Source organism: Camellia sinensis, chromosome 2 (genome assembly GCF_055761805.1).
Source record: "Camellia sinensis isolate YWXY chromosome 2, ASM5576180v1, whole genome shotgun sequence".
Classification (NCBI taxonomy): domain Eukaryota; kingdom Viridiplantae; phylum Streptophyta; class Magnoliopsida; order Ericales; family Theaceae; genus Camellia; species Camellia sinensis.
In genome coordinates, this window is record NC_138962.1 from 60,040,869 (window position 1) to 60,185,047 (window position 144,179).

Consider the following 144,179-nt stretch of genomic DNA (forward strand, 5'->3'; position numbering starts at 1 on the left):
AATGCTTTGTTGCTCGAAATGGTTGGCTCGAAATTGGCCATAATACCCAAAACGACGTCGTTTTGGGTATTAGGTTTTTTTTTTTCTTTTTCTTTTTCTTGCTCTTGATTTCACATACAGAAGAGAGAAGAGGTGAGAGAGAGAAGAGAGGAGGAAGAGAAGGTGGCAGTGGCGGCACCGGTGGGTATCACCTTCGCCTCTTTCAGACTCTACTTCTTCTTCTTTTTTCTAGTTGATCTGGATTTGGATCTGGAGATGATGATGTTGATCTGGAGATGATGATCTAAAGAAGATGATGATGATGATGATGATGTTGATGAAGATGTTGATTTCATTTTCTCTATATATATATATATATATATATTTTTAGCTGTTCTGGATCTGAAGAAAAAAAAAAATTTGTTGTTGATGATGATGATGATGATGGTGATAATGAAATTGTTGATGATGGTGATGATGTTGATGAAGATGTTGCTTTCATCTGTTTTTTCTATATATATATATATATATATATTAGTTGTTCTGGATCTGGAAAAAAAAAATTTGTTGATGATGGTGATGATGTTGATAAAGATGTTGTTGATGTTGATGAAACCCAGCTCCTTGTGTTGATGTCGAAACCCAGCTCCTTCTTCTCTGCTTCTTCTTCTTCGGCTTTCTTCTTCTTTTTCAGCTTTAGAAAAACGTGAAAAAAAAAAAACACCAAAACAACGTTGTTTTGGTGTTGAGCCATTCGACTTTCGAGCTACCAACTGTGCAATCATGATACTAAAATCTTATTAAACATGAATTGAACGAATATTTTATTAGCCCGTCTGAAGGCATGTCTCATGATTTCTTATCAAAATAAATAAATAAACAATTTCGATTGTCGTTTTGATGTTTTTCTTTTCTTTTTTTCTTTTTTTCTGCGTTTTTTTGCAGATTTTTCTGATGAAGAAGAAGAAGAAAACGAAGAAGAAGAAGAAGAAAAAAAAAATGCCTTCATCAACACATCATCATCATCATCAACCAAATTTTTTTTTTGATGAACTAATCTTCAGATCCAGATCAAATCCAGATCAACTAAAAAATAAAAAATAAAAATGTAGAGAAAATAGAGTGTCTTCATCAACACATCATCAACAACATCTTCATGAGCCAATTTTTTTTTTTTTTTTGATGAACTAATCTTCAGATCCAGATCAAATCCATATCAACTAAAAAAAAAGAAAATGTAGAGAAAACAGAGTGTCTTCATCAACACATCATCAACAACATCTTCATCATCAACACATCATCATCATCAACAAATTTTTTTTTTTTTCTTTTTCCCCTCATCTTCAAATCCAGATCAAGAAGAGAAAAAAAAAGAAAAAAAAGAAAAAAAAAAAAGAAGAGTAGAGTTTGAAAGAGGCGATACCCACCGACGCCGCCACCAGTAGAGAGAGAGAGAGACGCCACCTTCTCTTCATCCTCTCTTCCTTCTCTTCCTCCTCTCTTCTCTCTCTCGCCTCTTCTCTCTTCTGAAAGCAAGAAAAAGAAAAAGAAAAGGAACAAAAAAAAAAAAGCCAAAACGACGTCGTTTTGGCTATTTGAGCCACTTTCGAGCCACATTTCTCGAGCTACAAAGTATTATTCATAAATAAAATATGAAAGCTTGATGTGCATATTCTTTATATCTACATTATTATACGATACTAGAACGGAAGGATGGACTAGAGAGTTTTTAAGGAGCACCGTAATCCTAAGAACACGTTTGTTTTCAAAGACAGAGAGATGGATTAGATTAAGATAGAGATGAAATCCATTAATATTATATTTATTTACAAGTTTGAGGAGGGGATTCATAAACTCTCTGGATTAAGATAGGTTTTGACTATTGGAATTGATAGTCTGGCCAAAGATTTGGTATTAGAAAATTAATCCGTTGATATAAGGGAGTGATTTACTATTTTAGTCATATTATTGCCCTGGCTCATCAACAGCAGCAATTTTGGTGTCGACCCCTGTTTTGATGTTGACCATTTTCTTTCTTTTCTTCTCTATATTGACTGATATATGTTATTGGTGTCATCCCTCACTATAATGGGTGTCAACCCTCAGCTTTTGTTATTTATCTTTTGGTGTCGACCTCATCATGTTCTTGGTGTCAACTCTTTGCTGCTGAACAACCAAAGCTTTGCTCACTGTTATTAGATTTTTGGGACTACTTTTTTATATTCATTAATATTTAAAAAAAAAAAGAAGAGAGAGAATAACATTGAATTAAAATTTTTTGATATTTGGATTCTTTAATAATTAAAAGAAAAATAAAAAAGAGAAGAATAACATTGAGTAAAAATTTATTTATTCTTTGGTTGGTATAAGTCCAAATTTGATAATAATGCAAATGATATTTGTGGAATTTTATACGGTTAATCCCACACCTATCTCTCAAAACAAACATGAACTATTACTAGTTCACTGGTTATCCAACAAACATAATTTTTCTTAATCTCTTCACTAGCTGTCCCATTACTAATAGTCCCTTCATTAACAATCCTCTCCATTCTACCTCTGAAAACAAATGAATCTTGAGGCCATATTTGTTTTGTGGCTTGAGTGGCCGGATTAGACTACCATAGCTGTGGGTTCCACCTACAACATGTTTGGTAGTGAAATGAGAGGGTGGATTGATAGTTCGAGTGGTTTAGTAATCTCACTCAGTAGAGGAATTAACTTGGCTGGGTTTTGGATGAGATTAAAAAAATAGTGAGGGAATTGAGTTTATTTGATATAAAAATTTTATTTTTTTAATTTTATTATTTTTGTTTTAACACTTCCATCACTGACCATCTCTCATACTATTATCAAAGCAAACACACTTTTATTTAATTCTCTCACTAACAATCTCTTCACTAACTATCATCTCGCTAATAATCTCATCTAACCTAATCTGCCAAACAAACGACACCTAAAGTCTTTAAAAAAATCATTAAATATGGTAGTATTAATTAATTATAAACATTGTTAAATAAGCAAATTACGCTAATGGTCCCTATAGTTTGGACCTTGTGTCACTTTGATTCTTAATTTTTCAATTGTAACATATTTGACTCTAAATTTTAAATTTTGTTCAAAATAACGACAATTGAAAATACCATTGCTTAATTTCAAGGGCAAAGTCATCAATTTGATAAAAATAAATGTCAAAAAAATATTTTTGAATTTTTAAAAATTATTTCTACCCACTAAAGATAAAATTATGTAAAATTGATAAATTTTTTAGACATTATTTTTTTTTACCAAATTAATTTTTATTATGTGTTTGGATGATAATCATGTAATGGGTGGTTGTTAGACTTTTAATGTGTAATCGATATATTTAATATATAATTTTTTTTTTAATTTTAGATTTTTTATTTAATGGATTGGTTTAATTACGACATTAAAGTTGTTGCGATATTTAACATTTGAAAAAATAGAAATTAATTTAATAATTTAATGTGCAATCGATATATTTAATATATGAAATGTTTTTAGTTTTGGATTTTTTTGATTAATGAATTGGTTTAAGAATGATATCAAAGTTGTCACCATATTTGACTTTTGAAAAAATAGAAATTAATTTAATGAAAATAAAAACAATCACTCATTACATGATTATTATCTAAACACATAATAAAAATTAATTTGGTAAAAAAAATAAATGTCCAAAAGATTTATCAATTTTACATAATTTTATCTTTGGTGGGTAGAAATTATTTTCAAAAATTTAAAAATATTTTTTTGACATTTATTTTTGTCAAATTAATTTATATTTTATTAAATTGACGACTTTTCTCTTGAAATTGAGTAATGTTATTTTCAATTGTCATTCTTTGGAAAAAGATTAAAAATTCAGGATCAAATGTGTCATAATTAAAAGTTAAGGACCAAAGTGATACGAGTCTCAAACTACAGGGACGGTTAGTGTAATTCGCTATTATTAAATAATATACTTGTCTCCTAGATTTGTTTTACTATAAAAATGTTAGATTATTAAATATTTTTTATATTTTTTTCATAGCATTTCGTTCGAATCTAACAACTAATTTTCGTTAATCAAATAATAATAATAATAATTAATTAAATAATTTTATATATTTTTATTATAAAAGTAATTATATATTCTTATCCAATCATATATCTCACTCTAAGAAATATATATATATATATATAACAAATAGATATACGATCCTTTTTGATTCTAATCACAATTTCATTATATTCAATAGAGAAACTTATCTTCAATTAAGGCTGCAAATGAGTCGAGTCGAGTTTTGCTGAGCTTGTATTCGGCTCGATAAGTAATTGGGTTCGAATTCAGTTTGGCTTGTTAATATTAATAAAACTCGAGTTTGACTCGATTTAGCTCGGTTTGATAAGACTTTTTTAATATTATTTAAATAAAAAATATTATTTTTATTATTTAATATATAAATAATGTATTTATACTATTATTTATATATATTTATATATTATTTAATATATAAATAATGTATTTATTATATAATTTAAATAAAGATAAACGAGTCGAGTTTATTTGAACTCGAATTTGGCTCATTTAGTAAACGAGGCAAACCAATTCCTTAAAGAGTCGAGTCGAGTCGAGCCTACCCTGTTCGTGAATGCTATCTCCAATCCTACTTAGGATTGCCTGGATGATATTATTTTGGGTTGTTCGGCTTATTTTAGATATCACTTTTACTATTTGTTTCAATTTTTTTATTTTTTTTCTGTGTTTAAAAAAATCAGACTAATTTTATAACTATAACCTGATGATTTCATCATTTTTATTATGTATTGTACTATTAAAAATGTACATTTCATCAGTTCTTTTTAAAGCAAGCATGATTTAATAATATAGCTACATTTATTTTATCATTTTATTTTTTAATGAATAATATATACATAAAAAATTAAAAATAAAATCAAAATGAATTATTGAAATAGGACCATATGGAATCTTATAACCCAAATTTGCACCATCCAATCGTTAGTACAACTAGAGAAGCATTTTCCCATCTTTGAAAAAAAATAAAATAGAGAAGCTTTTTCCATAATCCCCTCTAAATTAATAACGCAGCCGAACATATGGTGTAGCACAGTTATACCTGCCCGGGATAAAATTTCGTCAATAAAAAATTTGTATCTGACCGTCTAGCGTAAAGCATGGGAACTTGTCAACAACCAAACCTCAAAAAATAAATAAACAAACTGTGAATTCCACTCACCGTCCTTTCGATTTGTGTTATTTTAATTTTTAATTTTTTAATTATGATATATTTAATTTTAAATTTTGAATCTTATTTGAAATAAGGCAATCGAATATAGTATTAGTTAATTTTAAAGATAAAGTTGTTAATTTAACAAAATATAAATTAATTTGACAAAAATAAATGTCAAAAAAATATTTTAAAATTTTTAAAAGTTATTTCTACACACTTAATAAAATTATATAAAATTGATAAATCTTTTACATTTTTATTTATTTTTATTATGTGTTTAAATGATGATCATGTAATAAGTGATTGTTAGGCCTTTAATGTATAATCGATATATTTAATATTAGAAAAGTTAGGGATCATGAAAATTTTTTCATGAAAAATGATCCTGAAAGATTTGTGATCCTTGAATTACCTTGATTAGTGTGTGGTGCTTTATTCTAAGGGCAAGTTTGGGATCTTTCAAAAAAGATAAAAAGACAAAAAGTTACTTAAAAAGTTAAAAAGTTAACACTATTAACCAAAAGTCAACAATTACGGCTGCACAACTCCCAATTCAAATTTTTCCCTACAAATCAATTTTTACAATATTTTATTATATATTTTTCCATAAAAAGTCAAAAAGTTAACCCAAATATCTATATTTTCAACCTCAATTTTTTAGTCCAAAAAGACAAAAAGTGTACTTATTTAGGACACCCCAAACAACCCCTAAGTGTAATCCAAAGGTCACAAAGCTTTCATGATTATTTTCATGAAAAGTTTTTCATGACACCTAGCATTGCTGATTTAATATATGAAATGTTTTTAATTTTGAATTTTTATGGATTAGTTTAATAATGATATCAAAGTTGTCGTCATATTTGACTTTTAGAAAAATAAAAATTAATTTAATGAAAATAAAAACAACCACCTATTATATGATCATCATCAAAATACATAATAAAAATTAATTTGGTAAAAAAATAAATAAATATGTAAAAGATTTATCAATTTTATATAATTTTATCTTTGATAGGTAGAAATAATTTTAAAGAATTTAAAAATATTGATATTTTATCAAATTTAAGACTTTGCCCTTGAAATTGAGCAATGATATATTCAATTATCCTTATTTAAAACAAATTTCAAAATTTATAATCAAATATGTCACAATTAAAAAATTAAAAATTAAAATAACATAAGTTTCAAACTATAAAGACCTCTCGTATAATTCGCCATAAACAAAGATTAAAGCAAATTAAAACAAATATAATAGAGACAAAAGCAAGGTTTAAATATAGGAGTTGTTTGGGATATCTTAAACAAGTATATTTTTTGACTTTTTAGACTAAAAAATTAAGAAAAAAAATATGGTTATTTAGGTTAACTTTTTGACTTTTTATGGAAAAATGTATATTAAAAAATTGTATAAATTAGTGTATAGGGAAAAATTAGGATTGGGAGATGTGTAACCGTAATTTTTGATTTTTGGTAAATAATGATAACTTTTTAATTTTTTAAGTAATTTTTTGACTTTTTAACTTTTTGACCACATGCCAAACTTGGCCATAATATATATATATATGGATTTAGCTCTTCTTCTCTAATCCACACTATTTAAATTGGAGTGTCTAATTTGATTTATTTGGCTACTTTTTTTAGCTAAACCATTTAGTATTTAGTGGTGTTTTAGAAAGTTAGTAAAAAGTTAATTTTTTGACTTTTTTAATCTATTTTGTTTTTTTATGAATAAAAAATATGGGAGATGATGTGACCCAAAATGAGTAAAAAGTTAAAAGTTGATTTTTTTTTTACTTCCCAAAACATATTGAATAGATTACTCAAGTTTTTTTTTTTTTTTTTACTTTACTCAAAAAGTTAAGTTACGTTTAAATTTAGACAAAAAATATCATAATAACTGTTATATAACATAAAAAAAATATTATATTAAAATTTAAGTTTATGTCATAAGTGTAAATTATATACAATAAAATATTTTTATTGCGTGAGTGATTTTCTGACCACACTGCTCGTTTAGTAATTAGCTGGAGAGCACTGACAGAATAGATGGCTTCAGCTAACAGAATAGATGGCTTCAGCTAACCTGTAACAGAAAGAGAAGATTTCGGCGGTGGTTCGTCCACCTGAGGGCACTCCGACGATCAAGTCAGTATATCTATCAAAGATAAATCAAGTGCTAAATTCACTGCTCAAAGCATAAATAGCGTACCTTAGACCCACGGGGGTGCCTCTCTTTTATAGTTAACTCAATCTCAGTCCCACTAGAAGCCTGACTTCTATGGACTTCTGTTCAATACTTACTTTGGATTCCTTTAGAGATAAAGATAAACTCCCTAAGAGCTTTATTCTTATCTTGGCTAAATCTCCTCTTTATTCTGGGACTCTTGTCCCTTATCCACTTATCTCGGATTCCGATATCTTCGGATATAACCTCAGCCTATCCGAGATTACCTCGGCATAACAACCAGGACACGTGGCACCTCGGCTGATACGTCGGCGTCACCTTGGCCACGTGTTGGTACTCAGAAAATATATCCCCACAACTGCCCCCTAGGTTCTATTACCTCGGTATCCTGAGGTGGTGGAACCAACATCGATATTTCTTTCTGCATATTGGCTCAAAAACTGTTTAGCCAAGATCATTCATTTCAGGCCGACGTGTTCTCTTCGGAGAACAAGAATTCCAGTGAACCCCTTCATATGTGTGAGTTGTCACGCATCATTTATTCAACCGTTTCTTTCACGCGTTTTCACCTCATTGGACCGTGTTCATGACGCGCTCGCAAGCCGTCTCTCTCTCACGTGCGCCGTCTGACGCATACGTTCTTCTAGGCATATTAATTACTTTTTGCCGCCGTTTTCAATTTTTGACAAAAACTTTTCCCCCTTTCTTTCCGTCTCTTCACTTTTTCATTCGAATCTCCAGCTATCTCTTTCTAGCCTTCGAAACCCTCTATTGCTCAAGCCTCCAATAGCACTGCAACCTTCTCCGTTCACCCCTTCTGGCGAGATTTCCACCGGTCTTCTGCTCCTGCAACCTTCATAGGACATTGGCAAATCCTTTTCCGGCCTCCCTTTTTCAGGTAAGCTTATGTTTTTTTTTCGTTTTCGATTCCCTGATGTTTCTTTTCCTTTTGCTGTCGCCATTACTGTACTGTTCAAAGCTTTTCTAATTCATAAATCGCACATCTGAATGCATTCATCCATGATTTTACCTTTGCCCACTGTATGGGGAGCAAATATTCCGGCAAGCCCGTACTCCTTTCTTCCAAGCTCCTGTCTGTCCGATCAACCTGCGAGCACGACAGCGGTGAGCTACCCGGCGGTGTGTGGCCGAAAAACCCCTCCGACGATCAAGTTATCACACACCTTGGGATAGGGAGAGAGAAGAGAGTTGAGTGTAAGTATTTCTCTTACCAAATGTTCATCTGTCTAGCATGGGGGCGCAGACTTGCTTATATACCTTCTGCGCCCCAAATCTACTCCCAGTGATCTCTCGACACGTGGTTCTGCTATCCCATCTGTCAGCACAAATTTTGCTGAACATCACCTAACCCGACTGCCAGCCCACTGCATTGGGAGCTCGGCAGCCGGGCTGCATCTTCTCGACTATCAACGGCCGTGCTATGCAACTAGCCAGAGCGCTCCGCTCGCCGCGCTTAATAAGGACCGAGCTCGGCTGTATCCCGACAGAGCCGAGCTCGGGACAGCTCATGCTGGTTTGACGTCGGCCTTGTTGCCGGGCTAACTCATGAACCCCGGTCTACCACGCATTTCCAGGCGCCGGACATCTCACTTGACTGGCCTCTATACCATGCAGATATGTAGCTCGGTCCAATCACGCCTTGCCTTAACCGAGCAAATCCTTTCAGCACAAGACCGCACTACCTCGGCCCAATCTTGTCTGGCCCAAATCTGTCCGGCCATTACCACGGCCCAATCCAGATCATAAATCTCCCTCTCAATGGATAGCAGAACCACGTGTCGAGAGATCACTGGGAGTAGATTTGGGGCGCAGAAGGTATATAAACAAGTCTGCGCCCCCATGCTGGACAGATGAACATTTGGTAAGAGAAATACTTACACTCAACTCTCTCCTCTCTCTCTATCCCAAGGTGTGTGCTAACTTGATCGTCGGAGGGGTTTTCCGACTACACACCGCCGGGTAGCTCACCGCTGTTGTGCTCGCAGGTCGATCGGACAGACAGGAGCTTGGAAGAAAGGAGTACGGGCTTGCTGGAATATTTGTTCCCGTACAATTGGCGCCGTCTGTGGGAACTTTGAAAAATAAAACCTTGTCTTCCAAGCTCATCCGATCGCTTTCTATGGCGAACAATGAAGAGATTCCGCTGTCCGCCATCGATGGAGCCACTCCGGAGTCAGGCAGACGGAGAGAGGGACACCCTACCATTACTCCGATGGGGGACTTGGAGACATTCCCAGGAGGACAGTCGGGGGACGCGCGGGATAAGCGCGAAAGAAGTCATGGTCATTCACGGAGTCCAGACAGTCATCGGCGGAGGAGAGACTCACACGCCAGACGTTTGGAAAATAAGTTGAAGGACCAGGACGCCGTCATCCGGTGAATGACGGCGGAGATGAAGGAGCTGAAGCGGCATGTCAAAGGGAAGGGTGTAGCTGGAGTGAGAGACCACAGTGAGCGCACCCAATCCTGCTGTTCAGGTAGTCAGAGTCAGCGGCACACACTGTCCATCTCTATTACCAAAAGTTACAAGGTTGGTGATTCCGATGTGCGCGCAGAGAAGTCCAGCGCGCAAGATAGCACTTACCAGCCCTCACGTTCGGCGACGACGTCGAGGTATACCTATTTCGCTCGATCAGAAGATTTGCGGGCAGTCTTGGAGGAACGGGCTCGCCGGCGGGAGGCACAGAGGATACCGGCTTTCCAGCGGTTATCCTACGGGGTTCACGCCAGCGAGGAGGTCGGAATGCCTCCACCCCGCCTAGCAGCGCCACTCCTTGTGGATTCCGACTTGGCAAGGTTGAGCGCCACCCCTTTCTCCGTGGAGATAGAAACAACACCGTTTTCCACAGGCTTCCACCAGCCTAAGTTCACGCTCTACGACGGAAAAACCGATCCCTATATGCATGTAAGCCACTTCCTACAGGTCATGGCCGGACATAGGCGGAATGACGCTCTTATGTGCCTTATCTTTCCGTTAAGTTTGGGCGAGCTGGGCTTGAAATGGTTTGAGAGGCTGCCGGAGGGGAGCATAGAAAGGTGGCAGCAGTTGACCGAAGCCTTTGTGACGCGCTTCAAAACCAACACCAAAACGCCAAAGGAAGTTGACCACCTTCTCAGTGTCAAGATGGAGCCGAACGACACACTGAAGGCATACAACTCCAGATATTGGGAAACCTTCAACGAGATCTTGGATTGCCCGGTCAACCTGGCAATCACCCAATACAAGCGCAGTCTCCCGGTCAGACATAGGCTGAGGGACTCGCTTACAATGAACCAGCCGCCATCCATGGGGCAACTAATGCAGCGAATCAATGAGCACATCCGAGTAGAGGATGATGCAGCGGCGTCCACCGCGAAGACAACCCTGGTGGCAACAGACAAAAAGGCCTTACAAGATAACCGATCTGGCGGGTAAGGGGGCATACCACTTAGAAGATTTGGATGGCAAAGGCGTACCCCCGGCCATGGAATGCGGCTAACCTGAAACTATTATATTCTTATCGTTCTTAAGTAATTTTTTGAGGAAGAACTTGTTTCCCCTACACTTCTGAATGTGATGCTCTTTTTGTCAATGTAATAGAAGTGAATTACTTTTGCTTAAGAACTTTTCTGATTCAGCCGAGATGATGTACTCCGGCTAAATGAGTTGATGATTTGCTCAACTCCGAAGTTTCAGCCGAGATGATGCACTCCGGCCAAATAAGTTGATGATTTGCTCAACTTTGAAGATTCAGCCGAGATGATGTACTCCGGCCAAATGAGTTGATGATTTGCTCAACTCTGAAGATTCAGACGAGATGATTTACTCTGGCCAAATGAGTTGATGATTTGCTCAACTCTGAAGTTTCAGCCGAGATGATGTACTCCAGCCAAATGAGTTGATGATTTGCTCAACTCCGAAGATTTAGCCGATATGATGTACTCCGGCTAAATGAGTTGATGATTTTCTCAACTCCGAAGTTTCAGCCGAGATGATGTACTCCGGCCAAATAAGTTGATGATTTGCTCAACTCTGAAGATTCAGCCGAGATGATGTACTCCGGCCAAATGAGTTAATGATTTGCTCAACTCTGAAGATTCAGCCGAGATGATTTACTCCGGCCAAATGAGTTGATGATTTGCTCAACTCTGAAGTTTCAGCCGAGATGATGTACTCCGGCCAAATAAGTTGATGATTTGCTCAACTCCGAAGATTCAGCCGAGATGATGTACTCCGGCCAAATGAGTTGATGATTTACTCAACTCTGAAGATTCAGCCGAGATGATTTACTCCGGCCAAATGAGTTGATGATTTGCTCAACTCTGAAGTTTTAGCCGAGATGACGTACTCCGGCCAAATGAGTTGATGATTTGCTTAACTCTGAAGATTCAGCCGAGATGATGTACTCCGGCCAAATGAGTTGATGATTTGCTCAACTCTGAAGATTCAGCCGAGATGATTTACTTCGGCCAAATGAGTTGATGATTTGCTCAACTCTGAAGTTGGAGCCGAGATGATTTACTCCGGCCAAATGAGTTGATGATTGCTTAACTCTGAAGTTTCAGCCGAGATGATGTACTCCGGAGAAATAAGTTGATGATTTGCTCAACTCTGAAGTTTCAGCCGAGATGATGTACGCCGGCCAAGTGAGTCGATGATTTGCTCAACTCAGAAGTTTCAGCCGAGACGGTTTACAACGGCAAAAGGAGTTGATGTTTTGCTCAACTTAAGGCTCTAGCCAAGATGCTTTATCCCAGCAGGAAGCTCAGAGAATGGCGGTGCGAACAACCATGGAAGAGATCTAGGAAGTTTGGTTTTGGAAGACGTCAGTCAGAAGGCCGAGGAAAATGGGCAATTGACAATCATTTTTGTGGAAAGACCAGAGTTCCTTGCCGAGCTGATGTTGCTCGCCGAGAAGCAAGTCGCGGAGCGGACCTTGCTCGCGGACCTTGGAAGTTCCTTGCTGAGCTGATGTTGCTCACCAAGAAGGAAGTTGCAGAGCGGACCTTGCTCGCTTTCCTCGGAGTTCCTTGACCGAGCTGATGTCGCTCGCCAAGAAGCAAGTCGCGGAGCGGACCTAGCTCGCCGACCTTGGAAGTTCCTTGCCGAGCTGATATTGCTCGCTAAGAAGGAAGTCGCGGAGCGGACCTTGCTCGCCTTCCTTTGAGTTCCTTGACCGAGCTGATGTTACTCGCCAAAAAGGCAGTCGCGGAGTGGACCTTGCTCGCCTTCCTCGGAGTTCCTTGACCGAGCTGATGTTGCTCGCCAAGAAGTAAGTCGCGGAGCGGACCTTTGCTCGCTGACCTTGGAAGTTCCTTGCCGAGCTGATGTTGCTCGCCAAGAAGGAAGTCGCGGAGTGGACCTTGCTCGCCTTCCTTGAGTTCCTTGCCGAGCTGATGTTGCTCGCCAAGAAGGAAGTCGCGGAGCGGACCTTGCTCGCCGACCTTGGAAGTTCCTTGTTGAGCAGATGTTGCTCGCCAAGAAGCAAGTCGCAGAGCGGACCTTGCTTCCCGACCTTGGAAGTTCCTTGCCGAGCTGATGTTGCTCGCCAAGAAGGAAGTCGTGGAGTGGACCTTGCTCGCTTTCCTTGGAGTTCCTTGCCGAGCTGATGTTGCTTGCCAAGAAGGAAGTCGCGGAGCGGACCTTGCTCGCCTTCCTTAGAGTTCCTTGACCGAGCTGATGTTGCTCGCCAAGAAGGAAGTCGCGGAGCAGACCTTGCTCGCCTTCCTTGGAGTTCCTTGACCGAGCTGATGTTGCTCGCCAAGAAGCAAGTCACGGAGCGGACCTTGCTCGCCGACCTTGGAAGTTCCTTGCTGAGCTGATGTTGCTCACCAAGAAGGAAATCGCGGAGCGGACCTTGCTCGCCTTCCTTGGAGCTCCTTGCCGAGCTGATGTTGCTCGCCTAGAAGGAAGTCGCGGAGCGGACCATGCTCGCCTTCCTCGGAGTTCCTTGACCAAGCTGATGTTGCTCGCCAAGAAAGAAGTCGCGGAGCGGACCTTGCTCGCCTTCCTCGGAGTTCCTTGACCGAGCTGATGTTGCTCGCCAAGAAGGAAGTCGCGGAGCGGATCTTGCTCGCCTTCCTTGGAGTTCCTTGACCGAACTGATGTTGCTCGCCAAGAAGGAAGTCGCGGAGTAGACCTTGCTCGTCTTCCTTGGAGTTCCGTGCCGAGCTGATGTTGTTCACCAAGAAGGAAGTCGCGGAGCGGACCTTGCTCGCCTTCCTTGGAGTTCCTTGACCGAGCTGATGTTGCTTGCCAAGAAAGAAGTCGCGGAGCGAACCTTGCTCGCGTTTCTTGGAGTTCCTTGACCGAGCTGATGTTGCTTGCCAAGAAGGAAGTCGTGGAGCGGACCTTGCTCGCCGACGTTGTAGTTCCTTGCCGAGCTGATGTTGTTCACCAAGAAGAAAGTCGCGGAGCGGACTTTGCTCGCCTTCTTTGGAGTTCCTTGGCCGAGCTGATGTTGCTCGCCAAGAAGGAAGTCGTGGAGCAGACCTTGCTCGCCTTCTTAGTGCGGTCACCGTCTTGCAGACTAAGAACCGAGGAAAAGTTACCCCAGTCAGATAGGTAATCCCAGTCACGCTTGCGCGGACTGAATTAAGGGGCAATTGAGAGGGAGATTTATGATCTGGATTGGGCCGTGGTAATGGCCGGACAGATTTGGGCCAGACAAGATTGGGCCGAGGTAGCGCGGTCCTGTGCTGAAAGGATTTGCTCGGTTAAGTCAAGGTGTGATTGGACCGAGCTACATATCTGCATGGTATAGAGGCCAGTCAAGTGAGATGTCCGGCGCCAAGAAAGGCGTGGTGGACCGGGGTTCATGAGTTAGCCCGGCAGGAAGGCCGACGTCAAACCAGCATGAGCTGTCCCGAGCTCGGCTCGGCCGGGATACAGCCGAGCTCGGTCCTTATTAAGCGCGGCGAGCGGAGCGCTCTGGCTAGTTGCATAGCACGGCCGTTGATAGTCGAGAAGATGCAGCCCGGCTGCCGAGCTCCCAATGCAGTGGGCTGGCAGTCGGGTTAGGTGATATTCAGCAAGATTTGTGCTGACAGATGGGATAACAGAACCACGTGTCGAGAGATCACTGGGAGTAGATTTGGGGCGCAGAAGGTATATAAGCAAGTCTGCACCCCCATGCTGGACAGATGAACATTTGGTAAGAGAAATACTTACACTCAACTCTCTCCTCTCTCCCTATCCCAAGGTGTGTGCTAACTTGATCGTCGGAGGGGTTTTCCGGCCACACACCGCCGGGTAGCTCACCGCTGTTGTGCTCGTAGGTCGATCGGACAGACAGGAGCTTGGAAGAAAGGAGTACGGGTTTGCCAGAATATTTGCTCCCCATACACCCACATTTTGAACACATGCACTGTTTCACCACTTCTTTGCACTTTTGCCACTGTTCTTGGCCATATACTTTTGCATTTTTCTTGTTCTTGATAGCCCATCTGAGTTCTTGTTTCTGAAACTTCGCATTTGTTTTCTGTATCTTGTGTCTTTTCCAGATCTGTGCCTTTGTTCTTCATCTTCATAGTTTTAATTTTGGGATTTGAATATAGAACCCACATCTTAGGGAAAAACTGAAACAAATACTCTACCCAAATTTTTGCTGAGGTCCTATTAACCCTCTTAAGACATTTTTTTCCTGAAACCCAACCTTTATAATTTAGGCCGTTATCATGGATATGTGGAGACATAGGGTAGACACCGCGACCAAACTTGAGTACTTTAGGCAAGAGTTCTCTATTCCTGCCGATGTCCATCTGAGGCTAGCTGGAGATAACGACTCCATCATGCCCACAGATGATTCAATGCCCTTTCCTATAGTAGCTTTCACTGAGTGCGGACTCCGGCTCCCACTTAACATCCTTTTTCGCGAGATTCTTCACTATTACAAGTTGAATCCCATGCAACTGGCAATCAATTCCTATCGAGTGATCTTTGGTGTTATTGCCTTAGCTAAACGAGAAAATGCTAGAATCACCCTAGTCGACATCCAATACTGTTATACCATGTGTGCCCTTAATTTGAAAGAAAATGGCTACATTTATTACCTTAAGCCGAGGTCCACTGAGTTCAAAATTGTAGCCGACCTCCCAGACTCCAACAAGGGGGCTGGAGATGACTATCTCATTACCTCGGGAAATTGGGAGTTTGCTCCAGACGAGGACGTCCATCTCTATCCTCTTTCTGGATCAATTTTAGAGGGCAAGGGTAAGAGCCCAGTATTAAGCTTTGCCTGTTTTCTTTCAAAATTTTAAACACTTTGTCTGTTTCTAATGTCTGTTCTTCTTGCAGCCATTCGCAAGCCACTGAAAGATTTTCGTCAATCCTTTGTTCCTAGCAAGGATCTAAAGAAGCTTCTGGACTTGTCTGTCCACAAAAGAAAGGCGCCTCTACTCTTTAACTTCATCCCAATATATAAATCAGCTCTCCCCGACGTCCCCAGAAAGAAAAAGAAGAAGAGCTTATCTACTCCCTCTGCTACAACTTCCTTGACTGTATCCACATCACGAACTGACCAAGGATCAACATCTGATCCAACTGATCAGCCAACAACCTCGGCTCCATACCTGATTCCAATATCAAAATGCAAACGTCGGCGACGTCTTGTCCATACCGCCGAGATGGGTCCCCCTAAGCTTGTTGCAAAGGACCTTTTGGCCAGCATCCCATCATCTGTTGATGAGCAGCCGGCACAAACCCAACCTCCAGTAAAACCAAAAAGAATAAAAAAGGCTCAACCAAAGGCCACGGTAGCTCAGGTGGAGTCTGAAGACACTCTGCCTATTTCAAAATTGGCTAAGAGTGATAAATCTCAGCCTTCCGCTAGGAAGAGGCGTTCTGAGACCCAGCCATCAGAATCCCAACAAACAAAAAAGCTGAGGTCTTCTTCCGCAACAACTTCGGGATCAAAAAAGCCCGATGTCCCCTGGGCCCCCGAAATCACCCTTGAGGATAAGCCTGCAATGGCAAGTGACAGTGCCGACGATATCAATGTCGGCGTTGCACTCAGTACCGCTTTACTTCTCCCAGGTGACCTGGAGCGGAACGCCAAGTATAGCGAGTATGAGAATTACGCTTTAATGTTACAGCATTCTGTTCAGGTAAACGTCTTCTATTTGGCAATTTTTCTTCTTTCTGTTTTGTACTTTAAGAAATTTTGTACTAATTTTTGCCTTGTGTTTTTTCAAGCAATCCAGCATGCCCACTCTTTCTCAATGCAATCTTTTGAGAACAGGGAGAGGCTTGCCGAGATGAAGAAGGAATTTGCCTCCCTCCAGAAGTCGAACAAAGGCCTTCAATCAAAAATGAAAAAATTGGAGGAACAGGCTGAGGCTGCCATCAAGGCACAAACTGATGCCGAAGAAAAGGCAAAATCTACCGAGGCCATCAGAAAGGTTGCTGAATAACAAAAGAAGGAGGCCGAGGAGAAAATGGCCCAAGCCGAGAAGGAGCTTCAGGAGGCCCTGGCCACCAAGGAAGCCGAAATCAAAGAAGCTGATGAAAAGGTGTACACCCAAGGCATGGCCGACGTTACTGAGGCCTATGAACAACAAGTGAAGGAGGCATGCAACAAGGGTTTTACCCTGGGTTGGATGTCCCTTCTAAAAAAACTCAATGTCCCAGAGGACTCTCCATTGTGGAAGGCTGACGCCATTCCTATGCCATTTCCTCCAGCTCCAACTCCAAGTGAAGATGTCGACAAATCTGATGTTGAGAATGAGGCCGAGGAGGAAGAGGACGAGGCTTTTATCAGAAAATCAAAAGATGTTGATGGGGCCAAGTCCCCTTCTCAAAATGAGCAAGTCCTTGACTTGACTCAGGACGAGGAAGGTGATTTGGTTCCCATAGAAGCTGTTCCTGAGATTGTACCAGCCGACATCCCTTCTGAGGTCAAGATTGTTGAAGAAACTCTTCAAGAAATTGACGCCGAGATAGCGGCAGAGAAGGAGGCCGAAGTTGTATCTGATCTTCAAATCCAACAATCTGGAGGAGAGAAGTCTTAGCTTTGCGTTTTTCTTTTGCTCATTTGTATTTTGTTTCTTCTTTATCTTTTTGGAACAATGTATGCTCTCTGATGTGATCTTTTCTTGATGAATGAATATAACTTTTCTTTTCTAAGTGTTTGTACCCTTGTCTTCTCCTTTTTGTCTTCGCATGATTCTATACTTAGAATATTCTGCATATATATAATCTTCCTCCTTCGTGTAACCATCTCGGGGTGACACGCCTCGGCAAGTATTTGTCCTGATTATTGCTTACAAATTTCAATACTTTAACTTCACCTTGTAAATTGCTACAAATTTCAACAAGTGAAGATAAACAGTTATCTCGGCTTAACTTCACCTTGTAAATTGCTACAAATTTCAGTAAGTAAAGATAAACAGTTATCTCGGCTTAACTTCAACTTGTAAATTGCTACAAATTTCAGCAAGTGAAGATAAACAGTTATCTCGGCTTAACTTCAACTTGTAAATTGTTACAAATTTCAACAAGTGAAGATAAACAGTTATCTCGGCTTAACTTCAACTTGTAAATTGCTACAAATTTCAACAAGTGAAGATAAACAATAATCTCGGCTTAACTTCAACTTGTAAATTGCTACAAATTTCAACAAGCGTTAAGCATTACTGCGGCTTAACTTCAACTTAACAAATTTTAACAAGTGAAGATAAACAATAATCTCGGCTTAACTTCAACTTGTAAATCGCTACAAATTTCAACAAGCGTTAAGCATTACTGCGGTTTAACTTCAACTTGTAAATTGCTACAAATTTCAACAAGCGTTAATAAACAATAATCTTGGCTTAACTTCAACTTGTAAATTGCTACAAATTTCAACAAGCGTTAAGCATTACTGCGGTTTAACTTCAACTTGTAAATTGCTACAAATTTCAACAAGTGAAGATAAACAATAATCTCGGCTTAACTTCAACTTGTAAATTGCTACAAATTTCAACAAGCGTTAAGCATTACTGCGGTTTAACTTCAACTTGTAAATTGCTACAAATTTCAACAAGTGAAGATAAACAATAATCTCGGCTTAACTTCAACTTGTAAATTGCTACAAATTTCAACAAGCGTTAAGCATTACTGCGGTTTAATTTCAACTTATAAATTGCTACAAATTTCAACAAGTGAAGATATACAATAATCTCGGCTTAACTTCAACTTGTAAATTGCTACAAATTTCAACAAGCGTTAAGCATTTGTATTTTCTCTCTGCCCCCAATGTGAACCTAAGTTCCACTTGGGTTCTCATTATTCAGAAACAACATTATGCATCTTTTATCAATTCATAAGTCTTGGAAAATTCTGCTAAGATTTTATTGATGACGTCGGCAAAAAATAACAAGGAACATCTAATGATAGAAAAATTTCAAATTACAAGTGTTCCAGGGTCTTGGCAATGCTTTGCCTTCATTATCTTCAAGCCGGTATGCTCCATTGCCCAATACCGAAGTAATTCTGTAGGGTCCTTCCCAGTTTGGGCCAAGCTTGCCCTCTCTGGGATCCTTCTTGTTGCCAACAACTTTTCTTAGGACTAGGTCGCCGACTTGGAAATCTCTTGGGTTAACCTTCGTATTGTAAGCTCTAGCAAGCTGTTGCTGGTATGCTGTAAGCTGAATTGCAGCTTTCTTTCTTCTTTCTTCTAAGAGATCCAGGTCTCGTGCTAGGAGTATATCATTAGTTCTATTCTCTACTCCTTGTGTTCTGATCCCTGGAATGTCGATCTCCAGTGAGATGACTACTTTTGTGCCGTAAGCCATGGCAAATGGGGTTTCCCTTGTTGATCTTCTCGGCATAGTCCGATATGCCCAGAGTACATTGGGCAACTCGTCTACCCACTTTCCTTTTACTGCCTGCAGTCTCTTCTTTATCTCATCTAAAATTACTTTGTTGGATGCTTCTGCCTGCCCATTGCTTTGGGGAAAACTTGGTGTTGAAAAGTAATTCTTTATCTTGAATTTTGCACAGAAGTTCTTGATGAGTTTGCTGTCAAACTGTGTTTCGTTGTCGGCAACTATTGCTCTTGGAATGCCAAATTTGGCGATAATGTTTCTCTATATGAAGTTCTTGACATCCACATCTCGGAATTTGGCAAGAGGTTCTGCCTCTATCCACTTCATGAAGTAATCTGTTGCCACCAACAAGTACTTCCTTTTCCCAGTTGCTTGGGGCAACTGCCCGACAAGGTCCATGCCCCATTTGGCAAATGGCCATGGACTGGATACATGATTTAGGTCAGCAGCTGGCTGATGTATCAAAGGTGCGAACATTTGGCATTGTTCACACTTCTTTACGTAGGCTTCCGCATCTTTTTGCATGTAGGGCCACCAATACCCTTGGGTAATGGCCCTGTGAGCTAGTGATCTGCCCCCAGTATGGCTTCCACAAATCCCTTCATGAATTTCATATAAAAAATATTTAACCTGCGAAGGATGTACGCACCTTAAAAGGGGTCCAGTGAAGGACCTTCTGTAGAGATGTCCCTCTGCTGTCAGATTGAATTTTGCCGACTTCAATCTGACCCTGTGCGCTTCTTTATGGTTTTCTGGCAGCTTTTCCACTTTTAGGAATACAACAATTGCATCCATCCAGCTTGGTCCCAAGTCCACACACATTGCTTCTTGTTCTGTGATCGGCTGTTCTATGCTCGGGCCCGACAAATAGTCAATCATTATTGTCCTTGTGTTTTCCAGTCTGTATTGAGCTTGCCAAGTTGGCCAACGCGTCGGCGTGGCTGTTGTTATCTCGGCTAACTTGAAGAAGTCGGCAATTGTGGAACAAGGCTGCTAGCCTGATGACTTCCTTTGTGTATACCGACATTCTCTCATCTCGGGCTGCATACTCCCCTGTTGTCTGATTTACTATAAGTTGTGAATCACAAAAAATTATTATCTCATCTGCTTCTGCTGCCGCTGCTAGCTTTAGTCCTGCAATCAATGCTTCATATTCTGCCTCATTGTTCAAGGCCTTGAACCCTAATCGAATAGACTGTTCCAATATCTCCCCATCTGGAGATATTAACACTACTCCTGCCCCCGCTCCTTGCCGGTTTGAGCTTCCATCAACAAACAGCCGAAAGGAGTCGCCGATGTAAATGCTGCAGGGTCTGAATTTTTCCTTTCTTTGTTCTTTTGCCTTTGGCTGGGCTTCTCCTTGTTTGCTTAGACATCGTTCATCTTGGCTCAACGGAGCCCGATGTTCGATGGATTCTGGCGTGAATTCGGCCACAAAGTCGGCCAAAACTTGTCCCTTAATTGCTGTTCTCGGCTTGAACTCCAGGTCATACTGGCCTAAGGCCACTGCCCACCTCGCTATTCTTCCGGTCAAGTCTCCTTGTTGTAACAAGGACTTCAGTGGGTGCTCCGTTAGCACTATAATCTTGTGCACTTGAAAGTAATGGTTCAGTTTCTTTGAAGCCATTACTAAGGCCAGCATTAGTTTCTCTAGTGGTAGGTACCTTATTTCTGCATCGGCCAAGGTATTGCTTACATAATAAACAGCCTTTTGCTTCCCTTTTTCCTCTCGGATTAGCACTGCACTGACTGCGTGTTCTGAAACTGCCAAGTACAAAAACAGTTATTCCCCTGGTTCTGGATTGGAAAGAACTGGAGTTGTGGTCAAGTACTTCTTCAGGTCGGTCAAAGCGGCTTCGCATTCTTCTGTCCACAGGAAGTCAGTGGCTTTTTTTACCAGGTTGAAGAAAGGTCTGCACTTATCTGAGCTTCTGCTAATGAATCTGTTTAGGGCTGCGGCCCTGCCAGTAAGCATCTGAACCTGTTTTGCCGACGTTGGGCTCTTCAACTCTAGGATGGCCTTGATTTGATCTGGGCTGGCCTCAATGCCCTTTCTTGTTACCAGGTACCCCAAAAACTTACCTGATCCAACTCCAAACGCGCACTTTGATGCGTTGAGTCGGAGCCGGTATGTTTTGAGTATATCAAAGACCTCTTTTAGGTCGGCAAGATGACCCTTAGATTCCTTGGTCTTCACGACCATGTCATCGATGTAGACTTCTACCGTTTTACCAATCAGATGTTTGAACATCTTGGTTACCAACCTTTGGTAAGTTGCTCCTGCGTTTTTCAACCCAAAAAGCATTACCTTGTAACAGTACAGGCCTTTAGGGGTGATGAACGCGGTCTTCTCTTCGTCTGGAGGGTACATGGCAATCTGGTGGTATCCCCTGCAGGCATCTAAAAAACTCATCCTTCCATGCCCTGAAGTAGCATCTACTAGCTAGTCAATCTTGGGTAGAGGAAAGCTGTCTTTGGGGCAGGCTTTGTTGAGGCTGGTGAAGTCTATACAGACCCTCTATTTTCCGTTCTTCTTTTCCACCACTACTGTGTTGGATAGCCATGTTGGGTAGTGAACTTCTTTGATGGCCCTGGCCTCCAGAAGTCTGTCTACTTCTTCTCTTACTGCTTCGACGTGCATCAACGTTGGTCTTCTGGCTCGTTGAATCACAGGTTTTGCCGACTTGTCGACATTCAGTCTGTGGCAAGTGACCTCGGGGTCAATGCCAGGCATTTCGTAAGGTTTCCAGGCGAACACCTCAATGTTGGCTCTTAGAAAAGTTTCCAACTCTCTCTCTTCTTCTTCGGCTAAGCTTGAGCCGAGAAGAAAGAAGCGTTCTTCATCCCCATCCTGGACGAGGATTTTCTTTAGCGCCTCTTCGCTCTTTTCGGCTAGTTCTTTACCGACGTCTTCTAGGACTTCCACGTCCTCATCTTCAATTTCTGCCTTCTTTGGCTCTCGCACGCTACAGGTAGACTTCATTGCTACCATGGAGCAATTCTTTGCCTGCAGTTGATCTCCTCTGATTTCTTCAATCCCGTGTTCTGTTGGGAACCGTAGTAGTTGATGCAACGTTGAGGGAACTGCCCCCATTGCATGCAACCATGGCCTTCCCAAGATAATGTTGTATGGCGAGGGCGTGTCAATCACCATGAATTCTGTCTTGATCTTTTTAGTACCAGCTTGTACTTCCACGCTTGCTGTGCCCAGTGGCCACGTTGGCGTTCCATTGAAGCCGACCATCGGGCCGCTAGATTGCTCCAAGTCATCAGGATGAAGGCCCAGTTCCTTGTAACATCTAACATACATGATGTCGCAAGAGCTGCCTTGATCAATCAGGATGCGTTTCACTTGGCACTCCCCAACCTGGAGGGATACTACCAAGGCATCATTATGTGGTTGCTGGACCATCTCCAGGTCGGCTTCAGTAAAGGCTATCGTTGGTCCTTGGCATTCTTCATGCCGAGGTCTTTATGCCCGACCTGGTTCACGTGCTGTGAGTGTTTTACCTTCTGGGTTTCCCTTCGCATGTCACTTTGGTTCACCTTTGAGTGGATTACATTAACCACCCATGGTCCTTCTGCTTGTGGTTGTTGTGTTGGGGGAGGCGGAGCTGCTGGTGCTTGAGGCAATCTTGCCTATTCTTCCCTTGTCCTTGCTTCATCGACCAGGTCCCTCAGAAGGCCTTGCCTTACCAAGACTTCTAAATGTGCTTTCAGGGCTCTGCAACCCTGAGTTGGGTGCCCTTCTTCGTTGTGGTAAGCACAACGTCTACCGACGTTTCTTCCCATAAATTCTCCTGGTGCTCTTGCCGATGCCCTGAAGTAGGGTTGGTTTCGTATTTGATCTAGAACTTTGTGGATAGGGATTCGGAACACAGTCGTTACTACCTGTTTAGCCCTTAGTTCCGTTTCTTGTTTGTTCGATCCATTGTTACCTCGGCCTCGCTTCGGCGAGCCGTTTCCTTTCTCCTGCTTCGTCTCTTTGTTTCCTGACGTATCCTCCTCGACTCTGGCGTACTCCTCGATTCGTGCCATGAGTTCTTCCATGCTTTTTGACAATGTTTTTGCCAAAGACTTCCGTAGTGGGCAGTCGTCTTTCAGGCCGTTCTTGAAAGATACGACCGCCACTTCTTGGTTGCATTCGGGTATTCGATTGAACACCTCGTAGTACCTCTTTGCGTAGGCCCTAAGGCCTTCGTCCTTGGTGATCCTTAAAGCCATCAAAGCGTCGACCCTCAGGGGCTGCAGTTTGTTCGTCACAAACCTGGCCACAAATATCTCGGCCAGGCCTTCCCAAGTCTTTACGCTTCCCTTCGGTAGTTTATGGAACCAACCTGATGCAATCTCTCCAAAGGATGAGGGGAATACTTTGCAGAGCAACAGCTCATTCCTATTATATAATGCCATTGAATTCAAGTATAGTCCAACGTGAAAGTTGGGATCTGACTTACCATCATAGATTTAGAACCTCGGCATACTGAATCTCTTTAGTGCTTCAAATTTGTCCAGTTCCACCGAGAATGGTGTCCTCGGCTTGACTGGGGAAGTTACCTCGGCTTCAGCATTCTGCTGCTTCCTCTTAAGGTAATCTCTCAAGTCTTCTTTGCTCCTCCCTAGAGCTCGGCTATCTTTGGACTTTAATCTTTTCGGGACACTACTTTCGGCCTCGTGGTGGACCCGTTTTGATCTTTCCCCATGGGTTGTGCAGAGCGCTTGCCTTTGAACATGTCAATGCTCTTTGGGCTCTGGGTCCTTCGTGTGATACGTCTTTCGGGATTCCTCTCGTCCGACTTTTCTGGAAGGCCGGTGAGAGTGCCTTCCACTCCTGGTGTGCTGAGGTGCTTTGGGGATTGTTTTCCTTCCTCCCTTCTGGGTATTAGTTTCTGGCATCGGCGTGTCCTACAGCGGGTATGGCGGCTGCATGACATTGTTTTGCATCATAAAGTTGACGACCGACTGCAGGTCTGCTAACTTGTTTGCCAATTCTTTTACTTCTTCATCCCTCCGCAGGCATCTATCCCTCCATACCTGGAGGTTATCTTCGTTATAGTACTTGCTGTGGTCTGTCTTCTTCGAAGTGTCGCCCTCCTGGCCGACGTCCTTCTCTTCGTGACCCTGGTCACGTTTTTCTACATTATGCTCGTCTCCTGTAACTTCGAGGTCAATCGGCCTCCCACTCCCAACAGGAGCGTTGTCTCCAACCTTTTCTTTCTGTACGTTACTGGTCATCTATTCTTCTACTTTCCCACAGACGGCGCCAAATTATGTGAGTGATTTTCTGACCACACTGCCCGTTTAGTAATCAGCTGGAGAGCATTGACAGAATAGATGGCTTCAGCTAACCTGTAACAGAAAGAGAAGATTTCGGCGGTGGTTCGTCCACCCGGGGGCACTCCGACGACCAAGTCAGTATATCTATCAAAGATAAATCAAGTGCTAAATTCACTGCTCAAAGCATAAATAGCGTACCTTAGACCCACGGGGGTGCCTCTCTCTTATAGTTAACTCAATCTCAGTTCTACTAGAAGCCTGACTTCTATGGACTCCTGTTCAATACTTACTTTGGATTCCTTTAGAGATAAAGATAAACTCCCTATGAGCTTTATCCTTATCTTGGCTAAATCTCCTATTTATTCTGGGACTCTTGTCCCTTATCCACTTATCTCGGATTCCGATATCTTCGAAGATAACCTCGGCCTATCCGAGATTACCTCGGTATAACAACCAGGACACGTGGCACCTCGGCTGACACGTCGGCGTCACATTGGTCACGTGTTGGTACTCAGAAAATATATCCCCACATTTATATTACGTGATTGTTAATGTATTATTTTCTATCATATTTTGAATAGAAATTAATTTTAAGAGTATAGTGGGAAAAGATTGAAACGCAAATGTCTCACGTGAAAAAAAAATAAATTTAAGGATCCAAATAAGAAAGTGATCAAATATAAAGAGGCATAGGGTAATTTATATAAATATAGATAGGGCTTGGGTTCTAGACGATGCTGTTGGACTTTTGTAGGCCTACCATAGAGATTACATCAATAATTCAAATCGTTGAATATGTAAAATTTATCGATTACTTTATCTTCGTAAAAAATTATATTAATTAGATATTAGTAATTACTTGATCAGATCATATTTGTGTTAATAATTTAATTTTAAAATTATATTTATCGTTAACACAAATATAATAAGATTAAATAATTATAAATATTTAATTAATATAATTTTTTATAAAAATAAAATATTCGACAAATTCCACGCAATACATAATCTGAATTATTAATGTGACCTTTGTAATGGACCCACGGAGCCCAACAGCTCTCTCGAGTCGGATTTGGATCGGCTGGACAGAAGCCTCTCCCATATAGATAAACTAAAAATTAAACTTCTTCAAAACAGGCGAGCTCTGCAAGACTTTCCCAAGTCAACAATGGCGCGCTCTGCAATGTAAACCCTAAAACCAGTATGAATGCTGGTTTTCCTTTATGATTGTTAATTTTGTTAAATTTTATAAGTTGTGTTTGGTTTATAAATTTCAGAAAAATTCAAAAAGAGAAAGAGAAAAGGAAAATGAATTGCGAATGAATATTTCAACTACATTTTACATATCTTTTTTTCTTTTCTTTTTTAAAATTTTTCTCCAATTCATCAACCAAACATGTCCTTGCAGGAGAAAATCATTTGGACCTGAGAATTTAACTCTTTCTTGTTTATGTATGTTGTTGGCAGAAGTAAGAGGAGAGACATCTCTGATACCTAATTCCCCTTCACTTAAGCTCATGATTCGACGCACCCACCACCCATCTGCTTTCACGAACAAACGAATTATAACAGAAATTCCAGTCGGTTTGCACTCAATGCATACAAAAGGTATTCGCTCTTTTTACTTTTTTTTTTGTTCCTTCAGCATTGCTTTCTCTTTTTCCTGATCTAGATGATGCTTTGGATTGATTCATGGCATATTTGAACATCATCAATCTTCTGGTTTAGAGTTTAACGGAATTTGATGCCTTAAACCTATTTGTTAGTTTTTTTTTTTTTTTTTTTTTTTCTAAAAAAAAAATAAAATAACAAAGTTTATGGATTTTCACTATTTTGTTTTAAAGTGAAAGGTCCATAATGGGCCACATCATTATATATGAATTTTTTTATTTGTATAACATTATTCTTTTGAAAAAATCACTCTTTTCTCCTATCGAATTTTATTGTCAAAGAAGTCTATAAATTTTAAATTTGGCTTCTTTTAAGTTGGGAGTGTTTGGGCTTAGTAGACCAATTTTGTAACCAATTTCAGTGATTCAAACGTTTCAATTTTTAGGGCTTGTTGTGTAAAATATTCCTCCAAAAAATTAAGATGATCGACATCAGTAGCTATATGTTTGAATCAAATTTGTATTATAAAAAATGAATAACTATTTTTGAAATTATATTTGTCATCTATTTTTTAAAAATAAATATGATTCAAACACATAACTACCAATATCCAATCATCTCGATTTTGTGTATGAATATTCTACCCAACAAGTCTTATAAAGTGAATGGTTAAAATCACCGAAATTGGTTTTAAAATGAGCCAATCAAGCCAAAGCGTTCTCTCAAATTGAGATGACAATTTGAAAGAAGCCAAACATATAAATTTTAATACATCAAGGACAAACAAGCGTATAACACATCCTTCCTTTACCATCTCTAATTTATTTTTAAATTTTAAAATTTCATAACTTTTGATAAGGATGTCCATTTTTTAAATTTATTTATAAAATTAGTATTTTCGAAACCCCTATAGCAAACAACATCCACGAGTCAGTAAAATTTCACTACAATGTAACTTTTTTTTTGAATTCATTTCAAATCTTTAAAATTCTTTACCTTTTGCTGTAGGTGTCTCTTTTTGTTTTGTTTTTTTAAAAAGGGAAAATTACCAAAAATAAAAAAATAACAACAACAACAACTAGAACTTGACCCTTGTAACAAAATAATTCCTAAGTATTTTTCCGTTAGTTTGAAAATACGAAGATGGTTTATATTGCAAATAAACTAAAAGCTTACGATTTAAATTGATAAAATAAAAAACTCATTTTTTCATCAGTTTTTTTACTTAATACAAATAGATGGATGGTTTAGATTGCAAATAAATCAAAAAATTTGAGTTAAAATTTATAAAATTAAAAACTTGTTTTCCCGTCAATTTTACTTGATGAAAATAGGCCAATGTTTTAGATAGCAAATAAATTAAAAAAATTAGGTTCTAAATTTATAAAATTAAAAAGGAAAAATTAATGAAACATTCCTCTCCAATTTTGGGTAATAGGATATGTCCAATATGTGTTTTTTTTTTTTTATTAGCGAAAGTTTCTCGATGAAATTTTTCAGTGAAATCAGGGAAATTTTCGAAAATTCTTTGTAAAATTAAAGAAATTATTTTGTAAAAATTGAAATTTCTTTGTGTCGAATTTTTTCTATGAAAATGTTGAAGGACCCCAACTACTATAAAAATATTATATGTCTTTTATCTTATAAAATCTTAATATCAGGAATATTGAAAAAACTCCCCATATAAAAACTCATTTTTCCATTACTTTTACTTAATGAAAATAGACAGATGATTTAAATTGCAAATAAATCAAAATATTAAGGTTTAAATTGTTAAATTTAAAAACTCAGAATTAATTTTGTCACAAGAGTCAAATTCTAGGATTTTTTTTTTTTTGAAATTTTCCCTAAAATTTTTTATTTTTGAAATTTTTTCATCAAGACTCCAGATCCAAGACTCAAGATGAATATCAAAATACATATATGAATAAAAGAAAAATGATATTGAAATTTTACTATGACATAATATCAATTTTGGAATTATTTCAAAACTGTAGAATTTCATATCGTTTGATCTACATGTACTAGAGTAGCCCTCATCTATACCTTTAAATTCCCTCTTCTTGAATTAGCGATAGTGAAATTATATTAGAACAGGACAATGAAATTTCACTGTGTAAGCAAAAAAATAGGCACCTTATTTCAATTTGGAAGCTGAAAATCCCTAACCGAGGGCTATGAAATTACAAATCATTTCACTATTCTCTTGGTTTTTGAATAGTGAAATTTCTATCTTCAGATCAGATTGTCAAATTTCACTAAATATGGATAGTGCATATGAATTTGCTCTGTGTGTGTGTGTGAAGTATGTCACATAAATTAAATGTGGTTGACCACCATGCATTTGTAAAGTTATTTTTTATTTTTATTTTGTTATTTTGTTATTTTTTTTTTCAATCAGGGGAGCAAACTTACTTTACTCACCGTAGCTGTAAAAAAGAAAAAAAATAAATAAAAAGAAAGAAAGAAAGAGAAAAATGAATAATGGGAAGAATTCACTTTTACCCCTTTTGTTTTAAGGCTCAAGCCCTTTACCATCCATAGTTTAAATATAGATAGAATGTCCAAGTTGACGAAAATTGTACCATTCACGCATTTTAAGAGTTGCCGCCGGGGTCTATTACCCTTCTCTTTATCTTTTTCATTTAATTGTCAAAACCGTAACCCTAACTTAACAACCCCTCTCCTCTCCCCTACTGTCCGTTGATGAGTCGTTACATACATCAAAATTAAATATTAAATTATATTAAATTCTTTTAAAATAATGACAAGTTCAGGTACTGATCCACATGGATAATTGTAAAATTAAACTAATTTAATTATTAAATTTCTAATTTAACTTTGATGAAAAAGGTGAGGGATTCATAAACTAATAATAATTAAATTAAGCAAAGCAATGAAACTAGCAATTATAAATAAAATTGAAATTTACTGATTTGGGAAAAACCCTAGGACAATGAGTTCACCACTAGTTATATAGATAAGGATTCAATTTGAAATCAATTATGCTACGGTTCAAACTAAATAATATTTCGCAACTACAAGTTTGAAACATTTATCAAGAAAATCATCACGTTCAATGTATAGGCACGAACCATCTCAAATCGTTTGCTTTAAACTAGGGTAGCAAAATGACTTGTCCCTTGTGGTATGGCTCGTCGCATATCTTGAATATGAAAGAAAAGAAAACCATTGTAGAGCATTCAACAATCACAGAAAGCCGAATACTCAAAGAGATAATGAAAAATATGTATTTGAAACTTCTAAAGCACCATACAATTGTTCAAACCTTTACATAATCAAAAATCAAAAAGAAAACCTTATTACATAGTTAGGGTTTCATCAAAACCTTAGAAAAGAAGAGCCTAGCCACTCATGGAGGAGTGGGAAGAGGTGGAAGAGATGGAAGACCCCATGAAAGTTGGATTGAAAGCTTGAGAACCATTTTCTCCAAACCCTAGCCTCTCTCTCCTTGGAAAAATATTAGAACTCTAATCCAGCCTCTTCCTTGCCTTTTTATACCTCTGCTGTCTTTCAAATAGGTTTAAAATATTGGGCCCGTTTTTCGAGGTACGGCCTCACGTGCGGAAAAAGTCAACGCACGTGCGGTAAGCTCTTTTCTCTCTAAATTTTGTACTTTTGCCGATTTTATGCTCCGACTATGTACAACCTGATTGACATTAAACAAACATAAAATATATAGTTCGACAAGCAAATAAAGTTAAGAGATCCTAATTAACAGCCTCAATGTTGCACAATTCGGCCTTAATCACATCTTCCAACTTACAACTTGCTAGTCCTCAAGCAAGCAATTAAAATAAAATAAAACAAAATCTAATTATTTCCTCTTTCGTGGGAAAAACGGTTGCATTTAGTATATGCAATAAGGCTTTAAACCACAAAGTTACCCCAAGTGGACCAGGAAAGTCTCGTGAGGGTTTCTAGAAATAATACCTGTAAACATTAACATATTCACATCTATCCCGCAACAATCAATCACACTACACCACTCAATAATTAACTTATGTGTCAAAACAGTGCAATATTAAGACATGATGAGCCATTGATGGCACAATAGACAAGCATGGAAGAATCTATTGAGTAAAGACCACAGTTCAGTTAATACAAAAATAAAGTCCCATGTACTTGTGAATGCTAGTAAACACATCATCAGTGCCCTCGGTGTAAAGTGCAATCTCCATACTAGTTAACTGTCCACTATAATAGCCCATTGTAACTCATAATAACACCCAACATATATAGAAAAACTAAACTATTGCAACCAAGATTCTCAATTTTATTTTATTTTTTTGAAAAAATGTGCAATGTCCTGATCCATTAAGCTTTCTAATCAACCAATGTAACAAGCATTGGGCTAATAACTCCCAAATCAGATGGTTTTAGGGCACTAGGTGTAAAGACGCCCCTACGGGCTTAATAACTCAAATTGAAAAGGCTATGAATCCGAACAAGTCATTCTCCTTACTTTTCCTTAACTGTGCAATGTCTAGGTCCCTTAAGCTTTTTACTTAACCCATGTAACAAGTATTGGGCCAGTGACTCTCAAACCAGACGGTTTTAGGGCATTAGGTATAGAGACACCCCTACGGGCTTAATAACACGAGTTAAAGAGACTACGAATCCAAACAAGTCAAGTTTTTTTTTTTTTTTTTTTTAGAATCTTGGTTACTCATTTATTCTTTTCTGCAACCCTAGCAATTATCAATGATGTACGCTAGGGATTAGAATAGAGAGATCACTAATATGAAAGTGTGTTCATGTGAATCAAGGCATACTCAAGTGTACTAATACCACAAACACAAACAACTCTCCTAGTGCAAACATCACATGCAAGTATCTACCCAATAAATCCTTTTCATACATGTCTACTATCCAATTAACATATGCAAATATGATCACTTTACTAGTAACAAGTCAACATCAAGTGAAGTAATGCAATCAAGTGAAGCAGGTATAAGCATGAATTATGAGCCAAATAGAAATGCACAAAAGAAAATACCCTCATCCCCCAACTTGAATATGACATTATCCTCAATGGAAGCAAAAGCCAAGTAAATAGAAATGAGAGAATATTACCAGAGATTGTAGGTGCACATCCAGGTAGGCAAATAGTAACACCCACACAAACACTTTACTCTTTGTTTTTTCTTTTTGTTTTTTTACGAAAGAAGAAATAACTAAAAGTAAAAATAGAAATGAAAGAGACAAAGCAAAAGATAGGCCGGTATTACTGAGAATCTAGTGGCGGTGGTGGCGGGAAATGCCGGGCAAACAAGGCAGTCATCGATGACCGCGTTTCGAATGCTTCATTCTGAACCCAAGCGCCAAGTTGGTCAAAAAGCTGTTGGCTCGACTCTTGATATGTACAAAAGTCAGTTTGCAATGATGTAACTGACTGTTGAATGTCGAGCTGGCGGGCGTGGAGCTGGTCAAAAGCACCCTGAGAATAGTCTCGATGCACTTGAAAATCCGTGCGCAACCCCATTAGAATCTGGTGGTGATCACGAAGAGTACTGTGGACTTGATCCATAGAGTGCTGAAGCTGTAAGTACTCCTCGCGAGTCATGTATAGTGGGTCTCCTTAGGGAGGCATCTGGGAGGCTAGATGAGGTGGTTGGTCGTGGACGGGGTCCTAGGCCTTATCAACCAGGGCACCAACTTGTTATGGGATGCGGGATATGCTATGCTGCCATTCCCGCTGCCGGAAAGTCGGATAAACTGTGTCAATCTCCTCAGTTGAATCAATGGGGAGGCCGTTTAGCTCAAAGACAAGTGTGAGCAAGTTGGCAAATAGCAGGGGCCAAGTTAGGTTCTGCATAGGTTGAGGCCGAACTGCCTCCTGTAGAAATTTTTCCATATGTAGCCAGATGACGTTCGCAAGTGGTACCTGATAACCATGTAGGACCCGGACAAACTCCAATTGGCGCTCAGCTTTATGCCCAAGTGGAAGGGCATTCTTATGTATGATGGAGTCAATGAATAACAAGCGGCCAGGCAGCTTGCTCCAGCGCAGCATGTGTAATTGGTGTCACCGTGGGACCCTGGAAAGTACTCATGGATGAGGCTGTGTATCGGTTGTCAGTCCTCAACTTCCGGGAAGGACTGGTGGTCCGCCTTGGAAAAGAACCCTAATACTTGGGCAATAATGGATACAGTGATGTTGACAAGGTGGCCATCAATAGTGGACAACAGTCCAACTTCAGTGAGTGACTTATACATGTTCTGGTATAAGAGCCGTACCAGACGAAGATAAATGGGCGCTGTCACATTGCAAAGGCCCAACTGTTGCCGGAGTTGGGGCTGCTCAACGGCCCAAGAAGTGACCGGGTCACGCTGAAAATATGTGATGCTAAACTGTGTAAGCTTGTGAAGCGGGCGTGAAGCCCACTCTGGTCGTGGCAACTCAACCGGTGGTGGTGGCGAGGATGGTGGTGACGGTGACGGTGGCGGTGGTGGTGCCGAGGAGGTGGAACCTCTGGCCTTTTTGGAGGCTCGGGTGGATATCCGTCAACTCATTTCCTACACACACCAAAAACATACAGATATTCCCGTGGAACCAACGTAAGAATAAAGCAAAATATTAAAGCACAAGTCTGCCCACTAATGGGGGTGTTTGGTGGGGCTTTTTTGAGCCAACTTATGGCTTCTGGCTTTTAAAAAGTTATTTTGGACTGTTTGGTTAAACTTATTTTAAACAGTTTCTGATTCTAACAACTTATTTTAAGTCAAAAAAGCTGATTCTGAGAAGCTGCTCACCCCTTACTTCTGATTATCTGCTTCTGCTGTGGACATGTTAATTCACGGTTATACTCTTAAATTTTTTTATTTTTTATTTTTTTAAAAATAGAAAAAGACCCAAATGGACTATAAAATATTATTATTATTTTTATGAGAAATGTAGACAAATAGTGAATAATAAAAAATAAAAATTAATTGAAAAAGCTACTTCACAGCTTATTTAACAAACACTACTCAACAACTTAAATGTATAATCCAACAGTTATACCAAACAGATTAACAGTTTTTGATTAAAGTCATAATCTATAATCTGTTAAGCTATAATCTATAATCTGTTTTAATAACTACACTAAACAGCACCAATGTATCACATGCAATTCTCATTAATTTTTTTTTATTTGTAATTACTTTATTTTATTTATTTTATTATTATTATTTTTTTCCAGAAATAAAATAAATAACATGCAAAAAAAAATAAAATAAATAAAATAAATAATAAATAAATGAATAAAAATGCAATTACGATTTTTTTTAAATAGATAAATAAATAAACTAAAATAAAACACAAATAAAAATAAATTAAAAACAACTAAATTAGTATACTACAACTAGTTATAGGCATCGACATTAAAGTAACTACGGAACAACAGTACTATTTTATTGAAGTAACTAATGACTAAATAATTAAAACTAACAGAACTAAACTATTTGAATAAACTAAACTATCAAGTAATGAATGAAGCAATAAAATAATAGAAAAATAAACAACTAAATAAATAAATAAATAAATAAATAACCTATGAAATAAACAAAAAGTTAAGTAGGAATTTTTTTTTGTGTGTGTGTGGGGGGGGGGGGCTGCATGTGCGCTAGAGATGGCCGCATGTGCGGTGGTCGTCTTCTTGGCTGCCCAAATTATTATTATTATTATTATTTTTTTTTAAGGATGAACAATAGATGATGACTTGAACAAAAACAAAAACAAAAACAAAAACAAAACTCTACTTATCTACTCCTACACCCACAAATCTAAACAAAAAGGAAAGTTTACCTTGAAAGAGTAGAGAGAGAGAGAAAGGATGGAGATACGCCGGAAAAAAATGGTGGTCGCCGGAGATCGCCGGACGAAGAGGATGGTGATGCTCCAGTGGAAAAGTGGTGGTGAGTGAAAGTTGAAAGAAGAAGAAGGAAGAAGAAGTTGGTGATGGTAGGGGTTGATAAGTTTGTGGGTTGTGGGGTTGAGAGAGAGAGAGAGAGAGAGAGATAGATAGATAGATAGATAGATAGATAATGAGAGGTAGGGAGAGAGTGCAGTTGAGAAAGTGATGGTCAAAAGAGGGTCTAAGGTTAGATACGCATATTATTTTATTTTATCATTTATTTATTTTTTAAGAAAACAAAAATAAAATAAATAAATAAATAAATAAAATGAATAAAGAAATCTGAATTTTTTTTTGAAAAATATGTCGTCCCGCACATGCGAGATTGCGCCATGCACGTGCGGACTCACTCCGCACCAAGCCACGCTCGTGCATATAAAGCAGGAAAGAAAAAAAAAAATTAAAAAATTTTCCGCACGTGCGGGACCCAAGCCGCACGTGCAGGGTGCAAGCCACACCACCCCACGCTCCTGCATTTAAAGCAGAAGCGAATTGTGGACTGAAAATTTTTGCTGCACGTGCGGTGGGTTGTGCCGTACGTGCGGGATTTTTTATTTTTTTTTTAACTCCCCCAGCCCAACTTGTACCTTTATTTCACAATCAAAATAAGAATAGCCTATGAAAAGAAATAAAAGTTTAATAAGGGTATAATCTTCATGCGAAAACTACGGGTACTACTTTTCTGTAACTTTCCTCATTCTCCAACAAGGTGACAGACTAGGTTGATTCGGTATCCAGAATCGATGCGCCTAAGGCTAACTCGACCTATGGGGCTGCCATACAGAGTTCAAGCTGGGGCGGTTTTGAAGCAATCTCCACACCCCTGGATATTCAAACCAGACTTTAGTCTTGGAAATTCCAAATATTTGCATTCTAGGTTTTGCCATTCGAACTCTAGTTTTCACCGTCTTAGTTGGTCTCCTAGGAACTCACTACAAATACCGTTAGGTAGCTATACTAGACCGTCAGATGCCGTTCGGGCACGGCTAACACCAAAGGAATTACACCTTTAGAGGAATTAAAGTCTCCTAGACTCGAAGTAATCATTATGAAAGATATATTGGGTCCATCAAATGGACAACCTCAATCATCTCCCCTTTCTCAATACCATTCACATAATGTTTCAATAGTTGGCCATTGACTTTAAAGGTCGTACCACTTTGTGGATTTTTAATCTCAACTGGCCCATGCGGGAAGACTTCAATAACTTCATATGGGCCATCCCATCGAGACCGGAGTTTACCCGGGAACAACCACAATTTAGCATTGAACAGCCACACTTTTTGATGAGGCTTGAAGGACTTGTGAGAAATGTGTTTATCATGAAATGCCTTAGTCCTAGCCATGTAAATTTTTGAGCTCTCATATGCATCATTGCGGAGCTCCTCTAAATCATTAAGTTGGAGTTTCCGGTGGTCACCGCTTTGGCCATATCAAAATTGAACTTCCTAATAGCCCACAAAGCCCGGTGTTCTAACTCAACAGGGAGATGACGCGGTTTTCCGAACACAATCCTATATGGAGACATCCTGATGGGTGTCTTATATGCAGTGCGATAGGCCCAAAGTGCATCAACCAACCTAGTGGACTAATCTTTCCTATCGGACCTCTCAGTTTTCTCGAGGATGTGTTTAACCTCCCTGTTAGAAACCTTTACTTAACCATTAGTCTGGGGATGATAAGAAGCGCCAACTTTGTGAGTGATCATGTATTTGCGCACCAATGCCTCAAAGAATCGGTTGCAAAAATGTTTGCCACCGTTACTAATTATGGGACGGGGGAACCCAAAACGACAGAAAATGGTCTCATGGAGGAATTTAACCACAACCTTGTGGTCATTCGTTCTGGTGGCCACTGCCTCCACCCACTTGGAGACATAGTCCACAACCACTAAAATGTATTCAAATCCAAAAGATGGTGGAAAGGGACCCATAAAGTCGATGCCCCAAACATAAAAAATCTCAACAATCAAAATAGGGGTTATCGACATCATATCTCGCTATGACATGGAGCCCATACGTTGACAACTCTCACAAGCTTTACAGAAGTTATGGGCATCTTTGAAGATAGAGGGCCAGTAGAACCCACATTGTAAAACCTTAGCAGCTGTTTTCTGCCCGCTGAAATGGCCGCCACATGCATGAGAGTGACAAAAGGTGAGAATGCTATGGGTTTCACTCTCAGGCACACAACGCCGATGTCACAACCTAAACCCGCCCCTGTAGGTTTAGCACTGTAACCGGCCAGTAATCCGTGGATTACCAAAGGCCTCTAAACAGATTAACAAATAATAAGGGGCTGCGGAAGCAATAATATAAAATAGACAAGGTCCAATGAGCTGTGATAACGTACATGGGACAGAACATTTCAAAACTTATTTATATATACATAAACATGCCAGTCAAGATACACAATATTTATAGAAAGTGTGCATCCCAAGACCTGTCTTTACAAACACACACAGAGACTAGCATGAATACAAAAAAAAAACAGCCATAGTATTAGGCTTCGACCGGAACCTCCTCGGGAGGCGCAACAGTTAGCTGACAAAACAGAACAAGGGGCCGTCAACTCTGGCCCTGGTCATGTGCTGGCTCACCTACATACATAATATAAACTGTGAGTGAAAGCCCAATGAATAATAATAGAGTAAAGGGTTTCAATGAATGAGTTCGTACAGATTTAGAAATTATAATTCAGTTTTATATCAAAATCATAGTTTATCCAGATCATATACAGACAGAAATCATAAGTCATGATTAAGTTTACGTGATACATCCATTAGCCTTAACAGAACAGAACAGAACAGAATGTATATACGTGGGGTTACGAATAACCAGTTCCATAAAGGAACCTCCGAATCCGGGTAACAGAACAGAACAGAAGCTGAGCCCTCGTGACAGGGCCTCCGGTAGGGGTAACAGAGTGCAGATAGATATAAGTTCTATAAAGGAACCTCCGATACCGGGTAACAGCTAACAGATATCACATGATGCTAAGGATGTCACGAATACATATCAGAAATTGAACAATCATTCATTGTACAGAACATATCATTTTGGAAAACAGATCTTGTTTTAGTACACAGAAAATAGATACAGTTGAACATAACTTTACTAAATTATTACTCATAGTTGGCCTTGAACCAGACAGACAAGCAGATTGATCACATGACATGCGGCACGTGACCTACATAACACATAACGGACACACACTTGAAACATACTTTCTAATTGCATAAAACTTATGTCGTTGGTTCTTAGTGTGTTTCTAACCTTAAATCCTCATTATAGAGTCTTAAACATGGCCTGGGAATGCCTAGAATAGAATGAGGATGCAAAGATGCCTTGGAAAACATTTTTCAAAACTTACTGAAAGCATGGGTCTCGTTCGAGCGTGGCTTTCTTCGCTCGAGCGAGCTTGTCAAAACAGAGGGGTCGCTCGAGCGCTGACTTCTTCGCTCGAGCGGTCTGTAAAAATGCAAAAGTACTGGTTGTTGAAAATTTACGCTCGATACCCGCGCGAAGCTCGCTGGAGCATGAGACACAACTCTTCGCTCGAGCGTAGGTCTCGTCGCTCGAGCGTGCGTCTGCGTGCACCAAAAACCTGAGAGCTTGCAATTTACGCTCGAGCCACCATTCCTTCGCTCGAGCGAAGCTCTGAACAAACGATGGTCGCTCGAGCATGGAATCCTTCGCTCGAGCGAGGAAGCCAAATTCTGGAATTTCTAGATTTAACTCCCAAGCTCAAACCAAGCATTCAACACCTCAAAACTCGACCTCTTGGGCCCATTTTCTAGAAAACACTTGTAAACCCATAGTATAAGATGTTTCAAAGATCAATTTGTAAAATCAAAGCCCAAAGGTGAGTCAATTAAACACAATTTCAAATAAAATATCAAGAACATAACTTAAATGTAACATGCATGAATTCTCATGACTTCTAATGCTCCAAAACATGATTCAAAACAAGATTAAGCTCAAGAATAGGATGAATTCATGAACTATAACAAAAATGTGGACATGCATGTGGGAATTCATGAAGAACAACTCCAAAATCCAAGAATATATGCATGCATGCATGCATGAATTCACTCTCAAATCCAACTCTTTAAATCAATTATAGACTTTAAACTCTAATCTTCCATGAACCATGCAAGAATTAATCTTAAATTCACATTTGAAAGGGGAATCTCCTACCTTAAACCTTGAATTCCAAGTCTAGGAGCTCAAATTTGCCAAGCCTCTACAAGTCTTCTAATTCTCCAAGCCAATTCTAGATGAATCAATCTTGTTCTCCTACTCTCCCTCTCTCATACGGTTTGGGTTTCTAAGAACATGGCTGAAGAGTGATGTATGAAGGTGCCAAACAAGTTTGTAATGGTGGCCCACTAAGTGGCAATATAGTAATAAACTTGAACTAATGTAATTTAGCCTTATTTATTCTAATTTAATCATACCAAATCACATTTCAATTAAATCTACCGTAAAATCACATTAATTCTAATTAACACAAAACACTAATCGGTTTCGGATTCGGCCGCCGATAAGGCCTTCAATTTGTAGTTTAAAACATAAAACATAAACAGATCTTTTTATGACAAACAGATAGAAACACAAAGATAATGCAATTATATGTAAATTAATTCTGGATTCCTTCTAAATTACTATTAAGCATAATCAATCATGGTTTAGCATTAATCGGATGTCGGGGTTATTACAGTCTTCCCCCTTTAAAAGAGTTTGGTCCTCCAAACTTGAATTACCTTCATTCGAAATCAACATTGGGTCCAATGGGAACAAATCTGAAAATCTCCTCATCACGTCTTCCTCGGTTTCCCAAGTTGCATAGGTTCCTCCGTGGTTTTGCCAATCAACTTTCACCAACGGTATTTCTTTGTTCCTCAACTTTTTGATCCGATGATTCACAATCTGGATAGGTCTTTCCTCACACGTGTAGTCATCTTTCAAAAGCACATGTGTCGGTTTGATGACGTGGAGTGGATCTCTCAAATATTCTTGAAGCATCGAAATATGAAATACATTGTGCATATGCTCCATTACTGGTGGTAAAGCTACCCGATATGATACCGGATTAATCTTTTCAAGGATTTCGTAAGGTCCAACATATCTCGGTGTCAACTTGCCCTTAACACCAAACCGAGTTTGACCTTTCATCGGGGTCACCTTTATGAACACATGGTCCCCAACTTCATATTCTTTATCTTTTCTTCAGACATCGGCATAGCTTTTTTGCCGACTCTGTGCAGTTTTCAGGCGTTGCTGGATCAGTTTCACTTTCTCAGTTGTTTCTTGCACAAGTTCCGGTCCTAACAAAGGTCTATCACCGGCTTCAACCCATCATATTGGAGAACAACATTTTCTTCCATACAAAGCTTCGTAAGGAGCCATTCCAATGCTTGAATGGTAACTGTTGTTGTACACAAATTCAGCTAATGGCAAGTAGGTCTCCCAATTCCCTTGGAAGTCTAACACACACATTCTGAGTATATCCTCCAGAGTTTGGTTTGTTCATTCAGTTTGGCCGTCTGTCTGTGGGTGATAGGCACTGCTCAGTCTCAATTCAGTCCCCAAAGCCTGTTGCAAACTCTGCCAAAATCTCGACACAAACTTTGAGTCTCTGTCAGACACAATAGATACTGGCACTCCATGCAATCTCACAATTTCAGTCATATAGATATTGGCCAATTTATCAGCGTTATAAATAGTTTTGACAGGCAGAAAATGGGCAGACTTAGTTAAATGGTTAACTATAACCCAAATAGAGTCCATACCTCGAGAGGAGTGAGGCAATCCCACAATAAAGTCCATGGTAATGTGCTCCAATTTCCATTCCGGTATTGGGAGTCGTTGTAGCAGACCAGCGGGTCGCTGATGTTCAGCTTTAACCTGTTGGCACTGTAGGCATCTAGCCACAAAGTCTGCAATACTCTGTTTCATTTCAGGCCACCAGAAATTCTGTTTCAAATTATGATACATCTTCGTGTTCTCCGGATGCATAGCAAATTTACTACTGTAAGCTTCGGTCATAACACGTTTCCTCAAATCATAACAATCGGGCACACAAAGACGGTTTTAAAATTTCAGCACATCATTCTCAAATACAAAACCTGGCCTCATCTTTGAATCAAATTCCTTCGTGATCTTTTTCAAGTACTCATCCTCGCATTGTTTCTGTTTGATCTCGTCAAGAATTGTAGGTTGAGCGGCAATAGCAGTTAATAGCCCATCTTGTTCTAGGTCAATCAACAATTCTTTTTGGTTGGATAACAAACATGACAAGTTCGCACTGGATTTTCGGCTCAAGGCATCAGCTACGGTATTAGCCTTCCCTGGATGATACAAGATTTGCAAATCATAATCCTTGATTAGTTCTAACCATCGCCTCTGTCTCATGTTCAATTCCTTTTGGGTGAAGAAGTATTTCAAGCTCTTATGGTCGGTGTACACCTCACAAGTTACCCCATACAAGTAGTGACGCCAGATTTTCAAAGCAAACACCATAGCTGCTAACTCAAGATCATGCGTTGGGTAATTCTTTTCATGAGGTCGAAGTTGCCTAGAAGCATAGGCAATCACTCTTCCGTTTTGCATTAGTACACACCCCAAGCCTTTATAGAAAGCATCACTGTACACTTGAAACCCATCAGTACCATTAGGCAAGGTTAAGATTGGTGCAGTCACTAACCTGGTTTTCAACTCTTGGAAACCTGCCTCTCTTTGTTCATTCCAGTCAAATGGCACATTTTTCTGAGTTAACTGAGTCAATGGCAAGGCAAGCTTGGAAAAGTCTTTCACAAACCTCCTGTAATAACCTGCAAATCCCAGAAAACTTCGGACTTTGTCACATTTGTCGGTCTAGGCCAATCCATGACAGCTTCATTTTCTTAGGGTCAACAAAAACACCATCCTTGTTGATTACATGTTCCAGAAATGCCACACTATCAAGCCAGAATTCACACTTGGACAATTTAGCATACAATTTCTTTTCTCTCAAAATCTGCAAGGTGGTTCTTAGATGGTTCTCATGTTCTTCCCCGTCTTTAGAATAAATCAAAATGTCATCAATAAATACAACAATGAAGTCATCTAGATATGATTTAAACACCCTATTCATAAGATCCATGAAAGCTGCAGGTGTATTGGTCATTGCAAACTGCATTACTAAAAATTCATAATGTCCATATCTAGTTCGGAATGCAGTTTTCTCTATGTCCTCAGCTCTAACCTTTAATTGATGATACCCGGACCTGAGGTCAATTTTGGTAAACACTTGGGCACCCTGAAGTTGATCAAACAAGTCATCTATTCGGGGCAGAGGGTACTTGTTCTTGATAGTTACTTTGTTCAGTTCCCGGTAGTCTATACACAGCCTTAAAGATCCATCCTTCTTTTTGACAAACAAAACTGGAGCACCCCAACGTGAAGTACTCGGACGGATAAATTTCTTATCTAACAGTTCCTGAAGTTGGGTTTTCAATTCTTTCAATTCAGAGGTAGACATTCTATAGGGAGTCTTGGAAATAGGTTGTGTCGCTGGAAACACCTCAACAGTGAATTCAATTTCTCTATCAACTAAGTCCCCAGGTAAGTCAGTGGGAAACACATCGGAAAATTCACAAGCAACAGGGATTGTTTCTACAGTAGTACTGTCAGATGGTGCAGTCAGTATACAACACAGATAACCCCTACATCCCTTCCTAAGGAGTTTTACAGCTTTCATAGCCGAAATCAAATATGGAGGAGGAACTACCCCATTCCCGATAAAAGTAAATTCAGGCATACCAGGTGGTCTAAACACAACAGTTTTATTTGCACAATCTATGGTAGCACAGTATTTAGTCAACCAGTCTATCCCCAAAATACAATCAAAATGATTAATGCCCAAGGGTAGTAAGTCCACATATAACATCATATCGCCAATCATAACATCACATGCTGGATAAACATGAGCACACATCATAGAATTCCCAGACGACGTAGACACAGATAACACATAGGTCATAAGTTCTAATGGTCTAGTCAATTTTCGAGAAAAAACATGCGATACAAAGGAATGTGTAGAACCAGAATCTATCAGTACACATGCATTTTGAGAACATACAGAAAGTGTACCTGACACCACAGTGTAGGTGTTCGGTACGTCACCGGGCACTAAGGCAAACACTCGGCCTTGTCTCAGAGGTTCTTTCCCAGTATTGGCTTTGGCATTGGTTTTAGCCACAGAAGCAGATCCCGCTGAGCTTGCTGCAGGACGGCTAGTAGTCTCAGACCTAAGCGGACAATCTTTCACTGCATGACCTGGCTGGCCACACCGGAAACATGCACCGGACACTCGGTAGCGCACACCCCTATGCCTTTTTCCACAATCAGAACAGACCGGAATAAATCCACTACTCTGACTCGAGCTGTTCGAAGTCCCTGTGTTTTGCTTCTTACCGACAAAGGACTGGCCTCTTTTAAAACCAAACCCGGATCTTTTTCCTCTCCATTCAGTTGTTGTAGTTGCTGGGGCTTTACTTTGTTTCATGGTGGCTAGGGTGGCCTCTGCCATTAAGGTTCTGTCTAGAACTTCCACATAAGTAGGTAATTTCAGGACGCCTACTCGATCAAACACCTCTAAATCCAATCCACCTTCAAACTTTCGTGCTTTCTTGTAATCAGTATCCACCATATGTGGAGCAAACCGTCCCAGCTCGGTGAATTTAGCTTCATATTCTGCCACAGACATCCTTCCCTGTTTGAGTTCCTGAAATTCAAACACTTTCCGATCCCTGAAACATTGGGGAAAATACTTGTCGTAGAAGATAGCATTAAACTGTGCCCATGTCATATTTCCATTGTCACTTCGGATCAGTAACCACCACCTACGGGCTTCATCTTTTAGAGTGTAGGTGGCTAGGAGGACTTTCTGAGTTTCAGAACAAGGAAATACTTCATACAATTTTTCCATTTCAGGTAGCCACGTCTCTGCTTTCAATGGTTCAATTGCGCCATAGAACGTTGGCGGTTTCATCTTCATAAATTTCTGTGTCAGATTGATGATGTCATTATTATCTGCTTCGGCTTGTGCCGGTGGAGGCGGAGGGGGTAAAGGTTGTTGTCTCTGTTGTTGTGTCAAGGTTTCAGTCAATGCTGCTAACATCTGTTCCATTTGGCCCATACGTGCCTCTGAAGATTCACTTTCACCACTTCCCCTTGCATTCTCCATCTTACTATACAGACATCAAATGATAATAAACACAGGCATAATCTTATTCGTTTCCTTTCAATTTATTTGATTCAAATGTACATTCAGTTTTCATATTCAGTTGCATTACCACACACTCAAACATGTAGATGGAATGCCCCTAACTCTTACTAGGACATCCTAAGCTCATTAGGACCTGTGTGTGTGGTAGAACACGTGCTCTGATACCACTCTGTCACGACCCAAACCCATCCCTATAGGTTTAGCACCGTAACCGGCCAGTAATCCGTGGATTACCAAAGGCCTCTAAACAGATTAACAAATAATAAGGGGCTGCGGAAGCAATAATACAAAATAGACAAGGTCCAATGAGCTGTGATAACGTACATGGGACAGAACATTTCAAAACTTATTTATATATACATAAACATGCCAGTCAAGATACACAATATTTATAGAAAGTGTACATCCCAAGACCTGTCTTTACAAACACACACAGAGACTAGCATGAATACAAAAAAAAAAAAAAACAGCCATAGCATTAGGCTTCGACCGGAACCTCCTCGGGAGGCGCAACAGTTGGCTGACAAAACAAAACAGGGGGCCGTCAACTCTGGCCCTGGTCATATGCCGGCTCACCTACATACATAATATAAACTGTGTGTGAAAGCCCAGTGAATAATAATAGAGTAAAGGGTTTCAATGAATGAGTTCGTACAGATTTAGAAATCATAATTCAGTTTCATATCAAAATCATAGTTTATCTAGATCATATACGGACAAAAATCATAAGTCATGATTAAGTTTACGTGATACATCAATTAGCCTTAACAGAACAGAACAGAACAGAACACATATACGTAGGGTTACGAATAACCAGTTCTATAAAGGAACCTCCGAATCCGGGGAACAGAACAGAACAGAACAGAAGCTGAGCCCCCGTGACAGGGCCTCCGGTAGGGGTAACAGAGTACAGACAGATATAAGTTCCATAAAGGAACCTCCGATACCGGGTAACAGCTGACAGATATCACATTATGTTAAGGATGTTACGAATACATATCAGAAATTGAACAATCATTCATTGTGCAGAACATATCATTTTGAAAAACAGGTCTTGTTTTATCACACAGAAAATAGATACAGTTGAACATAACTTTACTAAATTATTATTCACAGTTGGCCTTGAAACAGACAGACAGAGCAGATTGATCACACGACACACGGCACGTGACCTACATAACACATAACGGACACACACTTGAAACATACGTTCTAATTGCATAAAACTTATGTCGTTGGTTCTTAGTGTGTTTCTAACCTTAAATCCTCACTATAGAGTCTTGAACATGGCCTAGGAATGCTTAGGATGGAATGAGGATGCAAAGATGCCTTGGAAAACATTTTTCAAAACTTGCTGAAAACAGGGGTCTCGCTCGAGCGTGGCTTTCTTCGCTCGAGCGGTCTGTAAAAATGCAAAAGTACTGGTTGTTGAAAATTTACGCTCGATACCCGCGTGATGCTCGCTCGAGAGTGAGACACAACTCTTCGCTCGAGCGTAGGTCTCGTCACTCGAGCGTGCGTCTGCGTGCACCAAAAACCTGAGAGCTTGCAATTTACGCTCGAGCCACCATTCCTTCGCTCGAGCGGAGCTCTGAACAAACGATGGTCGCTCGAGCGTGGAATCCTTCGCTCGAGTGAGGAAGCCAAATTCTGAAATTTCCAGATTTGCCTCCCAAGTTCAAACCAAGCATTCAACACCACAAAACTCGACCTCTTGGGCCCATTTTCTGGAAAACACTTGTAAACCCATAGTATAAGATGTTTCAAAGATCAATTTGTAAAATCAAAGCCCAAAGGTGAGTCAATTAAACACAATTTCAAATAAAATATCAAGAACATAACTTAAATGTAACATGCATGAATTCTCATGACTTCTAATGCTCCAAAACATGATTCAAAACAAGATTAAGCTCAAGAATAGGATGAATTCATGGACTATAACAAAAATGTGGACATGCATATGGGAATTTATGAAGAACAACTCCAAAATCCAAGAATATGTGCATGCATGCATGAATTCACTCTCAAATCCAACTCTTTAAATCAATTCTAGACTTTAAACTCTAATCTTCCATGAACCATGCAAGAATTAATCTTAAATTCACATTTGAAAGGGGAATCTCCTACCTTAAACCTTGAATTCCAAGTCTAGGAGCTCAAATTTGCCAAGCCTCTACAAGTTTTCTAATTCTCCAAGCCAATTCTAGATGAATCAATCTTATTCTCCTACTCTCCCTCTCTCATACGGTTTGGGTTTCTAAGAACATGGCTGAAGAGTGATGTATGAAGGTGCCAAACAAGTTTGTAATGGTGGCCCATTAAGTGGCAATATAGTAATAAACTTGAACTAATATAATTTAGCCTTATTTATTCTAATTTAATCATACCAAATCACATTTCAATTAAATCTACCGTAAAATCATATTAATTCTAATTAACACAAAACACTAATCGGTTTCAGATTTGGCCGCTGATAAGGCCTTCAATTTGCAGTTTAAAACATAAAACACAAACATATCTTTTTATGGCAAGGCAAACAGATAGAAACACAAAGATAATGCAATTATATGCAAATTAATTCCGGATTCCTTCTAAATTACTATTAAGCATAATCAATCATGGTTTAGCATTAATCGGAGGTCGGGGTTATTACAGCCGAATCACTTGATCTGAACAATACTTGAACAATACCGGGTCTTCCTAGAAATAGTGCTTGACTTGTGAGAAAAATCAGTCTTTGTCTTGCTTAGACTAAGTTTTTGGAATTTGACCAACTGCCAAGTAATTCACTATATGAGCAAACCACGGGAGGGTCACAGGGTGAAACCACAAGAAGTTGCTCATCCGGAAATGAGTTGTGCAGGGCTAAGGGATCACTCGTGTGCTTAATAAAGATGCGGGATAGATGATTTGCAACTACATTCTTGGATCCCTTCTTGTCCCGGATTTCTAGGCCGAACTCCTGAAGGAGTAAAATCCACCTAATCAATCTAGGTTTGGTTTCTTTCTTTGATAGTAAATACCGCAAAGCGGCATGATCAGTAAAGACTATAACCTTGGAACCTAGGAGGTAGGACCGAAATTTATTTAGGGCAAAGACCACAGCTAGTAACTCTTTCTCGGTGGTAGTGTAATTCAGTTGTGCATTCGAGAGAGTGCGACTAGCATAGTATATAGCATAGGGTGCCCTATTAACCCTTGGGCCCAACACAGCCCTAACGGCATATTCTGAGACATCACACATGATTTCAAAGGGAAGCGACCAATCTAGTGATTCCATGATTGGGGAGGTGGTAAGGGCCATTCTCAGTGTTTCAAAGGCCTTCAAGCATGCCTCATCAAAGATAAAAGGCACGTCCTTAGCAAGTAAAGTACACAAAGGACAGGATATTTTACTAAAGTCTTTGATGAATCTATGGTAAAAACATGCATGCCCTAGGAAAGACCTAACTTGACGCACAGAATTGGGTAGAGGAAGGCCTGCAATGAGATCAGCCTTAGCCTTCTACCTCTATACCTCGAGGGGGCACAATGTGTCCCAACACTATACCCTCACAACCATAAAATGGCTCTTCTCCCAACTCAAAATTAGGTTTGCCTCAGTACATCGTTCCAACACTCTAGTCAAGTTTCTAAGGCATTTCTCAAAAGACGGTCCAAACATCGAGAAATCATCCATGAAGACCTCTAAAAATTTCTCCACCATGTCAGAGAAGATAGCCATCATGCACCGTTGAAAGGTCGCTGGTGCATTGCAAAGCCCAAAGGGCATTCAACGATAGGCAAAAGTGCCAAAAGGACATATGAAAGTGGTCTTTCCCTGGTCATCTGTGTACACAGGAACTTGATTGTAACCAGAATAGCCATCAAGGAAACAATAGTAGCTTTGCCTTGCTAACCGTTCTAGGATTTGATCAATAAAAGGTAAGGGAAAATGATCCTTCCTACTCATGGAATTCAATTTCCTATAATCAATGCACACTCGCCACCCAGTAGTGGTTCGTGTGGGGACTAACTCTCCTCTCTCATTCTCAATAACAATGATGCCTGATTTCTTGGGTACCACTTGTGTGGGACTCACCCACTTGCTATCCGAGATGGGGTATATAATACCTACATTCAACAATTTTAACACACCTCTTTCATATTGGGATTAAGCCTCCGTTGCATTTCACGAGAAGGATTGGTGTCCTCCTCTAGATGTATGTAATGCATGCACACGGAGGGATCTATCTCTCTCAAATCAGCCACTGACCACCCTATAGTACTCCGATGTGCCATGAGAACACTCATTAACTGACTCTCCTGCTTTGCAGTCAAGTCAGATGCAATGATGACTAGTAAAATATCTTCGGGCCCTAAAAATGCATACTTGAGTGTGGCCGGGAGTGGCTTCAAATCAAGTGTAGGTGGTGTGACTAAAGATGATATGGCGGGCTCTCTAGATAGAGGAGGAAGTGACTCAAACCGGGCCTTCTACGAAGGAAAATCCGGTGTAGAAGAAGAATTAAGTAAAGCGTTCACCTCCTTAATTGACCCGCCAATATCAAAATTCTCAAACCCAAAATGAGCTAGACAAGCCTTTAGAGGGTCCTCTACAAGAACGGAGGGTAAAGCTTCCTCCACAATCCCATCCACAACATCCACAAATAAGCAGTCCTCTCTCTCATGGGGTTGTTGGGATGCTTGGAAAACATTAGGTTTCACTTGCTTATTCCGAAATGAAACTTCCATAACCCGGTACGACATGCATTGGCCGTAGCCAAGAAAGGTCGACCTAAGATTACCGAGATTGGTTTCCTAGAGATTGCTACCAGTTCCATATCCAAGACCAAAAAGTCAACAGGAAAATAAAACTTATTGACCTTTACTAGCACATCCTCAATCATGCCATGTGGCACTTTAAGGGACCGGTCAACAAACTAGAGAGTAACTGTAGTGGGTTTCAACTCGCCAAGCCCAAATTCTTCGTACACAGAGTACGGCAACAAATTGACACCAGCCCTTAAATCTAACAAGGTCCTATCAATGAAATGGTCCCCTATAATGCATGCAATGGTTGGGGCACCCGGGTCTTTAAGCTTAGGGGGTGTGTTATTCAACAAGATGGAGCTTACTTGCTCCGTGAGTATGACTTTTTGGGACACGTGTCCTAGATTTACGCTTTTGCGTACAAAGGTCCTTAAAAAATTTAGCATAGGAGGGTACTTGCTTAATCGCCTCCAATAGGGGAAGGTTGATTTTAACTTGTTTAAAAACCTCCATCATTGTTTCTATGGATGCCGCCTTCTTATTAAAAGGGAACGGTGTATCAAGGCATTGGGGAAAGGGTGCCTTAGGCACATATGGTGCCTTAGGCTCATGTGAAGTGCTAGGGACTAAGTCCTCCCTCTTAGCTGTTTCTCCCTCACCCTTGTTCTCATTGGGTGTACCACCGTGGTCACCCTTCTTAGCCCTAGTTGAATCAGACGCAACTGGCCGAGACTCTAACTCCCTCCCACTTCTTAAGGTAATCACCGCTTGCACCTGCTTATGGTGCTTTCCATTCCCATCTGACCCTTCTGCCTCGTATTGACTCTTAGGGTTGGCCACAGTCTGACTCGTTAATTTTCCCTCCTCCCTCCTATTCATGTTGTTAGCCATTTCACCTAATTGGGTCTTTAGCTTGGCGATGGAGTGAGTATGGGAGTGAACTACAGGTGCTAACCCCTTAAGTTCTGAGAGAACTTCTAACACCTGAGTCTCAAAGGCAGAGTTGCCTTGAGGAACAAGTGGGGGTTGTGGTTGAAGGTAAGGTTGTGGTGGTCGGTAGGAAGATTGGTTGGCAAAATTATTAAAATTCTGCCTTGGTGGTGGAGGGTTGTAAGAAGTGCCTTGTAAATGAGGTCTCCATGAAAAATTAGGGTGATTTCTCCATCCCGGATTTTATGTGTTAAGAGTATGGGTCATTACCTGGGTTGGAGAATCCTTGAGCCGCATTCACATGCTCTTGGACTAATTCTATAAATTGTGATGCCGAAGGGCACTCACTCAAGTCATGAGCAGGGCTCGCACAAATAGCACATGCCTCGTGAAATTGAGGCTGATCTTGCTGTGTAGATAATTGGTCCATTTTGTGAGACAATGCCTCTACTTGTTAGGCTAACTCTAGGTTTTGCCTGACCTCATAAATGCCCCCTCTCTTCGCGGCTCCAACTATTAGTTGCCGGACTTGTCGGGCTGCGGAGGCATGGTGAAGGGAATTATCACTTACGTTCTCAAACAATTGCCATGCCTCGGGATCATTTTTGGACATGAATGTCCCACCACAAGAAGAATCCACCATTTGGCAGTGAGGCTCAGTTAAGCCATAATAAAATGTTTGAATAAGTTGCCAATCAGGCACTTGGTGGTGGGGACACTGTTAGAGAAAGTCATGAAGTCTCTCCCATGTCTCATGAAATTGCTCGCCATCAATTTGAGCAAAATTGGTGATGGCTCGCTTGAGTTGGTTGGTCTTACCAATGGAAAAGTACTTCTCCAAAAACTTTTGTTGTAATTGGTCCCAATTTGTGATAGAATTATTTGGTAACGAGTTCAACCGGTGTTTGGCTTTGTCCTTTAATGAGAATGGGAACAATCGCAACATTAAGGCCTTATTTGTGAAATTCTGGATCCTCACTGTAGAGCAAATTTCTAGAAATTCATTCAAATGTTTATAAGAATCATCATGAGCTAGTCCATGGAATGATGGGAGCATTTGTATGGTGTTGGACTTAATCTCATAATGAGTAGCAGTGGTGTCGGATAATTGGATGCATGATGGTGATGTCTATGCAGTGGGTGTAAAATAATCCTTAAGTGTTCGGTTGGGCCCCTTCGGGACATTTGGGTTTTCCATTTCTAATTGTTCAGGATATGGATATGGATATTCAAGCCTAGGAACATGAGAAGAGGCTCTAAGTTTCCTAAGAGTCTTTTCTAGTTCAAGGTCCAAATTCCACAATTCAGGGCGACAAGAACGACGCCCGTGCATACACAACTCACACACACACCCTAAGTTCCAACTCTGTGTACTAAGTTATGAAAACAGAATATCAAAGGAGAAAATACTCATAACAGTTAAATGAAAACGCTTTACTCGTCTTGCGAGTGCTTGATGTGTAGACCGTTGTCTCCAATCCACTTAAGCTCCTTCTTTCTTTTTAGCACTTTAGTGCTCTGTTTGCGAGTATTTTTGCTTCTGTTTTTTTTTTAAGCACTTTGGTGCTGTGGTATTTTTGTTTAAAACTTGGCTGCGTTTCTCTTGCACTTTAATGATGGTTCCAATTGCAAATACTCTGCACACTTAGCAACACTAAAATATAAAACCCTAAACTGCAAATTAAACTAGGAATGTAACTCTAAATTACTCAATTTCGCTAAAAGTCTTCAGCAACGACGCCAAAATTTGATGGGTCGTTACACACACCAAAATTAAACACTAAACTATACCAAATTCTTTTAGAATAATGGCAAGTCTAGGTATGGCTTGCATAGTCTCTTGGAGCTAACGCATCATCTCCTCTATTTCGACTGTGAAGTGTGGATTTGACTGAACAAATGTGTATCCCCTTTCTGAGGTGGAAACAGATATCTCAGCCCAACTGTGCACAGACGAGGTGGGTAATGACTGCGGAACTGGGGACTGTTGAACTGGTGATCTGTGCCTGACTGGCCTTTTTACCCTGCCTCTGGCAAAGGAACACTGATTGCCCTTGAACTGAATCTCTAACCTGACAAAGTCTATCCGCACAAGTCCAATATACCCGGGGGATATCGAAGCCTTCTGAAGCTATGGTTCCCAGACTACCTTGCAAAAGAAGAAAACAGACAGCATCTCAGCCTGATTTCACCAGAACGGATATAAGCATAACTGAATAACTGTATTCGATCGCTGATCACTGCTCCCCAAATTACTGTCCCAAAACTGAATCTGATACCCGCAGATATAACTGATTCCCAAATACTGGTACTGATGCCCACAGGCCTGATACCCAGACTTGCAAACTGATACATGCATTCCTGTAGAGACGCACTTTAAAAGCACATAGCAAACAAGTAAGAGCCAAAAACACCCCTATGGCGGGGTAGGGTTTCCCTGTCCTATTTTGTCAGGAGCTAAGGTTCCACTACGCACGCAGCGGTTTCAAACAACCTACAATCGGGTAAGCAACCTGTCCTAGCTTGGAATGGTCACTATAGATTCCGAATATGCACTAGGTCGAATGGTCAAAAAGGGTGCCCCGGTAAAAACCAGGGTTTGTGTTCCTATCGTGGCAGAGCCCGTAACCGGTCAGCCTTATGGCACGCTTCTCAAAGCGAGCCCCCGGCAAATCGTTCAGGAATAGCAGATGGCAAACACGGTGTCCTAGGCGCACCAATGCAAATGCAATGCAAAGAAACACATAGGTGTAATCAAAACACGATATCATGAATTCGAGTCAAGTTCTCTAAATCTCCAGCAGAGTCGCCAGAAACTGTAGACATCCTCGAACGTCCCGGAAAAAATCCCGTTTTGTTCATTGGGCTCACTACAGCTCGGACTCAAATGTCACGGTTCTGAATCTAATCTCACAAAGTGCAATGCAAGACCGATAAATCACCAAAGAGTCCAAATCTGGTAAATCGTTTTGAAAAACTGATTTTTAGAAAGAAGTGCCAAATATGGACTGGTTTGCCAGATACAGAGTCGCCACCTAAATATTTTATTTTGGGGGAATTTAGGAAACCTGACTCGTGCCTAAGGCCACGTGTCCGTTATCACCAAAATTGCCTCGGCTCGGGAACTTGGGTACGATTGGGGAAGGTCATTTCATGAGCACCCCCGCTCGCTCGATCAAAGATCGGCCACTACTAAGCATGATATTTTGTTTTTGAAAACACATGTGCTCTTATTCCAGTTTGTTAACCTAGAATTACTATATGATGCGCACAACATACAAGTATAGACTGGATCACCTAAGTTGGAGCAAAACATCTCATGTTTATTTTTGAAAGTGGTTTGCTACTCGCAAGTAGGCTAAAATACGGATTTTGCCACCCTTAAGTGGGCTTAAAAAAAAGTGATTTGCCACTCTCAACTGGGCTTAAAACTCGCAATCAATGAATTGTTCCAATTCAAGTAATCCAACCTCCACCCACAGGCATTTAGGCAGTTATATCATATAAGCAGTTAGCCTCATGGTAAGCATGCTATCATGGCAGTTACTCACACGCATGCAAGGATGCTAAAGCATAAAGACTTACCGAGTACTCCAAGCCAAAACAGAAACTAGTTAGTAATCAATGCATGATCCTAGTTCATGTTAAGATGGCTAATGCAACACATGCAAAATGCAACTAAGATAGGCTCGGCTATTTTAAGATGGCATATGAGATGCTACAGATAAAATGTATTCAACTTGGAATTGAAATACAAATGCAATTAGTATGATGCGCCGAGCCCGGTGCATGCAAGACATATGAATGGATACAAACACGCGAGCATAAGGATGCTAATTGAAACATGCCCTAAAACTAACCATCGTAAGCTGGTAAATAAAAGGGAGAAAGACGTGGGGTTGGAAGACAAGCATCACACACACGTACACTTATTACAAAATTCGCCCTTTCGACGGAGGGTCCGAATGAATAATACAGAATCAAATTAACTAATTATTACACAACACTAGCTAACTAACAAATTAACTAAACTATCATGCAAACTATGTAAAATGGGCTGCCTCAGCTCTGCTTTGAATGATAAAGGATGCATACATGCTCGAGTCGCCTTGCTCGGAAATCCATCGCGATGCCCCGATTTGCCTCCGTTTGTAACTTGTCCCAGAACACTGCACAAGGCTCCAGAAGGCTGAAACTCCACCATGGGAACCTGTAGGGATGCTGCCGACCAGTTGTTGGCATTGGAGACCACCTGCCGACCACTTTTTGTGCTGAAAACCAGAAAAAGTGGTCGACCAACCACTTTACCTGGTCGGCCGACCAGTTTTTGCTGTTGGTTTCTGGTTTTCTGCAACAGAGGGCAAGAAAGGGGCATGGCAAAGTATTCGCAACACATGTATGCGCGACCACCCTCCCTATCATTACATAAGCTCAAGGGAGTGCAGGTCTCGACCCTCGGGCCACCAATCACGTATCTCGATGCATGATGGCCGAGGGGCCGAATTGCGCAACTCAATATAGAATGAATGTACATACAAACACTTAAAGCCTAGAACTCCATCATGTATAGTCAAGAGTGTCGGCGACCGGGAATCGAGGTACGTTTCATCACTTCGAGTATGAAACGCCCCTCGTTTCCTGTGTTTGGGCTAACTCCTATCCTAAACACAATGCAACAAACATAGCATGCACAATGCGACCTCAAGCATGCAATCCTAAGGCGATGCAACCAAGTCATGCAAACATGCAAAGGATGACGTGCAAACATGCAAACTAGCATACGTAATGCTACGAACTAACGATGGCATACTCAATGCACATGATACTATATGTCATACACAATGCACATGTGAAGACTATCATACACAATGAAGTGAACAAGGCATGTGCAATGCAATGATCAAACGTGCGATAACGCGGCATACTCAATGCTATGAACTACAATGGCATACTCGATGCGAAATGGACTTCAACCAAAATGAATGGGCCTCAGCCACACCCAAATCAGTGGCCATACATGATGAAAATGAGGCAACAAAACACATGCAAACATGCAAGATGCAACGGCCCAAAGCCTAGGGCACAAGATACAACTGTATGAAAGCATGTAAATGATGAAATATGGCGTACAACAACACATGTTCCAGCTCTGAAATGACATACAAAATGGTCCCGAATCATGCAAACAACTTATGTTATGCATGTTGAATGGCTCAAATACCGAAACTAGTGAAGTGCATTACACTAGAGGTATGCAAAGCAATGCCCAAATGAACAAACCAACCCCAAACAGTCCCTATGCAGGCCCAAAACAGTGGCAAAATGGACTAAGATTATGGCTTGAAATGCACAAAAATGAAGCTCATGCAATGGCCCATAAATGAGGTATACAAGCGCAACTCTCAAACGCATTGAAAGAGTGGAAAACATGGGAACATGGCACAAGTATAGGCTCTGAAATAACATGCTCAATGATGCCAGGACATGGAAACACCTCAAGTTAAGCATGCAAGGGGCTCTAAAACTCAAGGTTAGGCAAGGATATTACACTACAAGTATGCATGGCAAGCATCGTTCGACTAAGAGGCCTCAAAACAGAGCTAAGGCAGCCCAAAATATGAATAAAATCAGTTTGAAGTATGGCCAAAATATGCTAGAATCAATGGCCAAAACAACATGCAATGTAAGCTAGTGAGCATGGTTTACACTACAAGCATGTGAAGCATTCAAGAGGCCACTAAACCAGCCAAAGATAGAGCTATGATATGCCAAAGAATGACCAAAAACCCACTAAAACATGACCAATACATGCAGGAATGACGTGCTCCTTTGATAAGCTATGAAGAGGATTATTCTACACATGCAAGAGGCAAACATGAGGTGACCAAACCAGCCCTAGAAAGAGTCTAGGCAGGTCCTAAAAGTTACTAAAAATGGCCTGAACCAAGGCTATGAAGTATGAAAATATAGGCTCCTTGGAAAGGCCAAATATGCAAACAAACAAGGCCAAAAGAGAGAGGGTCACCCCTCTCTGATTTTGGTCCTCAAAACAGCATGCCAACCACTGAAAATCCACTGGATTTCAGTGGCTAAAAGGGCCAAACAAAGGTCAACACAAAGGCCTTAAGGCATGGCTCAAAACAAGACTAAATGAAGCATGCAAGAGGGTAGATGACCTCCAACAGGAAAATGGCCTTAAACAAACATGAATAATGCTTAAAAATAAAGCTTTTTTCAGTTGACAACAAATCTCAAATAAGCATGAAAATAAGGCTAAGAGAAGGATCAAAATAATGCTTAAAAGGGAGAAAATGAGTTACCCTTGAAGCTTAACAAAGACAACAACTTCTGGACCAAAAACCCAGCTCCTTAACCTCTGAAAATGACCTCCAAGAACATTAGGTTGATGGTGGAAGTGTTAGGCTATGAGGTGTGGTGCAAAAGGGTCAAGAACAATACACTCCCTAAGCCTAAATATAAAGACAAAGAGAGAGATATGTGTATGTGCCTTAACCAAAATCTGAACCCTCACAAAAGAGGGGGAGGCCTTCCTTTATAGACAAAGGAGGCCAAAGCTTCTCAAAGAAGCTAAAAACCAAGGCCAAAGATCCTCCATACACGTGTATGGAGGATGCAGTCTGTGCCTTCCAGCTGGCACAGCTGGCAACAACTCACAGAGACAAAACTGGAGGGAGCAGGTCGACCAGTTAAAGTGGTCGGCCGACCACTTCCCCTTGTCGGCCGACCAGGGTGAGTGGTCTCTGTTAGAATTTCCCATCTTTACCTTCACCTACTCCACTACACACTCCACTTCACCTACCTCCACTTCACCACACACTCCACTTCACCTAACCCACTATCACCTCCACTACACCTGCTACCACATTTTCTTCTATATATAGATTGTATAGGAATTGTAATTAATCTATCAACAACAAATCAATCAATAATACATACATCAATTTTTACATGGTATCAGAGCAATAAGATTTAGGCTTATATTTTTTCTCACCGGCGGGCAGCCGGCCGGCAACCTTGCCTTCGCTGCCCGCTGGAATTTTTTACACATACCTCCTATTCCTACAGCTTCTCCTCCTACTTCAAATCAAGCACGAACAGAACCCCTTCGTGATCTCCGAATCGCTGTCGGCTCTGAATCTCATTAGCCCCTTCGAATCCATCTTCACTTCCAACCACACCTGGGTCGTACAACCCATGACCCGATCCGATTCCAATCGATCTGACCACCAGCCCCACGGCCGATACGAGGTCGGAAAACTCCTCGGACATGGAACCTTCGCGACGGTCTACCATGCCCGAAACATCCAAACAGGCGCGAGTGTGGCGATCAAAGTCATCGACAAAGAGAAAATCCTCAAAGGTGGCTTAATCGCTCACATCAAGCGCGAGATCTCGATTCTCCGTCGCGTTCGACACCCAAACATTGTCCAACTTTTCGAAGTCATGGCCACAAAATCCAAAATCTACTTCGTCATGGAGTACGTTAGAGGCGGTGAGCTCTTCAACAAGGTCGCCAAGGGGCGCCTCAAAGAAGACCTAGCTAAAAAATACTTTCAGCAATTGATCTCAGCAGTATCGTTTTGTCACACATATTTAAAAGAAAGGCAACCCATGTGAAGAGAGAGGGAAAGACCATTCATTAGGCAGCCACTTTTCACAAATCTACCACTAGCACTCTTTCACACCATTAGCACACTTTTTCTTTTATTTATTTATTTTACTTTATCCCATACCCTCCCGTCCATGTTCCCCACTCCCACTCTCTCTTTGTTTTTAAAATCATTGTCTTTTCCTTCCCATCAACTCTCTTTTTAAAATAAATGATTCATCCTCCACCCAGCAGATTCCTACACACACATCCATTCCCGTCTCACTTTTATTTTTTTATTATACAAATTAATTGGTGCTCTCTTTTTGTAAAAAAAAAAAAAAAAAAAAAAAAAAAAAAAAAAAAAAAAAAAAAAAAAAAAACATTCCTCATTCCACAAACTCATTTTATTCATGTTGGGACTCACCCCGATCACCATTTTACAAAAAAAAAAAAAAAAAAAAAAAAAAAAAACAAAATATAAGCCTAAATCTTATTGCTCTGATACCATGTAAAAATTGATGTATGTATTATTGATTGATTTGTTGTTGATAGATTAATTACAATTCCTATACAATCTATATATAGAAGAAAATGTGGTAGCAGGTGTAGTGGAGGTGATAGTGGGTTAGGTGAAGTGGAGTGTGTGGTGAAGTGGAGGTAGGTGAAGTGGAGTGTGTAGTGGAGTAGGTGAAGGTAAAGATGTGTGTGGTGAAGACACTGTATGGTGGTGTCATAACGTTGCAGAGGACACTGTATGGGGGTGTCATAACGTTGTAGAGGACACTGTATGGTGGTGTCATAACGGTGTAGAAGACAGTTTATGGGGTCATGTCGGACCGTTGTAGAAGACAGTTTATGGGGTCATGTCGGACCGTTGTAGAAGACAATGTTGTGACAGTTTACGGAGTCTTGCTGGACCCTTGTAGAAATTAACCGGAATCAATGTCGGGACAGTTTACAGAGTCTTGTCGGACCCTTGTAGAAACTAACCGGAATCTTTGTCGGGACAGTTTACAGAGTCTTGTCGGACCCATAAAGGAGCTAACCGGAATCAATGTCGGGACAGTTTACAGAGTCTTGTCGGACCCATAAAGGAGCTAACCGGAATCAATGTCGGGACAGTTTACAGAGTCTTGTCGGACCCTTGTAGAAACTAACCGGAATCTATGTCGGGACAGTTTACAGAGTCTTGTCGGACCCTTAAAAAGTAGCTCCCTCAAAAGGTGTGCCCAATTTTTCAAAAAGGCTTGCCATCAAAAGGCGTGCCCAATCCATAAAAAGGCGTGCCATCAAAAGGCGCGCCCACTTCATCAAAAGATGTGCCATGAAAAGGCGTGCCAGTTTGTCGGGCGTCAAGAGGCGCGCGATGCGCGTGGCTGCCTTGGCTATATAACCAAGACGAAGGCAGAGGCTGAGGCAGAGAAAAACTGAGAGAAACCTCTGAAAAATCCTTCGTGTTGCTGAGAAAGAGAGTTCCTGGTGCTGAGAGAGATTTCTGAGAGAGATTCTGTATAACACTCTGTTGCCTAGAAAATGGCTTCATCGTCTTCCCGCGGACTGCTCACCCTCTTTCCCGACCTGAACGAGCCCACAAGAGAAATAACTGGTGCGGTGGCCAGTGAACCTCAACCAAACACCTCTGGTTTTGCTCCATTGAACTTTCCGATGCGGTCGGTGGAGCAAAAAATGGCGGTGCAAACTGATATTGAGGCTAATCAGTATACTCTGAAGTCATGCGTGGAAACCATGACGGCGGTCACAAATTTGTCGAACCGGCTGCAGAGTAGGACAAATGAGGTGCAGCATTTAAATTCCCAGCTGGCTCTGCTCCAACGCATGTATAAGGATGCGCGAGCAGAGATAAGCGTGCTAAGGGCAGAAAATAAGGAGCTGAAGCGGAAGGCCACCGTGATGTTCCGATTTGGAGGGCCGCCATATGCTGCAGTGGAGGAGCAGGGAGTAAATGTGCTCGGTGGCATGGGAAACACGGAGGTAACACCGGCAAGGGTCGCCCAGGACGGAGGCAAGAAGAAGAGACCGGCGGCAGAGTAGAGAAGAAAAATCCCACTGTTCGGATTTGTGTTGGTTTTGTTTTGTTTTTGTTTTTTGTTTTTGTTTTTGTTTGTTTGTTTTTTTTTTTTTTTTTTTTTTTTTTTTTTTGTAAAATGGTGATCGGGGTGAGTCCCGACATGAATAAAATGAGTTTGTGGAATGAGGAATGTTTTTTTTTTTTTTTTTTTTTTTTTTTTTTTTTTTTTTTTACAAAAAGAGAGCACCAATTAATTTGTATAATAAAAAAATAAAAGTGAGACAGGAATGGATGTGTGTGTAGGAATCTGCTGGGTGGAGGATGAATCATTTATTTTAAAAAGAGAGTTGATGGGAAGGAAAAGACAATGATTTTAAAAACAAAGAGAGAGTGGGAGTGGGGAACATGGACGGGAGGGTATGGGATAAAGTAAAATAAATAAATAAAAGAAAAAGTGTGCTAATGGTGTGAAAGAGTGCTAGTGGTAGATTTGTGAAAAGTGGCTGCCTAATGAATGGTCTTTCCCTCTCTCTTCACATGGGTTGCCTTTCTTTTAAATATGTGTGACAAAACGATACTGCTGAGATCAATTGCTGAAAGTATTTTTTAGCTAGGTCTTCTTTGAGGCGCCCCTTGGCGACCTTGTTGAAGAGCTCACCGCCTCTAACGTACTCCATGACGAAGTAGATTTTGGATTTTGTGGCCATGACTTCGAAAAGTTGGACAATGTTTGGGTGTCGAACGCGACGGAGAATCGAGATCTCGCGCTTGATGTGAGCGATTAAGCCACCTTTGAGGATTTTCTCTTTGTCGATGACTTTGATCGCCACACTCGCGCCTGTTTGGATGTTTCGGGCATGGTAGACCGTCGCGAAGGTTCCATGTCCGAGGAGTTTTCCGACCTCGTATCGGCCGTGGGGCTGGTGGTCAGATCGATTGGAATCGGATCGGGTCATGGGTTGTACGACCCAGGTGTGGTTGGAAGTGAAGATGGATTCGAAGGGGCTAATGAGATTCAGAGCCGACAGCGATTCGGAGATCACGAAGGGGTTCTGTTCGTGCTTGATTTGAAGTAGGAGGAGAAGCTGTAGGAATAGGAGGTATGTGTAAAAAATTCCAGCGGGCAGCGAAGGCAAGGTTGCCGGCCGGCTGCCCGCCGGTGAGAAAAAATATAAGCCTAAATCTTATTGCTCTGATACCATGTAAAAATTGATGTATGTATTATTGATTGATTTGTTGTTGATAGATTAATTACAATTCCTATACAATCTATATATAGAAGAAAATGTGGTAGCAGGTGTAGTGGAGGTGATAGTGGGTTAGGTGAAGTGGAGTGTGTGGTGAAGTGGAGGTAGGTGAAGTGGAGTGTGTAGTGGAGTAGGTGAAGGTAAAGATGTGTGTGGTGAAGACACTGAAAGGTGGTGTCATAACGTTGCAGAGGACACTGTATGGGGGTGTCATAACGTTGTAGAGGACACTGTATGGTGGTGTCATAACGGTGTAGAAGACAGTTTATGGGGTCATGTCGGACCGTTGTAGAAGACAGTTTATGGGGTCATGTCGGACCGTTGTAGAAGACAATGTTGTGACAGTTTACGGAGTCTTGCTGGACCCTTGTAGAAACTAACCGGAATCAATGTCGGGACAGTTTACAGAGTCTTGTCGGACCCTTGTAGAAACTAACCGGAATCTTTGTCGGGACAGTTTACAGAGTCTTGTCGGACCCATAAAGGAGCTAACCGGAATCAATGTCGGGACAGTTTACAGAGTCTTGTCGGACCCATAAAGGAGCTAACCGGAATCAATGTCGGGACAGTTTACAGAGTCTTGTCGGACCCTTGTAGAAACTAACCGGAAACTGTCCCGACATTGATTCCGGTTAGTTTCTACAAGGGTCCAGCAAGACTCCGTAAACTGTCACAACATTGTCTTCTACAACGGTCCGACATGACCCCATAAACTGTCTTCTACAACGGTCCGACATGACCCCATAAACTGTCTTCTACACCGTTATGACACCACCATACAGTGTCCTCTACAACGTTATGACACCCCCATACAGTGTCCTCTGCAACGTTATGACACCACCATACAGTGTCTTCACCAACGGTCTGACACGACCATACATTGTCTCCTATCCTTTTTTTATGTATTTTCTTGTTTTTGTTCCTCTCTCCAAACTCAAGTTGGTTAGTTTCTATCCTCCTTGAGTTTGCGGGGGGCTGTTAGAATTTCCCATCTTTACCTTCACCTACTCCACTACACACTCCACTTCACCTACCTCCACTTCACCACACACTCCACTTCACCTAACCCACTATCACCTCCACTACACCTGCTACCACATTTTCTTCTATATATAGATTGTATAGGAATTGTAATTAATCTATCAACAACAAATCAATCAATAATACATACATCAATTTTTACAGTCTCCCTCAAGGAAAAGTGGTCGGCCAGCCCATTTGATGGTCTCCCAACTGAATGCAAGCTAGTGATATGGTGGGAGACCAGCAAATGTGGCTCAAAAATCAAGAAGACTAGTTTCCCGACAAGAAAATCGACTGGCGGGGGAAAAGTGGTCTCCAAGGAGAAAAGGTAGTCTCCCACCCTTGTACCACCTTCCAAACAATGAAAACAAGGTCCATGCCAAAAATGAACCAAGATGGATGCAAAACGAGAGTTCGGGAGGCAAAGCGCGCGGCCGGGTGCCTCGAAAACTGGCTGTTGAGCACCGAAAGTGGCGTGCGACCACAAAAGTGGTCTCCCGGGCCATAGTGTCCCTCTAGACAGAGGAAACAAGGTGTGTTTTGAAAATCGTGCCAAACAGAGAATGTTAAGCGGTCCCGAGCCGAGGCGCTCGGCCGACGGCTCTGAAAATCGAAAACTAGTCTTCAAACGGGAACGATGGCCTACGACCACGAAAAGTAGTCTACGACCACTGAGAGATGGTCTACAGGACCTCTCTCTCCCTCCGGGAAGAGAAAACAAGACTTGGTCTGCAGACCGAGTCAAAGCACAAAAAGTTTCGAGGCTCGGAGGCAAGGCCCTTAGCCGAAACTTCGAAACCTCGAAACGAGCACAACATGCGCAATCACCGAGCGCTCAATCGATGGCGTCTGAGTCTTAAGGTCGCTCAAAAATGGGGTGTCTACAATAAGGATTCAATTTGAAATCAATTATGCTACGGTTCGAACTAAATAATACTTCGCAACTACAAGTTCGAAGCATTTATCAAGAAAATCATCACGTTCAATGTATAGGCACGAACCATCTCAAGTAGTACGAATCGTTCGCTCGAAACTAGGTTAGCAAAACGATTCGTCGCTTATAGTATGGCTCGTCGTATACCTTGAATATGAAAGAAAAGAAAACTATCGCATGGAAAGCATTCAACAATCACAGAAAGCCGAATACTCAAAGAGATAATGAAAAATATGTATTTGAAACTTCTAAAGCATCATACAATTGTTCAAACCTTTACATAATCAAAAACCAAAAAGAAAACCTTATTACATAGCTAGGATTTATCAAAACCCTGGAAAAGAAGAGCCTAGCCACTCATGGAGGAGTGGGAAGAGGTGGAAGAGATGGAAGACCTCATGGAAGTTGGATTGAAAGCTTGAGAATCCTTTTCTCCAAACCCTGGCCTCTCTCTCCTTGGAAAAATATCAGAACCCTAACCCAGCCTATTTCTTGCCTTTTTATACCTCTGCTGTCTTTTAAACAAGTTTAAAACATCGGGCCCATTTTTTGAGGTACGGCCGCACGTGCGGGAAGTCAACGCACGTGTGGTAAGCTCTTTTCTCTCCAAATTCTTTATTTTTGCTTATTTTATGCTCCGACTATGTACAACCTGATTGACATTAAACAGACATAAAATATATAGTTCGACAAGCAAGTAAGTTAAGAGATCCTAATTAACAGCTTCAATGTTGCAGAATTCGGCCTTAATCATCCACCACCTCCCACACCTTCTGCACCCACTTCTTACAACTTAGTGCCATCACGTGCTGCGATTGTGTGTCAAAACTTGACTTTGTGACAGTTTCCATCATTGTATGGCAATAGCTAAATACTGATATGATGAATAACTACCTTTTTTGTTAACAATCTTATTTCTAGCTTAACCAATTATTCATGTTAGTAATATACTCGTTAGCTGCTCTTTTATTCTTTTTTTGTTTTCATAATGGTTGGTGAAAACTCAAAAGCATTGAAGTATATGTAAGTATAGGTAATACAAAATATGAGGCCTCCTCTAATTGGGAGTCTTAAGCAGTGGCCTTAATAGCCGTATGCATAGGCCGACCTTGACATGTAAGTCATGAAGCACAGATGCGGATATGAGACATTGATACGATATGATGTGGATGCGTGAATATAATTAACCCTAAGAAAATAAGATATGGGTATGGCTAAGATACAACTTAAAGAATGGAAAGAATCTATTTTAAAGAAATTAGGTGCTCACTCTATCCTATTTTGACAGTCCCTTTTGAGAAATTTTTAACTTTTTAAGGTGACTAGTAATCATTACACTTGAATTCAAATTTTAAACCATTAATTACAAAAATACCCTTCTATTCTCATTTTTAAATCCGTTTATAATTACTAGTAAGGGGTAATTTCGGAAACTTATAAATTTGAAGTTGACTTTTCAAAATGGACATGCATTTTGGGACAACAAAAAATGAAATAAGGAACTAATAAAATGGGATGGAGGAAGTATTAGTTTAAGATCCCATAGCTACCACTTTATTTTTTTTAGTAGGTCCTATATAAATTTTATTTGAATATCAAGTACAAAAAATTTATATTGTCCTTGTGCTTTTTCTCTTCCACACTTGTACGCAAATTTACAGAATTGGGTTGGGTGCTATCACGCCCCATTGGATTTGTCCCGAATATATTTTGATTTGGGATGGCAATGGATCGGGTTTTGCGCGTTAATTCTTGAGCACAAATGCGTCGTTTATTTGTTTGATCCCGGAAAAGGAGAACGTAGTTAAGATAAGTGACTTCAGACCCATTAGCCTTGTCTCATCTCTCTATAAGATTTTGGGGGAACTTGTTGTCAAAAAGACTTAGAGTGGCCTTGGGGGATACCGTTTCTTTGGTTCAAGGAGCATTTGTTAAGGGTTGTCATTTTTTGGATGTAGTTTTGGTAAGCAAATGCAGTGGTGGCATATAAAGTTTTGAAAAAGGAAGGTGTCAATTTTAAAGCTGATTTTGAGAAAGCCTATGTAGATTGATGTTTTTTGGACTTTGTAATGTCTAGAAAGGATTTTACGGATAGGTCAAGGAAATGGATTTGGGGTTGTTTGTCAACATGTAACATGTCAGTCAACGTTAATGGGAAACCCATAAATTCTTTCAAGGCCACAAGGGGTTTAAGGCAGGGTGATCCGTTATCCCTTTTTCTTTTTATCCTGGTGGCGGATGTGTTGGGTAGGTTAGTTTATAGGGTAAGAGATTTAGATCTAGTGGATGGTTTCGTGGTTGGGGGAAATAGAGTTTGTATTTCCCGTCTTCAATTTGCAGATGACAACGTGTTTTTCTCATCATGGGAGGAGGGTAAGGTGAGGTGCATCTTATTGCTTTTAAGGATATTTGAAGTTGTGTCGAGTCTCAAGGTTAATAGGAGCAAGAGTAGTATTGTGGGCATTAATTTGCAACAGAGTCAAGTTCAAAGCTTGGCAATAATCCTAGGGTGTTCCATAGAGAAGTTCCCCATCAAATATTTGGGGCTACTATGAGAGGGTAATCCTAGAAGTGAATCTTTTTGGATGTCGGTGGTGGAAAAGACGAGATTGGAGGGTTGGAAGAGAGCTTTGCTCTCGAAATGGGGGAGGTACACGTTAATTCAGTCCGTTCTAAGTGGTATTCCTATCTATTTTTTATTCCTCTTCAAGGTTCTGATTAGGATTGCAAAATCTATAGAGGGTTTAATGAGGGATTTCTTATGGGATGGAAAGGATGAGGGTAAAAAGATGCACTTGGTTAGATGAGAGACTATTTCACTGTCTAAGGATAAAGAGGGGCTTGCAATAGGAAAAATTGTAGCTAGAATCTCGCTCTTCTCAAAAAGTGGCTACGGAGATTTCCATTGGAGAGTGACTCATTATGGTATGCTATTATTAAAAGCAAGTATGGGATTCAAGAGGATAATAGGTTTGTTCGTGTGGTTTTGACGGGTAATGGTTGATCTCCTTGGAAGTCGATATTTCATATTTTTCCTCTTTTCTCAAGATTTCTGTCTCTAAAGGTGGGAAATGGGGAGAAGATTCTGTTTTGGGAGGACATTTAGGTCAGAAACTCTTCTTTTGCCAAGGATATCCCAGGCCTTTATAGGATTGCAAATTCTCATGGTTCCCATTGCGTCGGTGACATGTTCTAGTTTGGCTCCAATTGCATGGAATTTTAGATTCTTTAGAAATCTCACTGATAAGGAGGTTGGTGATTTACTCTCCATGCTATCTTGTATTGATCTTTTGTCGTTAGACTCTTCCTCAAGTGATAAGCAAGTTTGGCTCTTGCATACTACCAGTGTCTTTTCTTGCAAATCCCTTTTCGATAAAATCATTGAGAAGTCAAATATTCCGTTCTTTACTCTTCACAAAACAATCTGAAGATCTTTTGTGCCTCCCAAAGTGATGTTTTTTATATGGTCTTTGGTTCATGGAAACATTTTGACAAATAATGTCCTTCAAAAGAGGAGGCCTAATAGTTATCTGTTCCTCCAGTGGTGCATTATGTGTAAGGGAGGGGGAGACTCTGAATCACCTTTTTTTACAATATCCAATGGCAAAGGAGCTTGTGGCAATAGTTTTTCTCATTGGGTGGTCTTGCTTGGGTGGCACCCAAATCATGCAGTTCAATGTTCTCTATTTATTTGCATTTTTTGGACTCAAATAAAAAAGCGAAGGTGTTGAGGCTTAGTGCAGTTTTTATGTTATTATGGATCATATAGTTGGAAAGGAATGCGAGGATCTTTGAGAATATAAGTGTTGATGTATTCTTGATGTGGGAGTAAATCAAATTCTTGGCATCTTTTTGGGCTTCAGTGACTCTCCTGTTTAGGAGGATTTCGCTTGTCTTGATTTCTAGCGATTGCAAGTCCGTGTGCAACTCTTAGTCTTTTTTTTTTCTTTTTTCTTTTTTAATGCTTTTGAGGACTTCTTGTCCTCCTTTGTACATCTTTTTTCTCTCCTCCATTTTAATAAAAGTTTTCTTTTGTTATTGATCCAAAAAAAAAAAAGAGTTACAATTTCATATTTTATCAATAAACTAGACAATTTTGGCCTACTTACCACTATGCTTTACCCTACTCAATCAATGCTCTCTCAAACCATTTATATTAAAAGCTGGTTGGGGAATTTTGTTATCCCTAATTTTGATGATTTGAACCGTTCATATTATATGGTTTATTTAGCATACCATCCATAAAAACAATGAAATTAATCAGACATGCATAACCCCATAATCAGGTCCTAATTGTTTTTTAAAAAAAATTAGCAAAACCATGCTAGCCATCTATTTTTTTAAAACATAAATATTGTTATGAGACTACAAATGTCCAATTAACTTAATATTTTCATGAATGATCTAATCGACGAATCTATAATATGAACAGTTGGGATTATCAAAATAGGTTCGGAGCATGCCCCCATAGGCTTCACAGCACGATGTTGTGCCTTATACTCACATCACCAACCTCATTTCCCAAATTTGCTTGTTTAATTATTGAAATATGATTTAATATCATTATTATTTTTTGTACGGGGAGCAAATATTCCGGCGTGCCCGTATTCCTTTCTTCCAAGCTCCGTCGATATCCGATCACCTGCGAGCCAATAAGGGTGAGCTACCCGGCGGTGTGTGGCCGGAAAAACCCTCCGACGATCAAGTTAGCACACACCTTAGGATGGATAGAGAGAAGGGAGAGAGTGTTGGAGTGTAAGAATTCCTTACAGAGATGTTCGTGTGTCGCGTATGGGGGGCGCAGACATGCTTATATACCTTCTGAGCCCCATATCCACTCCCAGTCATCTCCTGATGCGTGGCTCTGCTATCCCATCTGTCAGTATAAACCATGCCATTCATCACCTAACCTCAACTGCCTGTCATCACAGCTGGAGCTCGGCAGCCGAGCTGCCCTATCCGTTGTTGTGCCATGCCGTGCTCCATACCCTAGCACTTCACTGGCCAAGACTGAGGAGGACCGGGCTAGGCGGCATCTCGGCCAAGCCTAGCCCGAGATGCCTCCTGGGGTCGGCCTTTCTGCCGGTCAGACAACTTCCTCGGATGTCCGCGCCTTCCCGGGCGCCGGTCACTCGGCCTATCTGGCTTCGACCATTCTCGATCCGAGCATCCTGGTCCGACCGAGCACCGCCTTGCCGAGCAGTTTCTGTCCGGTCCGGGGTGGCACACAGCCCGAACTCTGGCCGGCCCAAGTCCTGGCAGCCCTTCTCTGGGCGAACAGTCGATCATCCCGGCCCAATGCACTGCTGAGCTTTCAACCTGCTCGGTCGATATCTCGGCCCAACTCCAGATCATAAATCACCCTCTCATTTTTAATATTTGTCCTTGCTTTTTAAAAGATGTAGATATGGATATGGGACACATGTATGACACATTATTAATTTGATAAATTGTGAGAAAGTAGGGTACTACTTCAATTTCACTATTTTTTTCTTCTCTAGAAAGTAACAAAAGCATTGAAAATGATATATTTCTTGTACATGGCTGACTGTTTTAATCCATCCTCACCCATACTGTTTGTTTTTCTTATTCGGATTTCTCTGGTACAAGTTTAGAGTTGCTTAATGGTTACTGAAGTAGCAGCAGGAGCTGCTGTACTGGGAGCACTATGCCAGGCCAAGACAGCATTCTGGGCTCCAATCATGGACACAATTGCTTCTTCAAATGATATGAAGGAGATTTACACCGCTTTAAACGATGCAGTTGCAATGCTAGGTGCTAGAAGGGATGATCTTCAAATTGCGGTCCAGAGACAGAAGATAAAGGTGCCGTCTAAAATTTATGATCAGTGGGATTGGCAATGTTATTAAGACCGAAAAAGAAGTGAAGAAACTACTAGCCAGATATGACAGACAAAGTGAAAGCTCACAAATAATTTGTTTCCTTCCACGTTCAAATTTCAGCAATGAGATGAAAAAAAAGGGTGAGAAAGTAACCAAACTTTTGGAGAATAGCAATCAACTCGGTAGTATTTTGGTTGATCAACTACTGAAACCTGTTATCAAGCTGATAGCACCAAATATTAATAAGTTTTCAACACTTCAATGCCACTAGAAGAAACATTGGATTTGCTGAAAAAAGACAAAGTTAAAGGAATTGCAATCTCCGGAATGATGGGGACTGGGAAAACAGCCATTATGAAGAACTTGAACAATCATGAAGAAGTAGCCAAAATATTTGATATGGTCATGTGGATAAAGGTTTCAGCAGGGGAGAGCAAGGAGAATTTGGACATGAGCCAGTTGCAAAATGCTATTGCGAAAAGGTTGAAAGTGGATATGGCAGGCACCGGTGATTGTGACGACATTGCCGACAGAATATCAAATAAGCTGAAGGGAAAAAGGTATTTGCTACTTCTGGATGACGTTAAAGCAGACATTGATATACATCAAATGGGAATCCCTCCTTGTGAGAATGGGAGCAAGATTGTATTCACAACTAGAGAAAGCCATATTCGTTTCCCGAGAGTGGATAGGATGGTCAAGTTGACTTATTTATCTCCTAAGGAATCCTTCAGAATGCTTCAAGATGTAGCAAATTGCCCGAAACTTAAAGATGATCGTGAAGCAGAAGCATGTGCATGGAAAATAATCAGAGAGTGTGGTGGTCATCCACTTTTAATAAATATAATAGCGAGTGTGTTCCAAAAGAAAGACTTGAAATTATGGAGTGAAGGATTTAAAAGCTTGAAAAGATTTTCAGAAAAAGGTCAACATGAATTGAAAGAATTGAGGAATGTGATAAAATTCTGTCACGATGATCTGGAAGACACTCAAAGGAAATGCTTAATATATGGTGTGTTATATCCTGAAGAAATTGGCATTTACATAGATTGTTTGTTGGAATGTTGGGAAGCTGAAGATTTCCTTGGAAATGGTGGTGATTCAAGAAAGGCATATATCAATGGAATTCATATATTGAATAGCCTTAAGGACAAGTCATTACTCGAGGAAGATGAAAGTCGAAAGTATGTTATGATGCACAAATGTATCAGACAGGTACTCTTATATATCTTGTCAGATGATCCTAACTCTATACTTTTGGTGCAACAAACGCCCCCAGATGCAAAATGTTGGAGCGAAAAGATATGGATCTCTTTGATTGAAAATAAGTTTGAAAAGTTACCGGATTGCCCAAATTCTGGCTCGCTCTCCACACTCTTCCTACAGGAAAATTTGGCTTTGAAGGGTATTCCTGCATCATTCTTTGAGCAAATGACAAGTCTCAAAGTTTTGGACTTGTGTCATACAGGAATTGAGTTATTACCATCATCTCTATCAAAAGTGATTGGTCTCAAAGTGCTTTATCTAAACTATTGTGAATATTTGAAGGAACTCCCATCTAGTTTCAGAAAACTTGAACATCTTGAAGTGCTTGATATTCGGGGCAGTGGGTTCAATAATATACCGTCTTATATTGGAAATTTGAATGGTCTAAGGCATTTTCGAGTTTCCTTTGCCAAATGCGAAGGTGAAAATGATACTACAGAGGTGGAGTTTAATTGCAATGTGATTTCCAAGCTTTCTAAATTGGAAGAATTGGTCATTGATGTGAAATCACCGAGAGACAAATCCAATAAGGTGGTAGTGAATATCATAAAAAATGTGGTTACTTTGAAAAAGTTGACAAAACTTCAGTTTTGCTTTTTAGATGAGGTTGTTGATGTCATTGAGGTGGAGACTCCTACTACTGACCTCCGAATCAATGTTCCTGAAGCAAACATTCTTTACACTTTTATTGAGGAAACCCGCTCATGGAGAAACATCAGACACATCCGGTCATTTTGAATTTTTCATTGATTGCCCAGACTCAAAATGCCCTTGTATTCCTAAATTTTATGAATACAAAAGGTATGTTAGATATTGCAATGGTGAAGGCATCAATCATCCAATTTTTGAGGTCCTCGCTAATGTTGATGCATTCGATTTGGTGAACAAGAAGGAAATCAAGCAACTATCAGACTTGGGAATTCCAAGCATGAAAGAGGTACAAGGTTGTCAAATTGAAAGTTGTAGTGCACTTGAAATAGTTGTGGACAGTGTAATATTGCCCAACGTAAAGCATTTATACATGAAGAATTTACCGAAGTTGCAAAGCATTTGGAATGACCGAGTGGATCCTGCTAGTCTAACCAACCTGAAGACTCTGGTTTTGAGTGGCTGTAAATGTTGAGAATTATTTTTCCTTTGGTTGTGATTCAACATATTCGTGAAATTGAATGTTTAAAGATTGAAGATTGCCCAGAAATTGTGGAAGTAGTCGAGCAATCTGCAACCACTGGAAATCAGGAACTTTTGCCAAAACTGAGGAAATTAGGACTTTGTTTGTGGCCTGCCAAAGTTGGGAAGTATTTGCACAGATGAGTCATTGAAGTGGCCAGCCTTGGAGAAGCTCAAGATTCATAGTTGTCCAGCCTTGCTCAAACTACCATTCAGCAAAGATAACGTGGAGAATCTGAAACTTATCCAAGTAGAGCAGCAGTGGTGGGAGAATTTGCAGAATCGAGAGGTCAAAGAGCAACTTCAGCAATTTTGCACCTTCATGTAATGTTTTCATCTTTATAGTGTTTTTGTCAAAATAATTTGCAGAGTTTCCTCCCTAATTCTAAGCTTAACATGAAGATCCTAGATTATACAAGCATGGTGTTCATGAGTTGGTCCAACAAGCTTTCCGAGAGATCATGTTCTTAGAAGTTTGGGTTTCTTTGCATCCTCCGTCTGTTTGTTGATACATTCTAGTGGTTGTGAAGTTCTCCTGCTTGGTTTGGTTTCCTTCTTGTTTTTGTTCTGGTTGTTCTCTCATTCTGTTTGGCAAGACATATATAAGAAATTAAAAACCTAAATTAAGCTGCTTGTATCATATTATTATTTATAATTTGAATCACTATTTTGTGTTTGTTTGAGACATTTAGAAGTTCATAATACTATTGCTCTCTCTCCATAATTATATCATACCATGATATTTTGTTGTTGTTGTCCTTGACAATGAAAAAAAACCCTGGAAGTTAATTTTAGTCCAAGGGGAAAGGGGACGAGATGTTGGGGATCAGTTCCAGGAATTTATCATTTGGTTGACTGAGTATAACACATAATGATTTGAAAATCTCATTTAGTGAATGCATAATTCAGCCGAAAGTTGTGATATTTCATTCAATTTAATTACACCAAACATGGTGCAACATTATCGTGCAAATCAAGTGCAATTAAGGTACCATTTTTTATATTTATTTTTTTCTTAGTTCTTTTTATCTTTGATCTTAATAAGATTACATCTAGATTAAATAATTCTTTAGAATTACTATTGTTCACATGATTCATATTATATTATTTTAGTAGTGGCCATTTTTTAAATAAGTTGGTAATTTTTCTACCATAATATTTGAATTTCTTCTAGCTTGCTCTGCGTATGCAACATGACAGGGACTAGCTTGCACTAGCTAGATATTAATATATATATATATATATATATATATATTTGAATTTTAGGTAATTCACAAAACTTAATTTGGTTGGGTTATAAAGTTTAATACTTTTGATTATTTTGAGCATTTGTAAGGTTTACATTTGTGATGATTTGCACCATCACTATCACTTTAGTTCATATATTGTATTTGATACATTTCACCATTTTATTTTATAGAGCACATGTAGTCATCCAATAAATATTTGTGTTGGGTAGGACTTATCATATTAAAAAAATTAGCGATCTGCACATGCGATGCATGTGCAATTTGAAAAAAATAATATTATTAGAATAATGACAAAAAATATGTTCATATTGTGTGTGTTACTCAAATAGTAAGAATCTTTATTATTAAACTTATGGTCATGGGTTTGAGTCTTGTCCTCCTCTTTGAATAATATTTTTACAAAAACTCGGTATTTTGAAAAAATTCAAAATATGTGACACAAAAGTGTCAACACCATCACAGACCTTCCCTGTCAACACCATCACAGACCTTCATTTTATATAATAGAATAGATAATGGGACTCAATGTCACCATACCTTATAAAAGGTCAAGAGTTTTCACCTACCACTAAAACATTCTGTAATATTTAACCTTTTATTTTAATGGTTTCTATACTTAATTAGTTTCTAATCATATGCAAGAGTGCCACATAATTTAATTGGTCAGATTATATTTTCTGATATGAATTAGTTTAGTTTTGAGGTTTTAAGCCTTTTCCCATCTCACATAATATGTAACTCAACAATACGAGGGGAAATTATAAAATGTTCCCGGAATACCACGTGTCTATATTTCTTAACAAATTATCATTTAATATGCCTCCTCACGTTCCTCAATCACCCAACACAATGCCCCGCATATCCACCTTCTCTACCAATTACAATATTAATCACAATATTATGGAATACCACATGTTTATACTTCAGGATTACTGAATAATTACCCACAACACGAGTCATTTTGTTTGGCTAACTTTCCAAGTCTCTTTTGCTATGTTCAAATTTTAAAGTTTTGAATTTTTGCAAATGAAAATAATACATAGGAAAAAGAAAATGAAGTGAATATCTATTTTTCTTAAATAAATTTTGAACAATATATATTTTTTTATTCCCTGTATTTTTTTGAGACAGCAGTATTTTTTTTTTCCCGATATGCATATACTTTCCAAATAGATAATTTCAACCAAGGATATAGTGAATCCACCTCCCCTCGTTTAAATCTAAGACCCAAGCATACTCGTGCAACAAATAGACTCGCATTTAAAAGATATTGCTTTCATATCATGCCTTAATTTTCTTTAATATAACATAATCTAAACTGCATATTGTCTTGGTTCAATTTTTACAAGGAAAAATGTTATATATAAATGAATTTCTTACTAAATTTTTATTTACCTGTAAAAATAAAAATAAAAAAAAGATAAGAGCAGATGTCAAGTCTGTGATTTGAAATTCAAATGAATATATCCAAAGTCCAAAATCAAATCATCGCGTAACAATGGTGACAAAAAACCAGCAGATGTCAAGTCTGTGTATTACCACTATGCTTGTGCCTATTTTTAGCCGATGTTGCCATTTGACTTTTTCTTTTGGAGCAAAAAATGTTGCCATTAGTTTAAAGACACAAAGTTCTTGATGCATGAAAGATAAAAGAATTAGAGAGAGAGAAAGAGTTGGTATCTTTGTAAGTCACTCATCAAGAGTAATGAAAGAGGAGGTACATTTTTCAAAATGCATGAACAAAAAGTGAAAGAAACAACATCAGCAACATCAATGACTATAAAAATAAGCAAGATCACATTCATATAAAAGCGTAGATATTGTTAAAAACTACTTTTACTGGAAGCAACAGAGATAAGAAAATATTATGAACTGAAGCTGTCAATTTATTCAACCTGACTGATTACAGCTTAAATAGACCAAATAGTAACAAAGTCATCAGAATAAAAAGGAACAGGTTACTCCATGACTAACAACCACTACTAAGACTCCTACATAACTAGGATACTCCTATTGAATAGGTAAAACACCACAACTGACTCCTAAACTATAACAAACAAAGACTTATTAAAAAATGGCAGAAATCTCAACACCCTCCCTTAAACTGAAAGTTTTCTAACATTCAGTTTAATTCCTCAAATTGAATCTTCTAATGTGCAGACACCAAGTAGCTTCCTCAGCTTCAAAAACATAACTAATTTCAGGGGTTTAGTTAGTATGTCAGCTACTTGGTCTTCACTCCTGCAATAAATGAGATCAATCATTCCATCCTTCGTGAGGTCCCTCAAGAAGTGATACTTGACATCTATGTGCTTGCTTCTTCCATGTAGAATATGATTTTTAGAGAGTTTAATTGCTGAACTGTTATCACAATAAATTGGAGTTGGTCCTTGTTGCTTGAAATGAAGTTCTTTAAGAATTTTCCTCAACCAGACACTTTGACATGCACATGATGTTGCAGCTACAAACTCGGCCTCGGTAGTTGATAAAGTAACAATTGGCTGCTTTTTTGATGACCAAGAAATGGCCCCTGAACCCATCATAAAGACATACCCAGATGTGCTTCTTCTATCATCAGGATCTCCTGCATAATCACTGTCCGTGTAGCCATATAGATGTGATTTTTCTCCCTTCTTGTAGAACAACCCAAGATCAACGGTACCTTGCAAATACCTAAAAATCCTTTTGGCAGCTAGAAGATGCATCTCTCTTGGGCATTCCATGTACCTGCTAATAAGACTTACAGCATGCATTATATCTGGCCTGGTTGCAGTTAAATACAGTAAACTTCCCACAATTTGCTTGTAAAGTGTGCTGTTAACCTTTCTTCCTTCAGGATCTTTGATGAGCTTCAACCCTATTTCAGTTGGAGTGCTAACAGAATTACAATTCTTCATCTGAAATCTGTCTAAAATATCTCGCACATATTTCTTTTGTGACATAAAAATGCCAACAGGAGATTGGACCACTTCTATGCCTAGAAAGTAATGCATCATTCCAAGATCAGACATATCAAATTCCATCATCATAGACTGTTTAAGTTGTTCCAGCATGACCTTATCATTTCCAGTGTAGATCAAATCATCTACATATAAGCATACAATAACAAGTCTTCCTCCATCTCCAATTTTTGTAAAAAGTGTATGCTCATATGGACATATTTGAAAACCTTCCCTTAAAAAATAAGCTTCTATACGACTATACCAAGCTCTGGGAGCTTGTTTTAGTCCATATAGAGCCTTTTTTAATTTATATACCTTATGCTCATTTCCAAGCTTCACATAACCAGGAGGTTGATCAATAAATACCTCTTCTTGCAAGTCTCCATGTAAAAAGGCTGATTTCACGTCCAACTGGAGGATAGGCCATGAGTTTTGTGCTGCCAATGCTAACACCAATCGGATTGTATCATGTCTTGCAACAGGAGCAAAAACTTCATTGTAATCGATGCCAAATTCTTGCTTATAGCCTTTAGCTACTAAGCGCGCTTTATATTTATTTACCTCGCCATTCTCCTTCAACTTTGTTTTGTAAACCCACTTGACTCCAATTGTTTTTTTTCCTTTAGGAATATCTGTCAATTCCCAAGTATTGCTCCTTTCAATGGCTGCAATTTCATCATTCATGGCCTTTTGCCATTTTAATTCTTTAACAGCATCGTTAAAGGCTATAGGATCACAATCTGAAAATAGAGCAAAATGTGTGAGTGGATCATCAGATTGGTCAAGTGCACTTACTTCATAATCTGCCATCCATGCTGGTCTTGTCCTAGTGCGTTGAGGACGTGTACTGGTCACTATATCTGGCTGTACACTTGATGATTCAACAATGTCAACTGCTTGTGTATTTTGAGATACTGTCGACTCAGACTCTGGTGAGTGTTGCTCATTTGCCTCAAGTTGCTGCCTTCTCTCTTCGTCTTCATTATAAAAATTTGCTGAAATTTGATGTCCAGTGCCATTATCACCCCATGACCAAGTGTTTTCTTCATCAAAAACAGCATCACGAGTGATTACAATTCTCTTGGTGATAGGATTGTACAATTTGTAAGCTTTGGACTGATCACTAACACCAAGAAAAATGCATTTTTCTGCTTTGTCATCTAGTTTTCTCCTTTTCTTATCAGGGATGTGGGCATATGCAATACACCCAAAGATTCGAAAATGATCAACTGCTGGTCTTCGTCCATTCCATGCTTCTTCAGGTGTCACATTTTGAACAGCCAGTGTGGGACTTCTGTTCAATATGTGAATGCTCCAATTCATTGCTTCGGGCCAGAAATTTTTTGAAACTCCACTCCTCTGCAAAAGGCTATGCACCATATTTAAAATTGTGTGATTTTTTCTCTCGCACACACCGTTTTGCTGAGGTGTGTAGGCTGTTGTGAGTTGTCTTTTAATGCCATGCATCTCACAAAAGTATACAAAGTCTTATGAGTTATATTCTCCGCCACGATCAGTGCGAAGAACTTTTATCGGGCTGCCAACTTCTTTCTCAACAAGCACTTTATAATTTTTAAATGCCGCGAAAGCTTCAGATTTCTCCTGTAACAAATAAACCCACGTTTTCCGACTATAATCATCAATGAACGTAATGAAGTATCGTTTACCTCCATTAGATGTCGGATTTATGGGACCACAAAGATCGGAATGAACTAGTTCCAATGCCTTCTTTGCTTTCCAAGAATTCATTTTTGGAAATGAATCACGGTGGTGTTTGCTAATAACACATTCTTCACAAACTGACGAAGGATATTGAATTTGAGGAAGGCCCGTCACCATATTTTTCTGCTGTAGAGTCTTCAAGCCATTGAAATTCAGGTGTCCATAGCGGAAATGCCACAACCATGTTGAATCATGCATTTTTACAGAGAGGCAGGTCTGAACCTTGTTCTGAGTGTGTAAGGGAAACATCCGATTTGTTGTCATGTGAACTTGTGCGATTAGGCCCTTCTCTGAATGTTGAATTTGGCAGCATCCACCTTGAATGTTTATTGTAAAGCCCTTCTCTTGTACCTGGCCCAGGCTAATGAGGTTACTCTTTAAGTCAGGAATATAAAAAACACTAGAAATTATCTGTAAAGTGTTATTTCTAGTTTGAATTTTGACAGTCCCTTTTCCCATGACAGAAATGTTAGAATTGTTTCCAAGTTTCACAGTTTCTCTGAAAGTTTCATCCAAATCTGAAAATAGAGACTTATTACCGCACATGTGATTACTGCAGCCTGAGTCCAGATACCACGTATCTAATTGAGACCCCTTCTTGTCAATGTATGCCATTAAGAGCATTTCTTCTTCTGTCTCAGCAAAGTTTGTCTTCTCCTCCTTTTCAGTGCATTCATACTGATAATGACCAAGCTTGTGACAGCGGTAGCATTCAATATTGGACTTGTCAAACTGCGACCCTTGATTGGATGAAAATTGATTATCACGGCCACGTCCATGGTAAGAAGATTGATTATCACGACCACGTCCTCTGCCTCTTCCTCGACCCCAACCTCGACCTCTTCTTGATCCCCGCCATGTAGATAATTTACCATGGGTTGTAACCTGCAAAGCACGTTCCTCTGGAAGGTGGCTGGTCATTCTCTGTTCATGCACCAACAATGAACTTTGCATCTCATCAATTGAAAGACTATCAATGTCTTTCGATTCCTCAATGGAACAGACAACATAATCGAATTTTGGGGTCATTGATCGAAGGATTTTCTCAATGATTGTAACATCATCCATTCTTTCACCATGAATACGCATCTTGTTGGCTACTGTTAGCGTGCGTGCAAAATAATCATTGACTGACTCTCCCTCTTTCATATGAAGAATCTCAAACTCTTTGCGAAGAGCTTGAAGTTGCGCTCGTTTCACCCTTGCTGTACCTTGATATTTTTTCTTCAAGGAATCCCAAATTTGTTTAGAGGTGTCCTTTTGGAGAATGGTTTCCAAAATGGCCCGATCAATCGCCTGGAACAAATAATTCTTTGTCTTGAGGTCCTTCAGTCTTTGGTCTTCCAGCGTCTTTCTCTGTGCTTCTGTCATGACAACTCCACTTGCTGGTTCAACAAAACCAGTTTCCACGAGACTCCAGTATTCCTTGGATCTTAGAAAGTTTTCCATCAGCATGCTCCAATGGTCATAATGACCATCAAAGCGAGGAATGGCAGGTTGCACGTAATTGGTGTTGTCGGAAGCCATGGAACCTTGCTGCTGCAATGATTTCTGAGCAGGCCCAGTGGGGGCTCTGATACCAAATGTTAAAAACTACTTTTACTGGAAGCAACAGAGATAAGAAAATATTATGAACTGAAGCTGTCAATTTATTCAACTTGACTGATTACAGCTTAAATAGACCAAATAGTAACAAAGTCATCAGAATAAAAAGGAACAGGTTACTCCATGACTAACAACCACTACTAAGACTCCTACATAACTGGGATACTCCTATTGAATAGGTAAAACACCACAACTGACTCCTAAACTATAACAAACAAAGACTTATTAAAAAATGACAGAAATCTCAACAGACATATAGTTTCAGTCTCAAGCTTTAGCAAATCAGAAAGAAGTTAACCTCTTGTAAGAATACAAAAGAGCAGAGCACACAGCAAGCCAGCCTATTCAAAGACATCAATTTTTATGTGATTCCCTCAATATAAGATACATTCACGGACCGTAGTCCGATTCCAATATCAACAGAGTTTAAAAACAACTACAATGGAGACAGTGTAGAAGACACAAGATAATGGACCAAAACAGCTCCCACCAAAACTGCAGAGTGCAGCCCAAAAAAAGTCCTTAGAAGCAGAACCAAACAAAGCTTTGAACCTCACGGCAGAGACAACAACCAAACGGATCACCAAGACTTGGACTGTCTTTATCACACAGCACTGCTTCAATGAACCCACCGAAAAATAGATATAATATATATATATACTTGCCAATAAACAATACAAAGTGTATTGTTGTCCTTTGGACTTCCAATGAGACAAATAAATATACTTGCCACCAAAGCATGCCAAAGGCTTATAACAAAACTCAAATGTAAAGCTGTCAACAAAGTTTAACTAATACCAAACTTAATTAAATATTTTTTGGGTAAACTAATTGAGTCCCACACTTCGCCAAGGATGTACACCCAACAATTAATTTATAATGCATGCCACCAATACCACTAGTATCTCTCAGCTTCTACTCGTCAATGAACAATTCATTCTTCTGTCACAAGGATCTTCAAAGAGTTTCCACCACGTCTGACTCCCACACAAATGACAAACAATAACAAGGAATGTCACATTCTTTCCATCGATGAGTAATAAAATGCACTGCAGAAATGAAGAGAGAGAGAGAGAGAAAATTTTGGTAAACACTTTGAATATCATCCACAAGCTTGTGGGAGATAACCGCTTCGGTGATCACTAATCTCATAGTTAGGTCATTGGAAGGTTTGACACTATAGTTCTGTAAGATTGTGCTTGGATCATTGATTTGTAAAGAGATTTGAAAAGGAAAAGGGAAAAGGTGAGATGAAATATATAAGTAAAAAAATTTCCTTTTCCCTTTTCTTTTCCAAATCTATGATCCAAACACATCAAAAATGTTGTTGGAGAAATTACTAATTCTATAATCTCTAAAGATATTAATGAATGAGAAATTACCAGGCCACTGAGATAGCTTTCAACTTTGCCTCAATAGGTGGAGTTAATCTAATCTTTTGTGAATTGAGCCATCAAATCCCCATCCTTTCTAAGTGGGACAAACACAGAAGCCAAATAATCTTGATGATCACTGCTCAAGTCTGATTCATGCCACTTTAGTGCACCCCACCATTCATTCTCTCATTTGAGTACCTTCAAATCTTTACTGGAAACTTCCATGGTAGAGAGCTTTACGAGTTTCAGGCAAAAAAAGATGACCATCTGTGTGGGTGATTTTCTGACCACACTGCCCGTTTAGTAATCAGCTGGAGAGCACCGGCAGAATAGATGGCTTCGGCTAACCTGTAACAGAAAGAAAAGGCTCCGGCAGTGGTTCTTCCACCCGGGGGCACTCCGACGATCAAGTCAGTATATCTCTCAAAGATAATCAAGTGCTTAAACTTATTGCTCAAAACATAAATTGCGTACCTTAGACCCACGGGGGTGCCTCTCTTTTATAGTTTACTCAATTCTAGTCCCACTAGAAGCTTGACTTCTATGGACTCCAATTCAGTGCTTACTTTGGATTCCTCAAGAGATAAAGATAAACTCCCTAAGAGCTTTATCCTTATCTTAGCAAAGTTCCCTCTTTACTCTAGGACTCTTGTCCCTTATCTGTTTATCTCGGATTCCGACATATTCGGAGATCACCTCGGCCAATCCGAGATTACCTCGGCATAACAACCAAGACACGTGGCACCTCGGCTGACACGTCGGCGTCACCTTGGCCACGTGTTGGTACTCAGAAAATATATCCCCACAACTGCCCCCTAGGTTCTATTATCTCGGCATTCTGAGGTGATGGAACCTATATCGTGCCTTCCTTCCAGTACCTCGGCGTAAGAACTCTTCGGCCAAGATCATTCATGTCAAGCCGATATGTCTTGTTTTCAAGAACAAGAACTGAAATCAACTTTCCCACGCCCATGAGCTATCATGCATCACTTCTCAACCGTTTCCTGCACACGTTTTATCTTTATTGGTCTGTGCCTGTGACGCGTTGTAAGTCGTCTTAATCCGCCTGCGCCGTCTGACGCATGCGTTTTTCAGGCGCAATAAATGCCTTATTTTGCCGCCGTTTCACGTTTTTAACAAAAATACTTCCTTTGCCTTCGTCCCTTCACTTTACCCTTTGATTCACTTGCTTTTTCTCTCTCTAAGCTCTGTCTCTCGAATCCGCCATTGTTCAAGCTCCAGGCTCTGCAACTTCATTCGTCTCTCTGGTGAGGCTCTCACTATTCTGTAACCGTCGTCTGTCTTCGGCGAACTTCATTCCGGCTTCAATTTCTCTGGTAAGCCACTATTCTTTATGTATTCAGTTCACTGATGTTCTTCTATCTTCTTGCTGCCATTACTGTTCTGTTTAAACTGTTAATTCCGTGAATCATATTTATTGTTCACTACTTCTTGCATTTTTGCCACTGTTCTTGGCCCTGTAGTTCTTGTTTTCTTTATGCTTTTGAGAACCCTACTTCTGTTCTTCATTCTGAAACTGCGTTCTGGTTTCTTGTTTCCTGTGTTGTTTTCCAGATCTCTGCCTTCAATTTTTGCTTTCAATCTTTCCCTTCATAGATTTAGGTTTGGGATTTGTCTGTAGAACCTATCAATTCTTAGGAAAAAACTGAAACAATCCTTTCCAGTATATACCTAGGGTTTCGCCGAGGTCCCGATAACCTCTTAAGAGCATCTTCTTTCTGAAACCTAGCCCTCTGATTTTAGGCCGACGTTATGGGTATGTGGAGGCACAGGGTGGATACCCCGACCAAACTTGAGTACTTTAGGCAGGAGTTCTCTATCCCTGCCGATGTCCATCTGAGACTGGCTGGGGATGATGACTCCATCATGCCTACCGAAAATGCCATGCCCTTTCCTATTGTAGCTTTTACTGAGTGCGGACTCCGACTTCCACTCAATATCCTTTTTCACGAGATTCTGCATTATTATAAGTTGAACCCCATGCAGCTGGCAGTCAATTCTTATCGAGTGATTTTTGGTATTATCGCCTTAGCTAGACAGGAAAACGTTAGAATCACCCTAGCCGATATACAGTATTGTTACACCATGTGCGCCCTTAACCTGAAGGAAAAAGGTTACGTCTATTACCTCAAGCCGAGGTCTACTGAATTCAAAATCGTAGCCGACCTTCCAGACTCCAACAAGGGGGCTGGAGATGACTATGTTATTGCTTCGGGAAATTGGGAGTTTGGCGTAGACGAGGACGCCCATCTCTACCCTCTTCCCCGATCAGTTAAAGAGGGCAAGGGTAAGAGCCCAGTGTCAATACTTAGTTGTTTCTGTTCAAGTCTTCAATATTTTATCTGTTTCTAATATCTGTTTTTCTTGCAGCAGTTCGCAAGCCACCGAAAGGTTTTCGTCAATCCTTTGTTCCTAGCAAGGATCTGAAAAAACTCCTGGACTTGCCAGTTCACAAAAGAAAAGCACCTCTTCTTCTCAACTTTATTCCTACATACAAATTGATTTTGCCCGATGTCCCCAAAAGAAAGAAGAAAAGCCTTTCTCCTCCTACTGCCACAACTCAAACCGCCTCTACATCACGAACAGATCAAGAGTTAACATCTGACCCAACCAATCAACCATTTACCTCGGCCCCATACTTGGTCCCAACACAAGAACGAAAACGTCGGCGCAGACTTGTCAAAACTGCTGAGATGGGTCGCCCAAAGCCCGTTGCTCAAGATCTCCTTGCCGATCTCCCTGTTGACGTCGGTGCTCAGCCGACGCAAACCATTCCCCCACCAAAGCTGAAACGAATCAAGAAAGCTCAGCCAAAGGCTAAAGCCACTGAAGTTGAGGCTGAGGATACCCTGACAATTTCACAATTGTCAGGGAGTGAGAAGACGGCTTCCGTTCCCAAAAAAAGGTCTGCTGAGACACAGCCATCAGAGTCCACACAATCAAAGAAGCCAAGGTCATCGTCTGCGATGACCTCGGGGTCCAAAATTCCAAAAGTCCCTTGGACGCCTGAAATTACTTTAGAAGATAAGCCTGTTCTTGCCAGCGATAGTGCCGAGGACATAAATGTCGGCGTAGCACTCAGTACCGCCCTACTTCTCCTAGGCGATCTTGAGCGGAATGCCAAGATGAGTGAGTACGAGAACTATGCTTTTATGCTCCAACGTTCTGTCCAAGTAAGTGTCTTTACATGGAAACTTGTCTTCTCTTTTACTTTGCAGATTTTTTGCCCTGTGCTCTTTCAGGCCATTCAACATGCCCACTCTCTCTCTATGCAAGCTTTTGAAAATAGGGCAAAGTTGGCTGACATGAAGAGGGAGGTTTCCGCCCTTAAAAAGGATAACAAAACTCTTCAATCAAAAATGAAAAAACTGGAAGACCAGGCTGAGGCTGCCACCAAAGCCCAAACCCTAGCCGAAGAAAATGCCGAATCTGCTGAGGCCATCAAGAAGGTTGTCGAGGCCGAGAAGAAAGAAGCCGAGGACAAAAAGGCCCAAGCCGAAAAGGAACTTCAGGAGGCCTTGGCCACTAAAGACGCTGAAATCAAAACGGCCGACGAAAAAGCCTATGCCCAAGGAATGGCCGACGTTACAGAGGAACACAAATTACAAGTTAGGCAGGCATGCAACAGAGGCTTTTCCCTTGGTTGGATGTCCCTGGCCAAAAAGCTTAATATTCTTGAAGATTCACCTCTGCACAAGGTCGAAGCTATTCCTCTCCCATTCCCTCCTCCTCCTCCACCTCCAAGCCAAGCTGAAGAAGAATCTGAATCTGAGTCTGAAGATGAGGAGGAAGGTGAGGATGAGGCTTTAGTACGGAAATCCAAGGAGGCTGTTGGGCCTAAGTCTCCTTCTCTGAATGAGCAGGTCTTGGACCTGACTCAAGATGATGATGGTGATGCAGTTGCCAAGGAAACTACTCCTGAACAGGCCTCATCTGACGTTCCTCCAGCCAAAAAAAGTCTTGATGAAACCCTTGCGCAGATTGACACCGAAATCGAGGCAAAAAAGACTGCCGAAGTAGCTCTTCAGGAATCAGCCGAGGTAGTTCTCCAAGAATCGGCCGCGGTCCAGTCTGAAATTGCGCCTGAAGTTGAAGAATCATAACTTTGATGTCCCTCTTTTCTTGTCTTTTGTACTTTTTTGTTTCTTGGATAGTAGAAGCTTCTCTGTACGGCCGATGTGCCTTCTGTTTGTGTTGGATATTTTAACATAACTATCTTTCTTTGAATGACTGCATTCTTTTTTGCCTTTTCTTTGACTGCCTCTGTTTGATTCTGTACTTGGAATTTTTTGTATGCTTTTCATACTTTGCCTCCTTTGTGCAATCTTTTCGGGGTTACATACCTCGGGTATAATAGCTACAAAACTTTTACTTCGGCAAGATACTGACCTGCAAACTATTCATAAATTCTAACAAGTGTGAAACATATACTACTCAATGTTAACTTTGCAAACTTTTTCTCAAGTTTCAACAAGTGTTTAAATAACATACTTAGCTTTTTCCTCAACCTGTAAATTGCCGCAAATTTCAACAGATGATCATATGTCGGCTTAACGTTATCTTGTAAATTGCTACAAATTTCAACAAGTGTTTAGCATCTTCTTTGGTTTAACCAACCTGTAGATTGCTACAAGTGTTTAAGCAATAACCTTGGCTTTGCTTCACTTGTAAATTGCTGCGAATTTAAACAAGTGAACAGAAACAGTAATCTTGGCTTAACTTCAACTTGTAAATTGCTACAAATTTCAACAAGTGAAGATAAAGAATAATCTTAGCTTAACTTCAACTTGTAAATTGCTACAAATTTCAACAAGTGAAGATAAGGAACCATCTCGGCTTAACTTCAACTTGTAAATTGCTACAAATTTCAACAAGTGAAGATAAGGAACCATCTCGGCTTAACTTCAACTTGTAAATTGCTACAAATTTCAACAAGTGAAGATAAGGAACCATCTCGGCTTAACTTCAACTTGTAAATTGCTACAAATTTCAACAAGTGAAGATAAGGAATAATCTCAGCTTAACTTCAACTTGTAAATTGCTACAAATTTCAACAAGTGAAGATAAGGAACCATCTTGGCTTAATTTCAACTTGTAAATTGCTACAAATTTCAACAAGTGAATTAAGTGTCTCTGTCTTCTCTCTGCCTGCAATGTGAACCTGAGTTCTACTTGGGTTCTCATTATTCATGTCTCCAAAAACACCAATATGTAACTTTATCAATCATATGTGTTTAAAGAAAAGGGAAAAGATTTTATTGATGACATCGACCAAAAATAATGCACATCTAATGATAGAAGAATTTCAAATTACAAGTGTTCCAAAGTCTTGGCAGTGCTTTGCCCTCGTTATCTTCAAGCCGATAAGCTCCATTGCCTAATACCGAAGTAATTCTGTAGGGTCCTTCCCAGTTTGGGCCAAGCTTTCCCTCTCTGGGATCCTTCTTGTTGCCGACGACTTTTCTCAGGACTAGGTCGCCGACTTGAAATTCTCTTGGATTGACCTTCTTGTTGTAAGCTCTGGCAAGCTGTTGCTGGTATACTGCGAGCTGAATTGCAGCTTTCTCTCTTCGTTCTTCTACGAGGTCCAGATCTCGGGCTAGAAGTATATCATTGGTGCCATTCTCTACTCCCTGTGTTCTGATCCCTGGGATGCCGATCTCCAATGGGATGACTGCTTCTGTGCCATAAGCCATGGCAAAGGGGGATTCCCCTGTTGATCTTCTCGGCGTAGTCCGATATGCCCAAAACACGTTGGGCAATTCGTCTACCCACTTTCCTTTTGCTGCCTGCAGCCTCTTCTTTATTCCATCCAAAATTACTTTGTTGGATGCTTCTGCTTGCCCATTACTTTGGGGAAAACTTGGTGTTGAAAAGTAATTCTTGATCTTGAATTTCGTACAAAAGTTCTTGATGAGTTTGCTGTCAAACTGTGTTCCGTTGTCGGCAACTATTGCTCTTGGAATCCCAAATCTGGTGATGATGTTTCTCCATATAAAGTTCTTGACGTCCGCATCTCGGATTTTGGCAAGAGGTTCTGCCTCTATCCACTTCGTAAAGTAATCTGTTGCTACCAGCAAGTATTTTCTCTGCCCAGTTGCCTGGGGAAGTTGCCCAACAAGATCCATGCCCCATTGGGCAAACGGCCAAGGGCTGGATACTGGGTTCAGGTCAGCAGCTGGCTGATGTATCAAAGGTGCAAATCTTTGGCATTGTTCACACTTCTTCACGTAGGCTTCAGCATCCTTTTGCATGTAGGGCCACCAATACCCCTGGGTAATGGCCCTGTGGGCTAGTGATCTGCCCCCAGCGTGGCTTCCACAAATCCCTTCATGAATCTCGTATAGAAAATCTTCAACCTGCAAAGGGTGTACGCACCTTAAAAGGGGTCCAGTGAAGGACCTTCTGTAGAGATGTCCCTCTACTGTCAGACTGAATCTGGCCGACTTTAATCTGATCTTATGTGCTTCCTTATGGTCTTCTGGCAGCTTTCCCTCTTTTAGGAATGCAACAATTGCATCCATCCAGCTTGGTCCCAAGTCCACACACATTGCTTCTTGTTCTGTGATCGGCTGTTCTATGCTCGGGCCCGACATATAGTCGATCATAATTGTCCTTGTTTTTCCAGTCTGGATTGAACTTGCCAGGTTAGCCAGCACGTCGGCGTGGGTGTTGTCATCTCGGCTAACTTGGAGTAGTCGGCAGTTCTGAAATAGGGCTGCCAATCTGATGACCTCTTTTGCGTATGCCGACATCCTTTCGTCTCTGGCTGCAAATTCTCCTGTTGATTGGTTAACAATAAGTTGTGAATCACAAAAAACTATTACCTCATCTGCTTCTGCTGCTGCTGCCAGTTTTAGCCCTACAATTAATGCTTCGTATTCCGCTTCATTGTTTAAGGCCTTGAACCCCAAACGGATGGACTGTTCTATTATTTCTCCATCTGGAGATATCAGCAGTACTCCTGCCCCCGCTCCTTGTCAGTTCGAACTTCCATCGACAAACAGTCTGAATGAGTCGCCGATGTAGATGTTGCAGGGTTTGAGTTTTTCCTTCCTTTGTTCTTTTGCTTTTGGCCTGGCTTCTCTTTGTTTGCTTGGACATCGTTCATCTTGGCTCAACGGAGCCCGATGTTCGATCGATTCTGGCGTGTATTCGGCCACGAAGTCGGCCAAAACTTGTCCCTTAATTGTTGTTCTCGGCTTGAACTCCAGGTCATACTGGCCTAAGGCCACTGCCCACCTTGCTATTCTTCCAGTCAAATCTCCTTGTTGTAACAAGGATTTCAGTGGGTGCTCTGTTAGCACTATAATCTTGTGCGCTTGAAAGTAATGGTTCAGCTTCTTTGAAGCCACCACTAAGGCCAACATTAGTTTCTCTAGCGGTAGGTACCTTGTTTCTGCATCGGCCATGGTTTTGCTTACATAATAAACAGCCTTTTGCTCCTCTGTTTCCTTTCGGATTAGCACTGCACTGACTGCGTGTTCCGACACTGCCAAGTATAAAAACAGCTCTTCCCCAGGCTTAGGTGTTGAGAGGACTGGAGCCGTGGTCAGGTATTTTTTCAAGTCGGTCAAGGCGGCCTCGCATTCTTCTGTCCATAGGAAGTCTGTGGCTTTTTTCACCAGGTTGAAGAAGGGTCTGCACTTATCTGAGCTTCTGCTGATGAACCTGTTTAGGGCTACGACCCTGCCAGTAAGCATCTAAACCTGTTTTGCCGACGTCGGGCTCTTCAGCTCTAGGATGGCCTTGATTTGATCTGGGCTGGCCTCAATGCCCTTTCTTGTTACCAGGTACCCCAAAAACATACCTGATCCAACTCTAAATGCGCACTTTGATGCGTTGAGTCGGAGCCGGTATGTTTTGAGTATATCAAAGACCTCTTTTAGGTCGGCAAGATGACTCTTAGATTCCTTGGTCTTCACGACCATGTCATCGATGTAGACTTCTACCGTTTTACCAATGAGGTGTTTGAACATCTTGGTTACCAGCCTTTGGTAGGTTGCTCTTGCGTTTTTCAACCCAAAAGGCATCACTCTGTAACAGTACAGGCCTTTTGGGGTGATAAACGCTGTCTTCTCTTCGTCTGGGGGGTACATGGCTATCTGGTGGTACCCCCTATAAGCATCCAGGAAGCTCATCCTCCCATGTCCAGATGTGGCATCCACCAACTGGTCAATCTTGGGCAGAGGAAAGCTGTCTTTGGGACAGGCTTTGTTCAGGCTCGTAAAATCTACACAAACCCTCCACTTTCCATTCTTCTTCTTCACCACTACTGTGTTGGACAGCCATGTCGGGTAGTGAACTTCTCGGATGGCTCTGGCCTCTAGAAGTCTGTCTACTTCTTCCTCTACTGCGTCGACGTGTGTCAACGTCGGTCTTCTAGCTCGTTGAATCACAGGTTTTGCCGACCTGTCGACATTCAGTCTGTGGCAAGTGACCTCGGGGTCAATTCCAGGCATTTCGTAAGGTGTCCAGGCGAACACCTCTATGTTTGTTCTCAAAAAATCTTCCAGTTCTCTTTCCTCTTCTTCGGCTAAGCCTGAGTCGAGAAGAAAGTAGCGCTCTTCATCGCCCTCCTGGATGAGGATTTTCTTTAGCGCCTCTTTGCTCTTCTCGGCTGGTTCCTTGCCGACGTCTTCTAGGACTTCCACGTCCTCATCTTCAATTTCTGCCTTCTTTGGCTCCCGTACGCTGCAGGTAGACTTCATTGCTGCCATGGAGCAATTCTTTGCCTGCAGTTGATCTCCTCTGACTTCTTCAATCCCATGCTCTGTTGGGAACCGTAGTAGTTGATGCAGCGTTGAGGGAACTGCCCCCATTGCATGCAACCACGGCCTTCCCAAGATGATGTTGTATGGTGAGGGCGTGTTAATTAGCAAAAACTCTGTCTTGATCTTCTTAGTGCCGGCTTGTACTTCCATGTTTGTTGCGCCCAGTGGCCATGTCGGCGTTCCATTGAAGCCGACCATTGGGCCGTTGGATTGCTTCAAGTCATCAGGGTGAAGGCCAGCTCCTTGTAACATCTGACATACATGATGTCGCAAGAGCTGCCTTGATCAATCAGAATGCGCTTCACTTGGCACTCCTCAACCTGGAGGGATACTACCAAGGCATCGTTATGTGGATGTTGGACCATCTCTAGGTCGGCTTCAGTAAAGGCTATCGTTGGTCCCTGGCATTCTTCTGGCCGAGGTCTTTTTTGTCCGACCTGGTTCACGTTGTGTAGGTGTTTTACTTTCTGAGTCTCCCCTCGCATGTCGCTTTCGTTCACCTTTGAGTGGATTACATTAACCACCCGTGGTCCTCCTGCCTATGGTTGCTGTGCTGGAGGTGGCGGAGCTGCTGGTGCTTGAGGCAATCTTGCCTGTTCTTCCCTTGTCCTAGCTTCATCGACCAGGTCCCTCAGAAGGCCTTGCCTCACCAAGTCTTCTAAGTGTGCTTTTAAGGCTCTGCAACCCTGAGTTGGGTGCCCTTCTTCATTGTGGTAAGCACAACGCCTACCAACGTTTCTTCCCATAAATTCCCCTGGTGCTCTTGCCGGTGCCCTGAAATAGGGTTGGTTTCGAATTTGATCCAGGACTTTATGGATAGGGATTCGGAACACCGTCGTCATTGCTTGTTTACCCCTCAATTCCGTTTCTTGTTTAGTCGGCCCGTTGTTACCTCGGCCTCGCTTCGGCGAGCCGTTTCCCTTCTCCTGCTTTATCTCTTTGTTTCCCGATGTGTCTTCCTCGGCTCTGGCGTACTTCTCGATTCTCGCCATGAGTTCTTCCATACTTTTTGGCAATGTTTTTGCCAAAGACTTCCGTAGTGGGCAGTCATCTTTCAGGCCATTCTTGAAAGACACGACCGCCACTTCTTGGTTGCATTCGGGTATTCGATTGAATACCTCGTAGTACCTCTTCGCGTAGGCCCTCAGGCCTTTATCCTTGGTGATTCTTAAAGCCATCAGAGTGTCGACCCTCAAGGGCTGTAGTTTGTTCGTTACAAACCTGGCCACAAACATCTCGGCCAGGCCTTCCCACGTCTTTACGCTTCCCTTCGGCAGTTTATGGAACCAATCTGATGCAATCTCTCCAAAGGATGAGGGGAATACTTTGCAGAGCAACGGCTCGTTCCCACTATATAATGCCATTGAATTCAGGTATAGTCCAACATGAAAGTTGGGATCTGACTTACCATCATAAATTTGGAACCTCGGCATACTGAATCTCTTTGGTGCTTCAAATTTGTCCAGTTCCACCGAGAATGGTGTCCTCGGCTTAACAGGGGAAGTTACTTCGGCTTCAGCATTCTGTTGCTTCCTTTTGAGGTAATCTCTCAAGTCTTCTTTACTCTTCCCTGGAGCTCGGCTATCTTTGGACTTCAATCTTTTTGGCACACTACTTTCGGCTTCGTGGTGGGCCCGTTTCGATCTTTCTCCATGGGTTGTGTCAAAGCAGAGTGCTTGCCTTTGAACATGCCGATGTTCTTTGGGCTCTGGATCCTTCGTGTGATGCGTCCTTCGGGGCTCTTCTTGCCTTGGTTCCTCTCGTCCGTCTTCCCTGGAAGGTCGGTGAGAGTGTCTTCCGCTCCTGGTGTGCTGAGGGGCTTCGGGGATTGTTTTCCTTCCTCCCTTCTGGGTATTAATTGCTGGCATCGGCGTATCTTGCAGCGGGTATGGTGGCTGCATAACATTGTTCTGCATCATGAAGTTGACGACCGACTGTAGGTCTGCCAGCTTGTTTTCCAATTCTTTTACTTCCTCATCCCTCCGTAGGCACCTGTCCCTCCATACCTGGAGGTTATCTTCATTGTAGTACTTGCCTTGGTCTGTCTTCTTCGAAGTGTCGCCCTCCTGGCCGACGTCTTTCTCTCTGTGACCCTGGTCATGGGTTTCTGCATTGTGGTTGTCTCCTTTAATGTCGAGGTCAATTGGTCTGCCACTCCCAGCAGGAGCGTCGTCCCCAATCTTTTCCTTCTGTCCGTTACTGGCCATCTATTCTTCTTTCTTCCCACATACGGCGCCAAATTGTGTGGGTGATTTTTTGACCACACTGCCCGTTTAGTAATCAGCTGGAGAGCACCGGTAGAATAGATGGCTTCGGCTAACTTGTAACAGAAAGAAAAGGCTTCGGCGGTGGTTCTTCCACCCGGGGGCACTCCGACGATCAAGTCAGTATATCTCTCAAAGATAATCAAGTGCTTAAACTTATTGCTCAAAACATAAATTGCGTACCTTAGACCCACGGGGGTGCCTCTCCTTTATAGTTTACTCAATTCTAGTCCCACTAGAAGCTTGACTTCTATAGACTCCAATTCAGTGCTTACTTTGGATTCCTCAAGAGATAAAGATAAACTCCCTAAGAGCTTTATCCTTATCTTAGCAAAGTTCCCTCTTTACTCTAGGACTCTTGTCCCTTATCTGTTTTTCTCGGATTTTGACATATTCGGAGATCACCTCGGCCAATCCGAGATTACCTCGGCATAACAACCAGGACACGTGGCACCTCGGCTGACACGTCGGCATCACCTTGGCCACGTGTTGGTACTCAGAAAATATATCCCCACACCATCCTTTCTAATTTTAGAGCAATGCATAGACCATTGGAGATGCTGACCAGTTTTGGTAGCTCAAGAAGTAAAATCTTCTTCAAGTTTGGGAGAAAATGACCAGATTTCGAGTCAAAATATTTAAGATCTACAAGGCTGCTGATCTTGGTGCAATCTTCAACTATGAGCTCTTCCAAATTAGCAAGATTTCGAAGCATGCCTACAGTGAAAATAGTAATCAAACTGAGACATGTATGCAAGGCCAAAAACTTCAGATTGGACAAACAACCCTTCCCAACTGACCCTTGACAAATGCTCTCCATATTCTTCATGTAATGAATAGTCAAGTATTGAAGTGACCCAAGTACCATTTTTTCCTCATTGAAATATGAGTACCGTTCAGATTCATTATTATCATCTCCTTCACATCTCCTTCTTGATATAACTGTTTAGAATCAATGATGGTCCGCAACTCATTACATTCCACCAAGAAACAAAATTTCAACTTATCCATATTTTGGAGCCCAAACTCAGATTAGATTGTTAACAGTCCAATGGTGTTCTAGGGAAAAGGCATTTTCATGTTTGAGTACCTCAATAATTTCGATTGGAATCCCTTCACCATTTACATACTTCAAGCCTTTCTCTGATTTCTCCAAATTATTGAATTCCTCTTCAACCTCACGTGGTAGACGAGACAGGAAGCATTCAACCTGACGACCAACTATAAATCTGAAGTGCATTAAAGCTGGACATATCAATGACGGGCTGTCCCGAATGAGTTCTTCCAATAATTCAATAGTGGCAAATACAATTTAAGAGTTCGCAACTCTTGTATGTATAATAGTTTTTACTTCAACATCCCACCAATCCCCATCTGGATTCACATCGATGCGTAGTTCATTCAATCATGAGAGATTTGACAAGGACGCACTTGGAATTATTGTGTCTATATGCTTACTCTCTGTGTAGTTATTTGCATATCTATAGAATGACACTTTCAAACAGCTCAATTTAATTAGTTTCGCAATCTCCTTGGGTAGATATATAATCTTAGTCCATGAATCACCTCAAGATTTGTAAGTTCTCCAATTTCAGGTGGTAGTTCCATTAAGAAATCACAACCTCTCAAAATTAATTTCTGGAGTGCTAATCTGGAAATAGATTGTGGCAAAGAGTTCATGCTAGTGCATGACAAATTCAAAACATGGAGGGCAGACATGTCATGAAAGAATAGGAGAGAAGCATCCTCCAATTCTTTTCCTGCTAGCAAAATGATCTCCGAGGATTCCTTTCCACGTGAGTGTGGGAGCTTGTCTGTCATTTTAGTAATGAATTCCTTTCTTGAAAAAAGTGCCATGATGAGCCCCACTCCCAGTCCTAGTCCAACTATCTTTCTTTTGCTGTTCAACTGGTCTAAGTCCATGGATAATCCTCCTCGTCGGCCAGTGGCTATAATACTCTCATCCTTTTCAAGGAGGTCGGATATACCTAATGTTGCCTCATATTGAGGCATTTGCATTGGCAACTAGTTGCAGAAACATTCAATTTTTCCTCCCAAAATGACTTTGCATCTGATACATATAAATTTTGTATTCCTCGGGCAGATTTTCTTATTTTTCTTAATTCATGGGAGTGCAATTTTTTTGTGGTACTGGGTTCCCAATAGGCCGGTTTTCTTGAGTTCGGATCCTCTGCCGTGATTGTCTGTGGGGTTTCCTGCGGTGGTCCAAAACGACGTCGTTTTGGACCTTTTTTTTTTCCCCCTTCCTCTATAGCTTTTCAGCCTCTCTCACTTCATCATTTTCAAAACACCACAGAATAGAGAAGTTGTTCAGGATGTTCGATCGGGATGGAAACAGGTACATCACAATGGCAGAGTTCTTTCTCTGATCTGCTCCAATGGTCTCAGATCTATTCCGATTTGCATCGCCGTGTGTGTGTGTGTGAGAGAGAGAGAAAGAGATGGATAACAGATGCCATTCATCCACTTTGTGTGTTCCAAAGTGGGCTTGATTCATGGATTCACTTCATGGATTTGATTAATGGATTCATGGATTGATTAATGGATTCAACTCAGCACCATGGATTCATCTCAGCACCATGGAATCAAAGTGGGTTTGATTCATGGATTTAACTCAGCACCATCTCTCTCTCTCTCTCCTCTCTCTCAGCATAAAATGGGTTTGATTCATGAAGTGTGATCTGCTGAGAAGAAGGAAAAAATAAAATAAAAAAATGGTCGGAATTATCTCAATTTGTCATCAAACAATTTTACAGGTGGGTTTCCCATTGGTATCAAGAATCTTCAGCAACTGAAGGCGTTTGATTTGTATTCAAATGGGTTTTTTTGGGGACATTCAGGACTTGTTTTCGAAGCTTTGAAATGTTGAGTTTGTTGATACATCTTCTTCTTCTCCTCTTTTCTCTTCTCTGATTTGTCTGGTTTTTTTTTTTTTAATTGAAGTTTTGTCCCAAAACGACGTCGTTTTGAGGCACTGCAGGGTCAACTGCAGAAAAATATGGCAGATGATCCGGACTCAGTTTTCTTAGGATATGCTCAGTGATTTTCAAGTTTTCTTTGTTTATTGTATTCCCTTCATGAGAGTGCAAATTTTTGGGGTATTGGATTCCCTATAGGCCGGTTTTCTTATGATAAGCTCGGTGATTTTCAAGTTTTCCTTATTTATTGTATTCCCTTTTTCAATACTTGCAAAATTTTAATAAATCCCAAACAAGTTTTTCCACACCTCACAAAAATAATAATAAATAAAAGACCAAGCTTCTCCCTAGTCCAAGGGTGTAGTTCGGGAGCTATGACCTATTCATGTAGAGTACTGTAGGGGAATATCAATTAAAAATGGTCAACTAAAACAGAGAAAGCACCTTTTTCGTAGTCCTTTCCTTAAAAGTGTTAGTGTTGCTCAAAGAAAAGTAATTATATATTTGGGCATGTATCAATAGCACTTTACCCTGTTTTTTTAAAATAACCACATACTTTTTATGTGATTTTTGACTAAAATATTACAATTATATTTTCTATCCAAACTAACGACGAGTGTCTCCCATGCCTATTTTGAGAGTGGGGAAGAAAAAAGAAATATTTAGTCAAAGTTCAATGTAGAAGACAAATTAGCCTTGTTTTACTTTTTTTTTTTTATCTTCTACCTACCTTGAAACCGTATTCCAAACCCACCCCAATGGACGTGACAACATTTGATTTCATTGAATCCTCTCTCTAAAATGAGAGTCTTTCTACCTTAGTGTTTCATGGGTATCTCCTCTGGGTCTTTCCTAGTTTTCTAGGCATTTTGCTTTTTTACTTTCCCTTCTGCTGATCCTTTTCTCTCGGTTGCATCCCCTATTTTGTGTAAAACATTGTGACTGGTCTTCACCTCCACTCTTGGGTTTGTATAGCTTCTACTCTTTAATGGCGACTGATGCTTATAGACGTCCATTGGAGCTGCAGCTGGAGGAAGGCACTGATGAATGTTTGGATTCTTTTTATCTTTGCCTGATAGGGAAGGTTTTGACCGTTAAAGCCCTTAATAAGCAAGCAGTAACCCGCATCATTTTGGGGGCGTGGAAAACAAGAGCAGAGATCACCATTTCTTCATGGCCAGAGAATGTATTCCTATTTAGATTTGGGAGTGAAGAAGATCGGGCTCTGGTTCTGCGAAACGCACCATGGTCGGTGATGGTGCTCCAACCATTGTCTGTGGGGAAAGCGATCTCTGAAATGGATTTTTCCTATTGTCCATTTTGGGTCCAAGTCAATGGTTTACCAATGGACAAAATGACTCGTCGTAATGGGCAAATCCTAGCTAATAGCATTGGGAAACTGATTGGAGTGGAAGCTCCCACTGAGGGTCTACTTCTAGCTAGAAGTTTTCTTCAACTCCGAGTGAACATTAACATATCCCAGCCCCTACCCAGAGGATTCATGTTGAAGAGACCTTCAAGCAACTCACCGGAGAAGAGAGACATATGGGTTAATTCAAGTTTGAAAGTCTATCAGTTTTTTGTTACGATTGCGGGAAGATAGGTCATGACAGTAACTCATGCAAATTCGTGTCCCGCGAGGCAAGTAGGCAAGAATGCCGTATCAGGATCCTCTGGAGTTTGTTTCCTGAAGTGATCCCTGAAGTAGGTGATCCAATGGCTCAAAATGAAACTAACCAAAACGACATCATTTTGGTTAGTAATTTCAAAAAAAAAAAAAAAAAAAAAAATTTGCTTTAATTCAAAATGTAAATTATTCCCTCCAGTAGAGCTGTGTATCAAAAGGTGGGAGTGCGAGAAAGAGTGAAGAAGAGAGAGAGAGAAGAGAGGCGGGATTGTCGTCCAGTCGTTGCCGCTGTCCAGTGGTCGGCCGGATATCGATTTATCCAAAAAATCAGCTGAAAAAGACACCAAGAAAATTCAACACTAGGGGTAAAGATGAAATTTTTTTTGATGTTTACCTTCTGCAAGATCTTGAGTTCTTCACAAGCATTCCACTTTATCTTTTTGATAGCATAGATCATTCCATCAATACAACCTTTATACACAGACCCTTGAATCACCCACCTCTCATCAAACCCATCAGTTGCTTGTCTTAGTTCTTCAATCCCAAACACTTTATACTTATCCAAACAATCTGACATATCAGCCACAAATTTCACATCCAAAGCCTTTCCTCCCCTAACCATTTTCTCTCCATCTCCACCTCTCTCCACCTTTCTCCACCATTCCTTTCCTCTTATTCCATGTATTTTCTCTGTAACCAAACAACCCACAAACCAAAACCAGCAAAATCCCACAAACCCCCAACCCAATTCCCAATCCAACCACAACCCCTTTTTTCCCATTCTCCCTAGAGGTTGAATTAACAAAAACACCACTAGGTTGTGTCAAATTAGGAAGTTTTGAAACAGGTACAAAGATAGTTTCAAAGGGCTGAATCTGATGATTACCATTGACACCAATTATTGACTGTGTTGTTGAGCCAAACATTGAAGCAATGGAAGTGAGGTTATTAGAGGGCTGGAAAACATAACTGATGAGAAAATTGGCTCTGTTCTGCAATTGGGTTGTGTTTGGACACTTGCAAAACACCGGGAAAATTACAATGACACCGATTGTAAGGTTGGTTGGGATTAGATTTGGGTTGACAATTTGGACAGATTGGTAGGTTGTGAGGTTTTGAAAATTGTCTGTGGAGACTAGGTAGAAAGTGTCGCCTTTCTTGATTGTGTAAGTGAGATTTGTAGAGGAAAAACTTGTGGTGGTGTTGATGGTACTGCAGGAACAAGTTAGGGGGATAAAGAGGGGTTGGGAGGGGAGGAGAGGGGTCGCGGGTTGGAGATGTTGCTGGAGTTGGAGATCATGAGGCGGTTGAGAGAGAAGGTTCATTCTCTCTCTCTCTCTCTCTCTCTCTTCATCGTTTTGCTTCATATTAGATCTGCAGGAAGGAGTTTTGAATTAAAGTAATTTTTTTTATTTTTATTTTAATTTTTGGAAATTACTAACCAAAATAACGTTGTTTTGGTTAGTTTCATTTTGAGCCGTTAGATCACCCCACTTCAGGGATCACTTCAGGAAACAAACTCTAGAGGATTCTAATACATCTGTGTGACAACCAGAATATACAAATCAAATAAATAATTAAGTAATAATTATTTTACAATCTCAAATATTTTGCTTGTGAATCTATAAGTGCAAACTAAATATTATTAGAGAGTCTTTTAATTAATTTTAAAATTTAAAATAAATTTATGGTGAAAGTTTTTAATTTAGGGGCAAGATTTATTGTTAAAAAAAATAGTAATAATAATAATAGAGAACAAATTATTAAGTATATTTTGATCTAATAGTTATATTTAATTTAATTAGTGAAAAGATAATAAAAAATAGAATTCAATATTATAAAGAAACATGGAAGTGGTTGTTTGTAAGGAAGCTTATTAGGGTTTTATGTTCACTATATGAGAGCCTAAGTCTCCATAATTGTGAGAGAAACAAAAATAATGTGCCCATGTATAGTGTATGGTTTGTGTGCAGAGGTTATTTGGAGGCTAGCATGTATGGCTTTGGTAAGGTGAAGGGCTGAAGCTGTGTTTGGGTGGTAATGGGTTGGATTGTGAGAGTGCAACGTGGAGGGTGTAAATTGTAGGCTAAAAATTCTACTCACAGATTCAAAATTTAAAAATCAAGAAACCATATTAAACGGATGAATTTTAAACTAAAATTTTTATAGTAAATTAATTACATATTGAATTGCATATCAGAAGTTTCTCATAATTTTTGGGAGTAAAAATCTATATAAACTGATGTATTCAAATCTGTTCAGAAAACTGGTGTAAAGCAGTAAATTCGGAAGTGTCGTTCTCTTTTGGTATAAACTGGATTGTATTGAACCAGTCAAATGGTCCCAAATCTCTTTTGGTATAAACTAAACTTTTTTGGTGAACTACCATGTTTTGCAAAATTGGATTGTATTGATTATTGAGACCATTTGTATATTTTAGTCCAGGGAAATTATTCCACTGTGTGTGGTGACTCTGGCCACTAGGGAACATATTTGGGTTGGGCCGTGATGACTTTAGTGCTCAACGATTGTAAGGAAAAGACCTAAGCTAGGCTAGGTGATCTTTAATCGGATCGTCTTAGAGAAAAGACTCGGGGTTGCCACCCCGAGGATGACTTTTGGTTCGATATTGGATCCAACGGGCTTATTGCCTTGAGAATTGTGTGGCATGGTACTTGTTATTCCTGGTATCCAAAAAATTATTGGTATTCATGTTGTAATCTGTTTTAAGTAAAAAATGTCATTTATTATGTTCTTGAGAGACATGAATATTTTAACTGTTGAACTGTGAAACCTTCTTTTTGAAACATATTATCTTTATCAAAACTATATGCCAATCTAGTTTCTGTGATATATATTTTATTTTGGAATTGATCATTGTTTTCAAAATTGTATATACTATCTATGCTGCTACTCACTGAGCTATCAGCTGACTTAGTTGTTTATCATTTCCAGGTGTTAGAAGGACTTAAAGTGGACTCATGGCGTAACAGGGACTCAATTGAATGGACCTCTAGAACATTCATTTATTTTGTTTTAGGTTGTTATGTCAAGTTTGTGCATATTTCTTTTTATTTTTATTGAGATTCATTTAGGATTATTTTGATATGTGGGCTATTTATATCTCAAAAGTTTGGATGGTATTGATTACGGTTGGTTTTTCCGTTTATACTTGTGGCATGTTATTGGATTGAGTTTGGTTATTTATTACTGGACTATTGTATAATTGTTCAATGTGATTATGGATTCGGGTTTGGGCTTATGTATGCCTTGGGCTAAGACCCTGTGGGCCACGGTTGATCATACCCGAATTTGGGGTGTGACAATCTGGGTATGGCCTTGAGCTTAGAACAAGGGTGGCTAGAAAATTTGGGTTTGACAGTGGAATACTACAACAATTAGATTAATGAGATAGAAGAGAGCCTTCGACCTATTCTTCGGTAGCAGAACTCTCAGGCACTAGCGAGTGGGGAAAAGATGCAAGGTACAACAGATGAGGCTCAACCCGGCATGACCACTACAGAGGCATCATGTCCACAACCGCCACTACTACTCCACTCTCATAGGACAGAGACACGTATCATGCAACAGTATACCACACGTGGCCTTCAAGCATGAAATGAAACAAATATGGTACGTCAGTCTCCCACCCCTCCTATAAGCATTAACACCCCTCCTACTGGTTTAAACCCATTTGGGTCTCCTCTCACGATCGTTACAACTTTTGGGCCTAGTATTGTACACAATAAGATGCAAAGCCCAACCAATTTTGGGCCAGCATATTATGTTACTGAACCGACTGATAGCCCCGCTTCTCAATCTAGCCCACAATCATTTTCATCCAACCACCCTTTCCTCCCTAACTAGTGTGACACACCAAGCCTGTCCCCTAAGCCCTATGATATGCCACTGTGTATGGAGATCACAGAAGTACCAGAAGTTTTATTATCCTTAGCTTTTAATGGGCTCTCTCTTAAAAGGAAAGCTCGTGAGGACTCTTCCTTACTACCCTACCCTTCCGAGGTTCTGAAGTTGGAGCACAGGCCTACGTCTGACCAGTCCTTTAGCATAGCTTCATCTCCTGCTCTTGCTAAGGGGATTGGAATAAAAAAGATAGGTAATAAGGGAAGACTAGCTAAGAAGAAAGCAGATTTGAAACTAATTGATCAACAAAACACTTTGTTTAAAATAAAAGTACGCGAGGAAGTGCCCGAATCCCTTAATGATGATGATCTTTTTTCGCAAGTTCCTTGCACTTATCCAATGGCCTCTCAGACTTAGTGTCTCGAAAGGGTGGTGGTGGCTGACCCAGAAAAGCCACAAGATCCTTGTTTATAATCAGCTAGAACTATCAGGGGATTGGGCGACCCTTGATAGTCCAAATCCTCCGAGAGTTGTGTTCAACCCATCACCCAAGGATGGTTTTCTTGATGGAAACAAAGAATCGAAGATCTGTTTTGGAAAGAATAATGAGAAGTCTGCATTTTCCAAATTACTGTTATGTGGATCCAAATGGTTCGGCAGGTGGTCTAGCTTTTTGGTGAACACAAGAGATGATATTGATGTCAGGTAGAAGAATTGCAACCTCATAAGGTGTATTATTGTAGGCCCAGGTATGGACTGGTTGGCTATCTCAAGCTAAAGAAGAAAGGAGATGTACATGAAATGGAACTCAAATTGAATTTTAATAAAGCATATGATCGAGTGCAATGGGACTTTTTGTGGACACTAATGGTAAGAATGGGTTTTGACAGGGTGTGGGCCCAATGGATAATGGAAATTGTTTCGACGGTATCATTTTCTGTGTTTGCAAATCGGTTGAAAAGAGCTACCTTCATTCCAATGAGGGGCCTATGACAAGGAAATCCCCTCTCCCCCTACCTCTTTGTTCTGGTTACCAAAGGTCTTTCTCTCTCATTGCTAAAGGGAGTGCGTCACAAACAGCTATCGGGGATTAAGCTGAAAAAGGGTTACCCCACTCTCACTCATCTTTTCTTTAAGGACGACACTCTGCTTTTTGCTAAAGTTAATAGGAGTGACTGCCAAGCCCTTAAGTCTATTTTGGAAGAGTACAACTTTGCTTCAGGGCAACTCATTAACTTTGAAAAGTCAGGGATCATCTTTTCAGCTACACTTCAAAATCCAATGCATGTTGGCTCGAAGTATTTGGGTCTCCCTTCCTTTTGGGGCACGTCAAAATCTAAAGCGTTTGGATTTTCAATTGAAAAAGCTGTGGGTAAAATGCAAGGATGGAAACAGAAGTTGTTGTCCCAAGCAGGGAAGGAGGGTCTTGTGAAATCAGTGGTGCAGGCAATTCTCACCAATGCCATGGCATGTTTTGTTTTTCAAAAGAAGTTCTATGATAGGTTAAATTCCTATACAAGCAATTTTTGGTGGGGTGGGGATCCTTTGGATAGCGGGTTACATTGGGCGAGCTGGGACAGCTTGGTTATGGCCAAATCCCAAGAAGGGATGGGATTCAGAGATTTTAAAGCGTTCAATCTAGCCCTTCTAGCAAAGCAGGGGTGGAGACTTGTCACGCGCCCTCACTCATTCTGTGCTCAGATTTTGAAAGGAGTGTATCATCCACATACTGATTTCTTAACAGCCTATAGGGGTAGAACCCCTTCTTTCTCCGGGACCAATATCCTTCAAGGTCAAGAGCTTCTAAAAAAGGGGTTACGGCGGCAGGTGGGCAATGGCAACTCAATCAAATTTTGGGATGATTAGTGGGTTCCTCAGTCCTGGAATTACAAAGTCCAAATGCCTAAACCGAAGGGGTGTCAAGCTCATTTGGTGAGGGATGTGTTCAACACAACCCTTAAAGATTGGGATCTTCACAAATTACAAGGGTTGGTGGGGCCCGCAGAGTCTAAGATCATTGTTGCTATCCCAATCTCTTTGGAAGGCCACGATGATTCTTTGGTCTAGTGCTATACGTCAAGAGCCTATGAAGTCCGGAGTGGTTATCCAGTCACTCTTGAGGAACAACAATCCAAGGGTAACTCTGGAGCCTCTTCTTCGGTCCCACTCCCGAAGACCTGGAAATTAATTTGGACGCTCCATGTCCCACAAAAATTAGTAATTTCTGGTGGCGGTTTTTTTTGCAACAAATTAGCTACCATGGAAAACCTTTTTTGCCGCAGATGTGCCCCATCTCAAAGTTGTCCCATTTGCGGAGTTGGCGTGGAGTCGATTGAACATCTTTTTCATTGTAGTTGGACCAGAGCGGTCTGGTTTGGGTCTAACCTAGGCTTCTTATCAGGTTATGGAGTCATCTCCTCAGCTAAAGAATGGACTCTATCTATCATGGAACATTGTGTGAATGATATAGAGAGAAATGAAAGAGTGGAAATTGCAGCTGTTGTGGGTTGGTTTATCTGGAAGGTTCAAAATGAATGGGTATTCAATCATTTTCCAGTAGACCCATTACAAGTTCTTCGTCAAGCTTCGTCTCTTTGGAGGAAAGTTAGCCTCTCTTGTTCTTAGGAGGTTCTATCCTCCCCAGCGTGTACCCCACTTGTTCAACCCCATTCTAAATAGGCAGCCCTCCAAGGCTGTCTTAAGGTTAATTGTGATGCGAGTTTCACCCCAAATGGGAGGAAAGCCTCTATTGTTGTGGTTGTAAGGAATTACGAAGGAAATTTGGTTGATGGTAGTCGCTTTGGTCCAAGCTTCCTCAGTCAATCAAGGAGAAGCCAGGGCTCTTAGACTGGCGTGTGTATTCCTTCAAGCTCTTGGTCTCATAAACGTCCAAGTGGAAAGAGACAATAAATCGGTCATTGAGCTAAGAACATCAGAGTTGGTTCCCCCTTGGGACTGTCGTGCATGCATTCTGGACATTCATTCGTTGAGTCTGAGCTCCTCCATCTCCTTTTCTTGGGTGCCTAGAGAAGCAAATAGTGTGGTCCACGGGATTGCCTCAGCTCACTTGAAGGGTGCTCTACCTTTAGGGTGGGTTGGGTCTCCTACTACTCCTTTGAAGGAGTTGTTGTTGCTTGATGTTTCGCTGTAGTTTCCAATATTTCACCAGTTCAAAAAAAAAAAAAAAACAAAAAAAAAAAAAAAAAAAAAACCTACCCCTTCTGAGCACACATTGTATATATAAAAGTATATACACACTATTATTTATTATCATAAAATTATTTTAATCTAATTTTAAATTCTAACCCAATTTCTTATTTAATAAAATTTTAAATTAAACATACATAATATATATGTATATATATAACAAATTAAACCATAAATTAGCCTAAATACCAATTTATTATCAAAAAATTAAATCATCAAACTACTTTAATCTAATTTTTAATTTTTAATCCAATTTTTTATTTAATAAAATTTTAAAATAAACATAAACATACATATATATAACAAATTAAATCATAAATTAAACTAAACACCATAATTCATTACCATAAAATTACCTTATTTAATAACATTTTAAATTAAACATGTACATATATACATATATATATATTTAACAAATTAAATAAAAAATTAATTACAGCTTCTATATATACACAGTGTTGAGTATACATGTATATCATAAAATCTAATTAAAATTAAAAATTAGGTTTGTTAAAAAAAATATTTGGAAAACTCTAGTTTCTTAAATGATTCTCGTGTTATGTTTTTAATTTTTTTTGCTTAGTCATGGAAGTAATTTTTTTTTATATTTTTTTACAATGAGAGCCAAAAATAGAAGAAGACGAGAAAAACATATATGGTATAATTGTCTTTTTATTGTTACCATTAACGAAGTTAAAGTTACTTTTTAATCTAAAATCACATGAGGTATAGGATTATTTTTAAAAGACATGGGCTAAACCACCATCGAACCATACCATAGGTAGTAAAATGGATGTTGCCCGATATTTTTCAACTCAAAGAGGGTTACTTTTTATTGCTTGGTTGATGATGGGGAGTATTTTCAAGGAATCAATCATAAATAAGAAGAAGTGATAATGTTTTTACACTACACTTTAATTTCTTTTCCTTTTCAACGCTTCTCTTTCTTTATCTTTTGTTCTTTTCCTTTTAATTTGCTATGTGTTAGTCAACTTACCTGAAAACCTTTATCGTTTTGTTTCTTTTTTTCCCCCAGTTCGGTTCTTATTCAGGATTTGGTGACAAGGAAGACAATTGGCAGCGGACGTGAGTTAGATGCTCTCTATTGTCAGATAAATTTTCAGAACATAAAACCTTAGAGTTGGGATCATGCATCATGTGTATTAGCAAGAAAACAAAACAAAAACGTACCTGATTCCATCGTAATGGTTAAACGGAAGCGTGATTGTTAATACCACATTTTGTATTGCCTTTGTTATTGCTTTCCAATCCTTTCCTTATTAGTACCTTTAGTTTCTCCTTGAGAGGATATCGAAGAAGTTGGAAGTTCTTTTCTTATCAGGCAGGATTAGGGACCATAACAACTTAAAGTTAAAATAGGTTTTCAAAAAACAAAACCGTGTGGCAGTTTCTATGAAAACCAACTTAACCAATTTTGTTTTAATTTCTATTTCTGCCCCTCATAGAAATAGAAATTACTCAACTAGTATCTACACATTAGGTCCATGACACATATACCCTTAAGCCTATTAACTAAATTGAATCACTTAAATTGTAGGCTTCTTATAAATGATAACACCACATTTAAATATGTGGTCCCATTGAGACATTATCTAACAATCTCCCACTGGACCACATATGTAACCTGACAAATGTGCTTAACTTTAGTGAGCTCAGAAATTTGTTATCATGACCTCAGAGTATCCAAACAATCTTGTCCATTAACTATATTGATATAGGATCAAAGCGGTTTTCGTTACATTAATCGTAACTCGACTCACCAATGGTCACGTATACCAATACAGCTAAACGACATAGATCAATCATGGATGCGTAGCATGGAAATTACATGTAATGTAATCCATACATGCCTATTTCCAACTGGTCCTACTTAACTTTATTGAGATCAATACTTCACAATACGTAACAGAGTGTAATAAACTGAATACTTCATTTCTGCAGAAATTAATCTAATTACATAGATAAAACTCAAGGCTGACATAAAACAGTAATGTAAATACAAACTGCCACTAGTTAATAACCCATGGGGGCGGGTTCGGGTCGTGACAGAGTGGTATCAGAGCACGAGTTAATAACTCACACACTTGTCCAAAAAGAGCAATAAGCGTCTAGATGAGATCTAGGATGCATTAACATGAAATTGGAAGCATTGATAATATGCTTAACTATTTTGATATGAACCTTGAAAGTATCAAGAATATGCTTAAGTGTTTCGATTTGAGTAATTATGTGATATAAATTTGTGAACTACTTGCATTGCAATTATCTAAATATATGTACTCCTTTGTGTATGCATACTTGTGAATCTTTTGTATAAAGTATAATGCAAGTTTAATCAGATAGCAAATAAGAACTCTATAAGGTTGTGTTTAGCCTCAATTATTTCCTGATGATATGAAATGACAAGTTCTCGGAGATGCTATGTTTGGTATACGTGGTTGCTCAAATTCTCTTTGAACATAATTGTGGTATCCTTAGCGGAGGCTCTCGCCCAGGGGACATAATACTGTGGCTTATGGTCATGACGCCCTAGCCCGGGGGAAATAATACCGTGGCACAGGCCCTCGCCCGGGGGAAATAATACCGTGGCCTATGTATGAGATATGTTGATATGCTTGACCAACATGATATGTCACGCTAAAAGAAGTACCAGACATGATTCGAATATGAGATATAAATTGTTACACTAATGTGTACAACAAGTTTGTTTTGTTGTAATGCACATACATGAAAAGTTGTTTATGTGCATTCAATTCTGCCTACGGGTGTCTATGTGAAATATGAACATGATTTGAGTATATAATTACTTGGTAAATGTTCAGCGTGCGATATCTGGTAAGTATGCAATTATCTGTTACGCATGTGATTAATTACGTACGATATGTGAAATGAGAATATAAAGACGTGCCTATGTGTGACTATGTGTTTATTTTTGTACTGGACGTCTCCGTATTTGGCATGATTTAATAAGGGCATGCGAGTTGGCAGACTCTTTCACAGCCTGACCTGATAGACTGGAAAGAATGGTACAAGAAATAGCAGAGATCTTAAGACAACAACGTCAGTTGCGGTTATGGTAAGAACTTTTGCCACCGCCAGTGGAAGAAACGCCGAGGAGTCGTTGTCGGATTTCGGGGGCTTGTTATAGGTGTGGTAAATGGACCATATGGTAAGGAATTGTCCCCGAACTGAACAAATGCGAGTAAATCTTCCGTCTCAGTTGAATTAGTACCAATGGTGGGAATTGCTAATCAAGATAAAGTAATTGTACTCGTCCTAGAAAGCACTCAGAATACTGCGATTGTTATCCCCGGTATCTATACTGTTTATAAACGAATGCCTATGTGTTAATTGGTTTTGAATTAGTACATATGTACATTTTTGCTTGGGATATTATTTGATTCGGATCGGCATATTCCTTCATATCTGCTGCATGTGTATCTAGATTGGTTAGACCTATCAGATCGAGACCGTATTCATTGAATGTATATGCTTCATTTGGGGAAATTGTGAAATATGTATCGGGATGTTGATTAACTCTGCACGTGCACCTGTACATCTAAACCCCTGCTCAGGGTGATTTGTTATACTACTGTCGTCAATGACTAAACCACTGGAATTGTGACCTTGTGATTGTATAACTAAGTTGAGCACCCCAAATAATAAACTCTGCAAATTATGGATTATGTATGTGGGACTGGTAGAAAATTGACTGAACTGCGTGACTAAACTGAGCTTGACTCGTAAGTCTATGTTTTGTGACTGATTTGGAACTTTTGCGTGACAATCCTATGTTATGTGTAACTGAGAAACCTTGTTTACCGTGTTACTGTGCACTATGTACTTGCATATAAGACTTATTTGGGAACTGCTGATTTGATTATGATACATACCTTTTGATATGAACAACTGCATGCAAATGCATCTACACCTGGACTTATGTGAACAATGTCGTATTATACATGACCTGAGTCATTTTGATATAAACAGTTGTGATGAATGACCCTGATGTGACTTTGAGAACTGATGAACTTAGGACAGTTGAGAAATTATCAACCATGTACCTAAGCAAACGAAGTATGCCTTACAGAACCGAATGTGCCCTATTTGAGAAAATTTTTATCTGATTCGACCTGATAGAACCTTTGCCTGATATTGTTCCGATGGAACCCTCATTTGATATAATTTGATGGAACCTTTGTTCGATCCAATCTGACAAGACCGTTGTTTGGATCGACCAATAAGACCCTCTATCTAATTTGATTTTGTAAAAAGGGGATTAAGAATTGCTTATGAATAAATAGCCAGATAATTCTTGGCAGAAAAACTGATAGACCCAAACTTGAATTTGTTTGGGATACTTGACTTATTTGAAAGACCTTTTGTGGGCTGTCAACAGATTGATCTAATGATGAACATTGTCGAGAACCAATCCCCTACTATTGAGGACATACGTGTTAAAAATGAACCGAATTGTACAAACCCCGTGATTGGGTGTCGTAAGGAGTGTTGTTCCATTTTGTTTGTTGACGCTATGGGAACCGATGACGGTAGATTGATTTGATTTTGAGCGGTATTGAACATTTGTCTTTGACTGATCAGAATATGTTGTGTATGGGAGAGTGGTTGCTTCAGTGTTATCGGATTTTGGAAGATCAGGTTACGGTGAGTGGTATTATGTTTGTTTTGATGACATTCTTGGGGCGTCCTTTTGTGCTAGGGGACGTTAAGCCTATGTAGCACCTTTGATCGAGATACCTTTTGCCACCGACGGTTTCGTACGGGTGGGTTTGACTAATCGATCTGGAATCGGCCACCGACGGTCGCGAACGGGTGTGCTTCGATTCCGAGACGATTATTCCTTTGTTTTGTTTGCAATGTCATCCTTTGGTATTATGTAAATGTTTTAACATCCAAGAAACTTTGAAAAAACCCTGATTGTCTGAAAAGTGCATGAATTCGGTACGCTTTGTATATAACCACCCAGTGTTATTATATTCTGTGATTGGAACCCTGAGAATGTGTGAATTGTATTGACATGCGATTGACTCCTTTGATAGTGCCTGGACATCATGGGGATTTACGTATATGAATTGCTTTATGCTTTTAACGACTACCAGATAAAGTAGAAAGACTCGATGGAACAGAGAATTGAATACTGAACTGAATTGTGAATTGCAAACCGTAAACTGTTGATTGAACTAAGAATACGTGTATTCTATTAGAAGTCGATTGCCTCAGTGTTGTTGTATTTTACAATTGGTACTATGGGGATATACGGACTATGTGTATTGTGTGGGTAATTACTTCGATGTTACCTTTGTTGTTTCGGGAATCAGTATCTGGATCCACCTTATATTCCTGAAGACTTTTAATTGACCTTGGATAATTGTGATGAGTCACTGGGCTAAATACCGAATCAGATCGTGAATTGGGGAATTATTGAAGAATGAATTGAACTTTTGTGACACGGAATAGACTGAACTTCTGTGATAAAGTTAACTGACATTGAAATAATTATATTGGTGACCTACCTTGAAAAGGGCAGTTGGTGAATATGTCTAAATATTTTTCGGTGCCAACAGGTCGAAGTTGAATTTCAGATAGTGGCAGGACTACTTCAACCCCTCTCCATTTTGGAATGGAAATGGGAATATGTGGCTACGAATTTCGTTGTGGGGCTACCTTGAGCACCCAAGGTATAAGTCCCATTTGGGCTATTGTAGGTAAAACTATTGAAGTTGCCCATTTCTCCCTATAAAATTTTGTATGATGCTTGTAGACTAGCCACTGTTTACATCGATAAGATCGCTCGTTTACATGGAGTCCCAGTATCTATTGTTTAGACAAAAATTCTAAATGTGTTTGAATTCTAAAAAGCCTTCAACAGGCAATGGGGGCTCAGCTTCTGTTCTGTTATGTTACCTGGACCCGGAAGTTCCTTTATGGAACTGGTTATTCGTAACCTCACGTGTATATGATCTGGACAAATTATGAATTTGTTACGAAACTGAATTATGATTCGGCGCTGTTTTCCATCCGCAAATTGATGTATGCTCGGAAAGAACTTTCTAGATTTTTGGGAGGAATGCTCCAAAGATATGCATTAGATTTTTCAGGGGAGTTGGAAAGGTCTATCCATCATTGGCAAACTTTGCTCCCAACAACAACCTACACTCTAGTTTTGGCATGGCACCATACAAGCCTTGTATGGCGGAAAAAGGTAAATCTATGACAGATTGAGAATAGAGCGTTGCTTGATTTCAAGACTAAGTGAATGACTATTAACAAGGGTTGGAACCGTTGAATGAAAAGTGTTCCGAATTGCTTCGACTGAAGGTAAAATAAGTTTGGAGGACCAAACTTCCTAAAGGGGGGAAGACTGTGATGCCCCTGTTCCGTAATATGCTAATTGGTCCCTAATACGTATGTGATTATATGTTTTGATATGATTTTTGTATGCCATTATGTGATATATGTGATTCTAGAATTCTATCTGTCCACCGTAGGAATATCTGTTTGAATAATCTGCTTTGGAATTAAATTGAGGGCCTTATTGGCTACAGAACCCGAAATTGATTACGCCACTGCGGTTGGCATAATTTTTAGAGCCTACGGTGAAATTTAATTAGAAATTAATTCTGGTCAGATTAAACTGATTAAATTGATGAATTAAGTGCCCAAATATTTTATATTAAAATATTATATTAGTGGGGCTTGTTGTATGATAACACTACACTTCCCTTTAACTCTTATGAACTCAAAAATCTGAGGGATTCAATTGTGAGAGAGTGAGGGCCGACCTTGGTGAGAGAAAGGGAGAGAAATTGTGCAATTTGGCTTAAAGCTTGGAAATTTTGGGGATTTAGCTCAAGAATTGACTAGAGCTTTGAAGATCAAAACCTCTAGGTGAGTAATTCTTGGATTATAGTTTGTAATTTTGTGTGTTCAAGCTAATTTGGTGATCAAGAGTAAGATTGAAATGGAATTGTGTTGGAATTGTTGAATTGAAGCTTAATATGTGCATGCATGTAAGAAATTACAGTGAAATTGCATGTTTGAGCACAAATGTGTGTAATCCATATGTAATGTTAAAGGAAACTCATGTTTTGATCACCATTTGGGTTATCCAAGTTGAGAACGTGGCTAATTCATCACATGCATGTACAATCCATGGAAGTAGAAGCTTTGAATGCATGAAATGGTTACATTGGTAATGAGTTGGTGGAAAATGAGCCATGCATGTAGATAAATTATGAAATTGAGCTTCAATATGTTGTAATTCTATGTTTGTACCATGTTAGTACATGATTATGTGAAGTTTGGACTGAAATCATGCATTTAGAGCCTTTGAATGTCGAGATGAAGCTCAAGAACTCAATCTGGAAAACCCAGATTTTCGATGTCCGCTCGAGCGGGTGAAGTGCCGCTCGAGTGGAGAAATCGAGCTCCCAGCATTTCTGCAGACATGGTTCTCGCTCGAGCGGGTAAGTTGACGCTCGAGCGGGGAGCTATGTAGACAGGCAGTCTGCTCGAGCGGCTGAGTTCACGCTCGAGCTGGAATTGAAGGCAACCAGTACTTTCGCAGACCTAAGGGTCCGCTCGAGCGGGGAAGTCCACGCTCGAGCGGGGACCCTATTTTCTGAAATCCTGTTTTTGCATTTTGTGTTTTGTTTTCCGTTCTCTTTCACTCGCAAGCACTCTTAGGCATATGTTAAGCATTGTAAATGAGTTAATGAGATATTAATAAAGCCTAAAGAGGAATATGTGAATTAAAGAACGGATTGAACTGTTAATGACCCTTTTGTGTTCATGAAACGTGTAGGGTCAAGCTCCAGGGCAAATCCACAAGCCGATCACTGTGAGTAATATCGATATTTGAATGCTTGTGAATGTCCAATTGTCTATTCCCTTATAAGCTTTATGAATTGCTAGTTGGGATTATGGACGTAAGTCTGACATGAATAAACATAATTGGACCCAAGGTCGTTTTGATAACCATAAATAGACCCAAGGTTGTTTTGATAAACATAAATGGACCCAAGGTCGTTTTGACATGAATGAGTGGGCCGAAGGTTGTTTTGAAATGAATGAGTGGACCGAAGGCTGTTCTGACATAAATGAATGGGCCAAAGGCCGTTTTGACACGAATGTATAGGCCGAAGGCTATTTTGATACGAATGTATGGGCCGAAGGCCATTTTGACATAAATGATTGGGCCGAAGGCCGTTTTGACATGAATGATTGAGCCGAAGGCCGTTTTGACATGAATGATTGGGCCGAAGGCCGTTTTGGCACAAATGAATGGACCGAAGGTCGTTTTGGCACAAATGAATGGACCGAAGGTCGTTTTGACATAAATGAATGGACCGAAGGTCGTTTTGACGAGACATGAATGAATGGGCCAGAGGCCGTTTCGACACGGAAGTGTAAATAGGCCTAAGGGCCCGTTTGATATGATAGTTGAAAAGGCTGCAGGCCAGTTTGACACGAGTAATAGTTTGACAATGAAACGAATGAATTGGGCCCGAGGCCGTATGATGTGTTTGGGACTTCAGTTGATTAACTTACATGCGCCTATGTATGTATATACTAGTTAAAATGTAAATTGGGCCCAAGGCCGTTTGATGTACATTGTTCCAATGCACCTTCTTTATCTGATATTATTCACTGGGCTATCGCTCACGCTCATTCATGTATTTGTAGGTGAGCCCAGAGAAGTCCAAACCCAGCCCCAGTGAAGTCTATGTGGAACAATAGAGGTTAGTCAGCCCTTGTGTCTCACGTACGAGACCCGTCTTCGCCCTCTTGTTATGTATTTACATTTTGTCAGGTTGGCGAAGTTTTGTATATGTCTGTTTATAGTTTTTATGGGTTGACTTAGTTTTGGATGATCCTGTCTGTACAGAACCTATGTCGCTATGTTTCTGTCGTGAGTTATTAACGTACATATGTGTGATTTGTTTTGATGTGCCATGTAAGCACACCTCTATGGACAAAGTTTTAAATTTTGCTTCCCTTTTGGCCCCTTTACTCTGATGTGTTAAGTCTGTTTTGGTTTGAGGCCGTAGGTAATCTTAGGATTACTGGCCGGTTACGTCCTTAACCCATGGGGGCGGGTTCGGGTCGTGACAGAACAACACCCATATGAGCAGTGTGCTCATGAAAGACCTTGGGTGGTAGTCCCTTCGTAAGTGGATCCGCTATCATGGAGTTTGTCCCAATGTGCTCTATGAAAATCTGTCCACTCTGCACTCTTTCTTTTACAACTAGGAACTTGATATCGATATGCTTTGATTTTGTCGAGCTCCTGTTGTTATTGGAATATAAAACTGTAGACTTATTGTCACAGTATAACTTAAGTGGTCTTTCAATGCATTCCAAAATACGCAACCCAGTGACAAAATTCCGCAGCCATATCCCTTGGTTTGATGCCTCATAACATGCTACAAACTCTGCGGCCATGGTGGATGAAGCTATGAGCGTCTGCTTTGCAGACCTCCAAGAAATTACTTCGCCAGCCATCAGATAAATATAGCCTGATGTGGATTTCCTACTGTCTTGGCATCCAGCAAAATCAGAGTCGGAATACCCAATGATCTCTAACTTATCCGACCTCCTATATGTGAGCGTATATTCCTTTGTTCTCTGTAAATACCGCATAACTCGCTTGGCTGCTTTCCAATGATCCATGCCAGGATTACTTAAATATCTGCCTAACATGCCAACTATGAACGCAATATCCGGGCGCGTACATATTTGGGCATACATTAGACTCCCTATAGCCGAGGCATAAGGAATCTTCTGCATTTCTTGAATTTCAAGACTGTTTTTCGGGCATTGGCTGAGACTAAACTCGTCTCCCTTAGCAACCGGGGTTTCACCTGATTTACAATTTTGCATGCCAAATCTATTGAGTACTTTTTCGATATAGCTCCTTTGTGATAATCCCAGAATACCCCGAGAACGATCGCGGTGTATTTCGATTCCTAATACAAAGGAAGCATCACCAAGATCTTTCATTTCAAAATTCTTAGATAGAAATCTCTTGGTGTCATGCAATAAGTTTATATCGTTTGTGGCAAGCAATATATCATCAACATATAAAACTAAAAATATGTGTTTACTCCCACTGAACTTGTGATACACAAATTCATTAACAACATTAGTTTCAAAATCATACAAAGTAAGAGCTTGATGAAATTTGAAGTACCACTGACGAGAAGCTTGTTTGAGTCCATAGATGGATTTAGTCAATTTGCAAACCATATTCTTTGGGTCTCTCGACACAAAGTTTTCTGGCTGCACTATATAAATTGTTTCTTTAATGTCACCATTAAGAAATGCTGTTTTAACATCCATCTGATGCAACTCAAGATCAAAATATGCAACAAGCGCCATAATTGTCCTAAAAGAATCTTTTGTAGAAACTGGAGAAAAAGTTTCTTTAAAGTCAATTCCTTCCTTTTGAGTAAAGCCTTTGGCTACAAGACGTGCTTTATACCTCTCCACATTACCATTTGAATCCCTTTTGGTTTTAAATATCCATTTACAACCTACGGGCTTCGCACCAACTGGTAATGGGACAAGTTCCCAAACTTTATTTTCTTGCATAGACTTATATTCTTCATTCATGGCTTCTATCCATTTATGAGAGTTGGAACTTTCCATGGCTTGATAATAGTTGATTGGGTCATCTTTCGACATTCCATTTTCTACCTCATGTTCCTAGAGATATACAAGATAATCATCCGAAATCGCAAATCTCCTTTCTCTTGTGGATCGCCTTAGTGGCACAGGTTCTTGAGGTTGAGGTTGTAGAGTTTGTTCCTCAGGAACAATTACCTCATCTTGAATGAGGGGTTGAACTATATTGTCTTAAACAACATTGTCTGGTTGAGGATCTGAAGTTACTTCTCGAGCAATGACAGGTATAGGAACCTGTAATTGGTCAAAAGTAGTAATAGGAAGTGGGATTACTCCTGCTTCCTCCTCAAAGACAATGTCTCTAACTGGATTTCTCCCTCCAAACTCAACATCCTCAAAAAATGTTGCAATTCCCGTCTCAAATATTGACCTATTTGTGGGATCATAAAACTTGTAACCCCGTGATCGTTCGGCATAGCCAATAAAGTAGCTGCTAACAGTTTTAGAGTCCAATTTTCTTTCATGAGGTTTGTAAGGCCTCGCCTCAGCAGGACACCCCCACACATGCAAGTGTTTTAGACTAGGCTTTCGCCCAACCCAAAGCTCATAAGGTGTTTTTGCAGCTGCTTTAGCACCCGATTTAATATATAAGTTGCTGTCTTTAGAGCCTCACCCCAGAGGGACTCTGGTAAAGTAGAATGACTGATCATACTTCTTACCATATCCTTAAGAGTCCGGTTTCGTCTCTCAGATACACCATTCATGCTAGGTGATCCTGGCATGGTGTATTGTGGGACGATTCCACAGTCCTCCAGGTATTTTGCAAACGATCCTGGACGTTGTTCACCTGATCCATCATATCTGCCATAGTAGTCACCACCACGGTCAGACTTGACACTTTTTATCCGTTTGTTGAGTTGTAACTCAACTTCGGCCTTAAATTTTTTGAATACGTCCAAAGACTATGATTTCTCATGGATAAGAAATAGATATCCATATCTGGAATAGTCGTCTATGAATGTGATAAAATATTGTTGACCATTCCAAGACGCCATAGGGAATGGCCCACAGATGTCCATATGAATTAATTCTAAGACATCTGTAGTCCTATGGGCACCATATTTCTTCATTTTGGTATGTTTTCCCTTGATACACTCAATACAAACATCAAATTCTGAAAAATCAAGAGAGTCCAAAATTCCATCAGACACAAGGCGCTCAACTCTAGATTTAGAGATGTGACCTAGGCGTTTGTGCCATAATGAGGCTGAATTTTCCTTAGTTAATTTACGCTTTGTACCTCGTGATTCCACGTGCAAGGTTTCGTTATAAGATGCAATAGTTTCTAGCAAATATAGATTATCAAACACATTAAGTAAACCAGTACCAACAACATTTGAATTAATAGACATACTAAACTTCATATTTCCAAAAGAACAACAATATCCCAATTTGTCCAATACAGAAATAGAAATTAAATTCCGTCTAAAGGACGGTACAACAAAAGTGTCTATTAAATCCAAATAATAACTAGTTTTCAGCAATAATCTAAAGTGCCCTATTGCCTGCACTTCTATTGACTTGCCATCACCCACAAAGATGTATCTTTCAGCATCAGTTGGCTTGCGGTAGTTCAGGCAACCCTGCATAAAAACACATATGTGAGTAGTAGCGCCAGAATCTACCCACCAAGTGTTTCTTGGTACTGAAGCTAAATTTATTTCAGAACAAACCAGAACATAAAATGTACCTTTCTTTACACGCCAGGCGACGTGTTTTGCACAATCCTTCTTTCTATGTCCGAGCTTGCCACAAAAGAAACAAGCATCTTACACTTTCTGTTTCTTTGGTTCCGGACCCTTAGGAGCAGCAACTTCCTTTCCCTTATGCTTTCTTTTGCCCGTATGCTTGGAGGTTCTTGCCAGATGAGCTTTTTCAGTACTTTCTTGCTTCAATCTCTCTTCCTCTTGCACACAAAATGAAATGAGCTCATTGAGAGTCCATTTCTCATTCTGGCAGTTATAATTGACCTTAAATTGGTTAAATTGTGCAGGAAGAGAGATGAGAACTAGATGCACGAGCAAATCATTAGATAGGTCGAGCTTTAGTGCCTTAAGTTTTGAAGCAAGATGAGACATCTCCATGATGTACTCGCGAACATTACCCTTGCCTTTATACTTCATTGAAATCAAGCTTGCTAAAAGCGTACTTGTTTCAGCCTTATCATTTTTAGCAAAACGCTTTTGAATTTCTGAAAGAAATTCACCGGCAATGGTAACATCCTCTGTTATTGCACCTCGAAAGACTTCTGGAATCCCACACTTCATGATCATAAGACTTAGCCTGTTAGAACGATCCCACTTTTCAAAGTACACAATTTCCTTAGGAGTACTTTGTTCAGTGAGATCATTCGGTTTTGGCATTCTTAATGCCAAGTCTATGTCCATGCAGCTGAGAACAATCAATAGGTTCTCTTTCCAGTCCTTAAAGTTTGTTCCATTTAACATTGGAACATTGTTCATGTTGGCAGAGATTGAAGTAGTCGACATTAAAGCTGAATAGAAAATAAAATAAAATGAATAAACAATTATGCTCACATTAAGTAACCAAACAGATAATCTCTAAATAAATTAATTTAATGACAACATCTCAAGATACCTAGCACAACATTAATACCAAGCCTTTGGGTAGTGATATTAACTGTAAGTAGTATTCTTGTTGTAATGATCAAACATTGATAATAAGTTATGTCAAATAACAAATCTATCTTTTGATGGAGTTATTATTCACATTAGGTTTGCTTGACTATTGGCACATGTTTATCACCACAAATGTGTGTGTAATTCTGCCAAGTATTAATCATGTCTTTGGACCGATAAATACCCGCATGATGTACACATACATGAACATCAAAACATTCCATATAAAACAATCTAATCAAGAGAGATCACTTTTGTGACATCTTGTTTTAATTGACTTATATTTAGAATGTTAGAAAATTAAATTTCAACTGTAGATGTTGTATGAAATGACTTTAAATTTAAAGATTTCTTAATGCGTTACCCCGTATATATGATATAATTTGCAGCAATCCCAATTATATACATATATATATATATATATATATATATATAATTGACGGTTCCAAAAATAATTTTTTTTTTTTTTTTTTTTTTTTTTTATAAACCACAAATCACATGCATCAAGTGAATAGAAAACTCCAAATCAATTCGTTATAAGAAAATAATAACATAATGGTACTCTGATTCAAACGCCCAGGAAAACAACACATGCATGAATAGATTAGAAAATGCCAAAAAACCAAACCTTTTATACAGTCACAAATCACATGCAAGAATTGATTACAAAATGCCAAAGACCAAACCAACACATGCATGAATAGATTAAAAAATGCCAAAAAACCAAACCTTTTATAGTATATGTTAACATAAAACTGCTCTGTTTCAAATGCCTAAAGAACGCAGACGGAAGTGGGTTTTTTTTTTTTAAACCAATGTTCACAATCAAACCAATCAAACCGCATGATATATATATATATATATATATATATGCACTTATCTACCCACTGCCCATCTCAATTAGTTTATATTTCCAGAAAACAGATTACTATTTTCAAAAAAAAAAAACAGAAAATACAAAATTTGCAGCAGTAAGAAAATTCAGAATCTGCAAACCAGGAAACTAAATAGGATGAATAATAGCATATCAATTCTGATAATACACATGATATAACTGCTCTGATACCAATTGTCAGATAAATTTTCAGAACATAAAACCTTAGAGTTGGGATCATGTATCATGTGTATTAGCAAGAAAACAAAACAAAAGCGTACCTGATTCCATCGTAATGGTTAAACGGAAGCGTGATTGTCAATACCACCTTTTGCATTGCCTTTGTTATTGCCTTCCTGAATAATAGCATATCAATTCTAATAATACACATGATATAACCACTCTGATACCAATTGTCAGATAAATTTTCAGAACATAAAACCTTAGAGTTGGGATCATGTATCATGTGTATTAGCAAGAAAACAAAACAAAAGCGTACCTGATTCCATCGTAATGGTTAAACGGAAGCGTGATTGTCAATACCACCTTTTGTATTGCCTTTGTTATTGCCTTCCAATCCTTTCCTTATTAGTGCCTTTAGTTTCTCCTTGAGAGGATATCGAAGAAGTTGGCAGTTCTTTTCTTATCAGGCAGGATTAGGGACCATAACAACTTAAAGTTAAAATAGGTTTTCAAAAATCAAAACCGTGTGGCAGTTTCTATGAAAACCAACTTAACCAATTTTGTTTTAATTTCTATTTCTGCCCCTCATAGAAATAGAAATGACTCAACTAGTATCTACACATTAGGTCCATGGCACATATACCCTTAAGCCTATTAACTAAATTGAATCACTTAAATTGTAGGCTTCTTATAAATGATAACATCACATTTAAATATGTGGTCCCATTGAGATATTATCTAACATCTATTACTTAGATGACACAATACCTACAGTTTCTCCTCATGCATGTCCAGCGGTTGCCTCTCCTTTTCAGATTCATTGTTGGCTTGGTCATACATCCTTGGCCAATTTAAAACTTTCAGTTCCTAGTTTGAGTCGTGTTAGTTTTAGAATGTGAGTCATGTCAGTTGGAAAGCATCATGATGTTCATTTTTGCTTCCAGAGTCAACAATCATGCATCTAGTCCCTTTATTTATTTATTTTTGATAACTCAGGGTGTCCAGGCCAGTTTGCACGCACCTCAACTAATCCCTGGGGGACCAATCCCACCGTCCACTAACGGGGGGCCCATTTAAAGCCAGAGCAAAGCTTCGTATGGATTGGCCCAACACAAGAGTTGATAGCACCTAAGAGGTTTTGAACCTGAGACTTAGAAAGGAGTAAACTCCTAAGTCCCAAGCCTCCACCACTAGGCCAACCCTTGGGGGTTGCATCTAGTCCCTTTATGTTAGTTTATTTAGATATTTGGGGTCCGAGTCGTGTGACTAAAAAATTGGGATTTCGGTATTTTGTTACCTTTGTGGATGATTTTTCCAAGTTACCATGTTATATTTGATGAGAGATCGTTATGAATTGTTCTCTATTTTTTGTGTTTTTAGTGTCAAAATTCAGAAAATACTTCTCCAGAAAATATTTTCCAGTTTATCTAGTCCCTTTAATGTGCATGTGTGTATTCTTCTCCAGAAAATACTTTTCTCATCCTTTTAGTACTTTTATGACTCGATCTGGTATGCTCCATCAATCATCCATTCCACAACAAACTGGAGTTGCCGAATATAAATATTAGCATTTGATTGAGGTTCTCGCACTATGTTAATTCAAATAAATGTCCTAAATTTTTTTGGAGTGATGCTGCTCTTACTGCTTATTATTTAATTAATCGGATGTTGTCTTCCATTCTTCACAGTAACGTTGTGTTTGGTTAAAAGATTTGGAAAGGAAAAGAAAAAAGATACGTGAAACTAGGTGAAATGTAGAGATATTTTATTCACATTTCACCTACATTTTCCATTTCTTTTGTAAATTTCTTCCCAAATCCCCTAACCAAACACAGTGTAAGAGTCCCCAATATGTCCACTTCCCTCATGATCCTATTTTTGTTTTAAGCCCTTGTATTTTTGGTTGTGTGAGTTTTGTACATCAACTTGCCCCGAGTGGTGAGAAGTTTCATCATTGGGCTATTAGGTATTGTTAGCCAATTTTTGGATGCTCCAAAAACATGTTATTAGCCTGCTATTGTCCGCATATTGAGATATCTCAAAATTGTGCCTTGTCGTAGTTTTCTTTTATCAGAATCATCCTCATGTTCAAATTAAGGGGCATACTGATGCAAATCGAGGTGGATCCCCATCTGATAGGAGATCCACTACTGGCAATTGTGTATTTGTTGGAGGTAATTTGGTATCATGGAAGAGTAAGAAAAAAACCGGGGAGGCCTCGCTCCAGTGCTGAGTTTGAATATAGAGTTATAGCATATACTATTTGTGAGTTAATTTTGGTTAAACCAAGTTAGAAGAACTTGGGTCTAAGCAACATCATCCTCTGAATCTATTATATGATAGCCAAGCAGCAGTTCACATTGCCTCCAATCTAGTATTCCATGAGAGAACAAAACACATTGGACGATGTCACATTATGTGATTAATACGAGTCGTGTAAAATTAGTCAATCAACTAGCAAATTTATTTACCAAACCTTTGTGTGGGTCTCCAGTGAGATATATTTGTAACAAGCTAGGTACATATGATATGTATGCACCAACTTGAGTGAGAATGTTAAGGGTATTTGTGCCATTGTAACATCACTGTTTTATATATGTAGTGGGAGCTTCAATTTGCACCCCAAAAAGTAGGTTGGGCACCCAATTTAATGATATTTTTGTATGACTATTAAGTCCCTATTTAAAATGATCAAAAAGTACTTGACTTTGAAAAAAAATGTAAATAAAAGTGTTTTGGACACCCTATTCATCATTAGTCCTAATATTTTGCATCTTCATATCCAACCCCATTTGCTTTAATCCATCATTCTTGCATTCTATTTCATATTGAAATCAACAATGAACAACAAAGAAGACACTTCTAATCAATTTGTCTAGAGAAAGTAAGTTTTTAATTGTTATTCATCGTTTTTCGTAAGTTAGGTTTTTGAATTGATTCGACACTGAGTATCCGAACAAATTTCACATATTTGTAATTAAGTATCTGAACAAATATATTTTGTTCGACATTGAGAATCGATATGAAACAACTGGAACAATTTTCTTGTGTTCAACACTGAGTATCCAAACAAACTTCCCATGTTTGGAATTAAGTATGAAGACAAATATATTTTGTTTGCCACTGAGTATCCATATGAAACAATTGGAACTCAAAATAGATGGATTGTGTAGAGAAGCAGGGACCCTTTTCGTCTCGGATGAACTCAGAATCTCTCCGTCACTTGGAATTCCAAAGACCCCAAATGTGATTTTTGTTCCTCTATTTATTGGTAATGGGGTGTACAAAGTAAATTTGTATAGGGTTTCAGGATTTTTAGGGTTAGGATAGGTATTATTTAGGGTGTCCAAACAAAAAAAAAAAAATTCAAATTTATCATTGGGACGCTCAAAGTAATGGGGTGCCCAACTTACTTTTTGGGGTGCAAATCGAAGCTACAGCGATCCCAGTTTTGGCCCGACTCTTGTGGTATCCCAGACTCGGATTTAATGCTTTCATATTGTTGTTTACTTCTTGTTTCCCTTGTATCTCTTTAGAATTGGCTTTCGGGTTGTTGTGGTTGTGTTTGGACAGGTTGGTCGCTTGTTTGTCAAACCTTGTGTTGCCCAGAATTTGGTCCTCTGCTCGAGCGGCCATTCTTGCGCTCGAGCAAGCTTTGCAATTTTTGCTCCTCCGCTAGAGCGGCACTTCTCGCGCTCAAGCAGGCTTTGCAAACTCCCAGTACTTTGTGGGTTTGGGAAACTGCTGGGAGAGTGATTTCCACGCTCGAGCGGCGTTTCCTACGCTCGAGCGGGTGGGTGCTCCAGCGTTGGTTTGTTGTCTGCAAAACTTTTGGATGTATGTTTTTTACGCTCGAGCGGCGATTTCTTGTGCTTGAGCGGTGAGCGTTCGTTGTGTCTTGGCACTGGAGCGGCCTTTATTGCGCTCGAGCAGAACAATTTTTTTGTCTCTGTCGCTCGAGTGTCAACTCTTCCACTCGAGCGGACTGTGCGTATATTAGATCGCGAAAATGACTTTTTACATCACTTTTTCAGATCTTTTCTTCGAAAAACCCTAAAGTGAGACTCTCTCTCTACATTTTCTTCTAGATCCATTAATCTCTCTGCCCTAGTGTCTTTGGAAAAAGGGTAAAGCATCTTGAGAGCTTCATTTTAATCCGATTAGAGTTTGTTTTCGGCGTCGTTGGAGTCTTGTGTTTGTTTCATTGGTCTTCTAAACTTGAGATAGGGACTCTCTACACCTTAATATGGGTTTTAACTTGGTTATAGGTCATTTTGTGAAAATGATGGGATTTGGGAATGTTTTGAGCAAACCTAGGGTTTGTGTTCAAGTTTGAAAATAGGAGTTTCTATGCAGGTGTTATATAAATGACCATGGGGTTTGGATATGAGGTTATCTTGTGTCAAAATAGTTGATTTTGGTCTTTGGGTTAATATTTAGAAAAATGAGGAGTTTTGCCCTAAAATGTTTTGAATAATTATTTTGTACAAATAATGAAATTGGTTATAGCGACCCTGGTTTTGACCGGTCTCTTGTGGTATTCCAGACTCGGGTTTGTATGGTTTGGAGGGTGGTTTATGTCTTGTTTCCCTTGTCTTTCCCTTAATGTTGGTTATTGGGTTGTAGTTGTGTGATTAGAACAAGTTGGTTGCTTGTTTTTTCAAAACTTTGTTGCCCAGATTTTGGCCTCTTCGCTCGAGCGAGGCTTTTTGCGTTCGAGCGAGTAGTCTTACGCTTGAGCATGTGTCTGCATCTCTGTAAAACCAAAAGGGTGGTATTCTTCGCTCGAGCGAGCATTCTTGCACTCGAACAAGCCCTGTGTTTTGAGTTCCTTCGCTCGGGTGAGGCTTCTTGTGCTCGGGCGTGCTTCTGCATTGCAAAGCTGAAGCTTTGCATTGTTCGCTCGAGCGACACTTCTTTCGCTCGAGTGAGGCGACCTTTTGTGTCTGGTCGCTCGAGCGCGAACTCCTTCGCTCGAGCGAGCCTGTGTATATCAGTTCGCAGCAGTGATGTTTTACATCACTTTTTGATTCCCTTTCTTCCCCAAAACCCTAATCCGGCTGTCTCTCTCTCTAAAACTCGCATTCTCTCTAAGATTTCATCTAAATCCATTGAGTTCTTGACGCTAGTGTCTTTGAGAATAAGGTAGAGGGCTTCAAGAGCTTCGTATTGATCTAAGTGAAACTGGGTTTCGTCATCTTTGAAGTTCTACCTTGTTGCTTGGGTTTTCTACACTTCAGGTAGGGATTTTCTACACTTTAGTATGGTTTTTAGCTTAGTTATTTGCTATTATGTGTAGATGATAAGATTTTGTTGTGGTTTGGACAAATATAAGATTTGGGTGTAAAATGAAAAGAGGAGTTTTTGATGTATAAGGGATAAATGAGTATGGGGTTTGAATATAAGACCTTGGTGTACCAAAATAGTTGATTTTGGGTGTTTGGAGTCGATATTGGAAAAAAGGGGATTTTGCCCTAATTTGATAAAATGATTATTTTGTATAAATAATTAAAATTAACATTGAATACGTTAAATTGAATGGTTATTGATATAGATGGTGATATTGGATATGTATTATCTCACCTATGGAAGTTTTGAATAAACTATTTAATATATTGAATATATCTTTGAAATAATTGTATTGGGCTATCGGTAGAGGATAGCTATGATTATTGTAGAAATTGTATGAGGATTAGGCGATTTAATGCTAATCTATTGTTGGTGTCATTGAATATGACCATGTTATAAACACGTTGTATATGTATGTATATTGGAGGAGAAAGGGGATGTACTCCGTATATGACCATGTTATAAATACATTGTATATGAATGTTAATTGGGAGGAGAAAGGGGATGTACTTCATATATGATTATGTTTATAAATACATTGCAAATGTATATTTGTTTGAGGAGGAGAAAGGGGATGGACTCCATTTAAAGCACGTTGGTCGGAGTGTCCTGGGTGAAAGACTTGAAAATATATATAAATGGGTGCCAATTTCTTCGAACGAAATATCCGTAAAATGGCAAATTTGAAGTGTTTATGTGTGTGTTTTGCACAATTGGAGAGCCAATGAGTTGTAGTCTCATTTTGGTTGTTGAAAGATAATGAATTTAACTCATGAATTGAATAGCATATAATAATTGGAAATGAACTGAAGGAAAATAGGATAAGGTTGGCCTTAGTGGCATATGGATATGTAGGCCTTGTGGATGCTTCCATGTCGGCATTGTTTATATACGTGAGATTTATTGTCACAACCCCATTCCGTCCCTAGTAGAATGGTACCGTGATGGCCAGTAATCCGAGATTACCAAAGGCCATCTTACAAAGATGCACACACAATCAGAGTATACATATGGGGCTTACATGTGCGGAAGTAATATATTTAAATCTACTTAGTCCATAAGAGCTGTGCGTAGATCAAATGAAATGACATACATCTTAATATAGCTTACAACTTGGATACAATAAAATAAATTACAAAATACATCTCGATCAACAGGCTTCTCAAGCCGACATATACAAAAGAAATAACTACAAGCCAAGAAGCATAATCTTCAGGTGCTACAAAATGTGAATCCAAAACAAAGTGCAAATAATCATCTAGCCGTCACCGTCTTCCTGCTCATCACCTACATATATATATATATATATATAAGAGGGTGAGCTTAGATACTTAGTGAATGATACTAGTAATAAAGGTTTTGCATGAATGATATACAAGATTTCCATCAAAACAATATTTAGCATAACTAGTACAAAAATCAAAGGATGAATCAAGTCCATCAATCAAGTCTTTTAAAGCTTCAAGGGATGCTTACTAGCATCAATAATACAAGGGATGACATTAAACAAAGGTGCTACAAAAGCTTAGAGTCCTCTAGCACGTAAGGACTTGTGCTACAAAGGCTTAGAGTCCTCTAGCACGTAAGGACTTTCCAAGAATGTCATCCAAAACAAGGCTCATACATGATATACAAAATAGGGATAATCATTCATGCTTAATAAATACTTTTCCAAAACAAAGCAAAGCAAAGCTTTATCAAAACTTTGTAACATAACTTTATTAAAAATACCACTCACATAGTTCTTCGGGTGTAGGAATTACAAGCAAGGATCCAAGGCCTACAAGCACATAATAAATCCTATTGGATGTGTTTCAATAAGACAAGGTGAGATGTTCAAAGATGGCTATGAAATGCATCCTTAAAACAAGCTTTACATGACAGGAAAGGATCTCGGCATCTCTTTCAAAATCAAATCAAAACAAAGTAAAACATGCTACGTACCAACCAGGTCTAGGCCGAGGTCCCACACCTCTTGGCCGAGGTGTGTTTCCGACGACCACAGTCAAGGAAATGAAGTCTGGGAAAATCTGGATTTCTTTCTTGAAGAACATGAAGGACATGAATGTTAAAATTATAACTTCTTTATTCAAAATCTGAGATTTCATGAGATGAGTTCGAAAACATGGACCTGGGTACCCATACTTGAAGATTTTATGAAAACAAACACAAAAACATGGAACTTGTTACAAACTTTCGGATCAAACAAGGCTTTTATTCAAGAACACATGAATATCACTTTCTTTTTCTAAAACCAAGCTTTAAATCAATGCATGGCTTACAAATCCTGCCCGATCATGCAATGCAGCTAGATGAACAATAAGAACAACAAGAGTAGATCAAGATTCTAACCTCAAGACACGAATCTAACAGCTCAAGGTGTGAAGATCAAGCTTGGAAATCTATTCCCTCTCTAAGAACTCCTCCTTTTTCTTCCTAGAGCCTCTCTCTCTAAAAGACAAGGGTATGATACAAAATGATGTGTTTTTCAACAGCTCACTGACTTAATCCTCTGCTGGGACACGTGGCATCGACTGGTTGGCTCTTCTAAAAAAGGTGACTGAGTGAAAAGACAAGACTATGACAAAGTGTGTTCAACAAGCAAGGTGGCATAGGCACTCCGGCAGGCAATGATCTCGGCTAAGGACAAGGTTTCGGCAAGTAAGGTCTCAATGATCTCGGCTAGGAAGGACAACACTTGACTTAGTTGTGCCACACCTCGGCCTAGATGTGCCACACCTCGGTCTAGGTCATACCAATCCAGGAACAAGATCACTAGGTGCAAGGGTAACATCTCGGCCTAGATAATACACATCTCGGCCTTGGTGATGAACACCTCGGCCTAGATAGTGACATCTCGACCAATATGCCAAGGTGCGAGTGAAGGTTAACCAAAAGATTCCAAGATAGTCCTAGATATAAAAGATTCAAAGGTGCGACCTAGGCTTAGGAGGACCTCGGCTAAACTCACACCAAGCAAGGAACAAAGCATGCAGTAACACTTAAGCAAAGCAAAGACAAGATTTGAAATGCAAGCTTAACAAGACAAAATCATATAAATGCATGAGAGCATGACTAAGATGAAGTAAGGGTTGTTATATCCTACTCCCCTTAAAGAAGTTTGGTCCCCAAACTTGAGTTACCTTGATCCGAAAACAATTCCGAATATCGGACTTTCATCTCTTCTTCCATCTCCCATGTAGCATCCTTGCCATAATGCTCATTCCATTCGATTTTCACCATCGGTATCAACTTGTTCCTCAACTGTTTCACTTGTCTATCAATAATTCTCATTGGCTTCTCCTCGTTGCCTAAATCTACATTAACCCTAATCCCGGAATGATCAATCACATGCAATAGATCCCGAATATACCTCCTCAACATCGAAATGTGAAACACATTGTGGACTTGACTTAGTTCTGGCGGTAGGGCAAGTCTATAAGCAACTGGGTTAACTCTTTCAAGGATTTCAAACGGTCCAATATAACGAGGTGCTAACTTACCTTTCTTCTCGAACCTTGAAACTCCCTTCGTCGGTGAAATTTTCAGGAATACATGATCCCCAACTTCAAATTCTAACTCTCTTCTCCTCTGGTCGACGTAACTCTTTTGTCGACTCTGAGCAGTCCTAATTCTTTGTCGGATAAGTTTAATCTTCTCAGTTGTCACTTGAATCAGTTCGGGACCGATTAAAGCTTTGTCTCCTACTTCGGTCCAACATATCGGCGATCTGCACTTCCTTCCATACAGAGCTTCATACGGCGCCATGCCAGTGCTAGCTTGATAACTGTTGTTGTAAGCAAATTCTACCAATGGCAGATGCACTTCCCAACTTCCCTTGAAGTCCAACACACATAGTCTGAGCATATCTTAAAGCGTCTGAATTGTCCTCTCTGTTTGCCCATCAGTCTGGGGGTGAAAAGCTGTGCTAAACCTCGATTCGGTTCTCAAAGCTCCTTGTAGACTCTGTCAAAATCTGGAAACGAACTTCGGATCTCGGTCTGAAACAATGGACATCGGCACTCCGTGAAGTCTAACAATCTCGTTCATATACAATGAAGCAAGTCGATCAGCATTAAATGTAGTCTTAACAGGCAAAAAGTGTGTTGACTTGGTTAATCGATCAACTATAATCCAAATCGAATCCATGTCCTTTTTCGTCCTCGGTAACCCGATTACAAAATCCATGGAGATGTGTTCCCATTTCCACTCAGGAATTGACAAAGGTTGAAAAAGTCCTGCTGGTCTCTGATGTTCTGCTTTCACTTGTTGACAATATAGGCACTGAGATACGAACTCGGCTATTTCTCTTTTCATTCTTGGCCACCAGAAGGTTTGTTTCACATCTTGGTACATCTTGGTATTTCCTGGGTGGACGGAAAACTTGGAACCATGGGCCTCCTGTAAAATCTTCTTTTTCAACTCTGGGACGTCGGCTACGCACAATCTTCCTTCAAACTTGAGTACCTGATTCTCAATGGTATACCCTGACCTCAGCTTAGTGACAATCTCATCAGTCACCTTTCTGAGGAATCTGTCTTCCATCTGTCCGGCCTTCACTTCCTCAATGATAGTCGGCTCCACTGAAATCATTGACAAATAAGATGAATCCCCCACTAACTTCCTACTCAACGCGTCAGCCACTGAGTTTGCTTTACCCGGATGATACTGAATCTGCATGTCGTAATCTTTCAATAATTCAAGCCATCTTCTCTGTCTCATATTCAGTTCTTTCTGAGTGAACAAATACTTCAAACTCTTGTGATTTGTGAAAACTCGGCAAGCAACTCCATACAAGTAATGGCACCAAATTTTCAAAGCAAATACTACGGCGGCTAATTCTAGATCATGGGTGGGATAGTTCTTCTCATGGGGTTTCAATTGACGAGATGCATATGTTATGACTTTACCCCCTTGCATTAATACACAACCCAAATCCTTACGTGATGCATCACTATAAATCTGAAACTCCTCATTACCTGTCGGCAGTACAAGAACGGGTGCTCTGACTAACCTCGTCTTTAGCTCCTGGAAGGCTGATTCCCTTCCTTTGGTCCATTCATACGCCACTATTTTCTAAGTTAGTTGTGTCAAAGGTATTGCAATCTTTGAAAAGTCCTTCACAAACTTTCTGTAATAACCGGCCAAACCTAGAAAACTACGAACCTCGGATACATTGGTCGGTGTCGGCCAACTCACAATGGTTTCAATCTTACTTGGATCAACAGAGATACCCTCTTCATTAATCACATGTCCCAGACATGAAATGCTGGAAAGCCAAAACTCACACTTGCTAAGCTTGGCATACAACTTCCTATCTCTCAAAATCTACAAGGCAAGTCTCAGATGCTTCTCATGCTCAACTTCACTCCTAGAATAGATCAATATATCGTCGATGAAGACAACCACAAATTCGTCTAGGTAGGGCTTGAAGACTCTGTTCATTAAGTCCATGAATGCTGCAAGAGCATTAGTTACTCCGAAAGGCATAACCAAAAATTCGTAGTGGCCATACCTTGTCCGAAAAGCAGTCTTCTCAACATCCTCGGCTTTAACCTTGAGCTGATAGTAGCCCGACCTAAGATCAATTTTTGAAAAGACTCGTGCTCCTTGTAGTTGATCAAGTAAATCATCGATCCTCGGCAATGGGTACTTGTTCTTAATGGTTACCTTGTTCAGTTCTCGGTAGTCAATACAAAGGCGAAGGGTACCATCCTTTTTCTTAACAAATAGAACTGGGCCTCCCCAAGGTGAAGTACTCGGCCTAATAAAGCCCTTATCTAACAACTCTTGCAATTGCAGCTTCAACTCCTTAAGCTCGGCTGGGGCCATTCTATAGAGTGCTTTGGAGATAGGCTGGGTTCCCGACATGACGTCAACAGTAAACTCTATTTCTCTATCGACAAAGCAGCCAGGCAAGTCATTTGGAAAGACGTCGGGGAATTCTTTAACAACCGGGATGCCGGCCAATTCAACATTTCCACTCAGATTGTTTAGTATACTACACAAATAACCTTGACACCATTTTTGAATCAATTTATAGGCCTTCATGGATGAGATCAAGTAAGGTGGGGATACTACTCCCTTACCCTGGAATGTAACCTTGGCTAGGTTTGGGGGTTTTAATGTGACACTTTTGGAGACGCAGTTAATGGATGCATGATTCTCTACTAGCCAATCCATTCCCAATATGACATCGAAGTGGGTTATGTTCAATGGCATTAAATCAACAAATAATTCTACATCCTTAATCACAACAACACACGCTTTATAAACGGATGAAACAGTCATGATTCTTCCAGATGGAGTAGATACAGATAACACATAATCAAGGGGTTCTAGTTCTCTATTTAACTTCTCGGCAAATTTAGGAGATACAAATGAATGCGTAGAACCCGAATCAATCAATATATATGCATCTTGAGAGCAAATTGGAAGGGTACCTGACACTACTGTCTCGGCACTATGGGTGTCTTTTGGCACTAATGCAAAAACTCTGCCCTGCCTCGCCTGTGTCCTTCGAACATTATTTCTTTGTGCGGAGCCTGAAGTGCTCCCATTCTTCTTACCATCGTCAGCCTTTGTCTTCGGACAGTCTCTCACACGATGATCCATCTCGCCACACTGAAAGCAAGCCCCTGACGCTCGACGACAGACCCCGAAATGCGGCTTTCCACAATCCGCACATGTCGGCTTAGCATCACTTTCCTGATTCGAGTTGCTGGAACTGCCCAGGTTCGCCTTCTTCTTGGCGTTATATGGTGCTCGGCGGTTTTCATAGTTCTGTCTCTTCTTCTGGTTCTCCCCCGAACTCTGATATCGGTTCAAGTTAGCTTCTGCCAGGATGGCCTTGTCTAACACTCCGGCGTAAGTCAGCATATTGAACATGTTAACTCGATCCTGTATCGGTCCACGTAGCCCACTTTCAAACTTCCTAGCTTTTCTATATTTGTCATCGACCATATGGGGCGCATATTTTGCCAACTCGGTAAAAGCACGGTCGTATTCCGCCACTGTCTTGTTGCCTTGTGTCAAAGTCTGGAACTCTGTGGTCTTGCGGTCTCAGACACTAAGGGGAAAATGCTTGTTGTAGAACAACTCCAAAAATCTAGCCCAAGTCAAACTCGGATTACCTTCTCGGACCATTATCCACCATCTTCATGCGTCGTCATCTAACGTGAATGCTGCCAATGACACCTTCTGAGCATTGGTATTGGGAAAAATCTCAAACAACTTCTCCATTTTCAAGACCCACGCTTCGGCTTTCATCGGTTCTATACCCCCTTGGAATCTCGGTGGGTTCATCTTCTTGAACTCTTTGATCAAGGTTATCGTGTCGTCCCCATACAAAGCTTGCTGCGGAGGCATTTACGGCACTGGAGGAGGTGGAGGTGGAGTTGCATGTTGGCCGTTTGTCTGCTCGGCCTGGGTAGAGGTAGTACTAGTGTCTTGCGGCCTAGGTTGCCTCAACTCATGGACTAAACCCTCGACCAACCTTTCTAGTCTGTCTAATTTGTCTTTAGAATGATCTCGGCCAACTGGAGGTCTACCCCTTCTCATGATGCTAGGAGTATGTAAAATATGACTTTAAAACAAAATGAATGGATAACATGTATGCAAGTAACAAATAGTTATGCCGAGATGATGCACACTTTGTCAAGTAGCAAGCAATGTGATGCAAATCCTAACATCACTCTAAGGGAAATCCTAAGCTCTTTAGGACTCAAAGTGTGTGAATAACGTACTATAAGGAACTCGTACTCTGATACCAATCTGTCACGACCCCATTCCGCCCCTAGTAGAATGGTGCCGTGATGGCCAGTAATCCGAGATTACCAAAGGCCATCTTACAAAGATGCACACACAATCAGAGTATACATATGGGGCTTACATGTGCGGAAGCAATATATTTAAATCTACTTAGTCCATAAGAGCTGTGCGTAGATCAAATGAAATGACATACATTTTAATATAGCTTATAACTTGGATATAATAAAATAAAGTACAAAATACATCTTGATCAAAAGGCTTCTCAAGCCGACATATACAAAAGAAATAACTACAAGCCAAGAAGCATAATCTTCAAGGTGCTACAAAATGCGAATCCAGAACAAAGTGCAAATAATCATCTAGGCGTCGCCGCCTTCTTGCTCATCACCTACATATATATATATATATATATATATATATATAAGAGGGTGAGCTTGGATACTCAGTGAATGATACTAGTAATAAAGGTTTTGCATGAATGATATACAGGATTTCCATCAAAACAATATTTAGCATAACTAGTACAAAAATCAAAGGATGAATCAAGTCCATCAATCAAGTCTTTTAAAGCTTCAAGGGATGCTTACTAGCATCAATAATACAAGGGATGACATTAAACAAAGGTGCTACGAAAGCTTAGAGTCCTCTAGCACGTAAGGACTTGTGCTACAAAGGCTTAGAGTCCTCTAGCACGTAAGGACTTTCCAAGAATGTCATCCAAAACAAGGCTCATACATGATATACAAAATAGGGATAATCATTCATGCTTAACAAATACTTTTCCAAAACAAAGCAAAGCAAAGCTTTATCAAAACTTTGTAACATAACTTTATTAAAAATACCACTCACATAGTTCTTCGAGTGTAGGAATTACAAGCAAGGATCCAAGGCTTACAAGCACATAATAAATCCTATTGGATGTGTTTCAATAAGACAAGGTGAGATGTTCAAAGATGGATATGAAATGCATCCTTAAAACAAGCTTTACATGGAAGGAAAGGATCTCGACATCTCTTTCAAAATCAAATCAAAACAAAGTAAAACATGCTGGGTACCAACCAGGTCTAGGCCGAGGTCCCACACCTCTTGGCCGAGGTGTGTTCCCGACGACCACAGTCAAGGAAATGAAGTCTAGGAAAATCTAGATTTCCCTCTTGAAGAACATGAAGGACATGAATGCTAAAATCATAACTTCTTTATTCAAAATCTGAGATTTCATGAGATGAGTTCGAAAACATGGACCTGGGTACCCATACTTGAAGATTTTATGAAAACAAACACAAAAACATGGAACTTGTTACAAACTTTCGGATCAAACAAGGCTTTTATTCAAGAACACATGAATATCACTTTCTTTTTCTAAAACCAAGCTTTAAATCAATGCATGGGTTACAAATCCTGCCCGATCATGCAATGCAGCTAGATGAACAATAAGAACAACAAGAGTAGATCAAGATTCTAACCTCAAGACACGAATCTAACAGCTCAAGGTGTGAAGATCAAACTTGGAAATCTATTCCCTCTCTACTAATGAATCAGCACTCCATTTTTGTTGATGTGTACAGTTCTTGATGCAACGTTTTTTTATAATATCCTTCTGATCCCAGATGAGATGTAACACTTGAACCATGACTTGGCTCATTCCTTGTACCTGCTGGTAGGAGGATTGTGATGTTAATTGGTTCAGTGCAAGTTCCCACACACCAATATCAGTCACACCTTTCAAGGCCCTCGCAAGAAGAACAATGGCACGTAAATGGCCACGGCATGCTTTCACTAACCGAATGGCCATTTGTTGGATGAGAGAGGAAGAATGAACAAGTGATGGGCCCACATTCCTACAGAATAGTTCCCAGGGTAACAGATGATCCTCCATTCTGATCTCCAAATCCAAATCCATTATATCATAGATTTTTTGCAATTGAGTTGTAAGCATTAGGAATCTACAATTAGGGATTTCTAAGTCATGTAGATCTATCGGTCCATCAATGCAATCCACAAGTAGCAAGATGTTGTAAGGCAAATATTGGTCCATCGATCCCTTTGAAGTGTAATCAGTTTTAGGGAATCTTAATCTACTAGTCTGCGTTGCGATGTTCTGCCTAACCTCTTTGATGCTGTGATGTCGTGAGACAGAGATGCAGCGAACAACACTAATGCAGCGGATCTTTTGCATTTCCTTTAATGCGTTTGCTGCTTTCTCCCCTCCGCACCCTGAAATCCCAATCTTTCGAAATATTCCATCTTCAATACATTTTGAAACCCGGCAAATAGCAGAATCGATAGCCATTTCCAATATTTCATCTCCACCGGTTTCAGGCATTAGCCCAAACTCCATTTTATGTGTCAAACTCTCATCTGACTTCATAATATCATCTTCATGGGGAAAACTTTTCTGTGTCGAACTCTCATCCAAGCGCATAATATCATCCTCTCGTGGTATAAAAGTCCAAATACCTGAATCTTCATGGGGCAAACTGCTTTCAACATCCTGAAAATTCTTCTCAATCCGCTCTTTGATAGCATTAATGCTTCTTCGAACATGCTGAAATTTTTCATGATTGTTATTTGATAGCAAATTAGCTTTTAGTTCTCCTAGTTCTTGATTCATATGGGACATATCTCTCCTGAGCTTTCTGAAGTCAACATGTTCACTAATTGATTCTGGTTGGGATGACCAGACAAAGTGTAAGAAGTCCTTCTTCCTTGTCAAAACCACAGCTTTTCGTATCATCTCTTCCCACCATTCTTCTCCCAAGACTTGCTTTGCCGCAGAAGAAAGTAAGGCTTTCTGTTCCATTTTTAAAAAGGCCTTCTCGTCCGATCCAGATGACTTTTTTTCCTGGTGCAACTTTCTTTATTGCTTTGAAAAGAAGATCGTCCTCTTCCTTCTCTGTTGATTATTCTTCTTCATAGAAGAGAAACTCTTTGGACAACCATTTAGTTGACTTCTTTGGCCAACTTTTGCGCTGCCCTCGTTCTCTGCCATCCCCAACCGCCCAACTTTTTGCCTTCAATTGAAAATAAGAGTAAACACTACTAACAGCTATTTTTGCAAAACCTCCTAGATCATCATTAAAAAGAAGAGTGAATTATATCATCGATGTTTTGATTTAATCAAAAGATGTTCATAATTTTAACTTCATCAATATAAATCTCTCATATTTGTAGTTGTGTTTTAATGTGATCTTTCAATTAGTCATTAATATTTTGGACAAAAATATATCACGTGGCACGTGAAAATTTTAGCAGTATATGAACAAAGAAAAACGGGTAAATCATACCGACGGTTTTTATATTTTGCTCCTTATGTTATTTTAGTCTCTACGCTATCAATTAGCTCAATTTTGATTCTTAATTTTAAATTTTATTTCAATTTGATATTATTAATAATATCATTAATGTTTTATAAGGAAAATTATCACTAAATTAATTGAGATTAACTAATTAAGTTGAGTAAGTTTATAATTTTGCTTTTAAAAATATAATACGTGATGTATTTTTCAAAAAAAAATTATTAAAAGTTGTAATCAATTAGATTAAATTGAGACAAAATTATAAATTTATAATTAAAATCGAGCTAATTAAAAGTATAGTGACCAAAATGACAAACAGGATAAAGTATGTCGTAGTTTGCCCAAGAAAAAAAATGAACAAATTACACCCTTGCATCTCACTCACATGAAAATTTTAGCAATTTCGACAAAAGAAAATAATGTGAATGTGTATTGATGAAAATGAAACTATAAATGGAGATCAAATAAAAGGAAACCTTTTGTTAAAGGTGATGTACTGAAGCCAGACATATTACCTTTCACACTGTATGCAGCGGCCAAGAAATAAATATTCCGCAGATGATTGAGAAGAATATGAGTTTATGCTTTGCTTTGCTTTCCTTCAAACCGAATCCATCAATCATCCTTTCACTTTGTCTTTTCTACAAGCGATACTACGAACGGCTAGTTATATATTGAATACAGTAACACATTTGAGTAATTATTCGATATTTTTTAAATATGGTATGAAACATAGTAATTCAAAACAAGACTGATTATGCAGATCTAAAATCAAGTTTCTGAAAAGTATATATACCCTCGACCTACGAAGAATATTTGAGGGGAGGGGGAGGAAGAAGCACAACATGAAGGGTGTTGTACAAATTGTGTAATTAAATAAAAACAAACAGATTCATATTCAATAAATTAAATTACAGAACATGAAATCAGGGGACTAAATCATACAACTCGATGAATAGAAATATTCAACAAAATAATATGGTAATAGAAAGCAAACCGAAACCTGTGTGGTGTCACAGTCTTCCTAAAACAGATTTGCCGCCTTACCATGGGTGCTGAAGGTATGTCAGCTGCTGTGTCCCAGGATACGACAGTTTAGAACTCGCTAAAGCAGAAGTACCTTCTGCTTAGTTCTGGCGAACTGACAATGGCAACACTCTCTTACATAGGAAGAATATATTATAAGAGCAGACTGACTATAATATGAGAGCAAAAATTTTTGTATTCGAACCAAAGAGGATGGTCTCCTTTTATACACAATGGGGAAAAGAGAAGGAGAGAACTTAGCTTATTTTGTGATTATCTTCACAATGTTGAGCATGGCCTTGTATAGGCATCTTTGGCAAGACATATATGGCAAGGCCATGTGTACCTCATAGCTTCCAATACCATGTGTACCTCATGGTTAGGCCATGTGTGTCTCATGGTCTAAGACACTATTAAGGCCATGTGTCCCTCATGGTCTAAGACACTATTAAGGCCATATGTCATTCATGGTTAGGCCATGTGTCTCTCATGGTTAGATCGTGCGTAATATGCGCAATCATCATTCTCAATCTCTCATACATGAGACCAACTTTATAAGACAATTTATCATTCAATCCTCAATGGTTTTTGGTCATTTTTTTTGTGGTGTAAAGATCTTATTACAAAGAATCTACAACCAAAGTCACCAAAAATCCATTTTTTCCAACAATCCCTCACATGAATAAAAATTGATCGGATAAAGAATAACAGGCAACGTTTAACAACAAAGATTCGGAGAGAGAACACACAGACTAACTCTGCATCAGAAAAGGTAGTTGTTGGCCTTGAACCTTTCGTAGTGAAAGGCTATCGGATTTATTTGCTGACCAGTGAACATGATGCTTTGAACTGTTCTACCGTTTGTGTAAACCAAGACAATAGACCTCACACAGGAGTTATTCCAATCATTGTTCTTGTTCTCACTGGCATGTCCGGTATGGCCCTGGAACACTAGCCTAGCTCAGTGAGTGTTTTTAAAGAATTCAGCCTTGTCAATTCTTAAAGAAGCGGCCCCACTTTGCACTCACATAGATGACCTACATAAGATATCTCACTATACCACAGTTGACTACTTCGGTCATTAAAAGCATTAACTTAACCTTCCAACCCTCACAGGGTATCACTGTATAAAGAATAGGCAAGAGGACTTACCTCTTCAGTGACTCATCCGTTACACGCAATTAGGTTGTCCCTTTGAACCTAGATCTTGGGATCTCCAGTCAACTACATTGGGTTTTTCCGTTCCGGTAACATTAACTTAAGGCCTTAACCCCATTCCTCTTGACGACGTTTCTATTAATTCCTGAGTTAACCCTTTGGTTAGCGGATCCGCAATGTTGTCCTTAGACTTTACATAGTCTAGAGAGACAACTCCATTAGAGAGTAGTTATCGTATGAAACTATATCTACAATGGTTATGTCTAGACTTTCTATTATGCATATGACTTTGTGCTCGTTCAATTGCCAATTGACTATTAGAATGAAATACAGATAACAGGTACAGGTTTTGGCCAACGTGCAATATCTTCAACGAATTGGCGTAGCCATTCAGCTTCTTCAGTTGCTTTATCTAAAGTAATAAACTCAAATTCCATCGTTGATCTCGATATACACATCTGCTTGGAAAATTTCCAAGACACGGCTGCCCCTCCAAGGGTAAACACATAACCACTTGTGGATTTAGAGTCCTTTATATCAGATAGCCAATTAGCGCCACTATACCCTTCTAGTATAGCTGGGTATCTGGTATAATGCAGCCCATAATCTAGGGTGTAGCGGAGATAACCCAACACCTGCATAAAGCCCTTCCAATGAGTAGCATTAGGATTATTTGTGTGTCTACTAAGCCTGCTAATAGAGTAAGCTATATCTGGCTTTGTACAGCTCATCAGATACATTAAACTTCCAATGACCGAAGAATATTCTAACTGAGAGACACTCTCACCATTATTCTTGGTCAAATGTAGACTCAAGTCCACTGGTGTCCTAGACACACTCGTATCTGGTTTACCAAATTTCGCAAGTATCTTCTCAACACAGTGAGACTGAGAAAGTACAATACCATCAGATGTTTTGGTAATCTTAATACCCAAAATCACATCTGCAAGGCCCATATATTTCATGTCAAACTTAAAGTTTAACAAGCTCTAGGTAGTTATAATCATCTCATCATTACTACCAACAATGAGTATGTCATCGACATATAGATACAAAATGACATAACCTCTGTCAGTGTCTTTGACATATACGCATTTGTCACACTCATTAATTCTAAACCCATTTGCTAACATAGCGTTGTCAAATTTCTCATGCCATTGCTAAAGAGCTTGTTTTAAACCATGTAATGACTTGATAAGCTTACAGACTTTCTTATTTTTCCCTGGAGCTGAAAACCCCTAGGGTTGCTCCATGTAGATTTCTTCATCTAATTCTCCATTAGCTGTCTTTACATCCATCTAATGTATCTCCAGACCACGTAAAGCTACTATCGTAATCATCATGCGAATGGATGTAATCCTTGTTATAGGTGAATACGTATCAAAGTAATCCAGGCCCTCTTGCTGCATGTATCCTTTGATAACTAGCCTAGCTATATACTTATCAGTTGACTCATTAGCCTCCATCTTTCTTCTAAAGATCCACTTACTCCCCAAGGCCGTACTGCCTGGGGTAGATCAACCAACTTCTAGGTGTGGTTCTGTAAGATGGGGTCAATTTCACTTTTAATCGCTTCTTTCCACAAAGGACTTTCAGGTGAAGTCACAGCTTCATGGAAAGTTTGAGGTTCTCCCTCTAACATATAAGCTGAGAAGTTTGGAGAAGTCCGAAGAAGTCCTTGCCCTCTTACTCCTTCTTGGCTCATCTACTTCTTCATCTTGATCACTATCACTAGGATCATCTTCAAGTTCCTTTTTTAGAACTTTGATCCTCATCTCGGGTTCGACAAGGAAACACATCCTCGAAGAAGGATGCATTCCTTGACTCCATAATGGTATTCTTGTGTATAAATGAAATATCAGACTTGTGCACAAGAAACCTATATGCATTACTATTATGTACATAACCAATGGATATGCAATCCACGATTTTTGGACCTATCCTAACCCGCTTAGGTGTAGGTACACCACTTTTGCAAGACACCCCCACATTCGTAGGAAATTATAAGAAGGTTCGCAGATTTTCCACAATTCATATAGTCTTGTCTACTTTCTTCCGAGGTATTCTATTAAGAATGTAATTCACGAAGAGAATTGTTTCCCCCCATAAGTTTTGTGGCAACCCAGAACTTATTAACATTGCATTCATCATTTCCTTCAGCGTCCTATTTTTTTTCTCTCAGCAACACCATTTGACTGGGGGGAATAAGTGGTTGTAGTTTAGTGAATAATTCCTAATTGAGCACAAATCTCAATAGAACGACGATTCATATTCTTCACCACAATCACTTCTCAAAGCCTTGATATTTCGACTTAGTTGATTCTCAACTTCATTCTTAAAAAGAATAAATTTATCAATCGCCACATTTTTGCTTTTTAGCAAGTACACATAATAGAATTTAGTGCAATGATCAACAAAGGTGATGAAGTACTTGTTGCCATCACATGATTGTACGACTTTCAAGTCACACACATCACTGTGTACTAAATCAAAGCTCGGTACTTCTTTCAACAGAATAAAATGAAGTCCTTGTCAATTTTGATTCTACACAAGTTTCACACTTGTGATTTGGATTAATCTTGAAAGATGGTATGTGATCTAACTTGATTAATCTACACAGAGAGTCAAAATTCACATGAGTTAGTCTACCATGCCATAATTCAGGGGGACTAAAGCATATAAGCAGAAGAAAAAGATTTCTCATTCACTTTTTGGATAATTGTGTTGACACCCCATTTTTGACCGACCTTAAGACTCAGACGTCATCGATTGAGCGCTTGGTGATTGTGCATGTTGTGCTCATTTTGAGGTTACGAAGTCTCGGCTGAGAGCTTTACCTCCGGGCCTCGGGCCCCCTTTGTGTTTTGCCTCGGTTTGCGAATCAGGTTCTGTTTTCTCTTCCCGAATGGAGGGAGAGATCTCGTAGACCATCTCTCAGTGGCCGTGGATTACGTTCCGTGGTCGTAGACCATTGTTCCTGTTTGGAGACTAGTTTTCGGTTTTCGGAGCCGTCGGTCGTGCGCTTCGGTTCGGGACCGCTTAACTTTCTCCGTTTGCTCTGGTTTTTGGCACACACCTTGTTTCCTCTCTTTAGAGAGACACTGTGGCCTGGGAGACCACCTTCGTGGTCGCACGCCCCTTTCTGTGCTTAACAGTCAGTTTTCGGAGCACCCGGCTGCGCGTTTTGGTTCCCGAACCCTCGTTTTGCATCTGTCTTGGTTCATTTTTTGCATGAACCTTATTTTCATTGTTTGGAAGGTGGTACAAGGGTGGGAGACCACCTTTTCTCCTTGGAGACCACCTTTCCCCGATCGACCGATTTTCTTGTCAGGTAAGTGGTCTCCCTCACTTTTGGGTCACAATTGCTAGTCTCCCACCACACTACTTGCTTGCATTGAGTTGGGAGACTACCCCTAGAGGCAGCCGACCACCTGACCCTTTTGACCCTGGTCGGCCGACCAGGGAAGGTGGTCGGCCGACCACCTGAACTGGTCGGCCTACTCCCCCCTGTCTTGTCTCACTGAGTTAGTGCCAGCTGGGAGGCACAGATTGCATCCTCCATACACGTGTATGGAGGATGTTTAACCTTGGTTTTAAGCTTCTCGGAGAATCTTTGAACCCTCTTGGCTATAAAGGAGGGCCTCTCCCTCATTAGCAAAGGTTCAGAAATTGTTTAAGGCTTGTGCATACACTTCCCTCTAGATCTCTCTATCTTGTGTTCAAAAGTCCCTTATTCTTGGCCTATTGCATACCACCTCTTAGCCTAACACCTCCAACACCAACCTAAGCTTCTTGGAGGGTCTTGAGAGGTCCTAAGGTCTGAGTTTTTGGTCTCAAAGCTACTGGAGTTGCTGAGCTACAAGGGTAACACTTCTTTCCCTCTTTTAAGCATTGTTTGGCTTCATGTTTTAGCTATACTTGCAAGCATATTTGGGCTTTGTCATAAACTGAATAAAGTCTTATTTTGAGGTCCTTAACATGTTTTTTTAAGACCATTTTTCTGTTGGGGGTCATCTACCCCCTTGCATGCTTCATTTCATCTTGTTTTGAGCCATGCCTTAGAGCATTTGTGTTGGCCTTTGTTTGGCCTTTTAGCCACTAAAATCCAGTGGATTTTTAGTGGCTAGCATGCTATTTTGAGCACCAAAATCAGAGAGGGGTGACCCTCTCAACCCTTGTCTTGTTTACTAGCATTTTTGGCCTAACAAAGGAGCCCTTATTTGTATGCTTCCAAGACATGTTTCAGGCCATTTTTGGTGGGTTTTAGGACTTGCATAGGCTCTGTCCAGAGCCCATTTTTCCATTTTGGGTGTCCATCTTGCATGTGTAGAACAACCCTCTTTATAGCCTATCAAAGGAGCCTATCATTCTTGCATGCATAGACCATGTTTCAGTGGGTTTTTGGGCTTTATTTAGCATGTCATACCTCTGAATTTTTTTGGTTTGGTGGCCTCTTGATTGCCTCACATGCTTGTAGTGCAAACCCTCTTTACTAGCTTACATTGCATGCTATTTTGGCCTTTGATTCTAGCATTTTTTGGCCATGCTTTAAACTGATTTTCTGCATGTTTTGGACTGCCTTAGCTTTTTTTTTATGCCTCATGGTCAAATGATGCTTTCTATGCATGGTTGTAGTTCAATACCCTTGCCTAGTTTTGTGTTTTGGAGCCTATTGCATGCTTATGTTGAGGCGTTTGCATGATTCGGGACCATCTTGCATGCCATTTCAGAGCTGGAAAATGTACGATTGTATGCCATATTTCATCCCTTGCCATGCTTTGGTAGAGTGGCATTTGATGCCTTAGGTTCGGTCCCTTGCATTGGGCATGTTTGCATATGTGTTTTTGCTTCATTTTCAACATGTATGGCCACTAATTTGAGTGTGGCTGAGGCCCATTCATTTTAGTTTAGGTCCATCTTGCATTATGTATGCCATATCCATGTTGTCGCATGCTTGATCGTCGCATTGTGTATGCCTTGTTCATGTCTTCGTGCATGTCCATCTTCGTATGTGCATTGCGTATGCCATATAGTTCATGTGCATTGAGTATGTCATTCTTAGTTCATAGCATTGTGTATGCTAGTTGCATGTTTGCATATCATCCCTCGCATGCTAGCATGATTAGGTTGCATTGCGTTTAGGGTTGCATGCTAGTCGTATTGTGTATGCCATGTATATTGCATTGTGTTTGGAATAAGGTTTAGTCCAAACACGGGAAACGAGGGACGTTTCGTACTCCAAGTGACGAAACGTGCCTCGATTCTCGGTCGCCAACACTCCGGAGTACCCATGATGGAGTTTAGGCCTTGTTGTGTTTATATGTGCATTCATTTTACATCGAGTCGTGCAATCCGACTCCTCGGCCATCATGCATCGTGATGCGTGATTGGTGGCATGAGGATCGATGACTACACTCCCTGGAGCTTATAGAAAGATGGGGAGAGTGGTCATTGCACACATATATTGAAAATACTTTGCCACGCCCCTTTCTCGGTCTCTGTTACAACAAATCGGAAACTAGCAGCAAAAACTGGTCAGTAGCCTTCTGGACCTTTGTACAGTGTTCCGAGACCAGTTGCAAACAGAGGCAAATTGAGACATCGCGATGAATTTCCCGACAAGGCGACTCGAGCATGCATGCATTCCTTATCATTCAAGACCGAGCTGAGGCAGTCCATTTCATATGTATTGCATGCTAGATTATTTATTTTAGTTAATTTCTTAATTAATTAATGTTGTGTAATAATTAGTTTAATTAGCTTAGATTAGCTAGTTTATTCTGTACTATTCATTCGGACCCTCCGAGGAGGGCAATGTTATAATAAGTGTACGTGTGTGTGATGTATGTCTTCCAACCCCACGTATTTCTTCCTTTTATTTACTAGCTTATGATGGTTAGTTTAGGGCACGTTTCAATTAGCATACTTATGTTTCACATGTTTGCATTCATTCATCTGTTTGCATGCACCGGGCTTGGTGCATCATACTAACTGCATTGTATTTCAATTCCGAGATGAATACGTGTATCAGTTGTTGCATTTCATATGCCATTTTAGAATAGTCGAGCCTATCTTAGTTGCATTTTTGCATGTGTTGCATTAGGCATTTCCGCATAGTTAGGATTCATGCGTGATTTCTAATTAGCTTCTTTTTTTAGCTTGGAGTACTCGATAAGTATTTATGCTTTAGCATCCTTGCATGCGTGTGAGTGGCTGCCATGATAGCATGCTTACCATGAGGCTATTTGCTTATGTGATATAACTGCCTGAATGCCTGTGGGTGAAGGTTGGGTTGCTTGAGTTGGAATAATTCGTCGAAACCCGTGTTTTAGCCTACTTGCGAGTAGCAAACTTCAATCCATTTTCAAAACAAATGGGCATGCGATGCTTTGTTCCAATTTAGGCAATCCAGTCTATACTTGTTTGCTGTGCGCATCACATAGTAATTCTAGGCTAATAACCGGAATAAGAGCACATAATGTTTCAAAACTCGATATCATGGTAAGTAGAGGCCGATCTTTGATCGGGCAAGCAGGGGTGCTCACGAAGTGACCTTCCCCAATCGTGCCCAAGTTCCCGAGCCAAGGCAACTTTGGTGATGACGGACACATGGCCTTAGGCAACGAGTCAGGGTTTCCTAAATTCCCTCCCAAAATAAATATTTAGGTGGCGACTCTGTATCTGGAAAAGCAGTCTATGTTTGGCACTTCTTTAAAAAAAATCTGTTTTCAAAAATGATTTGTCGGATTAGGACTCTTTGATGATTCATCGGTCTTGCATTGCACTCCGCGAGATTAGATATAGGACCATGACATTGAGTCCTGAGCTGTAGTGAGCCCAATGAACAAAATGGGATTTCCTTCCGGGACGTTCGAGGATGTCTACAGTTTCTGGCGACTCTGCTGGGGATTTAGAGAACTTGACTCGAACTCATGATATCTTGTTTTGACTACACTTATGTGTCTCTTTGCATTGCATTTGCATTGGTGCGCCTAGGACACCGTGTTTGCCGTATGTTATTCCTGAACGGTTTACCGGAGGCCCGCTTTGAGAAGCGTGCCATAAGGCTGACCAGTTGCGGGCTCTGCCACGACGGGAAAACAAACCTCGGTTTTTACCGGGGCACCCTCTTTTTGACCATTCAACCTAGTGCATATCGAAAACCGTAGTGAACATTCCAAGCTAGGACAAGTTGCTTACCCGATTGTAGGTTGTTTGAAACCGCTGCATGCGTAGTGAAACGCTAGCTCCTGTCAAAATAAGACAGGGAAAGCCTACCCCACCATAGGGGTGTTTTGGCTCTCATTTGCCTGCTATGTGCTGTTAGAGTGTGCCTCTACAAGTTGCATATATCAGTTTGTAAGTCGGGGTATCAGGCCTGCGGGCATCAGTATGTGAAGAATCAGTTTTACCTGAGGGTATCGGATTTGAGGTAGAATTTTGGGGCAGAATTCAGTACAGAGTACAGTCATTCAGCTATGCTCAAATCTGTTCTGGTGAAATTGGGCTGAGATGCTGTTTATTTTCTCTTTTGCAAGGTAGTCGTGGAACTATAGCTTTAGAGGGCTCCAATATCCCCCGAGTACATTGGATTCGTGCTGATAGACTTTGTCAGGTCAGAGATTCAGTTCAGAGCAACCAGTGTTTCCTTTGCCAGTGGTAAGGCAAGAAAAGGCCAATCAGGCACAGATCACCTGTTCAACAGCCCCCAGTTCAGCGGTCATTATCCACCTCACCTGTGCGCAGTTGGGCTGAGATATTTGTTTCCACCTCAGAAAGGGGACACACACTTGTTCAGTTAGATCAGCAGTTTTCAGTTAGTATAAAGGAAATGATGCATCAACTCCAAGAAAGTATGAGAACCATGCAACAGGACGCTGCCCGACAAGCAGAGTTTGCCAAACAACTGGCCGAGGTCATGGCTCAACAGGCAGAGTTAATTGCCAGGCAACAACGACAAACCGGAGCATCGGCTTCACACCAAGCTCCTCAAGCTCCTCCCCCGCCAGGAGTGCCAATACTCGGGGAGGCAACTAATGTCTAGGAAGATACGGACATTCCAATAGGGCCGGCTCCACCTCCAATCCTACCTCAGCTATCCAAGGCACAGATCAACCCACCGGATTCTCCCTTTGAGTTCGAAGTGGACCCCACAGCATTAAAAGTAAGCAAGCTTGAAAAGCTGTTCAAGAAATCTCAGGGTGTGAAGTCCATTCCAGATATTGAGGATGGGTATGCCGACTCAGCCGTGATGCTGCCAGACCGTTTTAAGATGCCACATATTGACCACTTTGATGGATCTGGGGATCCCATGGAGCATTTGCGGCTATTTTCGGACATATTAAGACCGATGGGCCTCACCAGGTTACAGAAGCTTTCTTTGTTCGGCCGGACCTTGTCAGGTGTAGCGGCCATTTGGTATGCGAAATTGGAAGATTCCGTCAAGAGGAGTTGGGAGGAGATGGCCGAGGCATTCATAGCACAATACTCCTATAATACACTGATCGAGATTACAACCCGTGATCTTGAGACGACTAGGTAGGAGCCTAAGGAGAGTTTCTCTGATTTTGTAACTCGCTGGAGGGCTAAGGCCTCGATGATGACCATTAGACCGACTGACAAAGATCAAATACGGATGGTTGTGCGTAACCTCCAGCCAAAGCTCATGCAGAAGATGATCGTCCTCCCCCTCCCCACCTTTGTAGATCTACATGAGATTGGGGTACAGATCGAGGACGCTATGAAGCAGGGCCTCATTGACAAGGAGAAGGAGCAGCCCAGGAGGGCATTTTCCCGCAGTTCAAATACGACCACCAGTGGTGATGCAGCTGCAAGATCTTCTGAAGTGGGCATGGTCACCACCACCACATCAAAAACAGCTACCCCATTCACCGGTGCGTCCGGAAGTAACTCACAAAAAATCAAATATCCACCTCGAGTCAAGAGGGTTTTTACTCCACTTTATATGCCTTTGTCAAAGGCTTTAAAGGTCTTACTTCGGAAAGAACATCTGAAGCTGTTGGAACAACGGCCTCTACCCGATCCTATCCCTCCAAAGCATGACCAGACTAAATACTGTGCCTACCATCAACAAACCGGTCATGACACTGACAGTTGCTTTCGCCTTCTCCATGATGTACAAGATCTGTTTGACAACAAGGTCATCGCTGCACCAGCTCAGCAAAGTCTATCGCCACTGGATCAGTGAACTTGGGGGATAGTACGAATATGTGATCAGGGGATGAACCACCTGCGGGCGGCACTCAGTTTACTCCGGATATGGAAATGGCACGCACTGTTTTGAGCAATATGTAAATACTAGTTTTTGTATTTTCTGACTTGGGTATTGGGTCAGTTTTGTTGTTTTATATATAGTCAGTCTTTTTGTATTGAGTCAGTTGGGTCTGTCTTGTTGTATCGAGTCAGTCTTGTTGCATTGGAGTCGGGTGATTCCGGGGGTG

At 40.1% G+C, this 144,179-nt stretch overlaps 1 long non-coding RNA gene across 1 annotated transcript; it reads left to right on the forward strand.

Annotated features, from left to right (window-relative positions):
• The first annotated feature begins 25,560 nt into the window (after positions 1-25,560).
• LOC145820062 (uncharacterized) lies at positions 25,561-97,796 on the forward strand. The gene is made up of 3 exons (XR_014360980.1): positions 25,561-25,680; positions 25,963-26,103; positions 97,580-97,796. It is a non-coding gene; the product is annotated as an uncharacterized LOC145820062 (long non-coding RNA).
• The last annotated feature ends 46,383 nt before the right edge of the window (positions 97,797-144,179 follow it).